Below are 113,757 nucleotides of genomic sequence, written 5' to 3'. Positions count from 1 at the left end.
TCTTGATCAAATAAATTGCTCAGTATTGGAAATATTAGAAGCCATTAAACATTTTTTTTTAAATGCACAACGCTAAGTCTACAAGGCCAAATCCAGAATTTCTGCTGTCCCCAACCTATATTGCAGAGAATTTCATTTCCGTCTCCTTGTACATGCACATGCAGCTTTACCAAAGTCAGCATGAGCTGTTGTCTATTATTGAGCTGCCCTTTTATTCTTTCAGCTATTTAAATAGTTTTAGCTCACTTGTTTACTAGTTTTAGCCAGGTTTTAGCACACAGTTGCAACAGCCGGAGGATGAAAAGTTCTCTCTTTAGAATGAATATTGTTCATTAATGAACATCAATTAAATTATTGTACAATAGCTTTGATAACATGTTAGATAATAATGTATTCAAGCAATAAGGAATGTAATGCATAATCACATATACATACTCCGACAATGTCAATAAACATATTCTATACATTATTGATTATAAATGAATATGGAATACACACAATTATAATTAAAGCAATTAATGTATAATCAACATAGGCGCAATTTCATCAACTAAAATTTATTTTATACGCATATATAAAACAATATTGATTTGTACACATATATTTACATCCAAATGGCACAGGGTGATCACAGTCACATTGAGAAACAACGTCTGCATATATGATATGCTTGTTTTACGTGTAGGTCCTGGTTTCCTGCATTGTACACAATGATATAACAACTGTCACGTGCTTTCACATTGAAGACCACAGGACTTAACAACAGACATGCCATATCCCAGTAGGATTACTGTGGCACAAAGTACTACTAAGGTTTTTGGGATATGAAGCATGTATCACAGCATTACGAGACAGTGTGTGAAGAGCTGGCTCAGGTGTCAAAATGCATTATTTTGGTGCACTACACTCTTAAAAATAAAACTTCTTTTATAGGTTTCTGTACTCTTAACAGGAGTCAATTTCTACTGTATGCAGATTTTTGGAGAGTTCTAAGTGTTAGCGTATAGATTTTATTGACATGGCCTACAGTAAATATGTTTTTTGACTAATTTAAATAGAAAAATGTCATTTTGGAGGTTGTAAAACCCATTTGGCACTAACCCTTTGGCTTTTGGCTGGTTAGTAAGACCCCTGCTGGTACTTTTCTGGTTCTAAAAAGCATTTTTTTACATCGACAAACATTTAAAACTAGCTGTATACTGTGATATTATTGTCACACTGCCACTGATAACAAAAATTATAATAATCTGTGTTTTCTAAACCTCTGGTTCTACCAGGAACCTTTATTTTTAAGAGTACCCAAAAGTGAATAGTTTATGTGTCTCATCTCCCTCTTTTCTAGAGTTAAGCATGAAACGTGTGTATGCTGTACATTGATGGCATTTCAGACTCATTCACACTCAACTCTCATTCCTCAGGTTCCTCTGTCTCTTCAAAACACTGGATCTCTTCATCTATCCTCACAGGCTGCGGTTCTTCTTCACTCTAAAACACAGAAAAGGTAATGCTCAAAACACAGTGGTGAAAAAAGTAGTGACCCAAAGTTTGAGTTAAAAAGTAGCCTTTCTGGTACTTAGGTAGTACTCAAATATTAGGTTTTGAACTCCCCTCTCACCTTGCAAATGAGAGGAAGCCCCAGGCTTGAGGATCTTATGAGCTCAGGGCTCTCTCCCGGGACAGCGTGCAAAACAAGCTTTATAATCAATCATCAGCTAAGTGTGGACTCTTGAAGGCTAATTTAGCTTATTCAATTCATGTAATGTGTATTTACATAGCGCATTTATTGTGTATGGCCATACACCCAAAGCGCTTCACAATCTTGAGGGGGAGGTTCTCTCCACACCACCACCAGTGTGCAGCATCCACTTGGATGATGCAACGGCAGCCAAAGGACAACGGCACCAGTGCGCTCACCACACACCAGCTATTGGTGGAGTAGTTGTCTTTGGACTATCGGGGAAACCAGAGCACCATAAGGAAACCCACATAAACACGGGGAGAAGATGCAAACTCTACACAGAAATGCCAACTGACCCAGCCGGGTGCAAACCAGCAACCCTCTTGCTGTGAGGGGTTTGTGCTACCCACTGCGCCACTGTGATGCCCCTATTTACATTATTATTGTTTTGATTTTTTATCGTTCCGAAGACCAAATTCTGACTGAGGAAGTTGAATGTGCTAGCCAGTTTCTTATTTACTCAATAAATGACATTAGGCTACTTTTTTATTTAATGCATTTATACTAAATGTAACAAATTTTTTCCTAATGATATGATGTAATAAATTTGTATTTCAGAACAAGCATTTTTTCCATGTTTCTTTATTCTATGTATTTTGTAAATGTTTTTGGTACATCAAAAAGTGTGGTTATGATGACCACCCAGCAAGCTAATCCAGCTAAAAACTGTGCTTAAAATGTCACTAAAATACAGTATTTACCCTCTAAATTAAATAGAAAATAAGGCAAACTGCAAAAAGGTCCACTTTTTGAGAAAAAAGAACCACCCTTTTCAACAGGCTGGCTACAGGCCTGTGTTTGGTGAATTTGTAAACCATCCATGTCTTGAGGTAACTCTGTCTGGTGAGATTTTATTAGGTCCCAGTTGACTGGATCAAAATCATGGGACTGATTATTCTACTCAGCAAACCACAGTAGATAAAATAGCGCAGTAAAATTACACAGAACTAGAAATGTATTCAATTAAAAGTAAAACTAGACATGTTTAAAACTACTTAATATGCACAATTCCTGAGAAAAACTACTGTAACAGTAATTTAAGTAATTGTAATCCTTTACTCTTTACTTTTGCCCCTAAGTTTAACAGTAAAAACAGTACTGTCTCGCACCAGTTTGTCTTCCCTCTCCTCTTCTGGGTCAGAGTTGGCCTGCTCTTCTGCACTGAAATATCCATCATGCTCCACAGAGGCATCCAGCGAGAGAGATCCTTTCATCCAACCTGAGACATAGTTGACAATGAGAGAAGTGAGAGAAATAAAACAGACATGCACAGGGGTTGTATTGGAAGAGAACACATAAATGAGGGCCATGTGGACAGAGAGCGTCCACCTGAAACCTCACTGTGACGGACAGTAGACAGAACAGTGACCCTTTTGTGACCACAGGCAGAGCATGCGTGAATGTGTGAACCAATAAAATGTTCCGGGTTCAGTACAAATGAATGTCTATCAACAGCATGAATATAGAGGCAGATTGTCCACAAATGTAATCAATTCTTGTAAATTTGACATTAAAGGGATAGTTCACCCAACAATGAAGAGCAGTAACCATTTAGACTCAGTGTTAATTGTTGGAGCTGTCATTCCTTTTTGTAAACTGGAGGACATTGACATGGGCTTCCCCAGAAAGCCGATGTTGATCAACTAACCCATAAATAAGCTCAAAAATAATTGCAAAGAGGTAGCTTACACATGTTTCTATGAGTTACCTGTGACAGATTCAAAGCGGGAGATCTAACATGTCACAAATTGATAGCCACAAATATTGTGCTTCAAATAGCAACACTACACTACCTGACTAAAGTCTTGTAACCTATTCAAGCTTTAGGAAAAACATATAATAACTTGACTTGTAGTTGATCATTTGGTTTCAGAAATGGCTTATATGAAAAGCAAAGGCCTCTAGATTACAATTATTTTACCAAAAAAAAAAAAAAAAACATGATCATGCCTTGATTTTGAATTATTTAATTAGGACAAGGCCTGACTTTGCTTAGACAAAAAAATGTACAATATAGAATATAAAGTCATGGTGCAGTGGAAAAAGAATGAATATTGTGTATGACTCTCATGAGCTTGGAGGACTGCATCCATACATCTCTGCAATGACTCAAATAACTTATTAATAAAGTCATCTGGAATGGCAAAAAGCGTTCTTACCCCTGATATGTTCAATAAGGTTCATGTCTGGTGATTGGGTTGGCCAATCCTGGAGCATCTTTACCTTCTTTGCTTTCAGGAACTTTGATGTGGAGGCTGCAATATGAGGAGGAGAGCTATCCTGCTGAAGAATTTGCCCTCTTCTGTGGTTTGTAATGTAATGGGCAGCACAAATGTCTTGATACCTCAGGCTGTTGATGTTGCCATCCACTCTGCAGATCTCTCGCACACCCCCATACTGAATGTGACTCCAAACATTGATGTTTCCTTCAACAATCTTGACTGACTTCTATGAGAATCTTGTGTCCATGCAGGTTCCAAAAGGACTTTTGCAGTATTTGTGATGATTGGGATGCAGTTCAACAGATGATTAATCAGAAATCTACCTTCTGCCACTTTTCCAAACGGTCAACTAGAAGTCAAGTTATTATTTGTTGCTCTTACAGCTGGGATCAACGACAAGACTTTTGTCAGATGTGTAGTTTAAGCCTGTCTATAACTTGGCCAACGATCACATAGTAAGAAGTTTAATCAACAGCCAACCTATTTAAATACCATTTAAATTCTTCAATTACACTTCTACTCTGGATCAAGCTGTTGTTTACCCCTTACATATTATTATGTCACAGACTATAGCAATCAAAAATCAAATCATAACAAAACAAAAATCTTTGAATGTGACATTAGTATTGCACACAGGAACTATTTGAGGACAAAAACCTGACAGATGTCTTCAAATACAACATATAAATAGTCTCTTCAGGTGTTCCCAGCAAGCATTTTTGGTTTTTAAAAGATGTCTTATAGACGTCTAAACATATTTGTCTTGGCTAAAACAAGGCCATATTTGGTCTGTCAGCGAAAATCTAATAGACGTCTAAGAATATACCAAAACTAGACTTGTCTTCAAATAAACAGAAATGAATGACTACACATACAAAGTCTGTCTAATTTGTCTATTTGATGACTAGTCTAGTTTTAGGCTACTCTTTGATGTCTATCTTTTTTTTACTGACAGCCCAAGTTTAGCCTTGTTTTAGCCAAGCTGTCTACATTTAGATGTCTATTAGATGTCTATTGAACACTAAATTGTTTGCTGGGTTATTATTGCAGAATAAGCAGAATAATGTATCCTTACTTAATTTCAACAAATAATAATACATTAATAAAGTCAAAAGTTGTATCGAATATGTTTTTGTAAAGTAAACAAGGTAACACTTGTATTTTCAGAAAATAACCTTAACAAAGATTAATAAACACTGTCTGTAACAAATGCAAAAGCTTGTTAAAACATTAACTAACAGGGCATTATTGTAAAGTGTTACCCACATTTTAGTACAGAATTAATAAAATCACCGCAACCTTCGCATTTCTTCTTTGAAACCCTCTATTATAAATACATTACCATTCACCAAACTGAGGCAAATTTAAAAAATAATTGATTTTGTAATAAATGCTGTCGTTAGAGATAACCCGAAACAAACTTGTAAGACAGAGACGTGGTCAGCACCTTTCAGAAAGCATCACATGAGACATATATATATAACTTGCAAGCACATGCTACACTACAACATCTCAGTGGAGAATGAGTGTGCACATACAAGTGTACTCAGTATGTGTACCTCTCCTACGACTCTGAAACAGGCTTGATGTACTGAACCACCTGACTCCGCCCAAGTTAGGGTGTGGCCCTGTTTCTGGGAGGAAAATAACCAATCAGATTGTAACTGCATTAGCACAGCAGATCGGCTGAAGTACACCTGATAAAGTAAGCCGGTCCTCTGAGGATCAGCTCAACTTCTGCTTGTATTTTGTAAAGAGCCATAACGACAACTAATTAATTAGTAATTTTAAGCATCAGCCATTTTCTTTTTTATGTTTAAAAACTCAGAAAAAGAAGATATGTGCATGTCATGTTTGATTCATGGTCTGTAGAAATAGGTCACCTAGAGGCGTAGGGTCGCTCCGGACATCCTGCCGTTTTGGTTTTGTCTCAAAGCTGAACGAAGATCCTGTAGACCAGCAAAACAACAACAACTAAGGATTTAAAAGGGAAATTTCAACCTAAATTTTAACAAGTTACTTTAATATTTTTGGTCACCTTTTGCCCTTTCGGCTGTCCTCGATTCAAAAATGCTCTCAAGTTCCTTGCCTCTTTCCTCTTCTCTTTTTTGTTTCTCCACTCCGTCACTCTTGAGGCTACTACGCTCATTTCTCACCAGTCTGAAAATGGGAAGAAATCTTATGAAATGAGCTCAGATATTAGTGTAAAAGGGATTGTGTGTAACAATACCTGTTTGTTGAGCTGCTCTCTGAGGTGAACTGCTCAGGTGCCCTCTGCTGACTTGCTTCTTCATAACACAAACATATATATATTTTAGATGAATGTGTTGCATTAATAGTTTAATTTTAATGAATCACATAATTTATCTCTCTGTTTAAATACAGATTTATTTACTTATCTTTCACCAAGCATTCACATCAGGCTTCTCATAGATTAATATTAAAATATCTGATGAAATGGTACAATATACACTCTTTAAAAGTGATTCCATAAAAGTACCATTTTTTGGTTCCTCAAAGATCCTTTCTGTTAAAAATTAATAAAAGAACCATTAATTTTAGTGTGAAGAACATTTAAAAAAACTAGAGTTAAATATTTAGAGTCTGTTGAGCGTTTTTAATGGAGCCATTAATGCCGGTAAAAAACCTTTATGTTTAACAGTGACTACGTTTACATAGACATTAGTAATCAAATTATCTGCTTAAATCTAATTAAGAGAATAATAAGACTAAGGTGTTTACATGAGTTGCTTTTTGAGTGTTACTTTCATGATCCTGTTTAACATGTTATAGCACAAAATTTGATTAACGTCATCGTGCTTACCGCATTTCCTCCGGAGTTTCGTGTAGTTTTCGGAGTTTTCATTTTTAATTTGTCGACTTTAACTGCAGTTTGGCACGTTCACTTTCATTTACGAACATTTCATGCACGCCCTCCGTGACAAATGAGATATTGGATGCAACTATGAAATGCTGAAAGAGTAATGTTTTAATGGAAATTCATACCGCATGCTGAATGGAAGAAACAAAAAACTCTGCAATTCACGATGCAGGTGTCTGTGGTCTGCACTGACTCAGTAGGTGCAGAGAGTGTGTGTGTGTGTGTGTGTGTGTGTGTACTATTCTGTCGCAAAACACTGCGAAAATCCTACATGGCGGTAATAATTCGATTAATGTGTTTACATGTCTGTAATGCACTTCAATAATGCGACTAAAATCGGTATACTCCACACGTCTTAATTCGATTTCTCTTTAGTTTGATTATGACCTTAATCTGATTAAATAAAAAAACGAAATTAAAAAAATCACTATTTTCTTGGTTAACTCTTAATCAGAGTATTGTCTTAATTGCATTAAAATCAAATTATTGGTGTCCATGTAAACGTAGTCAGTGATTACGTTTACATGGAAATCGGTAATCAAATGATTTGCCTTAATCTGAATAGGACAATAATATGATTAAGCTGTTTACATGAGAAGCTTTTTCAATGTTCCTTTCATAAACCCGTTTTACAGCATTGTAACGCAATGGCGTTAATTGAATTATGTGACATAACATGCAACTCATGTAAACACCTTAATCATATTATTGTCTTGTTCAGATTAATGCAAATAATTTGATTACAGATGTCCACGTAAACACAGTCACTGTATACTACACATGATAAACAGCGGCTATATTAATCTTTTCCTTTTCTGCAGTTACACATCAGTGATTCTGACATGCTAAAGTAATTATATTGTGATCATTACAAGCAGATTTTTTTTTTAATTGAGGCCCTACATGTCCAACTATTTATTTCCTTTTAAATATTATTTTACTATGACACACTTATCTCTCGCTGCATTACAGAATACTTTCTGTATGACACATGTATTCTGTAAAGCTGATTTGAGACTATATCCAATATGAAAACACTTGGATTGTATTCTGTAAAGCTGTATTCCTCAAACTAGTTACTGCTAAATCAACCTTAATCCAACCACATACCTTTGCAGGCTTCCAGTTGTCCTGTTAGAAGTTTGCGGATTTCTGTCACCCAGATGGTCTTAACCTCTTCAGATGCAGCCTACAGGATAACATAATCCACAAGGCCACATATAAACTCGACACACCTAGTCAATGCAGACATCTCACATGTAAAATAATCTTCTCAACATAAATCTGAACTGAAGTCACACACTGCTCACCTGTATCGTGTACACCTCGTCTCTTGAACTGGACCAGATTTCAAACTTCTTGCTGTCCCCTTTAGCATGCTCTGTTATTCCAATAGCAGCCATCTAACGAAGAGACCATGAAGTAAATATGCATTTTTAATTTTTATTACGATCTGAATTATATTCAAATAGAGATAGTCTCAACATATAATGTTTTCTGCATGAAATAAAAATGAAAGTTTTAATATATATATATATATATATAGTTACCATATCAAATCAAAATCGTTTTTTTTATATATTACTTATTCGTGCATGTGGTAATTGTTGATTATAATAACGACGCGAACAACAACAAAAAATAATAATCATCATGTCGGTGACGCAGTGGCGCAGTAGGTAGTGCTGTCGCCTCACAGCAAGAAGGTCGCTGGTTCGAGCCTCAGCTGGGTCAGTTGACGTTTCTGTGTGGAGTTTGCATATTCTCCCTGTGTTCGCAAGATTTGTCAACAATCACAGATTGCCATCATTGTAGTTTTGTTTGATTTAAAAATCCTTCTTGCTTGTTTGAAGATAAAATACATTTATAATTCATAAGAAAATCTAAATAAATGACCCCTAGAAAATATTTACATATACATAAATATTACATTTGCTATTCAACAGATCAGATGAATGGCCATATAAAGATCCTAACTGGTCAAATTCTGTTAGTTACTAAATTCTTAACAGAACATACCAGAAAATAACATAAGTTGTTGAAAGACACACTTACGCTGAGCTCCTGTTTAAAGCTGTATGAAGGGGCTTTTTCGTATCCCTCTCCGCTCTCCTCTCGTCTCTTGCAGAAGAGCAGAGCTTTCTCATGCAGGAACAGGTGTCTCTGCATGGGCTTAAACCTGGCGAGCTCCATCACCTTCACATGACCTCTCTTGTGCTCTGCCCACACGCTGAACGACCCCTGCATCAGCAGACGACCCAGGTCTCCAAGATTACCCTGCATATATAATCAATGCTTACTGCTTACAGTTTGGAGTGACAGAAAACAATAACGACCATTCATTTCTGAGCTGTAAAAGAGTGTGTGTATATGTTTTACATCATATCCTGTGATGGCGATGAGGTGCATTGAGTCATTTACGGCCTTCAGGATTCCCAGTATTGAGGAAAGAGCCGCCTGCAGCTCCACTGAGCCCTCACAGCCTTTACTGTATTTAATCATCTCCTAAAACACACACAAACAAATGTGTTTTGATATGTGTGCTCTTAAAGGGTAAGTTCACCTAAAATCACTTAAGCAGCCTTTACTTATAACCAACTGTTGGTAACTATTGACTTCCATAGTATTTGTTTTTCATCTGATGGATGTCAATGGCTACAGGTTTTCAACATTCTTCAAAATATCTTATTTGGTGCTAATCAGAAAAACAAAACAAAAAACAAAAAGGTTTTGCACCATATTAATGGTAAGTACATTTACATGTTTGTGTGAGATCAACAACAATCAACAATAATCAATTAGAAAATAGAGGGATATTTCATTTCTTGCTGATTTTAAGATGTATTTTGACATGTATCTCCTATTTAGATGTCTAACACAAACACATTGGTTTTTATATCTTCATACACACACACACACACACACACACACACACACACACACACAAACACACAAACACACACACACACACACACACACACACACACACACACATATATATATAATGCAGTACCTTAATCAGAAGTTGGTATTTAGTGATCCTCTGTACAGGCTTCAGTAAGTAAGAGTCCAGTCCCAGCTTGTGTTCTAGTTTCTTCTGACACTCCTAATGACACAAAAACAATTTGACAAACTTGCTGAAAACCGTATTCTGTCACAAAAGGGGCCTGACCTTATCAACTGATTGTGTTTATTGTGTATACAGTATGGGTGACACAGTGTATGTGTTTGGAATGGAATACTGTAGTACTGATTACAGCACAGTACAAACTCCACGTTACCAAGGAAAACTCAAATGATGAGTGGAGATAAAAGTGAGCATCTGAGCAAATGTGTGTCAAACAAATATACACAGTGTACATACAGCTTACTGCAAATACACCCTATGCCCACTTTATTATTACACCTGTTCAATTGTTTATTAATGCAAATATCTAATGACATCAACTCATTCAGAGAAGGCGAGAGGTTTATGGATGAACTACTACCTCTCATAAGCCCACGGTAGAGAACTTATGAATAGAAGTTAAACAATGCATAGGATTAATAGTTTTGTAATGAATGTTGTAATCAAGTTCAAATTCACATGTAGTACCTACTTAGACAGTACAATCTTTCAGATGAACTTATTATCCAGGCAAACTACTCAAGTTTGTGCATTAGAGCGAAACAATTTAAGTGTTGCTAAATGTTGCATGGTTGTTTGTGACAGATGAGCTGATTTAAGGTTTTCTGACACTGCTCATAATCAGGGTGGTATACAGCTGATATACACACAGCCATCTCTAGATTTTACTACAGACAATAAAAAAAAAAATATCAAGGGGCATCAGTTCTTTGGGCAACCGGCCGGGTCTGCAGAAGAGTATCTCTGAACACACATTGCGATCAGCTTTAAAGCAGATCAGCTATAGCAACAGACAACCACACTATCCTGCCAGCTAAGAACAGGAAATTGAGGCTACACTTCACATCAGTTTCAATTTCTGCTAGTCCTGTTGTTTCCTGTTTTGTTTATCATTAGTTGTCTTACCATAAATTTCTTGCTAATGCTCTTTTAATGTAGATTATGTATTTTAGTTAATAAAATAATTGAGTTAATAATAATATTTGTGATATAATTAGCCATTTATGTGATTAACTGTTCTGCTGTAACACTGTGAGATATTAGCGTCTGTTTGCAGTTGTTTATAGGTGGAGCCTGTTTGGGGGGAAATCCTGGCCCATTTTTACATTGCATTACATTACCTTATGAAGTGGACAATGAGCAAACAGCATTAGTAGTTTGGTGTTTTGGGTATTTTTAATGTATGCATTCAAACCTGGAAAAAGGCGCAGTCGGAGCACTGTCTCCAGAGACTCTCAGAACGAGGTTTGTTGTGACAGTATTTCTCATAAATTTGCAGCTCCCCCATCTAAACAAGCACAATGGCCAAAGGTCTGAGCATCGTTGATATAAAATAAACACCCAAAGGCTGTTCATAAGACTTCTGTTTTCTTGCTGGTTACATAAAGCTCACCCAGTCCAGGAAGCAGCGGCCCACAAGCTCAGGATAGTCAGTGTAGGTCTCCAGCTCTCTGAGAAATATTCTGAGATGGAAAACAAGACAGAATGGGTTACATGGGTTCTAATGAATCATCAACTGTTTTACTTATCTGTGATTCATTGGGGCCATTATGTTCCTATTAAATTCGAATCTGGCAAAAGATTTTGTCAGGATTCTACCACTTTGGTCTTGTTAATTCTTGTTTTGGTGGCAGTAGACAGTAGTCTTGTCTTGCCTAGTATGTTGTGCTCGGCTTGAGTTTTCTCATATCAAGCAATCATATTTCCTGTCTGTCTTTGTCTGTTGTAAGAACGCCGTCTTGGCAGCGCTTGGGATGTGGGCTCTCGTCCTGGTGTTAGTGTTTGTTCTGTCTGTAGTGTGCTGTTCCATTCTCAACATCTCAGTCTAGTTGGTTTCCGTTCCGGTTGGCAGCGGCGCTGGGATGAAACATGCACCATTGTTTTCATTTATCTTGTGCTCGTGTCTTGCGTTCTTCGTTTGTGTTGTCCAACCATGTGGCTCTGTGTTTACATTGTGGCTGCAGTCTTTAGTGTTGTGTTTCATGTGAACACGCAGTTAATACACATCTATTTTCCTGGACTGCATTTGAGTCCTCGCTCCCTTTCCCTTCCTGAAATGTGACAGTTTTCCCCTGACATTCACACTTATGCTCAAAAAAATCATACCAGTAGATGGTGCTCACCTTTTGTGGAAATTGTATATCTCTTGCATGTTCCCAAATAACACGTCCTTCTTGTTCTGCAGGGCAGCAGGAATAAGAGGAGCCATGGAGGGATTGTCCATCTCAGCAGCATATCCCTACAACACATGACATCATGAAATGTCATGTGTGTGTGTGTGTGTGTGTGTGAATATATATATATATATATATATATATATATATATATATATATATATATATATATATATATATATATATATATATATATATATATATATATATATCAGGAATATATTATTTCAAGTGAATCAAACATTGTGTTATTGTATAATTAATAAATAATACAAAAATAATTTAATAAATATAAGACATTCATAAATATTTATATATTATTGTCAAAAGTACTAGTGTTGGTATTTTAGTTTTACAAAGGCTTTAATGTAAGGTTTAATCCACTTCAAATGTTGAAATGTTGAAGATTCACTCACCTGCAACACACACATAAGCTCTTCCACATATGCTCTCTCGGTTTCCAATAACTCGTTCATTACATGCCTGTGAACAAACAATAAAGCTCAGATAATGTTTATTCTCTATTGTCCAGTAATGCACAAATGTGCCCCTGGTCCACGTTTGACCCTCTACTGACCTGCGCAGTACAGCCAGGGTTTCTTCCTCCTCAGATACAGAAGCATTGCGACTGCTCCTGTCAACCTGATCAGAGTTTATCTACATAGAGAAGATCCTAATTAAATAACAGATTAGGCCTTAGACTGTACTCACTGCATGACCGAGGTGTGTCAGTTGCTTGTACAAACAGATTGATTTAAATGATCGAAAAGGAGCATTGAAAGTAGATAAACATACTTGTTTACAGGAGCCCCTGCTGTCCGAGTCCTCACTAATACAGATGCTCTCATGATCCCTGTGAGCTGAAAAAGGAAAAATGATTATCTACTATCTCCACTTTATAATAGACAGAATGTATAAAAAACAGAATATAAAAACAGAGCAATAGATAGGATAATGGATAAAACAATAGACAACACAATAAATTGGATGGATGGATGGATGGATGGATGGATGGATGGATGGATGGATAGATGGATAGATAGATAGATAGATAGATAGATAGATAGATAGATAGATAGATAGATAGATAGATAGATAGATAGATAGATAGATAGATAGATAGATAGATAGGTAGACAGACAAATATATAGAACAAACAATAGAATGATCAATCGATTGGAGACAGACAGACTGACTGATAGAACAGACAGACAAAACAATAGAAAAGTAGATACCAGGAGATGAGAGTGACTCTGGACTGGGAGCCACAGGTTGTACAGGACGTGTTTGTTTGGCTGCTAGTTTCTTCAGACTGACCCTCCTTCTATCAAACATCTCCTGTAGTGAGGCTTTCTTCTCAAATGCACGCGTCACTTGCTCCTGTACCATAGCACATTTTACAGTTTAATATAATATACAGTTTTTACAAACATAATGAACAAATGTACAATAAATACAATAATAGTAAACACACAAAACAAAAATTATATTTATTAATTATAAATAAAAAGGCCTCAATTTGTCCATTTATTATGTGCTATTGAATGAAAAAATGACAGCCACTGTTATGAACTCATATTGCCTCACCCTAAGCTCATTGTTCAATATGTTGTCATATTCCTGCCAAACTGTGCTGATTTCCCACTTCTGTTTCTCATTGGCTGTCTCCAGGTAACATTCTAGCTCTGATAGCGCTGACTCTGCCCCCTCCTGTGACTGGCACTTGTCCAGTGGTTGTGATGCCAGCATGTAAATCCCATCATCACACCATTTACACATCTGAAATAGAGAAAAAACATATATTTGCATATATTTATATACATATGGGATAATGGACATTCTTTGCTTAACTATAAACTTTGGTACATGGTTTATACAAACTTTAATAGAAACATTAAGGTCTGCAAAACAAATACTACAATGCACTCAAGAAGTGCACATTTAGAAGAAAAAAAATATACATGTATATGGAGAATATTCCTGATCGCAGATAAAAAGACAATAAAGTTGCAGTAATTTGTAAATGGCTACCACTTTACCCGGCCACTCTACAAGAATGGAAAGAAACTGTAATAAAAATCTGGAAGATAGAACCATTTACTTTCTGTTTAAAAGCAAAAATAAATAAATGAATATTTTGTCGAGTTAGTCAGATAAAAATGTTTGGACTCTGAGAATCAAGAGATATAAATATATTTTAGTATTGCAAATAAATTTTATTATACAACATTACCATTACATTGACACATTTGACACAATGTATGTTAAATATATGAAGTATATTATATATATTTAACATATATGTAATATATGTTAAATAGAAAAACAATTATATATATATATATATATATATATATATATATATATATATATATATATATATATATATGTGTGTGTGTGTGTGTGTGTGTGTGTGTGTGTGTGTGTGTGTGTGTGTGTGTGTGTGTGTGTGTGTGTGTGTGTGTGTGTGTGTGTATGTTTATGTGCAGGGTGCGAATTACACAAGGGTTTGGGGGGGACTGACCCTCCAAATTAAGGCTTGATCCCCCCTGAAAGACATCAAAACAAGATGTGTATGGGGGTCAGCCCTTTGAAACTTAAATAAGTTTAAATAATGTAAATAAATAAAATAATAGACTTCCATCTAACTACCCCTAAAATGGTTACTACCATTCTGATTGCATAATCGGCCAATTAGTTCATGTGAGAAAAAAAGTCATGCAACAGTCTGCAAACTCACATTAAGAGAACTGATAAGAATTCACAAGACATAGAGGAAACGGCATTTTCTCATAAAATAGGTGTTTGTTTCAACATATTGCTTAAAAGTAATGTCAAATTAGGTGCATTGTTTGCCCTAAAGTAAGCTGAAATAACTAATCAGGTCAGAATACACTAAATAGCCTATGCCACAAAACACTGAAAACTTAAATACATATTATAAATGAATTAGGTGTAATTTAAATAAACATACATTTAAAGCTCATTGATTATATATATATACCCACATACACACTTTTTTTCCTTTAACATGTAATATGACATTATAATATATTATATTATTATTCATCCATTCATTTATTTTCTAGTCGGCTTAGTCCCTTTATTAATCCGGGGTGGCCACAGCGGAATGAACCGCCCATAATATTAAATTGTTTAATATCTTTTGGAGAACTACAATTTTGTTTTTTTTTTGAACACATGAAATAAAAATAGGTCTTTAAGCCCATTTCTTATTGCTAACAATTTTTGCAATATTCAAGTAATTTTAGGACATATCTAAACTATTTCTGCAATATTCAAGTCATTTTAAGACTTATCTAAACAATTTTGCACTATTCAAGTCATTTCTGGATGTATCTAAACTATTTTTGCATTATTCAAGTCATTTCAGGACTTATCTAAACTAATTTCTGCAATATTCAAGTCTTTTTAGGACGTATCTAAACTATTTCTGCAATATTCAAGTATTTTTAGGATTTTTCTAAACTATTTTTGCAATATTTAAGTCATTTTAGAACTTTTCTAAACTATTTTTGCAATATTCAAGTCATTTCAGGACTAATCGAAACTTTTATGCAATATTCAAGTCATTTTGGACTTACCTAAACTATTTTTGCAATATTAAAGTCATTTTAGGATGTATCTAAACTATTTCTGCAATATTTAAGTCATTTTTGGACTTATCTAAACTATTTTTGCATCATTCAAGTCATTTTGGACTTATCTAAACAATTTTTTTGCATTATTTAAGTCATTTCAGGACTTATCTAAACTATTTGTGAAATATTCAAGTCATTTCAGGACTTATATAAACTATTTTTGAAATATTCAAGTCATTTCAGGACTTATATAAACTATTTTTGCAATATTCATTTATGCAACTTGCAATAGTCATTTCAGGGCTTACAGTATCTGTTGTCAAAATGAAACAAGTTGTGTCTTTAATGTCTTATAGGGACTTACGTGTATTGTGTGCTGGAAGGTTAAGATCTGGGCTGGTAACTGAAATGTTTGAATATATGCAAATATATATAAATATAAATACAAATGCATGCAGGTATGTATTTCTAGTCACCATGTCCAGTCTTTTATGTAGATCCATAGCCTGTGTCAGCTTGGTCTGCTTGTCTTTAAGCTCTTGGGTGAGATTTTCACTTGCTTTTTCTAGCTCACTGCATTTTGCTGCAATACTGTCATCAAGAATCTGAGAGCTGTCAATCAAACCTTGACCCTCAGCAACCAGAGACCTCACTCTGTCCAGCACTTCCTGCAAAAAAAAATCAAAGCTGATTAACAACATGTCTTTGACTACAGGATAATATGCATGCATTCAAGTGTGTGGAAGAACATATGCGACCATTGGCAGTGGGCGGAGACTCACACAGACTTTCTTTTCATGATTGGTCAGCTCTTGAAGGAGGTGTTCTGTTTGGGCGGGGCTTATTCCAACAGCTGAGAAAGCATTCAGAGTTTCAGTTGCTCGATCCAGCTCTGTTCGCAACTACAAAGCCAAAGCAGATGAAAACAATGAGCACAAATATTATGTCAATGCTTATATATAGCAATGACAAGACTAAACTGTAAAATGTGTATGTTTTAAAGGCAAGACCTGCTGAAAGTTGTGCTCAAACTGACAGACTTTCAGACATAGCTCCAGTTTATTTTGATGCTGAATCCAGAACTCATCGAATGCTGTTGAGCTCTCATTAAGCTGGGATAAGAGCCTGGAAGTTGACAGAAAAATAGAGAAAGAAGGGGATATATGGGTTCTCTCATTTAATAAAAATAATTTAAATGATAGAATAATTGGCAGTACTTCGCATGATAAAAAAACATCCATTAAAAAATGAGATAAGACAATTCATAATAAAATCCAGTACTATTTCTGTTTTGTAAAATTAAAACCAATAAAAATACCATCTTTATTTTTAAAATAAATCTTAAATAAAATATGCAGTGCTTAAATTGATAAGACGACCAACATATTCATAAGTTGACAGCTTTCCTAAACAGTATTGATAACCAAAATATTTTTTTAAGTTCTGTAATGGTCAATCCACCAGTATATGTAGGCTCTTCAGTCATTTAACCTTTATTTCAGTATTTAGTCTTGTATCAAGATCACAAATTACAAATATTTACTTGGAGTCCTTAAGTAAAAGTTTTAATGGTCACATGTAACACTCGATTAATTTGTGACTCATGAAAGACATTGAATGTGCTGGCTATTATAAAATTATGGTTGTTATTATTTGCTTAACATGACAATGCAATAATTATTCAATTGGTAAACATAAATGCTATGAATAGACAGAAACTAACTAGAATAATGCTTGTTCGTTAATTTAATCAATCAAAATTACAATAATGCGTTGAGCATGAAAATATCAGGATGATGTTTAAGAACTTGATTCAGAATTACAGCAGAGAAAAAGTAAAAACTGGGAAGATTTCTACTAAGAGAAATCTGATGTACCTGTGGACTGTAGCAAGATTCTCCAACTGGTCAGGGTTCAAACTGCTGTCCGGATCTCTGCGCACCGGCTCTCTGATATTCTCCAAGATTTTCCGACCTTGGCTGAGAGCTCCTGCCATGTCTTCCTGAAGAGAAGACGAGGAAGCAAAGAATAGTTTTATTATAACCAAAATAATGTTGCACATATTAAATATTACTGAATAATATAGATTTTTTTGTTATACTTTGAAGATGTCTTTTCTGCTGGTGTGTGTATTAAGCAGACTGCTGGCTGTCAGGTGGTTGCTGGGTAGCTCGGTTTCTGCCAGCTCTCTGCCGAACACTTGCAGTCTCTGAGCCATCCTCTTCACTAACGCAGCGAAGCTTTCAAGATCCTGACAGCATGAAGAAATTAATTCACATTTGATGTACACGACTGATTACCAAGAATTATAACTAGATCACTAATTGACTATATTGCTACATTGCTTTATTATAAGAATGAGCTGCAGTTTTGTCATTACACTTACACTCATGGCCTTTGAAGAGCAAGTTCCCCCAAAAAATTAAAGCTATGATATTAAATACCCTAATGTTGCACGAGATCTTTGTTCATCTTCACAACACAAATTATTATATTTTAGATGAAATCTGAGAGCTATCTCATCCGCCATAGACAACAATGGTTGTGAGATGTTCAAAGTCCAGAAAAGGAACCAAATATCTTTCCGAAATGTTTCATGTGACCTCAGTGGCCCAACTGTAATCATGAACCCTATTTAATCTAGAATATCTTCATTTGCGTTCTGTAGATGAACGAAGGTCTCAGGGAATTGGAATGACACGAGGATGAGTCATTAAGAGCAGAATTTTTCTTTTGGGGTGGTCTAAGACTTAAAAAAACAGGATGAATTCCGAATGACTGTCAAAGATTGTATTGATTATCATTTTGAAAAAAAAAAGCTGTCTGGAATTGACTCCTAAGGCATAACTATATTAATTCTCTGTGTTGATGTCTTTATATTTGTGGTATGATCTCAAATGTAATTGGTAATAACTAAAAACAAATTTGTTTATGTGGTGCTGCATACACACCATTAGGCGTCAGTCTTTGTGTCACAATAAATCTTAATAGTAACATGTTCCAGTTGTTTTGGATTTTTAAAATAAATCTCCTTCCCTGTCTTAATGTTTAAGTTGACATTACATTATAACAGAAAATCATTTCAGGTTTGTATTTGTACTTACTGTGCGGTGAGAGATCCAGGTTTTGTGGCAGTAGTACTGAGAACCGCCAAGTTCCTGTGTCAGTTGATTCCTCTCAATATAAGTATGGAGATCAGCCACTGAGCTTAGCATGATAACCTTCGATACACAAACAACATGAAATGGCACAAGTTAGCGTAACGAGTTATATAGCAAAATACCTGCCACCATCTACAGGTGAACATTTCAACTTGAAATAAAATGAAATGTCAAATAAAGTTGTCAAATAAATATGTTCCTCCTGCACATCTGGAGAGGCTGCAGATTCAGGACTGCATTTCTCAGGCCACATTTCTAGGACCCTTTATTATATGGCCTTACCTTACCCTTCCCGCTACATCCAACCACCCCCTAAAGGTTGGATCAGGAACAGCAGGGTCCTAGAAATGTGGCTGGTACTAGAAAAGCGTAGTAACATACTACTGAATAAAGCCAGTAGATGATTACAACAAATTACTGCTTTCACATATGTAAATATTTACATTTATAGACAAAATTATTATTTTTGCAAAAACATTTATTGCCCACACACCAAAAGTAGTAAATGACAGGCCTATTTACCGGTACTTTAAAGTCATCTCTGTGGAGTTTGAAAAAGACATCAGAAAGTGTTCGCTGCAGTATAGCACTGGGCCTCAGAACCAGAACAAGCCGAAGATTAGCAGGAAACCAGCCCTACACGCAAACAAATACAAATTGGCACACATTTTCAAATTACTAGAATTAACCACTGATTCTCAACCAGTAATGTTGTTTCAGTTGTTTTAGCATTTTATTTTATCTGTGTTTAAACATTTAAACTGATATATATATATATATATATATATATATATATATATATATATATATATATATATCATAAATGTTTTCAAAAATTGCAAATAATACAACAAATGTCACATGATACAAATCTGTTAATATATTTTAACCTTATATCTGATGAACAAATAAAATGTTTAATTGAATAAAAATACTGTTAGCAATATTGTGAATATATTTTAGGAATATCCAGTGTTTCTTGGCATTAACAAGTTTAAAAAGAAGCAGCATTGTCACAATTATTGCACAAATATTGCACAATTGCTCATACCGAGTAGCCACTGAACATTGTGTATGGTAACAGGGGGATTTCACAAAGACTTAGAAGCATTTATATTATATGTGATCTATACATATATACAGCAGCTATGGAATACAGAGACTACTTTATTTTTAGGTATGGACACCTTTTTTGTAATGTAATGTAATGTGATAAAAGGCTTTTTATTAAATTCTTATTTTTTTAAAACATTTTGTTTTAAACTGGGAAGAAATATCATTGTAGTTTACATAATAAAACAAAAATGACTCAATTACTATAACTAGATAACTACAGTCAGTTCTATAAAAATTGGGACATCTGCACAATTCTAAAATATTTGGCTCTATACACCAACACAATGGATTTGAAACTAAACAAACAATATGTACTTAAACTGCAGACTGTCAGCTTTAATTTGAGGGTATTTACATCCAAAATCAAGTGAGGGGTGTAGGAAGTACAACAGTTTGCATATTTGCCTCCCACTTGTTAAGGATCCAAAAGTAATTGTCAATTACAGCCTGAAGTCTGGAACGCATAGACATCACCAGACGCTGGCTTTCATCCCTGGTGGTGCTTTGCCAGCCCTCTATCGCCTTCAGTTCCTGCTTGTTCTTGGGGCATTTCCCTTCAGTTTTGTCTTCAGCAAGTGAAATGCAAGCTTAATCGGATTCGGATCAAGTGATTGACTGGTGTATAGCTTTTTTTGATCATTGACTTTGACACACATACACCCACCTTCTGGAGGGTGATCTGACTAACTGAATGGTGTTTGCTTTACGAGAGAAAGAATTCTTAGTTAAAGCGCACCTTGCTCATTTAATTTTAAATCCATTGTGCTGGTGTATAGAGCCAAAATGTTAGAATTGTGTTGATGTCCCAATATTTATGGCCCTAACTTTATATCTCTATTCGTTTTCAAGTGGGCTCCTCACCTTTTCCATAGCTTTATCGATTATATATGTTTATCTAAATAATAGATTTGAAAAAAATGATTGAGAAGAAGCAGATACAACCAGACTCACTGAAATACGCAACAATGTTCCCTTCAAACACGTCCATCGATCTTGACGTCTGTCAATCACTACGATAAAGCCCACACCTGCTGCACTCAGACTGGTGAAGACACATAAACACGTGTTACTGCAGTCAGCCTAGGCTATGCTCTAAAATGAGTGTTTAGGTGTGTGTGTGTTTACCTGGGAATACTTGTCAGGTATGTAAGCACATTACGAAACTCTTGGTCTCCTATTTCACAAAATGAAGGGTATTCTGGGAAGATAATGATAGGGCTTCCATCCTGTGCTCTTCCACCTAAAATAGACATAAATAGGAAAAATCGAAGATGTAAAACCTGCTCCTGTAATCTGTTGGACAGCCAAATAAACAGCAGGAGGTAATAAACCATCCTGTGCTTTGTGCTGTTATGCGTCATCAAGCCTAAAGGGATAGTTCACCCAAAAATCACTATTCTGTCATCAATTACTCATCCAATTCTTCCAAAGTAGATTTTTTCTTCTGTTAAACACAAAAGAAGATATTTTGAAGAATGCTGGAAGCCATTGACTGTTGATTCTTTTTTTTATGGTTGTCAATGATTACAGGTTTACAACATTGCTCAAACAAATTTTCTTTTGTGTTCACCAAATAAAAAGAAATACAGCTTTAAAATCACTTGAGGGTGAGTCAATGGTAAGCAAATACATTTTTGTGTAAAGTATGAGTATTTTGAGTACAAGTATGTGGAAGGACTTTTTTAATTTTGCAGTATCCTGGGTAAGACGCTTCTGTATGCATATGAACTGTATGCAGTAACAAAATCGGTGTGTTTAAGGTCTGTTTTCTTTAAATATCAAGGATCTTCATTGTTTGATTGATATACGATTAGTGGGTCTCAGAATGTACAAGAAGCACTGCTTTAAAGTCTTTCAAATATAAACATGTATTTCACTCCAGAATTTTCAATGGAGTTTTTGCGCTTACACATGCATATCAATGGCTTTTCATCTCTTGTTACGCTTGCACAACTAAATGAATGCTAAAGTTTATTTATCCGGAAGTATTTTAATTATATTACAACATTGATGCTGTAAAAAGAACCATATAAAGTTGAAAAAAGTCACATTAACCGTTTATTGGTATGAGAAGAAACACTAGCAGTGCATATATTATCCTTTTAAATTGGTACACAGGCAAGCCAATGAAAAGCTGCAACTGAATGCTGCATCGCAGTGTGCATATTGTGGGTTATAGCTGCTGAACAACAGTTGCTTGAATGCACTGTGACAGCCAAGCTCTGACATAATCCCAGATTGGCTTATAAGTGCTTTCATCATCATCAGTTTGGCAGATAGAGCCAAAAACTAGATTTTTTCCCAATGAAACAGGCATGAACAGAAGAAGGCAAAATCACTGTTTAACATTCTGAGAAAAAAAATTAAATAAGCATTTTACAGTTTTATGTTCAGTTTCTATTTAAAATATAATTCATTTATTGAAAATATAAACCATTTAAAAACCATGACTAATGTAAAAAACTGACTAATTATAGACAAGGTCACACTTTACAATAAGGTTCATTAGTTAATGTTAATTAATGCATTTACTTACATGAGCAAACAATGAACAATACATCTACTACTGTTTTTGTTCATGTTAGTTAACGTTAGTTAATGAAAATACAGTAGCCCATTGTTAGTTCATGTTAACTCATGGTGCATTAACTAATGTTAACAAGCATGGACTTGGACGTTAATCATGCATTAGTAAATGTTTTATTATGATTAATAAATGCTGTTCATGTGTTCTTCATGATTAGTTCATGTTAGTAAGTCCATTAACTAATGAACCTTATTGTAAAGTGTTACCATAGACAACATTAAGAAAGCCTGGGAGAAGGACCTTGGTAGTAAACTCTCAGATCCTATGTTGAATAGTGTTGTCAGTCAGGTTTACTTATCCTCTATTTGTGCTTGACATTCTCTTCTTCGGTTTAAAATAGTACATAAAGTACATAAATCTAAAGTAAAATTAGCTTAACTGTTTCCTGGTGTTGGATTAGAAAACTTTTAGAATACCAATATTCAATACCCTTTCTGTTGTGCTTTATTATAGATTAGAGCTGGAACCACGTGTGGCATTATTTTGAATTGCCACAGAAGAGTCAAGTTTATCTATGTCAAAGTTTAAGATTGTTGCCTCCTCTTCTTTATTACTTTTATTAGCAAAGTATCATACATACATACAAAAAAAAAATTCTTACTGACATTATTTTTCAAATAACATAATTTATAAATTCAATTCAATATTAAAAGAAAAAAGACATAAAATAAAAAAAAAGAAATTAAAATTAAAAAGAAATTTTAAAAAAATGTATACGTGTATAAAAGAAAATACAAAAGAAATAAAAAATTCAATATTCAAAATTCAAAATTTTAATTAAAACAAATAAAAAACTGAATGAGATAAATTAAATAAAATAAATTAAAAAGTTTAATAAAATATGAAATAAAAAAAGAAAAAAAAAAGAAAATGAAAAGAAAATGAGAGAAAGGTAAAGAAAATAAAAAATAAAAATAATAAAACAAATAAAAACCAAAAAAATAATAAAATAAATTTAAAAAATGAAATAAAAAATAAATCAAATAAAATAAAATATAATAATAATAAAAAATACATTAAAGAAAAGAAATAAAGAAAAATAAAATGAATAATATTAAATTAAATTTAAAAAAAGAAAAAAGAAAGTAAAAGAAAATTAATTAAAAAATGAAATAAAATAAATAATTAAATAAAAATGAAAAATACAAAAAAAATGTTAAAGGAAAAGTGTATGATGTCACTAACCATCAAAAATAGTGAAAAGTAATTAGTCTAATATAAAGTTGGTCCCCTAAATTATTAGTTTCCCTGTTTATTTTTTACCCAATTTCTGTTTGACGGAAAGAATATTTTTTGGCACATTTCTAAACATAATAGTTTAAATAACTCATCTCTAATAACTGATTTATTTTATTTTTTCAAATACAGTAAATAATATTTGAATAGATATTTTTCAAGACATTTCTAAACAGCTAAAAGGGACATTTAAAGGCTTAACTAGGTTGATTAGGGTAACTAGGCAGGTTAGGTTAATTAAGTAAATGTATAACGATTGTTTGTTCTGTAGACTATCTGAAAAAAATTTGCTTTAAAGGGGCTAATAATTTTGACCTTAAAATGGTTCCCAAAAAATGTAAAACTGCTTTTATTTTTACCGAAAAAAAACAAATAAGACTTTCTCCAGAATAAAAAATATTATCAGACATGCTGTGAAAATGTCCTTGCTCTGTTAAACATAATTTGGGAAATATTTAAAATAGAAAAAAAAAATAATCAAAAGGGGACTTCAACTGTATGGAGTGATCTTCTCCTAAGCGAATACTAATAAGTACAATCATAAACACAGCAAATAAAAAGCAAGCAAGGAAGACACACACGTATTCCCTCAGGATAAAACACTATTACACCAATGTATAAAGTAAGATTCAAACATGACACTTTATTCTTGCTATCTACTTTCTCCATAGATTATGATGCAGATCCGAGATGATGTTTGCCTGGTAAGCCAGAGAAGAGAGTGACGATGAAAGAGCGAAGAGAAAGAAAAGCCACTGGGTGAAAAATCCTCATGTGACAAAAATATCATTTTGGCAAGTCATGCCTTCTTCTCCCTGTCTCCATGACAACAGGACAGAGATTGTGCGAACATCATTGGGTCTGTTCAGTTTAACGGTAACAGTCTGTCATCAAGAACAACACACATTCAGATCAAATCCTTAAAGCTGCAGTGTGTGTACAGTACAGGTGCACTACTGTTTCTAACCCCGGTATATTTTTCATCGTTCCATCACTCACATATTCTTTCCACTCTGTTAAGAGAGATTTTCAAAGCATCCAATACAGACAGGAGCAGGAAGTGATGGGAAGTGTATTTTGACTAACAAATTTACACGTACACGCTCTTTCATAAGCATGTGCATTAGTATTTATAATTAGTCACACATTCAAATGTGCACCTTTTGGGCTTCTGTTGAGGAATTTTATTATCATATAAAACAGGCCCGTAGGTAGGTTGGTTTTTTCAAACCACCCCTCACTGACAAAGGCCCAGAATTTGCCCTCACATGAGCTCATTTTACATGTAACTTTTATTCTAGGTTTTGGAGCTTATTCTTGAAAATGACCAACGAAAAGGTGTGAAGCACCAAAAGCAGCCCATATTAAAATAAATTTGAACACTATTTTAGCTATTGTTGTTATCCATAAATTTTAAAATGTACTTTTTTTGGTTATGATGGCCAGCCGACAGTCTATTTCAGATACAATTGTTCCTAAAATGTCACTAAAATGCAGTATTTCAACACATAATTAAATAGACAGACTAAATGAGGCCTATAAATGCAAAAAAGTCCACTTTTTTAGAAAAAAAAGAACCACTACTTTCACCAGGCTGGCTACAGGCCTGAATACATATTAAGACAAGACAGATCCAGTGTCTAAAAAATGTGCTGAATTGCCTTGATGTATTTTACAAAATTGACCTGTAAAAAATGCTGGGTTCTACAATTCCTTTAAGTTGTCTCAATACAAATCAATTAATTTAACCTAATCGTTTTGAAAGAAATTTGGTGGACTGAACATAAGACTAGTTGTCTAAAAAAAACCTTAGGAATTGTGTTGTTTCAACTCAATTTAAATAAGTATAGTTCTAAGAAGCAGCAAAAGTCATTTTTAAAATGAGGTAATTTGAGTGTGAAAATGCAAATCAAAAGCTGAGGTCGGTCACTTTGAGAGTCTTAAAAACATGATCAGGCAATACAAAGTTAATGCAGGTGGATCCTGATGTTTTACGCAGCAGATGGCTTTCCATCTGCAACCCAGTACTGGGAAACACCCATACACACTAATTTACATTCATACACTACGGCCAATTCAGTTTATTTAATTAACCTATAGTGCATGTCTTTGAACTGTAGGGGAAACCGGAGCACCCTATCAAAACCCACACAAACACAGGGAGAACATGCAAACTCCACACAGAACTGTTAATTGACCCAGCCAGGACTCGAACCAGCGACCTTCTTGCTGTGTGATGACAGTGCTTACCACTGAGCCACCGTGTCATCCCAGTTTTTTTAATATATAAAAACAAATTGTTTAGCTTCATTTTGCATTTAACAGGGGGGATGGGGGGATTGTACATTAGTCAATTTTACCTTAAAAATTATTTAATTTTCATACTTTTACTCTCTACAACTTTACTTAAACCCAACTTACTCATCACATTTTAATATTGCATATTCCTATTTTATCTTATGCATATTAAATGTATCAAGGACACTTAAATTCAGCTTCTAATGACTTTCTTGTCAATTAGCTTTTCCTCTCACACATTTAATCATTATTTGTGTCCATTTTTATATATCTGCTAGCTATGCATAGTGGCAAAATATGGAAGACTGAGAGATAGGTAGAATTTGATTGCCAAATATTATTTTGGTCAAAAATATACAGTTAATATACCTTTAATATATCAATTACTATCACAAATGTAAAAAAGTGTATTTACCAGACAGGAACGCAAACTGTCTCTTGAGTTCAGTGATGACATCAGCAGCGAAGAGGGGACTCGACTCCTTCTGCATGATTTCATCTGTAACAAACAGACACACAGAGAGACACCTTTAAATCAACTTTCAAACACTCCTCTGCAGATCTCTTTTAATGATTTACTGCCACAATTGCAAGCAATGAAGAAAAACAGTACTCGTTTTATGGTTCTTGATCACAAGATGAAGGAAAACAGGCGAAGGGGTTTAACCACATGTAAGAAGACCCTACACAGTCGGCACACACACTAATATATTACTAGCTTGTCTTAAAAGTATTGTGTCTTGAGCTGGTGTATGTTACCATCAGAGGGAGGTGAATCTTGCCCAAAGCAATTCCCATGCTCTGGTTAAAAGCACATCAGATGTGTTTCGAATTAAAAGAACAGGTGATTTCCAGTCTCGACCAAAACCCCTGCTGGATATATCTAAAAATAACATTCAACTATTCTTCTATACTCCTAATCAATTACATACATCCATTCTGTTATATATTGCGTTACATTATAAACTCATTGTTATTTATACTGCAGTTTTGAGAACTCTATTTTGAATTTATACACAGCAATTACAGTATTTCTACAGGTTTCAAGTCAAATTTAAGAAATTTTAACACTTTTTAAGACCATTTTAAGACAATAATGAATGAAATCTCAGACTTACACAAGGCTTTATGATAAAGATTTTTTAGTAGCCAGGTTAAAACCTTAAGAAAAACATTAAAAACATTGTAAGGAAGATAATTAAACCATATTAAGTAAATAAATAATGTTTCTTTAAGCTTTTATTGAAACATTTTGTTAGTGATTGGATAGGTGTTGGCCCAATTGGGGTGTAGCTTTACATGGACATAGGACAAGTAAGACCCGTTTAAAATAATTCAAGACCTACAACACAATATTTCAGTGGATTTAAGATTTTTTTAAGGCATAAAATTAAGGACAATTAAGACCCGTTTAAAATAATTCAAGACCTACAACACAATATTTCAGTGGATTTAAGATTTTTTTAAGGCATAAAATTAGTTTTTAGGAGCCTGCAGATACCCTGAACTAGATATTATGAGACATTATGAAATTTGTTTTTTGAAATTTAAGACATTTTAAGACTTTTTAAGACCATAATGAATGATATTTTAGACTTACACAAGGCTTAATGCTAAAGACGTTTTTAATATTCAAGGTAAAACCTTAAAAAACAATAAAAACAACTGTTATCGTAAGGAAGATAATTAAATCATATTAATAAGTTAATAGAGTTAATAAGTAAGCGATTTTAAAACCTTTATTGAAATATTTTGTTAGTGATTGGATGGGTGTTGGTCTAACTGGGTATAGCTTTACATGGACATAGGACCATTAAGACCCGTTTAAAATTACTTAAGACCTACAACACAATATTTCAGTGCATTTAAGACTTATTAAAGCCTACAATTAGTTTTTTAACACCCTGCAGATACCCTGAATTAAACATTATGAGCTGTACTTGACAAAAGAGACCTGGAAAGGTGGGGAATACATCCACTGCCTTCTTTTGTTCTTCTAAAAATAAAAGCGTGTTGTCCCACTAGAGTCAAATTAACCCCTCAGGATGTTCACACAAGCATCCTGAACAGAAAGTCTTCTGTCACATGTCAAATGACTTTAATGGTAGCTCTCACCTATTCTTACTGATGAAATATATCTAAAGCACTGCCCACCATTTATACTTACTATGCATGGGCTGGTATGAGACTCTATATGGTATGATAACCTTGGATAAAAATGTCACGATTTTACAGTATCATGATATTGTAATTACTGCTCTAAAATATGTTCTTTTTAAATGTCTGAGTAAAAAAAAAAAAACTTTTTTCCTAGTTGAACACAATATATATATTTATTTTAAGAAAGATTTATAACATTTTGAAAGAGCAAATATGTCAGGTTAAATAATTCAAATAAATAAACCATTGACTTCTGCTGTCTTCGATAAGTATCAAAAACACAGATGTCTTAACAACTTGAAAAATCTTTCTTTTCTGTGGATATAAAGTATCTGCACTGTTCAGCTCTACAGCATGTTTGGATGTTGCTTTATAAGAGATTTGTTTTATGTTTTTCTGACCTGTAGCTTTTGTTATAGAGGCTCTGGAGATACTGCTGCCCTAAAAAAACTAAATAAAATATTCATAAAAAATAAAAATAAAAACATAACAAAAACGTACATATGCCATAGGAACGGTTTAACAGATGATTTTAGTGTTTTTAAAACCTTGACTTTTCCAAACAATGGGAAAACTTTAAAACTGGTTATCGTCCCATGCCTAATGCTTAGTCATATTTTGTAAAATTGAAATTAAGCAGTGCTAGTTAGTAACTAATTACATGTAATCTGGATTATGTATTCAGAGTGCAAAAGTTAAATACATGTAATTAGTATGTACCATTTTTATTGATTGCATCATAACATATTCTGATCGATAGCATTGAAGTGTATACATTTGCAGATTCTGAAAATCTAGAAGATAAAATATTGGAAGCTTAAAGAGCCAAGTATCATTAAATATAGTAAGTATTTGCAATTGTAATACAATCATATTTAGTTTAAGTTTAGATTGGTATGATTGAATTAATTGTTTTTCATCAGCTTACAAAAAACCCTGCAGTCTATTTTCACAAACATTATGTGATGTTCAATACACTGCTGATATTAACAAAGAATGCAATTTATTTGTAGAATGGATTCTATATGACAAACGGGTTAAAAGTAATCTAAAAGTAATTAAAATGTAGTCTGATTGTATTACCTCCAATTTGTAATCTAAACTACAATTTTAATTTCGTAATTTATTCTGTAATCTACTGCAATGTCTGTGCAATCTGCCCAGCACTGAAATGAAGTAACACAGTCATCATTTCTCTCTCCTGTTCTCAGTTAAAGTACCACCAATAAACCAAATAACAAAAATATACATGTTTTATTTTTATATATTAGAAACATTCCAAAGTGCACTAATATTCTAATGCGATTTAGTTGACATGTAGATGCCAAGTTTAGTTCAGTTCAAGTTTATTTGTATAGACCATTTCAATGTAGTCTGGTAATTGGCCCATGAACATTTCCTGCTTGTTATCAAACTATTTCTTAACTGTAACAAGAGGTAATTCAATCATAACTTGATGCTAAAACAGCTATTATAACATTATTTATCAATGTGTGTCTTAAAAATGTAAAACAGGAAATAGATTGGGACCATTGTTTTTGTTTACATTCCTTAAATGGTTTAAGCGTCTTTTACAAAAATAATTGTTTCAAAGCTGCTTTGCAAAAGGTGCACATTATTACATTATAATCAAATTAAGTTAAAGTTACAATCAAATATAACTTATTATATACAGTTATTATAACCTGCAATTTTATAGCATATAGGTTATGCAGTAACTTATATTGTCAACCGCATGCCCAAACAGGGACATAAAAATCTATTTAAACCAAAACCAAAAATACAATAAAACAAATAAAAGTCCTCACTTACTTTGTAGCCATTGGCAACGTCTGGAAAAGTGATAATATTTCTCAACCTCTGCTAGAGGAATGCATATAGTTTTCCTTCTGTTCTGTACATCCATCCCTCTGTTTCTCTTGTTGTCTAATGGCTTAGTAACTCCCTGGTCGTCTTGTTAATATAAGCAGCGATTTGAGAATGAGTTACCTGAGACAGGTGCAGCGTTTAATGACTTCCTGTTTCTCTCTCTGTCTTTATCTCTCCCTCCTCATTTCCAACGTTCACCAGACTTCCTGGAATGGACTGGTCCCTTGACGCACACAGGTTCCCTTCACCTGCTACATTTCTATAACTGATAACAGTGATGGGTCACTGGCTGTAAAGAACTGTACTTTCTTTGTTTCCACTCTTACTGTGTCTGTCTGAATTGGCACAATCACCCCCAAAAAGAGTCTGCCCCCCCCCCCCCCCAAGAGCCCCTTCCCCCATCCACACTGGTGAATGAATGAAACCCTGTGTGTGTATCTCTCTGTGTGTGTGGCTGGTTTCTCTGTGGTATAATAGGAATCTGAGTGAGATCTGATCATGCTGAGGAGGAAAAGATAAAAGGCAAATTCAAACCAAGTCAGTCAGAAGCCATTCAATCCAACAGATATAATGCTTAGGAGAAAACTTATTTTGAGTGTGATGAGTCTGTCTAATTTCCTCTCTCTATTTCAGATATCACATATTATGCATATAATTATCATTTTTTATAAATAAATATAAATAAATTATAAATAAATAATAAATAAAACAAACAAACAAACAAACAAACAAATAGATAAATAAATAAATAAATAAAGATGAACAGTTTCAGCGTAAAGTCTTCTTCAGTGTTTAACAATTTAAAAAAATAAAATCAATCAAAAAAAATAAAATCAATAAAAATAAAAAAGCAAATAAATAAATAAATAAAAATTAATAGTTTCAGCTCAAAGGCTTCTTCAGTGTTTAACAATAAAAAAGTCTAATAAATTGAAATAATAAATAAATAAATAAACAACTACATAAATAAATAAATAAAGATGAATAGTTCCAGCATAAAGGCTTCTTCCGTGTTTAAAATGATTAAAATAAATAAATAAATAACAAAAAACTATTTGGCCTTCTGACATATTGACAACAGTATTTATGGTTCAAAGGTTTATGTAAATAAATTATTAATTTATTTAACAGAAATGCATTATATTGATCAAAAGTAAAAGTTTTAAAGTTTAACTGAACAGTGTATGCATTTAAGAGTTCTTGAAAAAATATAACTGTTGTCAATATTGATAACATTTAAAGGGCCGGCCCACTACGATATCATATTTTAAACTTTATTTGATGCGTAATGCAGCTGTGTGAATATAAACAACATCTCTGAATGTAAAATGCTCAAAGTTTAATGCAAAGGGAGACATTGGCTTTTACAGAGTTAGCTTGGCCTACAGCGAACAAAGTTTGGGGACTACAAAAACATACATCCAGGTTTGTGAGATCACAAACGCTTCAGGTTCAATTCATAAATTCTAAAAAAATATACAGCTAGCATTTGACAATGAACAGCTTCCAGAATCTCTCCCAGTACAGTGCTGGATTCGGCTAAAACCACAACCATAATAGAAGCTGTGGATTGTGAGTCACAAACTGTGAGTATTTTTATTTGTTAAAATCGATCAACTACATCCACAGCATCTAGCGTTAACACTATGTTCTAGCAAGGATGTAAACAAGGATGTAAACAATGGTAAATGCTGTTTGGCACTGCTAACAATTTAGTTACAAATTCATATTTATCTGTCAAACTGCTGTAAATAGCCACAATCTTCAGCAGCGCTGAAATGTCTCTCTATGCAGCCACTTTCCCTGCGTTCTACATCTCAAATAACAAACTTGCAAAAGATATGTGAACGTTTTATATTAATTACACATGCTAATTTCAAATGTATATAAAACTTTTTATTTTAGAGAGCAGACATGAGGTTTAGCTTTTCGGCTTAGTCCCTTTATTAGTCCGGGGTCGCCACAGCGGAATGAACCGCCAACTTATCCAGCATATTTTTACGCAGCGGATACCCTTCCAGCTGCAACCCATCTCTGGGAAACATCCACCCACACTTATACTCTAGGGACAATTTAGCCTACCCAATTCACCTGTACCATATGTCTTTGGACTGTGGGGGAAACCAGAGCACCCTGAGAAAACCCACGTGAACACAAGGAGAACTTGCAAACTCCACATAGAAACGCTGACCCAGCCGAGGCTCGAACCAGCGACCCAGCAACCTTCTTGCTGTGAGGTGACAGCACTACCTACTGCGCCACTGCATCCCCCTGTGTCCTTTTCATTCTGTGTAATTCAGGCTTTCATGTTAGCTGAGTAGCTGTATGTAATCAAAGTAAGATATTTGAAAAATAACAAGATTTTCTACAAATGAAGCATGAGCTCACATTGCTTTGCATCTTATAAACACTACCAAGCCTTAAAAATACACTCTGGACCACCCCTTTAAAAAATCATTGAATTATAAAAATGATTTCTGAAGTCTATATTTAATCTGTATATTCAGCTGACTAGGACAAATTACTTTTTTAAAATTAAAAAAATACCAAACAAATACCTTAATTAAAAATAGTATGCTGGAATTCTGCTATTTTACTTTAGTTTTAATCAAATAAATGCACCCCTGGCACTGGGGGTTATTTACATTCACATTTGGTCATTTAGCAGTTCCAAAACATTTATACTGACAATAACCTGATTTTACTCACTCTGTCCTTGTGTCAGCGGGACTAGAGGAAGTAGTCCACAATCAGAGTCTCGTTCGCGATGCCTTTTCCTTAAAATCCTCAGCATAACTTTCCTTTTTTATTGCCGACCTCAAACTGATACTTAGTTATAATTCTACACAACACTGTAGTAAACCCAAGAAATTGTCGACCATTATTTTAGCACTAGCCCCTACACTTTAATATGCAACAGCTAGTAGTTAAAAGCACTCGTGTTTATCTAAAGCTTGTGTTCAGACTACTGCAGAAACTGTTCTACAGAGGAAATCTGTGTTTTATGGTATCTGTTTTTGCACTCAGCAGAATCTCTGCCAAACACACACACTTTGGTCAAGTCACCCCCAGCATGAAGCTCACAGGAGGGTTTCTGCAAAGTTCTTTCTGCCTTTAGGCTTCAGAAATGAGGGTAAGTACAGAAATCATAACATTCATTTAGACACAGAGTAGAGTTTTGCATACCACTGAAAATATATTTTGATGTAAAAATGTTCTATTAAAGAATATCTGATACATGAGGCCTCTTTCTTATCTACATGATCAAATCGTCTACATTCATTCTGTCCTCCGACTGATAAATTGTATCAAATATATTACATGAAGTCTTCTGTAGAATGTTTATTCATGGGTGATCATGTATATATTTTAAATGATAAAACATAATGCTGACAAATAAACAAAATCATAGTGGTTTGAAGAATACTGCCAAAGTTTAAATATTTAAAGTGACCATTAATTAGTATTTTAGGGTTGCACTTTGACCCTTTAATACAATGCAGCATTAAAGTAGGTGTGAGAACACGCAGACTCCACACAGAAATGCCAAAACCAGTGACCTTCTTGCTGTGAGGCCACAGCGCTACCTACTGCGCCACCGCACCAACCAAAATTATTAATATTAATTAAAAACATAATTGTTTTCCTTGAAATCCCTTTTTTTCTACCAAATGTCTCATTTATGACTGCACTGCATGTAAATATCATCCTACCTAACATGTTATTGAAAAGCAATGTAATAGTAACTAATGCATGTATATTCTTTTATCAAAGTAATGTTTTTATAGTTTTTATCGTACATTTGGAATATATAATATATTTTTACTCAATTTGAGCCTCTGAAGAACCTTTAACCCCCCCCCCCCCCCCCTCCACAATCAGTATGCTAATTATAGCCTATTTGAGCCATACAAATGTATGTAAAAATGTATCAAAAATGAAACATATATGTTGTATAATTCTAACTGTTTCATACAATTATTTAATTTGTCAGACTTTGTAGGTCAAATATTTGAATACAACAATACCACAAACATAACTGCCCAAAATATCAGCTCAGCTATAACCCAGATGACCAAATTTTGTGTCCAGATATAATATTATCCTGTACTCAAATAAGATATGAATAATTCTCACTGTTGAACAGCATTACTGCATCTATCAATATGCCACTCAATATGTAAAGGCATTTAAACAATTTCTTTTTAAATGACAAACACAGACACTCATATACAGTCCTTACCAATGCTGTGAGCGACATTGCTCAATCTGCGCTGCAGCTCTTGCACGACCGTCTTCTCTGTCTGCATCCAGATCATCGCCATCCTTCACTCCTGAGAGAAGGTGGACAGATCGACTGGAGGATATGAGAAGAATTTCACCCTTTGCCCCTCAGTGATGGTCAATTCAGCATCAGCATCACATATAGGGAGATGGAGGAGGAGGAGCTCTGCAATGTCAGGCTGACTGAGCATGTAACCAGTGAAAAGAGCACACGCATGTGCACACAGGATGGCCTGACATGCTGATTCAGTATGTACTTTGGTGCCATCAGTTGGAATGTTTTTGCAATTACACCTGGAGTGGAAACAGGAGGGCAAGAAGCATGTTATTCACTTTGATTGGCTTGATTTTCATTACAGAATAAAAAACATCTTAATAAAAATTAAACATGCTCAGTTTGGGTTTAGCAAATTACAGCTAATAAAAAACACTACATAGCAGTATTACAAAAGAAAAAAAGAATTATTCAGCAATTATTCAGCATCCTGTTTCAATTTGAAGAACTTATAATTTATGATTCAGTTAAAACTAAATATTTTGTCAAATACTGAAACTAATCAGCCATGTCTAGTTCAGTGGTTACTAAAGTAAAGGGTTGGACCATGAGACAATGAGCGGGGTTGCTTGGTGATTTCCAAAAATTAAATTCATTTTATGAAACTATTAGAATGACCATAACCTACTGAAAAAAAAAAAATTAGTTAATGCTTACTTTTAAAAACAACAACATACAATTAAAAAGCCACCAGCATTTAATTTATTTTGGTCATTTGATTGCAACTCCTGAGGTAATTATGTCATATTAAAGACACAGCAACAGCGTCAGAGGCAGCAGACTGACTTTTTTTTTGGAATCAGGTGAAACTTTCTGAAACCTTTACGGCACTCAAGTACATTAAAAATATGGGCCACGAGGCCCACAACTGAATATGGATGAAGGTCTGAGTGCGTTCAAGGCTTGCAAGGTTTGTATATTTATAACCACTTCAAAGGTTATTGGGGTTGCGAGTAACTGGCATTGTAATTTTGGGTGTTGGGGGCTGAAATGTTTGGGAACCCCTGTTCTAGTTAATGAGCGAATGTGAAAAAAAAATCTAACTCTTAAATCAAAAATATTAGGTTTTTTTTTTTTTACCATGTAGCATATTTTAGCACAATTACCCTTTTAGTAACTAATTAACAGATTTTTTAAAATTAAAAATTACACATGAACCACAATAAATGAAGGGAAACTTACTAATTTGATAATACATTTACTTTTAATATATCAGTTTGGAGAACATGTTTTAGCAAGAAATGTTGTTGACACCTAAATGCCAATGCCAAATGGACTCGATCACAAAACTGAACATTTTCAAGTAATTTACTGCATATAGTTTTCTTATTTACACCATTATTTCTTAATGGTTCTTTATTCTGCTAAATAACTAGGCTATTCTTTTTTTCTTAAGAATTTTTCACAGCTTATTGGATTTCATAACGAAATAAAAATAAGGTTTAAAAGATAATACTCCTTCAATACATTTTTGTTGAAAATCTCTGGCCTACATTTATGAAGTCTAAGGCATGTATTACAGCTAAAATGACATGAGCAAAACTCCCCAATGCATCTTCCTCGTGACCTGCTCGTGACCAGTCCTAGAGGTCTGTCACTGCTACGTGCATCTAATCAATACACAATACAAGAGCCGTAGACTTTGATTTAATAACACTAGCGACTGGTTACCATTTACCGTGCCATACTCAGCCTGTCACTGTTTAAGGCGCCAGTTTCTAAACCTCGCACCGCGAAAGGCAACGTCGCTATTAAATTACATGTGTCTGGCTGGCTTTATACCTGCCAAACAGGAGGTCCTGTTATCACTACTATTGTTACACTTGTTAGTGTTTATGCTAGTAACCTACTGTAAAAGTTCTAAGTGCTGCATTGTGCAGGAGCAGTGAAGCCAGCAGACTGCAATAAGACGGAGATGACCAGCTACAAATAAGATATGTTTTTATTAGTCTGAGGGAGGAGCTTATAAAAAGTGTTCTGACTACAATTCCCATCATGCACCGGTGTTTTCGTTGATCATTCGTCTGTCTCGCGGGCTATGCTTTGTTATGGCGGTATCGTTCGAAACTTACCAAAGTTCAGACGTCAACTGCGGGAATCTTTAAATACCCGGCTCGACAACCCAAACTAAGGTAGGGCATATTTACTCACAACTCTGCAGCGATTTAGTAAAGTGATATAGCATCTATATTTAGCATATATCTCGCTTTGTATTTGTTTATATTTCTGACGGCCCCGATATGTTTGACAAAACTGTAAACATATTCATAGTGTTACAACTGAACTAATGTATTGCCCATCGTCACCTGGATGACAGTTATACTTTGGTCTTTAATGACTGTTTATTGAGCTTCAGTGGTTTCAATAATGTCACTTTGAACTAACTGTACTTAATATGGGAACAGACATCGTTCACCTCGTTACCCTGAAATAAATAGCTTGTTTATTTGGTTAAAAATGAAACCGATTTCGATCAGACTTGGTAACGTTAGTTTAACATGTTGACTTTTGTAATATATGACATAGTTGACATCTAAAAAAAGCATTACTTAGGGTTTTTCTCCTGTGATCAAACTTGTGGCTCAACTAGAAAAAGATAACTTGATATAACTTACCTTTAGATACAAGCTAGTGCTAGCTTCAATCATTTTGATTCCAGTTTAACTTAAGTGACCCACACAGTTTTTACCCACTGAAAATGAATTAAACTCTGTCGTGTAAGCTTTATAGCTATGGGACTGAACCAGAAAATTATGATCACTATATAAGCATTTTAGTATGTAATTTATTTGCTAACAACCAGAATCCAAAATCATATTAAGTTACATTTTGCTTAATTCTTGAGCTACAAACTTTGAAAATATTTGATGACATTTTGCAGTCATGTATATTTATGCAGTTCATTTGGCAGAGAAAAATAGTAGTTTTAACTTTGGCTGCAAGATATTGGAAAAAAAAACTAGCAATGTTTTCATTCAATGCGATATATATTGCGATATAAATGCCATTTCACCAGAGGACTTGAATAGTTTAAGAATTCATAATTTTAGATTGATTTTGATAATTCTGTAGGGCAGCATCTGCATAAAATATCATTTTAAGAAATGACAAGCATTTTTAAAAACAACAGATAAAAGATGCAAATACACATTTTATTTTCTGGGGAGTCAAGCTATATTCAAAAGCAGAAATAAAATATTCACTGTATAATAATAGTAATTACACTATCGATTTAATTGAGTAAATAATATAATGTTCAATTAATCTGTAAGCTAGAAACGTTTAATTTATTGTGCCCAAATGGCTCGAGTTTGCTTCAAATTCTTACAGTCAGGCCTTAAAAACAGATGCAAATAATAAACTTTCATTCTGAGTGTAACCCCACCGGTCCTACACCACTCAACCCGTTCCAAGCTGGGATGGAACTAGCGACTCTTCGCATGGGAGTCGGTTGATTTAACAAGGAGGCTGAAGACCATCACTTCACTAGCTGGCCTCTGCTACATAAGAAATAAAATGTAAAATTACTCCACTATGTTGTAACTTTAATGTCTGCTCAACTATAATCCCAACTACATTGTAGATCCCTGTTATGTGACTATTGCGGACTCACACATTGCAATATCAATGCTGAAACGATATATATTGTGCAGCCATAGTTTCAACAACATTTGTTCTTAAGCTATTTGTGTTTCTTTTTTTTAATATCAGCTGCATGCAAATATACTTACTGGTGTTTCTAATCAGTGAAAATGTAAAACATTTGTTAAGAACCAACATCCTAAAAAGGGTTCATATATATTTAATACTACTTTAGTTACAAAAAAAACCCCTTAAAAACATGCCCTTATGACTTTATCATTATCACGTTTATCTTCTTGAGTGAATGCATTTGCAAACTCACCTTTTTAGGGTTTGAGCCAGGTCAGCAACATGATGTCATCACCAGCTGGACTCCAGCAGGGGCAGATTAACTTCATCTCCCACTGGGTGCCGGACAGCACCCGTGCTGGTGTGATACTGCATGGCTCACCTGGAGATGCTAGTTCTGGATCAGTTCGGAGCAGTGGCAGTCTGGTGGTTCAGGATCCAGATGACTCCTTCATTTCTCAGTTTGCCCCACTGCCCATCTCCAGGAGCAGCAGCTGTGCCAGTGTGGACATGTGCAGTCTGGGTGGAGGCAGCAAAACTCCTGGGGAAACTCAACTGTCTGATGCTTCTTTGAACAGTGAGATGCAAAGTATACAAGACATTTTAAGAAACACACGAGACCTCCCATTAATAGCCAAGCTTGAACAGGTGAGTTCAGTTGTTATTAATGTTGATGAGATTTTCTTTTAAATATATATTTTTTTTAATTTGAATTTGTCAGATATAAGGATGTTCTCTGAATTCCATGGTAATTTTTTTAATAATAGGAATAAGTTGCTCAGTCAAAGCATTTATAAAGCAAAAATGTTTAATGCTTTGTAAGATATTGAAGAGCTTGTTTATTTCTCCAGCTGAAGCAAATGCAATATCGCATGCAGGAGCAGCTCAAAGCCCACCAGCAAGAACAGTTGCTAAGACAACAACGTGAACCACAAAGGCTTCTGGCAATACCACAGAATACTGCAGGTATAGAATAAATGGTCTATGGTACTTGTACACAAAGAGCTGTTGTTAATGACATCTTATTGAACAACAAAACATTAGTTCATCATGCTGATGAATTACTTTCAATATCACATTAAATATACATAAAGTGTAGGCTAAACCTATCTTTAAAAAGTCAATAACTATCAAGATAGGATAAAACTTGACTTTCTTCATCTGCCATTGTAGAGACCACTGTGTGTAACCGTGAACCAAGTGTGGTGGCGTTGAACACCGAACATGACAGTCATTATGAATTTGAAGAATCTCTTCAGTCCACAACTGAAGATCAAACTATGTACAGAAAAGAGTCTGACTCAGAGCCACAGGACAGGTAAACTTAAACTCTACAGCTTAATATAATGCTATATCAGAGCATCGTGTCATATATATTGTCTATATATAAGTATCTGTTGGTTTTAGACCCATTAAATCAGGCTTTGGTGGGAGAACATTTGAGGAAATACTGGAAGAACAGCTGAAGATGGAAAACCAGAAATTGACAAACGAGGTCAGTTACAAAACATAGGGTTATATTAGGTTTGCACTTGGCAGGTTGGGTAAGATTAAATTGAACTAAATTGGTTCATTTGAGTAAGTGTGAACACTGTCATCAAATTATAGTTGGTCTTGGTGCAATTTATAATGTACTCTGGAGTGGTTCGAATGACATATGAACATAACATAAACCAAAAACATCTAAGCCAGGGGTGTCAAACTCCATTCCTGTAGGGCCGAAGCCCTGCACAGTTTAGTTCCAACCCTGCTCCAACACACTTACCTGTAGGTTTCAAACAAGCCTGAAGGACTCAATTAGTTTGATCAGGTGTGTATTAGGGTTTTTTATTTAATTAGGGTTGGAACTAAACTGTGCAGAGCTGCGGCCCTTTTGGAACTGAGTTTGACACCTGTGATCTAAGCGAACCACAATAGGTCATGATATCAGGAAATGCAACCCTTAATAGGACAGAAAAACTAAATAGAAGTGTCAATACTTCCTAGATGTAGAGGTGTACCAACTTATGCTGACATAACTATGTGTAATATGATCTTTCTAATCTAACTTAACCTTAATGTCTAATTTTCTTTCATTTTTTCATATTGACATATGTAGAATCCACCAGCTAAAAGTGTAAAGGTAAAGAGACCCTTTCTTAAACGTGGAGAAGGTCTGGCCAGATTTACCAGGGGAAAAGCCACTGTACCATCAAACAGAAAAAGTCCACCTAACCCCAAGCCCTCATCAGGCCAAAATCCAAAAAAATCTCAAGTCCTGGACATGAAGTCGAAGAGGAACTCCATAAACAAATCAGAAGGCTCAAAATCCACACATCCAATGATCCAACGCAAGACAGCTGTGCTAAATAAAGAGAACTTTCCTCAGAACAAAACCACAGGACCAGTCACCAAGATGACCCTTCAACCTCATGTTCTTGTTGCACATCAGGGTCAAAATATGGGCTCCATCTCAGCTCAGATCCTCCCAAAACCTGACCCTTTGTCCAACATGAAGATTAACAATGCCACTCCAACAGACTGCAATAAGGAGAGAGAATGTAATCGTATAAAGGATAATGCTAGTGTTGCAGAAAATTCCTTTGAAGTGTGGTTCACAGAGCGAAGGGAGCATTGGGAGCAAGATCACAAGCGTGAGCGTGCCGAACTCGGAGAGTTTGAGCTACTAGAACGAGCAGCAGATGAAATCTCATTCTCCAGCAACTCATCCTTTATCAGCACTCTGCTTCAGAGAGACCGCAGGCGTCTCTCCTCAACACCTATTAAATCCACTGGTCAATCTACACTACCTAGTCAAGCTCTAGGTCCCACTGCAGCTCCTGGTCTCATGTTGGGTCATAGAGCACCAGCGCCTCCTATAAACACTGCAATACAGAAAGATATTGTTAGCATAGAGCTGAAAGAACTTTGTCATGAGGAAACTGATGAGAAGTTTGACGACTCATCGTGCAGTAACTCTGAGCTGGAACCTCTTTCCAACATTTCCAATCCACCCATAAACCACTTTCAAGTGCCCATCACTCTTCCTTATGATAAACGCACCTACCAAGATAGAGATGGTGCCAGCAGTCCAGAGGGGGATGATAGGAATTCAAGTCATAATGAAGACTCTACTCTCAAAGACTCCAGAACCCAGTTAGAGTTTGATGACGATGATACCTGGAATGATCCTGAAGATGAGTCCTCCTGTCCAGTAGAGGAATCTCCATCAGAGAGGATGCTGAAAAGGAAGGTTGCCTTCTCTAAGGGGGTGAAACCAGTAGGAGGGAGCCCAAAGGCAGGTGCAAATCGAAATGAAGCTCCATCAACAAGCCAGTTGGTAGCAAAGCTGTTTCCAGCGCTGAAGCCCAAACCTTCTCCAGTAATGATGCCAGAACCACAGAACAAGCCCAGTGAGGAAGGAGCAGGTAGTTGTGACATTCTGCATACTGCTATAAAATGTGCTTGTCTTCAGTTGGTAATGCTTTTAAATATATAATCATTATTTGTCAAGCCCATTGAGTCAAGCCCAATATTATTCATACCATTGGCAAATTCTGACTTAAAGTTAATTTTATTCAACCAGCAAGAAGTTTTTTTTAAATGGAAATGACACAGGCTTCTCTTAAAAGATAATAAGACAAATGTACAAAATTGTGGGGAAAAAATTCAAAGCTTTCAATTACATTTGAACAAAAAGTCAGAATCTTCCAGGGGTATGAACAAATTTGGACTTGACTGTATTTTTAATCTTTTTCTCAGACGCTAACAATGCATACAAAGTAATGCACTGGTTACTAACAGAACTTGCGCAATCCTTCTTAATAGCAAACTTTTGATTTCCAGCTCAGTCAAGACTTCTTCGTGAGCGTTTGGTGGAGCTGGAAACAGAGATCGAAAGATTCAAATCTGAGAATGCAGCCCTGGCCAGGCTAAAGCAAGAGAACCAGGATATCAGAGAAAATCTTAAGTATGACTCTTTCGTAAAATCCCGAGACACAACAAATACCCAAGTATAATGAATGTACAGTACAATTAAATACCATTCACCAAATAAAGCTAAAACTTTTAAAATTTTCCCACCCAGAAAAGACAAGGCTGACTTTGAAAAGAAGAGGATAGAGGAAACTGCTAAGTGGGAGGAGTATAAAAGTGAGGAATACAAGAAAATGCAGCGTGAAAAGAAGCTTTTTGAAAAGCATGCAGCAACTGTGAGAGCAAGACCTGACAAACAAGAACGAGATGAGATCCAGGTCCGCTTTCAGTACCATCTACTTAAAAAAATTACAAAATCATTTATTTTAAATCTGTGTTTCAAATCTGCATGTTAATGTCTGAACCAGGCTCTAAAGCAGCAGTTGAACATGATGCAGGAGGATTTGCGCAAACGAGAGGCTCGCTGGAGCAACACACAGAAGCGTCTCCGGCAGCAGGTGGAGAGTCTGAGTTCAGAAAACACATCCCTTAGAGACCAAGTGCGGACACTGGAGAAACTGCGGCTCAGTGCCTGGAAGAGTGCTGAGAAAGAGAAGGAAAAAGGACGGTCCTCTACATCTAGCAGTAGAACCAGTACTGGATCCAAACCTACAGATTCCAAGGTAAAAATCTGAAATTTTCTTCACTGTTACTTTAAAGAAACGCAGACATTAAAGTTGAATTAACATTTTGTCTGGAAATTTAAGTAGTTTTTATTGTCCGAGATGTTTGTACCTATAAAACAACATTATTTTTGCTTTAATGTTTTTAGAGTCCATCTCACAGTTCAAAAGGCAACAGCAGCAGAAAAGGAAGTCCAGAAACACAGATCTCTCTCACAGACTCTGGTATTATCATACTTTAAAATCACTAGTCTAGTGCATGTTTTTATTTCTGTCTACAATAATGTAAAAATGTATTTTACTTGTCCGTCTGTTCTCTTTAAGTGTGATTAGGATGTACCATGATTCTCAATTTTCCCCAAACAGCTTTTTTTCCTGAAGTCAAAGAAACGCAGAGCTTTAAATCAGAGCTCAGCCCATTGGTAAACCAGAGTTCGGGTGTACTGGTTATGAACGAGAGGAGCCAAGATGCTCCACTGAATAACTCTTTCCCTAAATTGACCATAACTGGACAGACAAATGAGAAACAGGAAGAAATCATGCAGTCAGACAGCAAGGTAATCAATCTGTCTTCTTCAGCTTCAACAATTCACATCTCAAATATTATTTCATACTGATGCTAAGTGGAATCTTATTTTAAACAATACTGGGCTACAGATTAGAGGAGTGTTGAAATGGTTGCAGCGCAAATGGTCTAGTCTACTTTCAAAATTGCGGACTGTTTACATGTTTCAGATTGAGAAGATGCTTCCAGATGGCGGCCGACTTGTTGTCTTTCCAAATGGCACCAGGAAAGAACTTTCTGCTGATGGCCAGACTGTAAAAGTTATGTTTTTCAATGGAGATGTGAAACACACAATGCCTGATCAAAGAGTGGTGAGGGATGAACTTTGATAATCTGTTATTTCCATCTCGTTATAATAGTTCTACTATTAATGTTTCATGCTTAATTCAATGACAGAGAGATAAAATTGTGCAATTAAAAGTCAAAAATAAGGAATTGACTTTTCTGATATCTCGAATCACTACAATTAATCCATTGTAATGGAGTTCAAAAAAAAAAAATCAAGAAAAAATGCATTGGATACATTTTGGGAGAAGAAAGTATTTCTTAGGGCCCTGTTAATGTTTTTTTGCTTTTAGCATTGACGTGAGGGGATTTTAGTTTCAAATGTTCATGACTGATTAGCAATGTCACTCTCTTTCAGATTTATTACTATGCAGAGGCTCAGACCACACACATCACTTATCCTGATGGCATGGAGGTGCTTCAGTTTCCTAACAATCAAACAGGTAGGCCTGCATTTTCATTAAAAACAATCAATGGTAAAAAGAGATTACTGTAAGTCAAAACTTAAGTCAATTTCTTCTCTCACTTTGCACTTTTTAGAGAAACACTTCCCAGATGGTCGTAAGGAAATCACTTTCCCTGATCAGACGGTCAAGACTCTTCACCCTGATGGAAGAGAGGAAAGTGTGCTCACAGATGGAACAATAATACAGCTGAATCCGTGAGTACAATTCTTCAATATGCGTCATTATACAGAGGTGCCTGACAAATGACACTATTTTCATCCTTGCTTTCTTTTTTCAGAGATGGTAGTAAGGTGATCCAGTTTAACACAGGTCAGAGAGAGATCCACACTGCAGATTTTAAAAGACGGGAATATCCTGATGGTACGGTTAAAACGGTTTATTCAGATGGACGTCAAGAGACGCAGTACCCAACAGGACGGGTGCGACTAAAAGATCCACAGGGAAAAGTCATTATGGACACTAAAGCTTGAAAACAATGGGACTTGAATGAATTTGTTTGGAATTTGTAAATTTTAACTATTTATTTTTGTTTGTAATTTCTGTAAAAAAATAAATCTGAATTTATACAAAGTTGTACAGTATGTGAAAGGTATTTCTCTCCTTTTTATGTTGTATTGAAAATAGGCCAGATAGTTATTTGTATTGTATAAAAAAATTGCCTATTCAGTGTGGTTCTCAGTAGAACACATGGTTTCTACTACATTCATTCTTCCATGGTGGGGGGCCACACTAAAATTCATCCCGCCATGGCTACATTACAGCTTCTCATTCAAAACCTTCAGTACCAAAACATATTAAAAGGTAAGTGAATTATAACAGAGCGAATTTTTCTGTAATCGTAGTAATGCTGTGCGTTATCTGCCAGCAAAGAGATTCACGTTCGTATTACATAAATGCGATTTCGACTTGTAATACTGCGCTCACGCCATTTGCCATTTGAAATAACGCCATAGGTAGATGGTAGATTTGTGTAAAAGGCCCGCCGCCACAGCTGGAACAAATCCTAGAGGAAACACTGGAACAAGTCACTGTAATATGTGAAGATATGTGAAGAATTTTAAAAGTCTGCTCTGGTTGTTCACCATAATATGATTAATGTTATTATGCAAAAAAAAAAAAAGATTTATAACAAACACCTCAGCAAGTCAGTTAATAAGAGTTTTACTTCAGCTCTGCTCGACATACAGAGGCTTTAAATATCAACAAAATCTTAGGATTTCTTCAAAGCAGTCATGAACTTGAACAATAAAATATTTAACATAAAATAAAACTGGCCAAATATTATAACACAAAACAACTGCACAAATACAGTAGCATAAAACCTCACGTACTTGAACATAAAATGAGACAACACCCCAAACATAATTGTACTGCTGTCTTTAAAAGCTTCCAAGTTGACGTTCAACAGCATCACAAGCACATCCTGCAGAAACTGAAAATAAGTCAAAGAATTAACCTATGTTCAGACTTATTGACTTCATTGATATCCATTCACTTAGGCACTTACCATTTTAAGAGTTACTCATAATCAGCAAGACCTTTCTCCACCAGAGGTGTGTGGACAAGTGTCCCATCCGCATTGTACAGCAGCACAGTCAGTTGTGGTTTGGTTGCCTAAAATTGCACATTTGAACAGATTGACACCAGCTTTCATGCAGATTCATAAGTTCACACTTACAGATGTTTAAAGGCTAAAGTATATTTTGGCATGCTGTGCAGGGAGAGGGCTTTGAGCTCGGAAAACACCCCAACTCATGTTTTTCCTCTATCAGGAAAGGAATAGACATTGGGGTTCGTGTAAAGTGTCAAGCCTAGCCCTAGAACGCTCCCCGGGGTAAATAATGTTTTAAAAGATGAGGTGGTTGGTGGAGGGATGCTTACGTCATGAGACTATGTAGGTAGGATGACTTTTGGTATTTATAGGGGTTTGGTCTAATGCTGATTGGATAATAGAATGATTGTCAGTACTGTGTTAGAACTGCTGAAACTTCTGTGCATGCTCCTCCTGAAATTTGTTTATAGAACATCACTTTGTGTATACAGAACACACTTTTGAATTGTCCCCAATTATTATTTGACATCTAGGTCCCGTTTACACCTGTGTCAGTAAATGAATTTACTCCCAATCCAAATTTTAAAAGTGGTCAAGAATGATATAATCAGCATCTGATTATCAAAAATGCAAGACATGACTGGAAATATTTAAGCGAATGCAAAAAGCAAATGGATCGTACAGTGACCACCGCAGTGAGCTCTCCGTTCAACAAGTCGATCATCTCCATCATGGCTTTCATAGTCCAATCGAGGGAATAAGGAATCCGCTCCAAATCCGAGGACACGTTTGTTGGTTTGAAGCCTGCCAACTTGACGTAAACAGCTGCACATGGGAAATGGTGAAGGGATGCAGGGAGTTGTCGCAATCTGTAACAAAACATATTTAAAATAAATGTTTAAACATGCTAGTCTTTGTCCAGGGTTTTTGCAGGTTTCACCAAGTAAAATTTAACTTTTAAAGATCTTTTTAAGCCCATTATGAATGAAATTGTAGACTTATACAAGGCTAATTGCTAATATCCCATTTGGAAATTTTTTTATAAATGTAATACATTTAATAATACAATGATAATAATTTAGTAATAAAAATATAGGTTGGCTCAGTATCCTCAGCAGTAAATAAATGGAGAACGTTTCAAACTGTTACTGTACAGAAAGTAATTAAAACCGTAAATAAAGTAAAAATGCTATTTTTACATACATTTTTAAATTGGGATTGTTGTATGAGTGTTATGGCCAAATTGGGTAGCTATACATGAACAGGAAAATTAAGAGCTGTTAAAAAATAAATAAATAAAAGTTAAGACCTGCACACAACATTTCAGTAAATTTAAGAGTTAAGGCCTAAAATTTAGTCTTTGAGATTTGGGACTTTTTAAGACCCCGTGGATAGCCTGTTGTCAGTATGTCATCAAGCATCCCAGACAGAGCATCACTTATGATAAACGATACAATATAAAGCGATAGATGTAGGTACTGATCCCCACTGCTTTTGCTAATGCATTGTGGAAATATAAATTTATATAATCTAGTTCTAAATTACCAAAATTATAGCTAGGGTGTGACATTAAAACATCTCAGTTCAAAGCACGGCTGTGCCTATTGTTTAACAAATGGCTAGGTAACATTTTAAAGGTGGTCCAGTGGCAGGACGGGTTCTGACTCCAATACTTCATTTGCACACTTTTCATGCTACTAATATGCTAATGAGATCAGGGCTGGAAAAAGGCAATTAACCCTACTGACAACACTTCATTTACAGGTTTTTTTAGCCATCTAAAAAAAAAGCATATTCTAGACTCGATTTAGACTTGTGATAATACAAAATGAGCCAAATTTGGATTATTTTTTTCTGTTCTCACAAAAATGAGGGTTTTCATCTTTTTTCACATTTCTTACACAAACATGCAGCAAATCAATAGTCAATAGCTGTAAAACATGTAGATTTACTTGTGCAATGGTATGATGTCATCCGAGCCAAAATCAACATGTCTCACAAGTAGCTTGACAGAGGGAGTGACTTCAGAAAATCCCAGAATTTTCGCACGATAATATTTACCATCACTGTACTCGGCCAGACAGAGACACTCTGCAAACAAACACACATTAAATCCTTTGTCCCAACCAATTAATTTCTATTAAATCACAGGCATATTAGAGCCAATCCCAGTGTTTTGAACTAAAGAAAGAGTATAATACACAGTTTAAGTAAACTTGTATAATAGGTATGCATGCACACAAAGTTCTCACACAATGAAATGAACCATAACCAAATGGTAAATGTAAGCACCAATGGGGAAGTCTGTCAGCAGGCTCAGATTTTCAATATTCTCATTCACTTGTTCAAGAGTTTCCTCCATACTCTCATCCTGCTCCAGTTTGCACAGACTCTTGTCCAGGACACACAGGAACACCTGCAAACACACATATTAGTAACATATACAGTAGTAACCGACTATAGAGGCCACAATATACTTCAAGTAAAAGAGAAGAACAGACTATGGCATTATTTCAAATCAATATATTATGTCATTTGAATTTGTTTCATTTTCCAAAAAGAACTTTCTGGAAAAAGTTTGCTCTGTTTGGTAATGGCTGAAAACCACCATTGGTCTCTGTTGATTATGTAATAGACAGATGTGTTATAGGGGCTTTGCCTTTTTTAGACTGAACAAAAGAAACTATCTATATATTCCATTGAGATTTCAAATTCTTCATGGAGGATTTTTTTACATTATTAAACCAGACTAAAACATTTGATGGTGAAACTAACCACATACCTCATTTGGCGTGCGGATATGCTTGACCTTGGCAGGAAAATGTTTTCTTTCTTTAGGAATATGAAGCTCTTTATATACCCCTAGGACAGGCGGTTGCTCCTCCAACCCCTAAAAACAAACTATACTGTTACTCAACCAGCTTTGATCAATCTATAATGGCTGAATATGTAAACTGACCAAAAATTCAGGAACTATATGAAACTTCTACCTCTGTGTTTAGATCCCAGTCATCCAAATCTGGCATAGGAGGCTTAACCACATAATCCTGCACAGAAACACAGTGTCAATATCTACAACACAAATAATACAACTCGCCTTTATTACTAATCTGCACTTTTCAGACCTCCTGGCTGCTGATGGCAGGGTCAAACGTGGCATATTGATGGTGAACCATTATCTTGCTAAGTGCCATGCCATCCACCATTATCTCCACCGTAACACAGCCACATGGATCCTTTGGGTGTTCCTAAAAAACAACAAGTTTACTTAAGTAAGTTCTGCCGATACATGAAGTAGTGTAGATGTTAATAAGTATGTGTAAATTCACTGTACCATAATTTGGACATTGACTGAACGTCCAAGTAGCAACTCCTTCATGAGCACCACTGCATCCCACTGCCATCCTTTGCCAATCTATAACAGTTAGAACCTGATTACTTGCTAAAATTCTGACAATTGAATCATATGCATAAAATTATTTTCAACACTAATACATTTTTGCAGTATACACACAGTGAAAATTAAGCTTTTTTTCCATAATCATTAAAACCCACATTTACTGGTTGTCTAAAAGCCCAATCATTTTTTTTTTCTTTTTTGCAAAATTGCTAAACAGGGAACACCAAAAAGAATAAACAATCTAATGAACTGTCTGTCATATTTCTTTATATGTATATAATTATCTTTGTCTGACCATTATTATTTGTTTTGCATTTGGGACCATTTTCAGTAAAATAAAAACACTGAATATTACAAATATGCTGCTTATTTACTAATGATTCTGAAGCATGCATAATTTTCTTTCTGAACTTTTTTTTTAAATATCTTTACATTTTATTTTTGAGGATTTGGGGCTAAAATATAAATATTGGCATATAAATTATGGAAATCACACAAATATTACATCAAATGTATTAACCAAAATAACTATTTAAAAAATGCCTAAATGATTATTTGGGTTATTTAAAAAAAAATATATATATAAATATAAAAATTATATTCACAAGTCTATTTTGTGTCTGAAACATTAAAAACATTGCATTTAAAAATACTGATTTATTTTAACATGTGAACATATTAACAACAGAATATCTTTATGCGCATGCAGAGTTTCCAACAGCATAGAAAAAACTAAATAAACTAAATAAAAATAATAAAATGCCCTAGATATTTTTCACCTAAATTACAAAGGTAGATTACAAAACGAAAACACTGACTGAATCCTCTTTAAGAACCAGCATAGGCTGTTTTTTTTTCCATCTTATGCTTTTTTCTTCCATTAAATAAAAATAGCACGCATTCTCAAATTGAATCGCTCCACAGAAAATATGCATTTAATTTATGGGCCGCTGTTATTCTTATATTATAAACCTCCGTCAACAAGTTTTTATTTAAAGATTATGTTCAGCATCTGATTTTACCTAAGATTTTGTGTGCTTTTATGTCCTCTCTCACTCGCGGTTCATGAGCATCTACTGCTTGTGATGAAAGACAATAACGCTCTGACTTGTGACCGGCTTGTTTCCAATTGTGCAAACAAATGGAGGAGTTTATGACGCAGATCGAGGACAGAGGCAATCAGCATTTGCGCTGGTTTGGCATTGACTTGACTGTCAAACTGTGACCAGCAAAATCCTTCTTTCATTTTGCATCATCTGTAGGCACGTGTGGTTGCACCTGTCCCGCGAGTTACAAATACGTGTTGCTGATTTATACAGCCAATATAAAAAAATACAATAATAATATTTTTTAATTGTTTAACTGATACCATTAATCAGTTAAAATGCACACTTTCGGTTAACGGTGAATTATTTATTATGAGCATCCCTAGTTTATATTAAAAGTGTTTAACAAATATCATAGCTAGAAAGTAAAATGACACAAGTTTGGCAAGTGCACATCTTGTTGCCCAGTTTACATAGCATACTATCAAATTCAAAATCAACTCACCGGTAAGACTCCATTTATCTGACAAGGCACACAGAGCTGTGGCACATCCTCGCAGAGAACCATCGGGTACACGTGACAAACGGGAATACTCTCTACCAGTCCCTGATCCACATATCGAACCTGTAACCAATATATCAAAAACTGGTGAGAATAAAAATCACCCAGGGTGTTTAACCACTTAAATCTGGTCAGAGCATTTAATATGCAGATATTTAAAATTCTTAAATCATTGAGTTGAAAAATGCAATGAAAGCCCACTGACCTTCACATGTCCTCCAATAACCTCCTGCACCTGACCTCTGTACCAGAACATGTCTGTTCCCATAACAGCACAGCCCAAAACTCCTTTCCAGTTGTAGTTCTTCTGTCTCGGGAGGGTTTTAATGTGCTGTTGCAGACGCTCTCGTAACCGATCAAATTCACAAACTAAACACAAAGGAAAAAATGTGGGATTTTAAGAAGGACAGATACTGAAAAAAACATTTTAATGTCATTCAACAACAACATAAACAACTTTTAAGTATTCACTAACTTTGTAGTGCCACTATTACTAATTTCAAATGAAAAAGGTTAGTATATGATAACTTCCAGAGGTAGATGAAAATGCATCTGATTGGATTGTTTATGATTGTTTGGTACAAAAAAAACATTTAATAGTACAGATGTAACGATTAACAAAACTAAAAGTTCTATTAGATATGACACAGTGGTGTCCTACAGCACGTTTTTAATACAGCAAAAAGAAAGAAATCTTTTATTTTTTTTTTATAAAAGCATGATTTTCTTCTTTACTTTGAACAAAGCTATACTGAACCCATCTTCTGGCGTGTTTTAGTAGTATATAAAACAAAAACAGCTCCTTTTAAAAAAATGTTGTAATATTGTACTAGTTCAAAACGCATGCAAAAAAAAAAAAAAAAAAAATATATATATATATATATATATATATATATATATATATATATATATATATATATATATATATATATATTTTATGGAACTCTGTGTGCTTTTAATAAGTGTCCATAGCTGTTTTCTGTGGGCATCACAGATCTGCTTAAAATCAGCTGTGCAAAAATGCTTCTGTGAACACACTCCCTATGCATGTTTCTAGCCATATTGCAACAAGCTATTCCAGCGTAAGCCTGACTGGATTAGAGTGATTTTCTTTGAGGGTTAATTTCCAAATAAACATGCTGAATTCAATATGAATTGAACCATAGTTCAAAATAAACAATAGGTGTATCATAACACCTGTATTCAATTGTACAGAGAATTCTAATGAAAGAGTTATGCATTAACACCAGACGCGGAAGTGTCAAGCATGAGTGATTTACATGTTAAGTCAATGCAAAGACGTGAATAGACATCCTGCGGCGCGATAGGCACGAATGAGGCATCGCGAATGACTGTGTGCACTCCGTGGACGGATCCAAACAAATCGACGCTGATGTTCAGCCTTCATAAAGCACATAAACAGTTATTGTCTCAATAAAATTCAAGCAAGCCATTTAGCAACAAACCTAGAGTCACTGAGCAGACAGAGCCTTGCCCATGATGCGAATCTGTGTCTATCCTGAAGTGAAGTTGATGCGCGAATAAAGCAGATTTGACGCGCGAATGAAACGAGTTAACTCAAAATGTTCACGTGTCTATTTAGGTGCAAATTACGCGTGGATAGCATGTCGTTTCTGGTGTGAAAACAGCCTTACAAAATTACAAAATATGGAAGGGTCTAGATAAAACTCTGAACACAACTAGTCACAAGTAAGCTAATACCAAGTAAGGAACATAATGCATCTTAGCAGATCATCACTTGCAATCGAGTCACTGAAAATGGCACAGGGTGAAATATGTTCTGAACTGAAGTCATTTTTATATATTATGAAATAAAACTGCACACACCTGCTTGATGCGTCATTGCATAAATGACACCTTGTTCTGAGACGGCAGAGATACTCATAAGAATGTGTCCACAGGGCGGCAGCTCTGGAGGAGGGTACGAGTGGGTCTTCACCCTCTCTGGTGGTGGGTTGATGCGGCGGCTGGGTGTGGGTGGAGTCTGTGTTGGGCTTATGACTGGCTGTGGCTCCGTAACCAAAACACTTTCTTCTGAAAAGACCATCTCAGCCCTAGGAACATTGTTTCATTGAATATACAATGGGCCTGAAATTAACCCACGATCTTATGAAAGACATATTTGTCTTACTTTCTTTCCTTCAGAGCAAGTCCTTCACTGATGAGGAAATCTGCAAAACTGACATTTTGACCAGCACGATTAGAGCAAAACAAAGAAACTAACACTGGTCTGGTGGAAGGCTCCTGCAAAAAATAAATATAAATAAAGACTCAGAAACAGGAACAGTTAACTTTTTCCATGATTCAAGCTTTCAAATTACATTAACTCTAACCTTTATAGCCATTAAAGCCATGGCTCCGGTCAAGTAGTGAGAGATGAAGTCACATGCTGTGGCGGTCCATGTGGAGCGACCACCAGCAGGCCTGACAGTTGAAGAGAGAAAAAAAATTAAGTAAGAAAAGTTAAATGGTCAAAATGTAAAAAATATTTATGTCAGTGTAGACAAATGAAGCTTTACATTTTGGCTACATTTACACTGCATAGTTCAAATGACCCAATTCCATTTTTGTTTTTCTCCAATGTGGCACAGATGGGATATGACCATTGTGCATGTAAGCAGGGAAAAAAAATAAAATAAAAATCACATATCACATGAATTCCGATTTACTCAAATCAGATTCAGGCCTTGTTCATATGTGGAAATTAATTCGATATGAATCGGATCTGTGCACTCGTGTCTGCAGTGTAAGCAGTTGGATCAGATTTTTAACCTGTCAAAGTGAGTCGCACATCATTAAAAAAAACATAGCAAATGACATCAACTCTGACGCTTTCATTTCAAAACACACTTCAAACTTCCTAAACCCTTAATCTCATATAAAGGGCAAAAAAGCTTTTATATTGTAATGTAGCACCAGTATTTAAGCATGTTAACAAGATAGAGCAACATCTAAACAATATAAACTAAACTAAAACTGATGCATACATTACATGCATAAACCACGCCAAAGAAATTACATTTAGATACCTACTGGGTTAAAAAAAGCCTAGATTAAAAGATGGCGGCCAGATGAGAACTTTTCTGTCATAAACTATAGTAAAACAACTTGACAAAAAAAGTAAACCCTATGAACAGATTAAATACAGGAATGGAGAAAAGAACACTTTTTTTTATCAGCGGTCAGTCATCCCCCGCTTTTTTTTACTGGTCATTGCATCTTTGCAGTGTATGGTGTAAATGCAGTCAATCAGATACGAGTCATGGTTGATAGATAATGTAACCGGGTCGTCAAAAAATATACAGACACAAAATCAGAATTAACCATCAAGATCTGCAGGGTAAACGCAGCCTTTGTCTTTTCCTCCCTACATTAGAAGAAATCCTATTTTATTATTATTATTTTTTTCTGGCCAAAAGGCACGGTGAGGCCAATTAACGTTGAGTCACCTGCACAACACACCGGACATGGTCCCCACAAATGAGCTCAGAAACTACACATTATTTTCTTCAATCTCTTTCTTTCCAAGACTTGAAACCTTGACTGTAAAGTAGAGAAAGAAAAGGTCTTCTATCACAATTACCTCACACCACTGAGGTTACATTCCAGCAAGAAAGATCCAATCAGATCAGGATGGAGGGGTCTGAGGTTGTCTACATGGAGTTTGACTGTATTACCAAAGTCACAGCGCAAAACCTATGAAAACACAAATTAATAAATGAGCAGCAAAGCCCTTTCTTTGTAGGCTTATTCAACTATGGAAACAAATACCTCTGCAACACCACAAGTAGACACACTACACACTTGTCCTCTTTCCCAAACCCCAGTGTTGTTGACAGCACAATACATCTCGGCTTCCCATTGCATCTCCTGTGGCTCAGACTTGGAGAAGAGATTCTTCAGTGTGTCGTGGATTCTGCAAACATCGTGTTACAACATCAAACACACTTGATGACTGGGATTAGACACCATCAACCAGTCATGTAAAGCTGTATTTAAGTACTTTGAAGTACAGTATGGTTTGAGAGAATCAGAAACCTCTTCAGCTGGTTGTCGAACTGCAGCAGCTGCACACAGATGTTTCCAGGGGAAGTGACGTGTGTCACACGAACTCTGATGTCTTTGAGACAGCTTGGCAGACTCAGGCTGGGCTTTAGCTCTTCAGAAGCAGAAGAAGGAGTCATCACAACAGGCAGTGCTTCCTCCTCAAATGGAGGGTCCCACGAGGTCGTCTCCAAGGGCTGGGCATCTCTGACCTGGGTGCTGATAAAACAGGAGGAAATAAACATGGAATGACATGGACTTTACAGCTTAGCAGAGATTGTATGTTATTAGCTGGTTTTAATAAGTTTTTAGCCAGTATTTGAAGATTTTTTGAAGATGGTACTGTATATAAGAACTTATTTGTTTATAGATGGTATATAAGATGGTATATAAGAATTAATCTGGTTCAGAGGGTTTTGAGTTTTGACATGACTATCTTGTATGGACTACTGCCAATTAAATAAGCTAATATTGCTAGTGCCGTTGTAGTTAAACTACAAAGACAACTGAATTTGTTTTATCAAAATACTGTTAAACAGAAAGCACACGCCATTAATGAAGATTGTTTTCATCCCTTCAATATTAAAGTGCAGCTTTTAAATTTCAATTATGAGGTGAAGATAATTTTCCCCATGTGGATAAAGTCGAAAGAAAGAAAGAAAAAAATAATAATCGAAAGAAGGAAAAAAATTTGAGATGACTTACTCTTTATTGTAAACTGCATAACCCTTTTTGACCAGTTCATCTCCAATACTAGCTCCAGTACAATCGTCGCTGATCTCAAACAGACACACAGGCACTGGTTTGGAGCTCGGTACATTCTCTGAATAAAATTGAGTGATACAAGTCAAAATAAACAGTACACAACAGTGTCATGGCAAATCGAATGCAAAAATGACAAACGTAATTAGTAGGGCTGCACAATATATCGTTTCAGCATCGATATCGCAATGTTCGAATATGCAATGGACACATCGCAGGATGTGCAATGTCAAGTTGGAATTGTAATTAACCAGGAAACTGTTCAGAGCACATGATGTGATTGCAAAGTTTAACCCTAATATAATGGTGTGAAATATTTATGTTTTCACATCAAAGTCAAAGGCCTGTGACTAAGATTTCAAGTGAACTTAAACTATTTAGTCTGCCACTTAAAAAAAAATAAAACGTGTTTATTTATATAATAAAGACTTTCTCACTAGTTATTTTACATTTGGTTATTGATTTTCTGTACCTTAATACACCACCAAAGTCCATCAAATGCTGTTTATGTAATTTTTATCAATGTGCAATTGTTTTCATTGCTTTAATTGGTTTTTTAGGTAATTTTGTATTTTATGCAGATGAACTCACCTACAAAATCCCAATCAAAGGAAAATGATTCATTCTTTATGAATAGTTTCTAAAGTTATCGTGTGAAATTTTATTCATATCACAATGTAAACAGCATAAAAAGAAAATAGTGCAATGTCTGTTTTTTTTTCAATATCGTGCAGCCCTAGTAACTAGCAGATTTGATTAAAAGCACTGATTTGTTTCAGATGTCTGTGCATTAATGCATGTTGCTGTAAATTTACTTTTAGCCACAACAGTCATAAGTTTGCCCTCCACGAGTTCTTTAAAGCTTTCACAGGCTTCATTAGCCCATGTTTCCTGAGAACTGATCACATCGTTCAGGTTGCACCACAAAGCCTAGAAACAAATAAAAAAAGACTTTCTCATGTTATTTATTAGAAGTGTCATCAAATTTCATTTGTGTTTGATATGCTTTAATAGAAAACTCTTCTGATCCATTTTTTATGGCAGACAAAAGTTTGGAGGCAGTGTGTAAATGTGATTGATAAAACTAAGAATCGCTGTACAACACACTTCAAACATACCATTTCTGGCAGAACAAAGAACTCATCCTTTATATGTCTCAGATCTTTCACAGAGAGAGTTCTTTTGTAGCCAAAGTCCACAAACCGAACCTCCACCATTCGGCCACCAGGGAACCCTGAGATATAAAGACATTTTTTTAATCACTAACTGTCTTTTATTTTTTGTTGGAAATATTCGATAATCTGTATACACACATCAACACACCTGTGACCTGAACCCTGGACCATTCTTGGTCATGGAAAGCGACGCAGGCCTGTGAGAGAGAAGGGCAGTAGACCTGGCACTCGTTGTTTGACTTGGGCTGGTTGTAACAGTCCTGAAGCTTCGAGTGCAACAGCGGGTACTCTGTATTTTCAACCTGCATTCATCAAGAGTGTGTAAATCTCTTTCTGTTGTTTATATAATATATATTCATAATTCTAATAATAATAATAATGTGTTTTATTAATACTTACTAGTTGTACATAGAAATCTGATGGTGTGTTAACATGAGAAACCATAGCATTGACCTCTACATTGAGTGAGGGCTGAACTGAAGGGTAGAAGAGCAGAGGTGCACTGCCAGTGGTTATCACCGGACAGTAGAATCTGCACACACATTTCATTTAATCAGTTTTTATTTAACTAATCAAATAAAAAAATAAAAAACTGGCATGTGAAGTATGGGTGTATTTGCCAGCTCCAGATAGGACTATTGCACACCTGGCCAGCTCCATGAACACTAGGTGCTCACGCAGAGACACCATTGAGTTTTTTTTTAGATCCGCCATTGAGGTTTTCTTGAGATCCACTAACAGTGCATCTCCGTCCTCACCGAACACCTGCATCTCTGCAGTCTCATTGCGCAGCACATTCCTCATCTCCTCGCTTGCTTCTGAACTCCACCCTTTCACCTGACAACCATAAAAACAAAAATAACCTAACACTTCCCAAACCACACACTGATTCATATTCAGTCGGTAGGTAGGTAGGTATGGATAGGTAGGTAGGTATCTCACAATTAGAAACAATTTCCTTTTGCACCACTAGATGGCAGTCATTCATTTTTTTCTTTATAAAAAAAGAAGTTTCTCCATCTAAAATGTAGTTTAACTGAGCTTTAACACAATTATAGTCCAATAACTGCTCATGTAGTCAGATAAAATGTTATTGTACACTGAATGAATCCGAAATTTTCATCTGTAATTTTTGCAGAATGCTGTCATTTGAGCTACAGATAACTTTATGACAAACACAGTGCATAAAATATAGACAGAATGTGGCAGACAGATTTGGTGACTCATGCACCTCTGGTCTGCTGCTGTTTGGTGTGTGTGTGTGTGACCATCCATTTGATGTACTGCTCATAGACATTATAACAGAAAGCATGGTCTGCTTTCAGTTCGTTGCTTCGAAAAGTCAAAGCAGCCGCCATCTATTATAATGTCTATAGACGAATTACCATGTTTGTAAACATTCAGGATGCGCACGCAGCACAAAAAAACGGGAGCGCTAGCATTTACAGCGAGGGAATGATATCCAATGCGATACAGAGTTTGTTGTTGTCTTAGAAAAAAGTTATATTGATTACACACACACACACACATACATACATACATATATATATATATATATATATATATATATATATATATATATATATACATACATATACATACATTATATATATATATACACACACACACACACACACACATAATATTTTCATAATGCTTTCAGTGTATTATAACAGCTTGTCACCCAGTGATAAGTACAGTGATTCTGCAAACTTAACGCTAAAGTAAGCGGCGTTCATCTAACAGGGCTAATTGCAAGCTGCAAGTGTTTTAACAAGACAAAAGCTGAAGACCTACAAGTCTTTGGATACCAACAGTTTTGTTCAGTGTGGTCATGTGAAAGAAATAATGTTCCTTGATTACCAGATTCAACACTATGTAGAGCTATACAAGGCCTGGGTAATTATCAATAAGGAAAACAAAAGTTCTGCTTTCTGACAGTGAACTTACACTTTTACTTTTCATTCTTATCATTCAGTGCCGGCAATTTTTATTAATCATATTTAACAGTTTTTGCTGAAATCACTGAAATCAAAAACGAGTAACGTGTATGATTCAGCATAGAGTGAACTAATGCTGAGTTCAGACTGCATAATTTTAACCCCGATTTTGACTCGCACACAGGTTTTAAGAAATCGCCGTCAAATGCCTGAAATCACAGGCAAATCGGTGCTGGTGCACGCGGGTGACAATCACACAGTATGAACTATCAAAGACGCGATCTGAGAAAATCGCAGATGAGTCGCCGATGCTCGTGAGACATTTGGCGTACTAAATATCTGGAGCTGTAGGGGATTCAAATCATGCCGTGTAAAATGAGTTTTAAGTGAAAATAACATCTGCGATCACCTACAGCCAATGAGAGAGCAGCATTCACCAGCGTGGGTACCTGCAGGCCAGCAAGAGGTTAGGGGAGAAGTTAAAAGCGCTTATTTTCCGTTTATTTGGACCCAAGAAATGGAGGAAAAACTAGCAGAAATTTAGCAGAATCACCCGTGTCTGCTTGATGTGTCATTTGCGCAATATCACATTCGGGTCAAAAAAAGAAAAAAAAGTTGAGGAGAAATTGCTAATTCCCTTCAAACCCAGGTGAGCAAAACATTTTCTACCCCATTGAAAGGTTTCTTTCTCATTATGTAGTTAATAACAAAAGATATACTACGTGTCTTTGGTTGTAAGATGTTTAGACAGAGCAATTCTTCCTATTGAAAGTCATGCAGTGTGAAACCCCGTCGTTCATTCATATTGCAGTGTAAACAAAGTAGTGACAAAATGCTAGCCCAGATAGTCATGCAGTGTGAAAACATCTGACACACGAATACTTTGAAAATCATGCAGTCTGAACCCGGCATTACCTGATATGAAATAAAAACTGCAGAGTCGAGCATTTTTAATTAGGTTCTCACTCCATTCAGCTCCCTTTTAGCCAAAGACATCTGCAGTTGGCATTTAAAGCAGTTTGGTGTGTGGTAAAAGTTAAGTTTTCTATTTTTGGACTTTTGAATTTGGCATCCTACTGCACAACACAACATGTTTGCGAACCCGGTCTCTTTTTGCAACCTGGAACCTGTGTGACGTAGGTTGGTAATTCATCTATAGGTACTGCCAGTCTCTGTTCAGGATTTGTTTACGCATGTGAATGTGTAAAGTATTACAAGCAATGTATCAAAATTCCACTGATTTTTCTGAAATAAACTTAGCAATTTGGGATAATCCAGTGCAGCTCTTTGATAATGAGCTGATCTCTCCTTCCTCAATGCAGTATTGGATGAACACGATATGTAGCATATTCCTCTTTCTTTTTCTACTTTGGAGAATAGAAGAGAACAAAGTACCACTGCTTAAACTGTCTCTGAAATGTTTAGTTTTTTTGTAATGGGTTATTTAATATGCATCGGACTTAATGTGCAAGGTTTGTTTATGTGATGAATTTTTCGCATATGAATACAAAAAAAATTGCATATGAAAATTTTGGACTTTAGTGTACAAAGACCTTAACAGATAATAAATATCTACAGCTCTTACCAGGTCTGCAGGAATGATATCTTTAAGGGAACATTTGATTGCGAGAGGAGCCCAGTTAGCCATTTCAATGAGAGTAATTCCATCAGGCCTCCGTAGACACTCATTAAGCCCACTTAAACCTCCATCACTGAGATAGACAAAGAGAACAAATGAAGAGACGGATAAATTTACGTCATCATATTTTCCAGAATACAAAGCAAGTAATGTCAAGCAAGCAAACCATGAGCAAAGGACACACATTTCGACTGGTGCTGGTCACTTTTCTTTAGATCCAGGTTCAGATTTATCACTTTTTTTAATGCAGAGACGATACTCAGACCTAACATGTTAAGCAACTAATTGTTTTACAGTGCTAAATCTCACCTTGGGATAGAGAAGCCCTTAAAGAAGCCATAGTCCAAGAAGTAAACGCACAGACGAGAAACTTCTGAAGCTAGACATTTGGTCACACTCTGGAAACACTCTTTCTGGAAGAGCTCGGTCACTTTTACCCTACACCACATATCATCCTTCCAACTGATAAACAGCAGAGAGCCTGTGAACACACATGGATGACACAATCAGGCTGTCACTACTAGATATCTATTTAGTTATCCTCTTTAGAAAGCATTGTCTATACGTTCACTTTATTAAATTTGAGCACTTTAAACTTATTTTTCAACATTTTATGAAGCATGATGGTTACATTTATACAAATATAACCAACAACTGTGCATTTTATTAGCAAACAGACATTATGAAAATGTATAATGACACAATATTGAACAGACATGAAACATTTCAGATGTGATAAAATACACTAAGCAACAGCTGGAAATGAATCCACTGTATAAAACATATGCTCGATTAGCTGGCAGTTCATTCCGCTGTGGTGACCCCTGATGAATAGAGAGACTAAGCCGAAAAGAAAATGACTGAATAAATTAAAAATTAAGCAAAATATTTATGTAATATTTTGGGCATTTTTGGACAATTTTTGGGCTGGTAAAGTCAGCTATATCAGGCAACACTGTAAGCAAGAGTAAAATAAAAAATTAAAAATTTCACTAACCACAGATTTTTGAATGACTATCATACATCATTAGTATATTATTAGCTAAAATCAAGTAATAAAGTGCACAAACCTGTCGTGATTTCATCACTGAAAGTGAAGAAGCTACGTTCCCCAGAGCAGAACTCACTAATCTTTTTGGTTAACTTTTGGCCTAACTTGTGTTCTGCCATATAACGCACATAGAAATGTCCTGGGTTTACAATGTGGGTTGTCACAACATACTGCACCACTATATAAAAAAAAAGAAAGAAATTAATCAAATGGAGATCAAAAGCTTGGATTTTTTTTTAGATGTTGAATGTAGACTGTAGATTGGAATAATAATTACTGAAAATTAAGCATTTCCATTACAGGATCAAACTACACTTCATAATTTATCAAAACAAGTATAAAGTTAATAATGATATAAAAATAGGGATGTAACAGATCATGTATCAGAATTTCACGGTACGATAATACCTCGGTATGAATGGCACGGTACCGTATTTATTGAATAATTTACAGAAAAAACAAAACTAATGAAAAGACTCGAAAAAAGTGCCAAAAGTGTTTATTTACCTTAGCACTGAACATATCAATGACATACAAATTAGCCATCCATCTGTAAGTTTAGAAACAGGAACTTCAATTTTTAAATTTTAATAACAAAAAACTATTAAACTATATTAAAAAAATAAAGTGTCAATTTAGTACTGTTGAAAACTCATCATATTCAACATTTAATCACTCACTCACTTAGATAGAGATGGGTTTTTTTAAGGAAAATTATCATATAACTATAATCTGGTAAAAGCTGGGATCTTTGGGCATGTCCCCTGCAACAGAAAAAAAACCCTCTCATTTGGGACAGAGGTTTCTGGGACAGAAAGATATGATTTAGCCAAGGTTGACTGCAGTGGGTAACGTTGTGCATTGTCTTTCCACCACTTGAGAGGACAAGCCATGAGTGAGATAGAGGTCTCTTTTCGGTACAAGTCAATGTCTGCATCAATCTAACAAGTGTGCCGTGTTCTGCAGTCCCCATGACTGTTTTTAGTCGTATTCCCCGACTTATATTTCACCACAGTCTGGCAGTGCCTGCATATTGTTTTTTTCTTTGTCTGTCACCTTTTATCCTTTTTCGTATCTTTTTAGAAAAAAAACGAAATTCTTCCACACATCCGATTTAAAACCCGCCTTAGGTTCGATCATTTCCAGCTCTTTTGCTTCCCCGCTACTAGCAACACACTCCATTTCCGCAATACTGGATCTGTAGTGACAACAGACCGCAAAGGATGATGGCCACGCCTAGGCTGATGGGAATTGTAGTTCCTGCTACCTCTCGTTCGCTTCATTCGCCTAAGCAAACTTTTTTCAGAAATATAGATTTATTGAGTCATGCGCCTACGGTAATATAAAAAAAAATTATTATTGCGCTATGACAGCATTTACAATATTGTTACATCCCTATATAATAATAAAATTAATAATATCACAAATATTACTGGTACAACTGTATGTTCAATAAATTAATTGTTGAATGTTTTAAAAATAAATAAAAAGCTGAAAGATTCTTCTTTTGAAAAACATAAAAAACATTTTTACAAAAATTATAATTACTCCAAACTTTTGATTGCCAGTGTTTATATATACACACACACACATAGACATACATTTAGGCTGTGGATTTGTGGGTTTTTCAAACTGTGGTCTGCGTTGTTTTCTATAGCCTTTGTTGTACCGTTCCATGCGCCTTGGTTCATGAACTGGCAAATTGCGTCCTAAAAATATATAATCTCATCATATTGAACACAACATAAAAACAGACAGTACATAAAAAACAATTAACAATTATAAATATATTTTACCAAGCCCTGCATTCACACGTGTGTCCGCTATCTCTGGACAAGTGTCTTCCATCATTTTTTCCATGAACCTGCGTGTGTTATTTGACTTTCTGGGAATGGCATCTGCCTTTCCCTGAACAGATTGACTGGAATTGTCCCACATCTCAACACCGCTCTTCACAACATGTTGAAAAGGCTCCACTGTAATTTCCTCTACAATACTGTCATGATAATTGAATTACATTAAAAACTGATCACCAAAAAAAACATTGAATGGCAATTTGTAACTGCATTACATAAGCACTTACCAGTTATCATCGGTATCTGTGATTTTTAAAAAGACTTTCACACTTTCAGTAAAACCATCCACCTGAAGATGGCAGCTATGGAAATGAACAAACAAAAAACACAAAATGACTTTCTTACTTACCTTTATGTTTGTATGCATTTAAAAACAGTTAATTAGTCATTAATATATATTATATAAATTAGTTATTAGTTATATCCATTGAATTTTTGAGCTATGAGACTGGCTGTGTAAAATGGTCCTCTACCTGAGTCCTGAACGCAGCGTCAGAGAGCTCATGTCGTATGACTCAAGATCTACTGGAATGTGCAACGTCTCCAAAATCTTAAATCAATTAAAAAAAGCACACCTCAAAAAGAATGTACAGAACACTTTAACCACATTAACAAGACATTTCTCATTTTAAGATGATATTAATTACATTAATATCTGATTTTTTTTTTTTTACAAATGATGCAAAGGATTGAATGATGTGTAAATGAGTACATTTACATAAATGTTCATGCTCAATAAACATGTTATGTAATCATATTACCTAAATTTTTTTACCTGGAACACAGTTACATGTAAAAACACGTAAACACATAAGTTACAGGAATAATACGGTTTTTGATAGTTCTTTGTTCATTTTGTGCATGTAAACACACTCAAAAGAAACACTAATCATTTAAAGTGGGCTTGTTTTTGATGCCAGTAAAACACATTCTTATGTTATTTCAGACCTACACAATACACATCTTTAGCAAGACATTTTATGAAATTATGACATTTTATAAAAATGTACACTTAGCGGATATAATAAAACTGCAACTGAAACGCACCAACAAATAATCTTTCTAAAGATTCAAAAGATTCATTCCATGCTGAATTTGGGATAAAACACCCCACTATAATCCCTTTAACTACCCCACCAAGAAAAAACTATTTCTGAAATAACAACTTAAATGGTAGATATGTTGGTTTATGGTAAAAGTACCAGAATTAATACATATATTATGAATAATCAGAAAATATGACTTGTAAGAACAGAAATTAATTAACCTAAAGTGATAAACTTTCACAACATCTTTTTGTACAGTAGTACAGCATTACCTTTTCTAGGTCGCAGTAGGTCTCAAGAGAAGGAACCTGACGCACATGTCGTGCTTTCTGAATGGCTGTGCGCAGCTCCTTTATTCTCTCTTCTATTCTCTTACACTCCATCTGCCCGCCCGAGAAGAGAAGATCCACAGAGCTCAATGTTGACACCAACATAGACCGCCTACAAAATGGACAATAAGAAACATTACAAGTCTGAAAACTGTCCGTGACCTACAGAACACCACAAAAATGTTCCAACTCAGTTTATGCCCTTAATAACAGAGAGAACAAAAATGTAAAAAATACTCTTCATCTATACCTTTTTAGCAGAATGCTCTTTGCTTTTTCAACGGCCTCATCAATCTCTCTGATGATTCGAGATCTCTCTTTCCTCAGCTGACCATGAACACCATTGGCAAGAGTCTGTGCAAAACAAGCATCACAGGTAAGCAATATCACATACTGAATACACATACTATACATACAAGCCTCCGTTAAACAAAAATTATTATTAATTATAATCTTATTTTAATATAAAATTGCAGTGTTTAAAATAACGATAGGCACACATCAAATAAGTCAAATAAATGACTTCTGCTCTGGAAAGATATTTAATTTTACCTGGTGAAGTTTATCAAGTTGGTTAAGATTTTCTGTTGCCTTCGTAAGAGCTTCATCCAAAACTTTCACTACATCTGGCTTCTACACAAGAACAAGCATACACAAACATTACTGTAACATTGCTCTGAAATGAGATCTGCAAGTGTAATGTGTTCGTACCCCTTCTGCATTCTCCTCAGTGTGGACAGCTGCAGATGAGGGTGGGCTCTTAAACTTTTGGGACTTCCACTTGTCTCCTGAGTGCCTGATGATGAAAACCTTCATTTTGCAGTTGCTATTTTTCAAGAGTCAAACGAATTTTAAAAAAGCATACTAAAAGTGAACTTAAAGAGTGGATCACCAAAACTCCACAGCAGTTTAGAGTTTTGACAGTAATTACCCTTTCTTTGTGTTCATGCGTGCTGTATAGATGAGGCCAATGATTCTGCTGTCCACCTCTAAACCATCAACTCCTTCCTCGCTAGTTCTGGTGTCCATCTACATTAAAACAAACAGAAAAGGCTCCATAACTCAGGGTTCAGACACATGTTTACTACAAAAATTCTGTGACTTTTCCAGGACTCAATTTTCATGACCTAATGTTTCATGTAATGTCTACATATACGTGGTACATCATAAGAAAAGTTTAAATTTATAACAGCATATCATTAAACACACAATAGTTTCAATTTATGTTAAATTTATGGCATGTTTTGGCCAAGAAAGGAAGTAAAAACCACTACCCTCCATTCCAGCATACAGATAATTGTCAAACTAATCTTAGATAATCTTAGTTTGTTACCTAGTAATAGTAGGTGAAACTACTTGTATTATAAAGCTGCGATCACACTGCACTTTTCGCTCCATATACTTCCATTCATAGGCATGCGAATGCGACAGACCAGAAATGCAAGCGAGTGCGACAAGTTGAACATTTCACTGCATTCGAAAGTTCAAGCTTGGCGAATTCTTACCTGCGAATTCACATCAGGTGATTGCACAAGACCAAAAGAAGATTGTTTAAAATAAGAAACTTTATATTTGGAGCAATCGCTAACTTTTATTAATGTCTGATCATATTGTTTAACCCTGCCCCTTGTCGCAGCGTCGCACGACAGAATTTTTCCAGCACAAGCTCTAGTGTGACCGCAGCTTAAGTCCATTTGGAAAAGAATGTCTGCTAAATGACTAAATGTAAATGTAATTTCCATGACTTTTCCCAAACCTTGTGGGTTTTTCTGTTTTTCCAAAACTTTTCTGAGCCTGAAAAATGCCATGTCAAATTTCATTACTTTCCTAGATTTTCCATCATATAAACCGATAATTAACCCCACCATCAATTCCACATAAATGAAATGTAATAATAATTGCCATTTAAACAGCACTTCAAATCAGTGCCTAAACTAGCAGGACTCTGGAGGGATTCTTATCACTGGTTAAAATAATAAAGATAGGGATAAATCTTTAGTAATGATCAGTACTGGGTACTGAAACATGATGCCAACATGTCACCAGTATCTATATTAACAGTAAGTGTTTGGACCAATTTTTGTGCCACTTAAAAGGATAGATTACCTGAAAAGAAAATGTACTCATTATTTACTCATCCTCTAATGGTTCCAAAGCTTGATGTTTTGTAAACAAATGAAAGATATTTTGAAGAATTTTGGAAACTGTTAACCATTGACAACCATAGTAGGAAAAACAAATACAATGAAAATCAAAAGTTACCAGTTTTTAGCATTTTTTTAAAGTCTTTTTTTTTCCTTTTCATTTTTAGGTAAACCATTCCTTTAAACGCCTGTCAGATATGTTCATATGTGCTTCTCTATATATGACGAACATGCCTAACTTGCAGGAAAAGTACATGACCCAAGTTGTCTTATTAAACTTTTATGGCTCACTGAAGTGCTTGTTTCTAATTCACGACATTCCAAGGTAGCGTATGCTATTTTCAGATAACAGGCTCATCCAGTTACTTCAAATTATCTTGCCTGTTAGTAAATATATTCATCTTGTGTTTTGGCTGTTATGCATTTGTAAATGCTTATGAACCATTTAGTTTCATGGTTAATACACAAAACTCCCATAGCATAACATTTTATGTCATTACATTGCTGACATCTCTGGTGCCATCAGATAGAGCTTTTTTTAGCAGGTTAATGCAATAATGTATGCTTTTCAAGTAAATGTCAAGTGGCTATGTTCAAAATAAAACTGTCACACTTACAATACAGCACTGTACACACTGCTCTTTCAGACGATGACATTGTTAGAGGAACAAACTGACATTCAAGTCAATATTTACAGATAGTTACTTTATTTAATGATCTTTCACCTGACATTCTGGACAGGTAATGACGTTGCCCTGGGACTGGAGCGCGCGCAGGCACGTGCAGCAGAAGATATGCCCACACAACAGCACGTGCGGCAGATTCCCCACAGCTTCATCTTCTGAAGGAGAAAGCATAATTCACCAGAACTACTGTAAAACTAACAGTGTTCACAGTCGCATTTCGATAATGTTTATCACGATTTATTGCTGTTTATAATAACGCATGGAAACTGGAGCCTTCATTAAAGTCGGGAGTCGTCAAAAGGCCGCGTGTAAGATTACCGATAAAAAGAATGAAATGTGTAATAAAGTACAACACATTTTAGATATTCCCACAAAGTTTGTTGTCTATTACCTGGTAAAGTGTACGGTGAGCCACAGATTTTACACGTTACCGCTGTCTCCGACATTTTCCACAGAACTTCTGGTGACCTGTTTCATTACACTGAAGAGTTCACTATTCAATTGTCCAATCAGAATCAGCCGTCGCTTTGTTTGTGTCCAATCACAGGCGTCTTTACTTACGCCGATCTGCTATAATCCAATCATTATGCTTTATTTTTAATCGCGTCGCGATTTTCGCAATTTTTTATCTTGCCTAAAATAATTAACAAAAATATAAGTATAATGAGCTTATTATATTTACTTTATATTTATCTTGTATAATAATTATTATACAATATTAAAAATAACACACAAGGTTAATTCTCATTTAAACCTAAATCAAAATTTGGAAGCTTAAAATTGCTTCAGTTTTAAATTCAAGATAGATTAGGTAAAATACTCTACCTGACAAAAGTCTGGTCACCTATCCGAGCTTTTGGAGCAACAAATAATAACTTTAGTTGTAGTTGATCATTTGGTATCAGAAGTGGCTGAAAGGTAAAGGCCTCTACGCTTATTTTACCAAAATAAAATATGATCGTGTCTTGATTTTTATTTATTTAATTAGAACAGTAAGGTTTGACTTTGCTTAGACAAAAGTCCTGTCACTGAAGAGAAATAATGTACGGTAAAGAATATAAGGTCATGGTGCAGTAGAAAAAGAATGAATATTGTGTATGGCGCCCATGAGCTTGGACGACTGCATCCACACATCTCTGCAATGACTCAAATAACTTATTAATAAAGTCATCTGGAATGGCAAAGAAAGCGCTTTTGCAGGACTCCCAGAGTTCATCAAGATTCTTTGCACTCATCTTCAATGCTTCCTCCTTCATCTTACTCCACTTGAATGCTCAATAATGTTTATGTCTGATGACTGGGCTGGCCAATCCTGGAGCACCTTGACCTTCTTTGCTTTTAGGAACTTTGACGTGGAGGCTGAAGTATGAGAAGGACAGCTATCCTGCTAAAGACTTTGCCCTCTCCTGTGGTTTGTATTGTAATGGGCAGCACAAAAGTCTAGGCTGTTAATGTTGCCATCCACTCAGCAGATCTCTCGCATGCCCACATACTGAATGTAACCCCAAACCATGACTTTTCCTTCACCAAACGTGACTGATTTCTATGAGACTCTTGGGTCCATGTGGGTTCCAGTAGGCCTTCTGCAGTATTTGTGATGATTAGGATGCAGTTCAACAGATGATTAATTCTGCCACTTTTTCAAATGATCAACTAAAAGTCAAGTTATTATTTGTTGCTCTTACAACTGATCAATGATCGATGAAAAGACTTTTGTCAAATGTGACAAATGTGTTGTGAATTTTACATAATTTAGAAATGAGGACAGATTAATCTCAATGTAGGACTACCAGGTTGCAGTTCATTTGGAGTAATTTTCTGCTAAACTGTCAATGAGCAGATGCCTTCTGGCAAACATGCCTGACTCTCAAAGAGCAAAAGAAAAGGGAAAAAACAATGGTAACAATTCAATTCAAACCTTCTCAACACATGCTTCTGGCTTACAATACTCAATTTTAATTATGTATGAATGTAAACAAGTGCAATTACAAAAGGATACACACGTCCAAACAATTTTGCTAGTGAGTCTAGGTTTTTGTATTTAACTTCTCATAGTTGTTATTGTTGAATTGAAATTTTCACAGTACAACCTGTAAAGCAAGAGCCGTATAACCCCAGACCTACCCTTTTATTATACCAACTGCATTCCCATCTCTTCTTTATCTTTACACAATCATTCCTGGCAACTCCCTCTTTTTCTTTGTCTGTTCTGTTGGTCTGATCGACATATTTACTTTAATACATTCTGAGAATTATTGAAATATCTAACATGATCCCAGAAGAATGTTTTGATAAATGTGAATGAATGTAGGCAACTTTTTTATATGATCCTATAAACTGTGTTTATTAATTGAAGAATCATAAGATGTTTCAGTGCCCTCTTTTTTATCAAGGACAAAAGCATTGTAAACTAAATCTGTCCCCTTGTTTAAGGACACACAAAAAATCTGCAAATTTAAAGGATTTCAAATACCAAAGAAAACTTTCTCTTTGTTATATTTTTGCTGACTATTTTTCAAAGACTTACTGCTTAATATACAAATATAAGATTCTACCAACATGATTTTGGGATGTCACAGCTATATCAGGCTATATGACAACCCAATCTCACAGGAAAATGCTGTAGCCTGTACGAAAACATCTGAAGTTCATAAGGAATATAGCCTGTATTCTGCCAAAGCTTAAAACAGTTATAAAGTTGGTACAGGGTGACATGGTGGCTTTGTGGTTAGCACTGTCGCCTCACAGCAAGAAGGTTGCTGGTTCGAGTCCTGGCTGTGCTGGTTGGCATTTCTGTGTGAAGTTCGCATGTTCTCTCCGTGTTCACATGGATTTCCTCAGGGTGCTCCGGTTTCCAAAGGTGTAGGTGAATGGAAAAATTGGCCATTGTATGAGTTTGTCTGAGTGTGTATGCGTGTTTCATAGTACTGGGTTGCAGGTGGAAGGGCATCCGCTGTGTAAAACGTATGCTGGATACGCTGGCGGTTCATTCAGCTTTGGCGACCCCTGATGAATAAAGGGACTAAGCCAAAGGAAAATGAATGAATAAATAGGACCATGGTGCTCATGGCGACCCGAGTTTGATTCCCTGCTCAAGATCCTTTGCTGACCCTTCCCCTCTCTCTGTTCCCAATATTTTCCTTTTTGTAACCTCCAAGGTCTTATCCAAATTAAAGGTGATAAAACCCCTAAAAAATAAAAAGACAGTTATAAAAAAAGTAATGAATTGCCATAGAAGATATATCAACATAAAAAAAACACCATTCTGAGACAGATGTACTGTATAGCTTCAGAATCAAGTGTGAGACCGAATTACAAAATACAATTTATATAACAAAATAGAATACGTAATAAACGAAATAACTATAGGCAGTGAATGAGTACAGTATTAGGAGTGAGGTAATACAAGAAAAAAAATTCCTTAAAGTGACAGTTCACCCCAAAAGAAAAAAGATTAATGAACAAAACAAGCACTATGAAAGTCAGTGGTTATTGTTTTCCATCATTCTACACAATAACTTCTTTTGTGTTAACAGAAAAGAAACCCATAAAGGTTTGTCAACTGAAGTAAATGGTGACAGAATGTTAATAATTGAGTGAACTATTGCTCTAAAATATGTATATATTTAGAAAGTATATATTTAACTATTTAACTGTTGGATTTTTCACTTAGTATTTCAGACAATGAATAAATAATTACTGCTAAAGTAATTTTAACTACAGTAAACTAATTCAAAACATCAGGCTAAATCTTTCATAACACTGAAGGACGTTAAAGCATGTTTAATTTATGAACATAGAACATTATCTTGACTTATTGATTATACTATTGTTTACAGAGTTGTGTTTAACCAATTTATAAATCAGTAAAAAATGTTGGCACTATTATATGAAGATCTCATTTCCTGTGTCTGACATTTAATTTACTTTATTAAGCAAACATTTGTTCAGATTTACTAAACAATCAGAAAGAAGAGACAACCTGATGGAGTACAGTGACTAAAGTATGAATACAGTTTAAACAAGCGTCAATCAAACTGGCTACATCTGGTGAGAAAAGAGGCTTAACTTTGTCTGACTATTTACTCATCCCGGTAAGGAGGGGGTATAGGGTGCGAGGACAAACCAAACCATTATTATCAAAAAATATTAAATAAAATCTCCTCAAAGTATCAGTCAAAATATCAAAATTTCCCAAAAATCAAACAGTTATAACAGCATACAGTTGTTCTACAAAGTGTAAACATGATCTCCTCTGTCAAAACTGTAGCCATATGTTGTATAGACAGACTTATATCCCATTATGAACCGAGATCCCGCCCCCTAAATCCTCCCCCTGCTGCTCAGAGACACAGACATAATCTTCCATCTTTCAGAGGGGAAAGACAAATACATTGCTCGGATAAATCAAAGTGTGGAGCTTGTGTAGGATCGAAGAGTGGATTTCAACCCTGGATTCAGTGTTTCTACCTCAGTGAAACAGAGAAGCGCAGGACAAAAGTGTGGAGAGGATTATCCAGAGGCAGGTGATGATATGGAAACATTGATCTGGTCAGACCTCTAAATCACCTCTAGTGTTTTTTTACTTTTGAATATGGGGCCACTACATGAGCCAGGATGGCAGAAGAGGAGCCGAACCAAAAGTTGTGGGGAATATCATCTCTCCAATGTAAGTAAAGCAATGCTAATGGATGATAAACAACATAACGTCATCATAAAAAAAAAAAAATATATATATATATATATATATATATATATATATATATATATATATATATATATATATATATATATATATATATATATATAATTATAACTATAAGATTATACATATAATGTGTGATGTATCCTGTGTTGTTTTAACTCAAATTTATGTAGTATGGGCAACTGTTGGGTTATTTATTTATTTTCTTTGCAGCATTTAACCCAAATTTGTTTAAAACTACTGAGATTATTTTAGAGTGAATATTGTTTTAGATTTTGTACATTATAGCCGATTAAATGTGATTAAATTATGGTACAGCCTATACTCTTTTACTTATACGACAGTGATTTGTTTTATTGTCACTCTGTTTTGCCAGATCAATACAGCTGGTGCAGAATTCTCCAGGGTTTAACTCCCATTCACAAAGCTCCATTAAGAAGATTAATAAAACAAATTCAGTAAAATAATTAAAAAGTACAATTCAAATGAAGGTAAAAGGAGATTAGTGAATGTAACAGCATAAAAAAAACGAATGATGTGCTAAAAAAGGCACATAAAATAGCTCAGATAATGAGGACACAACAATATTAGGGAGTATTGAATCACTCAGCTGTAATGTGATTTTGCGTTATATAAGAGATGCAATCAATACATTTAGTTTTTGTTTTACGTCAAACATATTAGCTCGCATTTTTGCAAAAGAATGTTAATTAACTAAAACTTGATTTGTATTTAAGATATGAACTTTTTAAATAGCTGTCAACTCAACCTACAATGCACTCAATGGATGCACTTGTCTTTTGGTATTTTTTTTTAGAAAATATAACAATATGTGCCAAATTTAGCAAACAGCTGAAAAAATATATAATAAAGAGCGGTACTTTCAACACTTAAATATACAATATTCATACAAATAAATTGACAAAATTTTCTCTAATATAAAACTAAACCGTATTTTAGCTTATTATTAATTAAAATATTTTGTAAATATGCTAAAACATCACACTTATTTGCCAAATGTACTGCTTTTAAATGACGATGTAAACATGTAATACATTTGTGTAGTTGTTGTTAAACAGACCTGAAGGTGGTTTCTTTTTAAGACAGCAGACTATATGGTTGAATTTATAAAATTAAACTTAAACGTTTACTGTAAAAATAATACTACACTTTATTTGATATAAAATATTTTTTACAAATGTATTTTTAGACAAATCAATTTGTCTAACCGGTCTAATCTTAAAGTTGAAGTTATAGGCGCTTTACCAAAAATAGCCACCAGGTGACACCCAAATCCATCCAGTTAGTTTGTTTTTAAGCACCTCCTGGCTCCTGCCTCAAGTTCTGCCTCAAGTCACCAAGTATTGAACCGTACGGTGACTGTCTGATATGTTTAGATTAGAAACGATGTGATTGTAAAACGCCTTAATTTTGTAAAACGAAACCTGACACCGTCCATTAGGGGGAGGAGCTCAACAATAGCATTTCGTTTCCATATTTATGCGACGTCCGATTTCCGAATGGTTTTTCACAATATGCATTTTGAGTTTTCAAGCTTTCAAATGATATACTATTTAGGAAGATCACTATAATTACTACATGCCATAGGAAAAATGCAGAAAACCAGCGTCTCTCTGATTTTCTGTGTGTTGTATGACGCTGATTACATCTTTTTAAATCGTACTGTCTTTTCTTCTTTCTCCAGAAATCCTTCTCTCAGCGCAGACAATCTGCTCCCTCAGTTATCCTCAGCAAAGCTCTTTCAAAGTCCAAACCTGTCTCCAGGTAATACAACAATTAAGCAAATTAACTTTAGATTTACTAAATATAATGATTATTCAAATGGTTATCAGTGTGTAAATAAATGGTACACTTTTACCATATTTCACATTTCATTCATTCATATGTTTTTATAGAGCTTTTACAGTGTAGATTGTGTCAAAGCAGCTGAATATAGAAATATGTACTAATATAGTAAATTGAAAATACAGTTTTGAGAGTTAAAATCATGGTTGTTATAAAGTAATAGCTGTCTTTTCAAAAGGTACATATTTGTACCTGAAGGGTCCATAACGGTACTTCAAACATTTTTTTCTTTTAGGTACATTTGGGTATTAATATGCACTTTTGAGGTACCATTGTGGACTCTTTGGAAACAAATATGTATCTTTTGAAAAGCTACTGTCCCCTTGACAGCTCCTGTACCTTTATTTCGGAGAGTGTAGATCAAACATGACCATTAAACCATTTTGCAGCCACACTGTAAAAAACTATATGATCGATTAGTCCTGACAGCTTGTTTTTAGGTTGTTGGCTAAGTTAATTATGTTCTGTCTTAGATTTATAAGGTATGCAAGCTGTCTAAGTCAGTTTAATATAATAAAAGTTCAACGGACTCATTATGTTAATTTGATTCAGCTTAAAATTTTATGGCAATGAGGATTTTTTACAGCCAGATTCAAACTCACCAAGCAGTTTGTTTCCCTCAAAAAGCATAATAATGTCACTCTTAGTGCTTGTGTGGCTTTAGAATATATTTTCATTTCTTTGAAAGGAGACAATGAAGAGATGCTACCAAAAGAAGCAGACTGTGTCTGTGTGTGTGGTCTTACAATCATCTGTGTATGTGTGTAAAAAAGTTGTCTAAAGAGTGTTTGTATTTGAAATCTACCTTTTATCTGACGTTCAGCTGTATCTCTGGAGCTCATTTCTCATTGGAGCAAGTGACAATGTGCTAACGTCAAAAGCCATAAATTATCACAAACCCACTGATAGGCTGGATGTGTTTAAGCAAACATCTACGAGGGATTTGTCTGTATTTTTTATGTTTTCCTGTGTTCTGCTGCCAGTATTGACTATTTTTCTTTTGTGCGTGTGTGTATGTGTTTCAGAGATTGTATATCTCAGGTTAGTCAGGACATCTGGGCCCTGATTCAGTCTCTTCTCAGCCCGACCAGAAAGCTGATTTGCCAAGGAAATGCGCTTCTGCAGACAGGCCTTCAGACCCAGGAGAGATACCTCATCCTCTTCACAGATCTGCTCATCATCACCAAGGCCAAGTATGGAAGAGGAAATTCACTGATGAGAAATAAACACTCACATGTGTCAGACTCAAAGACAAGATGTAGAATGTTGGTGACTAAAACTTAAAATTTGTCATTTTAAAATAAAAGTACAATTAAATAGTGCTTATTATATACATCCAAAGCATAAATGTACATATAAAATGCCTTTTTAATGTTTTGATAAAAAGCAAAATGTCAAATTATGGGAGAAATAAACGTCCGTCCTAAACCTAAACCAAAATAATAAAATCGATTAATTAATGGATAAATAACATTAGCCAAGGCATTTATATACTGCAACTCTCTGGTGATTTAAAGTGCTTCTTTTATCCTCATTTGTAAGTTACTTTGAATAAAAGCATAAGCTTAATGAATAAATGTAAAAATATTAAATTAGCGATTCCTGAAAAGTCCTTTTAATCTTTGACTACATAAATGATTCAACGGTTGAAGTTATCTTGCTTTCAAAAGTTACCATTCTAGTTTTTATCATGATTTGACTGAAAATACAGTGAATTTAGCAGTATTGTGAAATTTAGTTAGAAAATAATAACTTTAAATATCTAATAAAACTACATTTATTCCTGTTGTGACAAATTTGAATTTTCAGCATCATTACACCAATCTTCAGTGTCACATGAACATTCAGAAATATTTGCAACGTTTGGATTTGCTGCTCAAGAAACATTTATTATTACACTGAAAATATCTGCTTCTGGATTTACTTTTTAAAGTTTACAGTAGAAAACCTGATAGTGAGTTTCACTAATAATTACAAAGATTTACATGTGAAATTTTATTCATTTATTCATTTTTCTTTAACTTAGTCCCTTTATTCATCAGGGGTTAGCACAATGGAATGAACCGCTAACTTATCCAGCATATGTTTTACACAGCAGATGCCCTTCCAGGTGCAACCCAGCACTGAAAAGCACCCATACACTCTCTTATGCACATACATAAACAACAGACAATTTAGCTTACCCAATTCACCTATAGTACAAGTCTTTGGATTGTGGGGAAAACCAGAGCACCCAGAGGAAACCCACGGGAACAGGGGGAGAACATGCAAACTCCACACAGGAATGCCAACTGACTCGGCCGGGACTCGAACCAGCAACCTTCTGTGTTGCCTACATGTGAAAATAATTAAATATAATTTCTTATAAAATATGCTTCACAACTTTACACACTGTATTATTATCCATGCTGAGAGTAGTTGCGCTGCTTCATTTTGTTTATGCATTTTTGATGAATATAAAGTTTAAAATAACTTTGTTTTGAAATAGAAATCTTACACCATAAACATCTTTACTCTCCGTTTTAATAAATTATTGCATCTTTGCTGAATGAAGGCTTAAATCTTTAAAAAAAACCTGATTTAGACTTAGTGCGTATAGAGCAGAGGTGTCCAAACTAGGGCTCACGGGCCAAAGTTGGCCCTTGGTAACCTTTGATTTGGCCCACTATCCCATCTGAGAAGACAGTGACACTGATGGAGAGGGTTGTGCGAATGCCTTTAACAGAGATCGATTTCTAATTTACCATAAACTTTTTTGTTTGTTTGTTTGTTTGTTTTATTGCTGAGCTACACAAAAAAGCAAACTGAAAATAATTGATTAAATTAAATGTTGTAAATGAATCTTTTTTTTTTTTCATATAAATAGTCACTCAACGGATAGAGGACAATGATGGTGATGGGGTTGTTTTAACTGTAAGAAGTTCATTATAAAATGGAAAAATATAATGCATTAGTTAATATAAAATAATGTTTTTTATTTAAATAAATGAGGAACTCATTAATGGCAACTTTCATGTAAGAGTTTTTTTCTTTAACTCTTTAAGGCATATTTCACTTTGGCCCACCACGCTCAATCAAGATTGGTTAAAGGCCCTTCATAAGAAAAAGTTTAGGCACCCCTGATAAAGAGCAATAACACTTATGTGTATGTACAGTATGGTATAGTCCTGAATGTCTTTGCTCGTTGTTTGTTTTAGGTCGGTGCTGCAGGTGAAGCAGAAGGCATGTGTGCGGGTCAGCGAGATGTGGACGGCTTGTTGTGTGGATGAGGTTTGTGAGGCCAGTCCAGCTTCAGACAGGAGCTTCGTCATGGGCTGGCCCACCACTAACTGTGTGGCCACATTCAGGTACATATCTACACACATCCACTGTATATTAGTGTATTCACCATACTGGAGTTTCTAAATTTGACACACCATCCTAAAAATATTGATATACAACACCATTTCCAATACCACAGGTAGCAATACTCCTACAGCATTCATTCAAATTAGGATATTTATGTACAGGGGTAAACATTTATGCTGCTGTTTTGAACCATGTAGCATTTCAGTGAATTTAATTCGAACTTAATTTGAATTTTAGTATTGCAGAAGAAACTACTACTCTAAAACATTATTGAATACCAAATGGCCAAATACAACTAATAACACAAACAGAACAAATATGTAGATGTTACTTAGGTTAAAATCTTCAGGTCAGTCTAATTTAAGGTCAGTGATTTTGTCTTTAGATGTTGATTAATGTTAACGATAACAGCAAGTTAACCTTTCTTCCAATGTCTTTCAAAACGGTTTACTTTTTATGTTTGTAGGACCCTAACAAAGTGAAAAATAAATATTATATTGCTTAATTTTTTTATAGTACTTTTGTTAATTTGACTGTGTATGTATTGCTATCTATATGATTTCTCTTGTTAAAATAAATGTTTTGTGTGTGTCTACAGCACTTCAGAAGAGAAAGACAGGTGGCTGTTTCTCATTGAAGGGTCAGTCCTTCATACTTTTATTTAAAAAACTATACAATAATAAAAATAAAGAAATATGTCATCGATATCTATTATATAATCTCTCATTTTGTTTAGTTGTATAAAGGAAGAGAAAAAGTGTGATGAGCCGAAGATGATTCCGCTCAAGATATTTGCAAAGGATGTTGGGAATTGTGCCTATGTAAGGACTAAATGATTTGAGCTCTTAAAATACTGAACAGTAGTTTGGAAATGGAAATGAATGTAATTTTGCTTTTGTCTCTGTAGGCCAAGACTCTTTTTGTCAGCAACACAGATTGTACATCTGATGTCATTAGCACAGCACTGCAACAGTTTGGTCTTTCGGTAAGTTTAGATTGCACAACAACAACAACAACAACAACAACAACAACAACAACAACAACAACAACAACAATAATAATAATATAAATTATTGTATTATTAATTATTCTATTTGTAAATTAATAATTATTAGCATTAATACTCTTTAATATTAATATTTTTCTAATAAAAAATAATAATTTTTAGTTTTTAATTTATGGATTGCTTTTTAATGTGCAATAAATAAAATAATAATAAAAATAGTAATAATAATATTAATAGTAGTTTTTAATATTATTATTAAGTATTATTATTAATAATATTATGCTAATACAAATAGTTAATAATAATTGAATACATTTGTAGCAATTCTTATTGTATTTTTTTTATTACAATTTTATTAATGTTTTTTTATTTAACATTCGTTATTTTAGTCTTTGTTGTGATTAAAGAATATAATTCATATTATTATTGATTATAATATTTTTAAAGAATGAATAAATAAATATTTTATACTAATCTACTAATATTTAACTGATTGATTGTTTTGATGTTTCTTCACAGGGTGGAGTAACAGATTATAAATTGTGGGTGTGTTCAAAACAAGACGACACTCCATACCCGTTAATTGGTGAGAGCTGATCAGGAATCAAACATTTTATCTGTAAATTAATATATTAAATACAATAATTTTACTTTCCGAATATCTCCATGCTCAGTAAGTTTCTAAATGTGTTTTTGTTCCACAAGGTCACGAGTTTCCGTACAGTATCAAGATGAGCCACATTCGGCTGCTGCAGCGAGATGCAGTGACGTCAACCTACAGTCAGATGGCACTGATGCCCATTGATGCCCACTGTCAGTTCTTCCTGAAGCACAGTCAGATTAGCTGCACACACTCTGGTGAGATATGGGTATTTTCAAAATAGTACAGTAATACACATACAGTAATATGTTCTTTTTTTTTTGTATGCACATAATACCACCACAACTTGTGTTTTGCTCACAAATTTAACTAATACCTATCACCCAAATGATTGAATACATTAAGAATTTCAAGCAGTTTCATATTTGTATTCACGTTTTAAAATGTTATGCATAAATGTGCAAAAGATGCTGTATTTTATCAAATATATGCTAATTTGCATACATTTTTAGCACAAAAATCTAAGCACTGGATGAATTTAGATTCACAATTCTTAATTCTTATGTTTGACACATTTTATTAAGTCAACGGTTTTTACTGAAGTGATTTTAAATGTTTCTTTTTATCACCCCAAATTCAGAAATACATTGAACAGCCAGCATATGTATATGAAACTGCCGCTTTTAGGCTTTAATCCAAATTGTGCCGTTTTGGTGACTGTCACTTTAAATTCAAATGAGATTGTGCTCAACGCCCTCTTCACATTAGAGGCGGAGAGACAAATGCCTATGTGTAAGCATAGTGGCAAATTCAAAAACAAAACCAACCTATGCTAAGAAGGAAGGAGATTGTCATAAATAGGCGGGTCTTTCTCCTTCTGATGACACGTACAAAGGGAGAATATGTCAATAGTATTCAAAATACTGTTTTTATGAAGTGTGATTATAAAGAATAAAATGTAGATATTTTTACCATTACAAGCTGGCGATATTCACAGACTGTTGGCACACAACTGTGTTTAAACCCCTTGTAAAAGTGATTTTTGCACAATAGGTCCCCTTTAAGACATATATTCTACAAAAAGAGTCCATATAGAATAGAGATGTGCTGAAATCAATGTTTTGTTCCTCATCTGTCTGATGTTTCTCCTTCAGATCAGAAGAACAGGAGGAGGAGGATGTCTCTACTCAGCTGGGCATTTAAACGAGGCTCCAGCACTGAACGGTCTGTCCAGTCAGAATCTCCTACTTATACCATTGCATCTGCATCTGGACGACTGTTTGGTCGACCGCTCACTGATTTGATCAAGGATAATAGCTTGCCATCACCCATTGTGGTAGGTACTGACCAATTTACTTCTAGGCAATAAAAATGATAATAAAAAAGGTTCAAGGCAATAAAAAAGATGATTAAACCAAAGTGTGGTTTCTGGAATCTACATTTCACTGCTTTTAAAACATCATAATAAGAATGGACTGAAGTAGCATTGAATATTAAACACTTCAGAACTGTTATTGGTTCTTTGGTGTGTCGAAAACACATTTTGAGTAAACTTTAAATTTTTGGTTTATTTTATAAATTACTGTTGATAACAAAAAATAAATAAAATTAAGCAACTGCTTGAAAATCCATACATGCTCATATATATTCAATTAATATATGATAATTTGCTTATTTGAAACTTTGAAGGCTTGTTATTAATACTTCAAAAAATAAAACACATATAAACACTTCAATATATGTAACTATTAATGCCAAATCTAATGTTGGCCATAATCATCTTTTAAAAGCTGTTATGTTATATTTTTTAAACTGAAAAGTTGTGGATAATTCTGGATTTGTAATTGTGTTCCACATTTGAGTTTTGTGGTTACTGTGATATTTTGATTATACTTAAAACAGTTACATGCCTGGCATGGGAAATTTCAAACATATAATGAAGTAAATTTTGAAAAAAAAATAAAGAGAAAGAGAGAGAGAGAGAGAGAGAGAGAGAGAGAGAAAAAAAAAGCTGACTTAAATGTTTTCAAATTCTTTTTTTATGGTAATGCAATTTGTAATGTTAAAACAGGATGAATACATGTTGAACTATGTGATAGAGAACAGGACAATAAAAACAACACATTATTCCTTATTCATAATCTTAAACCCACCTGGTTTTTCTCCAGGACATGCTGAGGTGTTTGTGCAACGAAGGCGTCGTGACTCGAGGAATATTTCGGCGTTCTGCAGGAGTGAAGGCCTGTCGAGAGCTGAAGGAAAAACTGGATTCTGGCCACTACGAGGAACCGCTGACTGGAGAATCTGTACTAGTTACTGCTGCAGTGTTTAAGGTAATCTATGGAGAATGAGAAAACATTTATTCATGTACACTGTTCAAAAGTGTGTAAACATTTGAGTTTGTTTTTCAAAGTCTCTTACGATATATTTTTTATTTATTTGATTAAAAATGAAAGTGAAAACAATTATTGTAAAATATTATTATTAATTTAATAATAATTAGATTTCTATTTGAATATGATTTATATACAGTATATATATATATATATATATATATATATATATATATATATATATATATATATATATATATATATATATACTGTATGTATATATATATATATATATATATATATATATATATATATATATAAAATAAATATAATAAAATAAAACTAATATATTTTGAATTCAAATAAAATAAATGATAACTGAAAATAAAATACATAAGCTAAATTACTAATACTAAGGCTGTGTGTTTACCTAAGGTGGTTAATTTTTTTCCAGTTGTTTTCAGTAAATGCCACATTTTTTAGAACACTAGCAGCATGACGAAGTGCTGAGCATCAGTTTCACGCAAACTGCCAAGTGCTCTTTGTTTTTCATGCTCTGACAGTTGGAAAAGTGCTCACGGCTTTTTTTTTTTTTTTTTTTACAAGAGTGCTGACATTTTGAGATATGCAAAAATGCATCGGTGGACATGCGTCCTTAAACTTTTTAATAATATAAATAAATAAATAACAGAAAAAAACGAATTTAACCTATTATAAAAACTACAATGGTTAAACAAAGACCCTAAACAAAAAGTAATAAAAAAAGTTGCACTGCTTAAAGGCATAATGCACCCAAAAATGAAATTTACTCATATTATTTAATAAATCTATTACTTAGACGTGTAACTATTGACTTCCATAGTAGGAAATCAAATACTATGGAAGTCAATAGTTACAGTTGTTGTAAAAAAATAAATGAGTGAAAAGGAAGAGAAGAACCCAGTCCAGGAGACTCGGAACAAGCAGAATTCCTTTATTGAGATGTGTTGGTTAATCTGCAGTCATACAGCGTCTTTAAGATGTCCATGTGTCTGCAAGAGCCTACTAGAGGTCCGCAGACTGCAAGTTCTTTCACAAGTCTCTCACAAGTCTCACACAAGTCAATGATTTCATGGCTATATTGTGTTCTTAGGAGGAGGGGATATAGCTAAACAAAGCATGCAAATTAAGAGTTGTGGTCGGCAGGGTAAACTGCTTTTTCCGGCCAGATCTTATCATGTTCTGGAGACAAAACCTCCTGACCATTTGATTGAAAAGAGTAAACAATAGACACCCCATGCTGTGAAACTGATAATTGCATCACTTTGGCTTAGCCTGTAGTCAGCAAGGCAAAGGTTAAATGACCCTGCTAGCTGGCATGTCAATGAAATAATATAATTAAAAACCAGAGAATATTACTTTTTAGTTATACGTAGATTATTGTTAATTTGAAATTAGATGATATCAATTTATATTTCCACACAGGTTTCCAACAGGTTTACAGATATCTTCTTTTGTGAGTCACAGATAGGTTCGAAATGAGTAAAAAGTCAGTAAAAGATGAAAGAATTTTCACTTTTGATTGATTTATGCCTTTGACATATTTTGTTAAGTAAATAATTATTTGAGGAATAACATTGATTTTAAACTTTGAAAGACAAAGCATCGTCACGTTTAATCAATTTAGTGCATTCTTACAGAGTAAATAATGGATATTTATTAACTTTCTTTCAACTTATTCTCTGGTTTATCAGGGGTCCGCCACAGCCAAATAAACCACCAACTATAAATATTCATGTCTTTCTTTAAAAAAAAAAAAAAAAAAACTGACCTCAAACTTTTGAACAGTTATACTCATCAGTAAACAATGACTTCATGGTCATGATTCTGCTTTCTCATATCTGTGGATCTGGTAGGAATTTGTACGCAATATACCTGGCAGTCTGTTGTGTGAGGAGCTTTATGAGCAGTGGATCCAAGCAGTGGAGCAAAAAGAAGAAAGAGACGAACACTTGATGGAGAGAAACCTGCAAGAAGTCCAGAGGTAACACTAGGATTAGCATATCAGCCGTTATAATGCTAGTTTACTCAGGATAAAACCTAGATAATGATGGATCAGGTCTGTAATATCACTGCACACCTTAAGCAGATTTAAGTTTAGTACCCATTTTAGCTTTATGAGTTTTTATGAGCTTACAGAGATTGAGAATGTTCTGTGGATGTTTAAAGGGATAGTTCAACCAAAGATGAAAAATTTGTCACTGTTCACTCTTCCTCAAGTGGTTCCAAACCTTTATGAATTGAAAACAATACAATATATACTATGAAGAAAGCTGAAAACCTGTTACCTTTGACTGCCATAGTAAGCAAAAGAAATGCTATAAAAGTAAATGGTCACTGGTTTCCAACATTCCAACATCTTTTGTGTATAACAGAAAAAGAAGAGACTAAAAAACACATTAATGGTAACAGAATTAATTTTGTGGCTAAACTCTGAATCGCTTTAAGTCACAAATCATAGGTTTATTTATATACATTTGGGTGTATTATAGGTATATTTGTTTATGTGATGAATTGTGGGATAATTATTAGCATTTTTAATTTTGTCATCAATCTGCTCAGGCTTGTTCAGCTGTTGCCTAAAGAGAATCTCCTGCTTCTGAGACACATTATAGCAATGCTTCATCAAATACAGCTCAATGCGGAGATGAACCAGATGAACTCATTCAACCTGGCTGTATGTATAGCACCAAGCTTTCTGTGGAGCAGCAAACTACAGACTCAGGAGAACCATGCCAGAATGGTGAGCGCACGTGTACATGTTTTATGATCATCAGTTTATTGTAATAGCTGCTGTAGTACACGTGTAGTCAGTATTATTACACTCCAAAGGACACAACAATGGATCTAGATGGAGGAATGAAAATGTAATTGCAAATGTAATCTGTGTGCAGGTGTGTGACCTTGTGCATGTCTTGATTGACAACTGCTGTGAGCTGTTTGGGGATGGAATTATAACCCTCTTAAAGGATTTGACTGAAGACAATAGAAGCAACCGCGGATCAGGTTACTATAAATACAGACACATTTCACAAACACATAAACACCAATATGGAACTGTACAATCTGTGCACGGTCAGCCTAAAAAATGTTTTACAGCCTTAACAACAATAACAAAAACAGAAAAGGAAACATTTGAAAAGTCTACACATTTAAAGTCGATACAACATTTACTGTACTTTAAAAACGTATTTAATATAGGAATACAGTATTTTATTTGAATAAAACTTTTTGGCCAACAATATACTGTTAAATTTTTACATTGTCCGCTTAAAAATGCTTAGGCTTTTAGCAAAAAATACGAAGAATAAGAATGTTAGTAAATCATGTTTACTTTATTAACAATTATTTTAAGTATTGTTTGTTTAGATAATCTTCATTAGCGTTACAAATCCTGCCCCGATTCTGTAAAAAATTACTTTTATAACAGCAATACAATTTTACAGTCACTCATATATATATATATATATATATATATATATATATATATATATATATATATATATATATATATATATATATATATATATATATATATATATATATATATATATATATAAGCAATAACACACAAGTAACGTGCATTGGCACAAGGCTGCAGATCGAGTGCCTTAGTGTCCCACCAGTGACCATTTATAGCCATATTGCACTGCTACGAGTGTGATATTGCGCTTATATAACAGTTCAGCGGCATAATCATGTATTTAAAAAAAACAAACAAACACAAAGACTCTTAAAAATCCTTTTATTCTAGGAACTACTTTCTTCCGCCGTTCATTCACATATGCAGCTGATGTCAGAACAGCAGAAACTGTTGCTAATTCACAAACGTCACTTTATAGCTAGTATTTGAATGATTCTCTAGCGTAATGTCTAAAGTGATGACAAAACAGGTGATTTTGCTCACATTTTAAGTTTATAAGGCTGAGCAGCATGAAATGCCATCAGTCTTGAGACATTTCCCAGTATTTCTCTGTTGCAATCGGGAGATCACAATAATTAATCCCAAAAAAAGCAAAGCAAAGACTAACAGAAACACTACCAGACTATGGCATAAATACAGCACTAGATCAACTTCAAAAGTTACTTACCCGTTTTATGTTTTGATCTCCTGTAGTTTGAAATTAACATAGTTTTCTTCTCTAAGGACATTATTTATGCTGTCTCTGTTGCCATCTTGTGGCAAAACATCAACCGTCTTAGCTCTGCTCAGTATGACAGGCTGATGGATGATGACATGCAGCATCTCTGAAATTATGAATATTTAAAAAAGGCACTATCTTACAAAAACAGCCTTAAAACTTGTTGTCCAACAGCTGCAATATTTGTCAATAATTAATATATATATATATATATATATATATATATATATATAATATATATATATATATATATATACATATATATATATATATATATATATTTTTTTTTTTTTTTTCCTCAATCTAAACTATTTTTATGTTCTCACCTCTAGTTGGCTCCCTGCACCAGATGTCAGACTCGGGTTATGAGAGTCTAAAGAATGAAGTAAACACAGACACAGAGGACATTTCTAAGACCAGACCTCTAAAAGACAGTCGTAGTATGGACTCTCTCATGTCTCTAAGTGACTGCGACCTCGACTGTCCAGAAAACAAGACCTCTTCCAACCCACTGACGCGTATCAGAAACTTCACACCCACCGTGCGTCAGCCTCGATCCCTCACATTACAGAGACACTCCATGCCTGCCTTTGCTTTGACTTCTCATGAGCAGAAAACAGCCCGAGAGAGAGCCGAAGACCCAACGAGAGAGTTCCAGAGACCCGACGAGGTCAACAGTAATGTGTTTTTGGAAGCCAGCTTTGAACAGCTTCATTTCCTGAGGGAAAAACAATCACCCCCGACCTCCAATGTAACTTCACCAGCGCTCTCATCTGTGAGCTCAATGGAATGCACTTTTTCTCCTCTGAACTCTCCAGCCAAGTTGCAATCTGATTGGCTCGTTCCAAATGATGCAGATTACCAAAAATCTATCAGCTTTCAGAGTGAGAAACTATATCCTGCAAATCATCAGATGAACAAATCGGGGAATTTACTGTCTAAATTGACCAAAAATCCTCCTTCTTATGAACAAGCCTTGCAGCAGCTAAACCGAAAGGCAATCTTACAGACTCAACCCCCACAGAACGGGAAAGGCCTTTTCTACAAGGGACCTGTGAGCACTTTAGGAGACTACCAGGTGTCTCCTGCTCCCATCAGGTTCACCTGCCAAGCCAATACAGAAGAGGAGAGCAAGTTGCCACAGAGTGTGTTTTATGGCCAGAGCTGCAAGTTGACGATGCACAGGGAACAGAATGCAGATATGAAGTCTAGCAAACTCTCTGAGCAGCAGCTGAGGTGTAAAGCATTGGATTTGCATCCCTCCTCTGGGAAAATAGTTGGGGATTTCATTATCGATGCTTCCCCTATCGCTGAGAAGCTGACGAAGAAGCAGGCAATTGGGAAAGGACGCAGACTCAGCTGTTGCAGCAGCAGCCAGTGGGTTGTATGAAGCCAATAAAAAATAATGTTTTTAACCAACACATAACCACTGGCATTAAATTAATGGCAATAATGTGCCATTTTAAGATTACAGTATAAGTAGATTTTTGCACAAATTTTATGCATGCACATCGCCCGATTTTCTAATACGGAAGGCAGTAAACGTCCAAACAAATATGGAATATAGAAGGCAGTATGGATCAAATAGAAATATGAAATTTGACCATGTAAAGAGTGCATTGGGATGGTTTTAAATGGGTGTCTTTAGTTCGTGCAGACACATAGTTTGACCATGTTATGGTGGCAATTTTTATCAAGACATGAATACATGCACACATACATACAAGTCAGTATACCTTTACAACATCCTTGACAAATTAACCCATCTGTTTGTATGCATATATTTAAATGGATTTCTTCACATTAATCAGGTTTCATAAAAGGTAGAGAAAGAAAAGAAAATTTAAGGAATAAAGTGACATATCAAATGTGTTCATTAAACGTAGGGGTAACCATGAGTTATATTCAAAAATAACAATAATGTCGACAACAAAATGCATTTTAATTAAATAATATTTAGATATTTGTTTGATAAAATAAGACAAAAATAATTTGTCCGATTTTTTTTTTCTGGCTTAAGGCTATTTTAAAGCTTTATTTGTGAAAGTGTCATTTAAAAACCAGCAGACTAGTCTAAAATAGAGCTCTTTCGTTGGTTATCGTGCTTGTTGATGTGTTGACATGGTCAAATTACACATTTTGATCAATACTTTTATAGCCTTCCATGTTGCCACAACTGTAGTAAACACAACGTACGCACAGCTCTGATTTTTCTCGTACCAAGTGTCCACAAGGTGTCAGCACTGAACTGTATAATTGTGCATTCAACTGAAAGTGTACATACAAATTAAGTATTCAGTATCTAACAATTGATTGCTACATATTAATAGAAAGATTCATATTCCTTTTGTAATATTTTAGCTATTTTTCTAATACTTAATTTATATTAATTCTAACAAGTTTCAAGCCATATCACTGAAATCTCAAACTTTGAGCATGAAATGCCTTTTTTGTAAATATCTTTGATCATAACAAAACAACATTTTGTTGTAAGTGTAACATGTTTCCTTTTACAGTATATCTTTCATTATGCAAGTAAAACTATTTAAGGTATTTATTTAAAAGCAGCACACAGTCACAAAACTTCTTTTCAGGATTACGTTGGGAAATACGTTCCTTGTTGAACCTAAAACAATTAAGTATTTTAAATATTTTAATCCTAAAAGATGAATGGCACATTTCTGAGCTCCAACAGGATTATATACACTGATATTTGTGAGAATTTTAAAAATGAATGTATCATTTTTGTTTGACTGTAGTGAGATTGTAAATACAATACTGTACTTCATAAAAAGGCTATTTAATGTAGACATACAGTATGTACTTTGAATTTCATGTTTTGTTAAACTATAAATGTTATTAAAACCAGTAATCCCATATGAGTTTGCCCTAGTTTTTCAACATATTTCAGCTTAAAAGTTGCTCATGTCTAGATTTTTTTGCGCCACAATTGCATTAAATAATAATATTGAAATAAAAATATCTAAAAACAATTAAAACTTATGTACCTTGAGAATGATTAAGCTTACAACTACTGATACTACTACTACTACTACTACTACTACTACTACTACTTTTACTGATTAGTGATGCTCCGATCAGGATTTTTGCAGCCAATAAAGAGTACTGAATACTTGTCATGGTGATCAGCCTATACGGAGTACAGATTCTAATGCTTCAAGCTTTATAATGCATTAAGCACATTTTTCCATCCCTTAAAAGCGTCTTATAACCATTAAGGTGTGAGCGTGTCATGGCCAGAAGCAGCTTTAAAGAAAATAATTCATCCATTCATTTTACTTCGACTTAGTCCCATATTCATCAGGGGCTCACCACAGCGGAATGAACCGCCACAGAAAAAAAACATAACACGGATATAAAAATTGGTAAGAAAAATTACAAAATGCAATTTGGAAACATTGCAAATGATCAAAGAAGAATTTAACATCTCAATCAAGAAAAAGTTTGATGCACAAGTTAAAATAGGATTAAAAACTACTGTTTTTTTGTAGTAAGTATATTACAAGTTATATTATTAAATATTCATGTTAAAAATAACAATACATTTTTTTCATCTAAAAAATTCCAGGCAGCTTTAGTGAATTTGCAATATTGTCAAAAACACAAAACTTTCAGTTGTTATCTCTAAAAATGCCTACATGCCAGACCATTCAAATATTTTGCTTGTCTTCAACAATTGACAGCAGCTCCACAGACTCTCACAGCAGCTTGATCGCTCAATGATTTGCACTCGTGATAGCTTTACTGCTCAATTAATTTAACCTAAGAAGTATAATGCTTAGAACTTCACTAAATGTGCCTCTCACGATTTGTTCTCTTGCTCATTCACGATCGTCTCCATGATTTGCAGGTATTTTAACTAATTTTTGGGGATCATGGAGCCGGTATGAATATAGGGAAGACTCGCTGAGCCTCTGGGAGAAATCATAAAGTTGGATGAGACTAGGGGTGATCGCTTCGCTTGCACCACAGCAGCTCAAAACACTGGATAAGCATTGGTGATGGATGGATGGATGCTTGTAAACTCGTAAACAAACCCATGCGATCGGTTCATGAGATGAGATCAGCCAGATTGGCGAGTACCGATTGAGTCATGAAATGTGATTATCGGCCGATACCGATCGAAGCATCCCTGACTGATTCTACTACTACTACTACTACTACTACTACTACTACTATCATTACTATTATAAAGAGTAAAACAAATAAGGCAACTTAAAAAGTTAAACATAGTATTTATTGCAGTAAGTCAGCTACAGGCATATCTGCAATTTAAAACCAGATGAGTGTTGCAGAATCTGCACAATTAAAAAAAATACAATCACTGAAATTATAAAATCTACTCACGGCAGTATGTAAATAACATAAACGATAAATGTTATCATTTAAATTGTGGTTTTCTATTAAAATAGTACATATTAAAATACCTGCTATTAAAGATATCTCCATATTGCAGTGTTTATGATATACAGATGGGCTTTATTCAGATTATATTTTGGGTGGGGCTGTGGAGGACTCTTTTTCACTGTCAGCTCGAGCATCAGAGATCACATCTGGCACGCGCAGTATCATCCCGTCCAGATCCTTCCTCAAACACACCTGACAGCCCAGACGAGACCTGGAGATAAACATGCAAAGCAGAAACTGAGGTGAAGGTCAGTTAGGAGTATTCAGATTAAAGTTCAAGGCTCAGTATGATTATTTCATGTACAGTACAGTCATTTGCAACAACAAATGAACGCAACACCCTAATGCTATTATTAAAACGTCAAAAGACTATTATTTGTGTAAATTAGAGAAATCCATGATCAGGCAAAGCAAAGTGCTGTTCCACTTTCTACAGGTTTGCACAAACTGCTCCATTAGTTCAAATAAAATTAATTAACAGTAACTGATAAAACTTAAAAAGACAGACTTGTTCTGGGGTCTGAAATCAAAATTTCTGCAGACTTCAAGTAAATTCAGGTCTTTTTAAGACCCTTTTAATACCCTTATAAATGAAATTTAGATTTATACAGGGCTAAACACTAATATTTTTTTGTAATATCCTGGTTGGGCCAATAGAATTGGAAAAGAACAAATGTAGTTATTTCTTGACCACATATACTAATGTGTCTAGTTGTATGCACTTTTTCCAAAACGTTTCTTTTTTTTAATGACAAGTTTAGCATTGTCAAATGTATATTTATTTTGAAAAATAACAACTCCTAGGTTTTTCATTAGGTTTTTTGTTTTCTCTTTCCGATTTTGAAAATTAAGAAAATTAGCTGTAAAAAGGTCTAACAGGTGTTGTAATTTGTATCTCTTTACAAAAAAATAAAAAATAAATAAAATTTGTTTTGTTTTTGAAATTTAAGATAATTTAAAAGACTTTAAGACCCCGCAGACACCCTGGAAATGGAGGAGTTTATTTATAAAAACAGACAAACCCGTTTTTAGTCATTTTCAGATACCATGTTTTATGTTGTGTACTAAAGAGTAAAATGGCAGAAAGGTGATTTAGGGAAATGACACACTGGAATTCATAAGAGATGTTAAGAAATTATGTTTTAATATTGATTATTGAAGAGCACAATAGCACCAGATTTCTATAACCATACTAAAAACAGTAGATTTAAATGTTTTGTATTCCTCGGCCCTTTTTAATTCATTGGTGTCATTCACAATGCCTCATGAGATTGAAGTTCTTTTCTCATTAGATGACCAATCTTTTAGCCATATTTTTTTTACCCAATTTTCATACATTTTCATACAATCAAAGATTGTAACATTTGCAGTTTAGTTTGTATGGCTTGTTTTTACTTTGAATATCCCTTGAGGAAAAATAAATGGGAAACATTCTTCCAAAACCAGTTCTGCCAAAAATGTGGGCATGTGCAGGCACTAATGCACATCATTAGGTTAGGCTCATTTAAAATGAGCAAAATCTGTGTAGAAACAGTCACCACTGATCACAGACAGATTCAATATTATTCAATTTGACATTTATGTTTGTCAAAGATGAACATGCCAGATAGAGATGTTCACTAGTGTGAGCGGTCTTGCTTTCAGTCAAAAAAAAACCAGTCCTTTCGTTATAATATCACCATGTTTAAGGTCTGATTTCTTTAAAAATCAGTGATCTTCACTGCCTGATAGGGTCTCAGACCGGACAAGAAGCCCTGCATTAAATTCCATTTCCCCCATCATGTCTGTAAATGTAGGATTTTATAAATATCAATTTATAACAGTATTTTCAATGGAGTTTCGGCACTCACCTGCTGATCCTGAGAGCTCTAGTGCTTACACGTTCTTTCATTTGGTTTTACGCTTGAACAACTAAATAAATGCTAAAGTCTATTTAACTGAATCTATTGTAAATACATTACAACACCGATGCTGTAAAAGGAACCTTATGAAATTGAAAATAGTCACATTAAGCTTTTACCAGAAAATTATAATTGGCTGAAAAACACTAGCTGTGCATATAGCCCATTGCCAAAATAAGACAAAAAACAAAAATGGTGAAGCATCCATGCTGAGTTGTATAGTCAGGCACATTTGTTCTTCCCTGATTGTGCTGATTAAAGGCATGAAGGAAAACTTAATTTATTGAGTTATGGTTAAAATAACAGTGAAATACTGTCCTCCTCTAAAATAGTTTTTTGTAACCCTATAACGCTAGTAATGCTTTATTATTACTGGTTGCCTATTCAATACTTAAAAAAAAAAAAAAAAAAAAAAGGCCTATAACCATGCATTTTACTATTTTAATACATGACATGATTTTGCTTAAAAACTAATGAAATCAAGTTTCCAACACAAACAGTTGGATGTGAGCCTTTTACAGTCAGGGACTGCTTTAGATGCTTAAACAGACAGGGCAATCATAGAGTGCAACAATGTTTACATTTACAGGGGAATAAACCTATAAATGGTTTACTGATTCTTTTCTCTACATACAGTATATGGAACTTTCAAACTGGACTACTTCAAACTGTAGTCCATTCCCAAAACAAAGCTACGAATTGGACAAATATTTCTTATTGTTCGGTCATTTGAAGTTTCAAAGCATAAAGCAGAAACACCCAGGGTTCACTCACGTGTCTGTAAGCCCATAAGCCAAGTCCAGCATGTCCATTTCCTCATCAGAAACGGGTCCAAGCTTCTTATAAACGTCCTCTTCGAAAATAAGGTGGCACGTAGAGCAGGCCAAAGTTCCCTCGCATGCACCTAGTTCAACCCGAAACAGACATACAGAAATATTAGGCTGCCAGTTAACAAGCATGACCAGCATTAAAATACCTTTGTACTACAGTACTAGCTGTTCACCTCATTTTACCTTTGGATTACATACATAAAGCCAACAAAGACCAGTTTACAACATTTTTTATTTGATATGCCACATATATTATATACATGTGTGTGTTTTTTTACTTAATTTACCCGTATAAACCTGAAAACAATGTCACACCAAGCAATTTTAAGGGTAAGAGCAGGTAGAAATAAGAAATCGTCAATTTTATTTGTGCACATTTATACCTGAAGTTTCCAAACACTTTGCACTTGCATCTTTTACACTATTCTTAAATATCTTACCAAATCCATCAATATCTAGATCACGGTCGACAACAACATCAAGTAGCGATTCTCCAATTGAAGCTTTCACCGTAATCCTTTTTCCATCACGATTTAGGAAATGAACAGTCACCTTCTCTTCAGCCCTGCATAGAAACACTTGTTTAAGCATTACAATGCAAATCTGGAATCACCATCAATTCTTAGAAGTGAATTATGAAAACCTAGAACAACGATTTCTTGTATTCTTAAGCACCTTTTCTGAAAATATGGGATAAACTTTTGTAGTTGATCTCAAGGGATTCCCTTGAAATGTAAAAAGCTTTTATCTGGAAAATGAGCATAAATAATAATAAATGTTGAACTTGAAGGACTGGACAAACTACATCAATATCTCTTTTGTTTTTCTGCAAATTAATCAAGTATAAATAGTTACATTTTTTAATAATTCTGGTAATTTCTCTATTATTCATACGGATTGAACGTCAGGAAAAGTTTTATGCTGAATGCAATGAAGAATGGTCTCCCACTGGTCAGTACACAATAACATGAACTCACCAAAGCCGCTATAAAATCCTCCTGAGAAAAGACGATTTATGCTTGGAGGCTCAAACACAAAGGGAGGATAGAGGGGATTTCAGTGCAGTGGTCTTCAGTAAGCAAATACAGATATTTTTAATAATGTCTGTTTATTTTGTACATTTATGTTTAGGAGTGATACAGAAGATAAAAGAGCTAAAATACTGTTTTACACAAACATACAATAGTCAACATTTGAAGTAGATCATCACCTTTCATCAAAATTGTCCTAAAACGTTTAAACAGCACCCGTTCTTGTTCTAGGACAATTGTGGAAAACATTTTTGATTCACTTCGAATGTTGACTACTGTATATATTGTAAAAAAAGACTCCAGTTCTCGCCAAGGCTGCATTTGTTTAATCAAAATAAAAACAGAAATATTGAGAGGTCACTGCAATATATACATTTCTTTTTAATTAAATACTCATAATAAAACATGGTATTATATAAATATGGCAACTACTAAGAATAACTAAATATTTTGTTATGGTACATGGTATTCATTTAACAGGTTATATTTATTAAAAAAGCAATAAATTATTATTTAAAAAGTATTTTTGTGATAAGCAATTATTATTTGGCAAACACAAGTCCCCTTGTTTATGCATCTGTAAATTGTTTCTATCAGTCGATCAAAAAATTATTTGACTTTTTAACCACTACACATGATCCATCAAAAATCATTGTAATATGATGACTTGGTTCTTAACATTTGTTATTATTAATGTTGAAAAAGATTGCAATGGATCGTTTAATCATTTGTGGTGCCTTAAGGATTCTTACAATATAAGTTAAGTGCATCTTTAAGTATTGCATTCATTTATTAGAAAGAACTCTAAATGACCCAAACTTTAAAACACTGCATGAATGAAAGAACAGTCAGTTATATACATTTGTAACCTTTAACCAGTACACAAGATCCATCAAAATACTTTAAAATGATGATTTGGTGCTTAAAACATCTGTTATTATCAATGTTGAAAAAGATTGCAATGCATTGTTTAAACTTTTGTGGTGCCTTAAGGATTTAATTAGGTGCATCTTTGTAAAACTGATGTATTGATTTAATTTAATTTAAAGGAATCTAAATGACCCCAAACTTTAGATTAGTGCAAGTATGAATGAACAGTCAGTTATATAGCATTACCCTGAACAACGGTCAACATTGGGAAACATGAATTTCGCAACTGAACAATCAGAATAAAACACTCCAGAGATTGATTTAAGCACAAATTACGATCTGAGAAATATAATACACCTAATACACATCCAGTGTAATCACTAAGAGTGAATGTAAAACTGGCCAATAGTGAAATTACTAAACGTTAAATCTCCATCCGAACTATTCCTTTAATCATACATGCTCTGTTATCAAAGCATTCAAATCAACAGTCTACACTATTTAATCTAATTTTTTATGATTAGATCTGGTGACTTAGAAAGATAACATTTAATTATACAGTAAAATACATTACACACAAAGCACACCAGTAAGCCGATGAACTTGAACTACAAAAAACAAACTGTCAAGAAATGGTTTAGCATATTCCTAAGCTGGAAAAAAAGATATCTGTTCACTTAAGCCATTGCAAAAAAATATCAACGTCAATGTATCTGGCAATTAAACACCCAACTCGGTGTCAATGCAAACTGATGATTTGAGAGCAGCTTATCTAAACCATGACTTTTACCCAAGTGATCTCAAGGTCATTTTAGTAAATAAATAAAATTACTTCTCTCACGTTTACAGTTCTCTGTGCTAACATACAAATCACAGAGGTAGGTCATCACAATAACTATCAGCATGAGCCACTATCATTTCAATAAGCACTGCATATTTGCATTTTATATTATTAACATTATATTCATTGCTTTGTAATCTGAACTTCACGAAACCGAGAATAGTGACGTTTAGTTATATGGATATGCTCATAAAGTATTTCTTTTACAATTAAAAAGTCGTATTGACATTTAACGTAATGACGTTCACGCAATTTATGTAAGCTACGCTGTTAGGAACGCAACTGCGTACAGTTATATCAAACCCAATTCCTGACAAAACAATACGTTTTAATCACTTAATGTTTGTGTACTTTGGCAGTTTCTTACCTTAGTGAATTGGCGTATGTGTTTATTCCTCTAATGTGTGTGTAGCTCTGAGGAAACGCTCTGGTTTGACTGATTGTTTGTTGTGCAGCTTGACGCATAACAGCCGCTCGCTGGAGAAACGCTCTTAAAACACACGCAGACATTGCAATACTGTAAATACTGTCGACGGGTCGCCGAATAACTATCTACCAAGGTTGCATGAGTGACTGACTGAATGAAACTTTCGACTATTTATATGAGGCGGAAACAGAGCTGGACGGTCGTGACGTCAATTTGTAGGACAACCCGGAAAGAAATCGTCATATGTTACTTAATTACAAATAAGGTAAAAGTTTCATTTAAAATTAATCATCGTACAAACCTAGTGAATACTCTCTTAGTAAGATATGAAAAAAGATATTGATACTAATTGTTTATTTTGTAAGCAACTCCCAGAGTCCTTATAGTTCACTTGTTTTCAGTTACTGTAATTTGTTTTGGAAAGATTTTTCTCTTTTTGTCATTGAGAAGGAATGCAAGACCTTTCCTTACGAAAAATGTTTTGTTTGGTTTTGTTATAATAAAATAAAAACTACATAAAAAGAAAATATATTTTCTTATCTTATTAACACAATTTTATATATGTAAATGTACATTTTCAAACCAAAAATCTCTTATACAGTTTAAGTCAAAATTATTAGCCCCCTAGAATAACCTTATGAAAAAAAAACCACATGTAGAGGCCTATATATATATATATATATATATATATATATATATATATATATATATATATATATATATATATATATTTCATTTCTTTTAGTATTCATAAAAATCTATTCATTTATTGAAAAGTATCATACAATTATCAAATCATTGTTTTTGCTTAAAAATTAAACATACTGTAAAACTCCATGTTCTGTTTTAGTACTGCCTGTTCTGTACTCCCTGTGCTCTCTGCGTCACACACACACAGTTACACTTGTTTCTTCACTTTGCTTTGTTTTTGCAATGCAGACTGTACCATATTAACCCTTGTGTACAGTTCAAATTTACAACATTTTCATTATGTTAGTGGCTGTTTTCTCCCTATTGACTTCATATATAATGACAATTGTTTGAAAGCCTTAAAATATTCATGCATTCTTAAATGTTGGGGGTTTTCCCTGGAAAACAAATAAAAAAATCCTGCTTTTATTCTGATTCAGCCTTGTACGCTGGTAATTGTTTTCCATCCTCCAAGTATACAGATGTGTCTTAATTTATACAGAACGTTCACCAACATTGCATGAGTATGTACATTTCATTGATTTTTTTGCACCATAAATACTGTTGCTGTGTGTCGTCTTCAGCAAACCCTTACTCTAAAATTGTAGCTAAATAACTGTAATACACACCAATGATCATAGGGATAATAAAAAATACACCTAATCTATATTTTTGTATTTATATATCTTTTAAATGGGTCAAATACATTTGAAATGTTTTAACACTATATATTATACACTGAACAATACCAATATCATCAGCCTAAAATGATGCAGTGCAAATGCAGCTAAATGAGTGTGTATTCAGTGGGTGTAAATCATGAATCGGCTGATCTATCAGCTGACTGATACGCTTGACTCAGGTGACCTGCTTGAGCTGACATGCTAGAAACATGTTTGAACGAACATCTGTGCAAAATGAAAAGGATTTCTGAAACAAACACTGGCTTGAACTATCTAGTAAGTTATTCCTATATTAAAAAGTGTTATAAAGTATATGATCTTGCCATCAATACTCTGTATTAAAATAAACCTTATTTACTGTAATGTCTTGTTCGATCAAATTGCTTGTAATGTCTCTGTTTTTTGCTTTATTTATCACCCTCTGTTAAATAAATATCTAGGATTTCTGGTAGTTCTAAAAAAAATTTTTTAATCATTTAATCACATGTAAAGACACAGTATAATGTGCACATGATCCAGCACAAAACATACAGTAGCTTTTTTATAGCTCTGTTGCAAAAGGCAGTGTATGTCACAAAAGCTTTTTTTTCTTTTGTATCTTTAGATTCTGTCTAATAATAATGGCCATTTGTGGTCAGCAAACTACGATTGTATATATTTGGTAAAAATTAGACACGGTGGCTCAGTGGTTAGCACTGTTGTCTCACTGTAAGAAGGTTGCTGGTTTAAGTCCTTACTGGGTTAGTTGGCATTTCAGTTTGGAGTTTGCAGGTTCTTCACATGTCCACGTAGGTTTCCTCTGGGTGCTCTGGTTCCCCATTTATTATGCATGGCCATACACTCAAAGCGCTTCACAATCATGAGGGGGGGTCTCTCCACCACCAGTGTGCAGCATCCACTTGCACAACTGCGCCAGTGCGCTCACCACACAACAGCTATTGGTAGAGTGTAAAGGCAGTGACGGAGCCAATTCAGTGGATGGGGATAATTGGGAGGCCATGATCGTAAGGGCCGATTGAGGCACCCCTACACAAAGTGCCATGGGATTTTTAATGACCACAGACAGTCAGGACCTCGGTTTAACATCTCATCTGAAAGACGGCGCCCACTGACAGTAGAGTGTCCTCTTCACTTTTACTGGGAATCTAGGACTCACACAGATTTCAAGTTGAGTGGCCCCTGCTGGCCTCACTAATACCACTTTCAACACCAACCTAGCTTTCCCATGTGGTCTCCCATTCAGGTACCGACCAGGCTCAGCCCTGCTTAGCTTCAGTGAGGATCCGGTCTTGGGCTGCAGAGTGATATGGCTGTAGTTGTGGTGTGTGTATGGATGTTTCCCAGTTCTGGGTTGCAGCTGGAAGGGAATCCGCTGTGTAAAACTAATGCTGGATAAGTTGGCGGTTCATTATGCAGTGGTGACCCCTGATGAATAAAGGTACTGAGCCAAAGGAAAATGAATGAATGAATAACTGAAGTTTATTTTTGTTTACTATAATCATAAGTAACAGCATCTAGCAATCATCTATTAGTCATTAAATTATTACTAGACTGTCTGTACTGAGAGGAAAATAAAATACTGTAAGATATACCCATGATGATTCCTGAAGATATATGGAAGTCTTTTAATGTGAGATAACTGGTTTGTTGAAGAATTAAAGCATTGCTGTAGATATTAAAAGTATTGGATCTAGGACTGTCACAATATCTACTTTTTGTAGTCTGATATATATTGCTCCGAAATATACTGCGATAAACATCAGATAGACAATATAATATCGTCATCATACAAGTACACTATCAAAGAATATTTCATCTAAATATAGTCATTTGAACTATTTAATAATTAGGCATAAGAATTAGAATGCGAAACAAACAAATATCCTAAACAAATAAATAATAATAAATGTACCAGAGACCAGATCTACTGTATTTTCAGTTGTCAGACCCACATGAAAATATACTATAGTATAGTAATTTATAGTAAATACTACAGTGTTTTATTAACCATACTGAAACTGACTCCTCCAACAGAGATAGAGGTGTTGCAAAATCAGCTAAAATAGTTTTTTTATGGGCGACATATATTGCATCACTTAAAATGATGGGTCATGGCCATGTGTTGTGCGATAGGTAGATGTATTGATTATTGTGACAGGTCTAATTGCATCCTTGCCAACAGACTTCAGACTTTTAGGGTGTTTCACTTTGTTTACATTTCAGGAGTCATCTTTATTTTTATAGTGCTTTATACAATGTAGATTGTGTCAAAACCTCTTCACATACAATAGATGAACAGGAAAAAGTATAACAATATGTCACTTTGTGGAAAATCTTCAGTATATCACATGGGTCGCAGATTAATGGCAGAATGCTGGTAGTTCTTGTTAGGTCAAAATGGACTCAGTTCAGTCTAATAGTGTTGAAGGACGATCCACTGAAGAGCATTTTCAGGTGAGAGCGGCAAGGAAGCAGATTTCCTAGCAGTTGATAAAGTGGAGAACAATCCTTGGGAGAAACCAGACTCAGTCGGTGGACCAGTTCTTCTCTGGCCAAACAGAAAAGAGGCAAAGATGCAGCCTTAAAATGTCAGTGGCCTTGAGAATGATAAGAGTCTGTCATGATGGAAGTGCATGGACCTGTGCAGCCAGAGACTCATGCAAAGAATCCAACTGCCGGATTGATCACTACATGTTGTCATGATAAAGTCTTTTGATATCATTAGTTAATGATTAATTAAAGGAGACAATTGGACGCTGAAATACATCGTTTTGACCTACTTTCATAATTGACACACTATTTTTTAAGGAACAGCTATAGATGAGACATTTAATAAACAGCATTTCATACATTTCTTAATATTTTATTCAGATAAAAATAATCATTAGTTGCTGATGCATTAAAAACGTGATGGTTATAGTCTTGAATAATACAACTCATAATTGTGATAATATTACACCCATACTGTAAAGTATTTCCAAAAGTTTAAAATTAAGAAACTACAAATGAGGACTTCGCAACTGATTTAAAACTACCACAAAAACATGCATGCTGTGTCTGAAACTGTCAGCATCATTCACTATTCCATTCATTAGTCCACTAATATAGTCCACTTGAAGGAGTCAATGAAAAGGAATTCGAGCACTCGGAAGGAAATAATTTTGTTTGTGTTTCCTTTGCTGGTTGATAAATCCCTCAGACATTTCAGATTTTAAACTTCTTGGTCAAACCCTGTGATAGTTTTTTAACACTTAGAGAGCTGGTTATTGATAATGAAACTAATTATCAGATTTCTGTCTTGCATGCAAATCTTACTTTAATTAAATAATCTATTTATAAACAGACACAAATAGTAAGTAAGTAAAGTAAGTACTGTTGTGGACATCATATTTTGTTCAATTGCAGAAATTAATTTGTGGGTACACTATGGGTATTTTCATCTGTCGAGTGTACATGGGTTGTCTGTGTTGCAGAACATTGATTGATTGAGTGCACATCAGAACGCCCACTATTGTTTCAGACACCACTAGAAATGGATGCTTCTTCAAATGACTATTTAAGGGTATAGAGGGATTTTTGGATACAGCAAAAGATGCTTACTAGTGTACAGAACTTGGTACAGTTATTGAATGCATGTTGGTGTGAGATATGGCTGTTGTGAATTTTGCTGCGCCGCAACAATAAAGAGACTTCATTATGCTGTCGGCATCGCTTCTCATGAACAAGTACAATAAAGAGTCAGCAAGTGGGTTGAGATATAACAGACAGTGGCAAAATATATACACTTTCCAAACAAAAGGATGCTGCTGTCCAAAAATCATCAGACAAATATTTATAATTGTCAGAGGGAGGATTAGAAATGTGTAGTTCAACAGCACAAGAGACAAACTGCCCAAAATGAATCTGCGTTTGTGAGAAGTAAGTGATATTGCATGAGAAAGACCTCTCCATGTTCCAATAAAAGACATGAGGATTAGCGAGTAAGGGATAAAACATGCTATGCATTCAGAAACCAGTGTAAAAACAGCATGCTGTTTAAAGTTGGAAAAGGTCAAAGGCACTAACCAGATGATGACAGAAACAAAGCAGGACATTTTGACAGAATGGTGAGATTTGTACCAGTGTGGATGAGAAACTAGAAGGTACCTCTCAATGGCAATAGATGCCATGAAAAACAGGCCTGCGGTCAAACAGTATTTGTATGCACTCCACAGTCTGGCTGTTGCTAACTCGGTTGTTAATACCAAGATAAACCCAATCTGTAGCAGATCCGACAGAATCAAATGAATCACATAAACTGAAGAAGCACGGTGAGACTTGATGAGAAAAAACAATGCAAAGAGGGTTAAGAGGAGGATCGGGATCTCGAAGATGCATACAATCCAGATAAACACTGCTTCTGCAGAGTCTACTTTGGTAAGGTCCTGGGATGTGTTTAATTTATCAGAACTGTTGATGTAGACTTCTGTCATGGTCACCCAAAGTCGTTGTGGTTAGCACTGAAATATTTACAAACCTGAGATTAGTCTTGTTTCAATATTTCTGATTTTCAGATTCATGCATATTCATTTGTAACTGAAAATTTCCTCCACATCTACTTCCATCTCAAAAAGTTTTAAACTTTAATGAATTCATTTTACATTCTGGTGAATGTAAAACAAGATATTCTGAAGAATATGGCAGCCATTAACATCCATAAAGAAAGAAATATGGAAGTCAATAGCTATTTTTTCCAACATTCTTCAGAATATCTAGTTTTGCATTCAACAGAAGAAAAAAACTCAAGCTGAACTTTCATTTTTCTATTAACCTATTCCTTTAAACTGATTAACAAAAAATAATTTAATCATTCATTTAGCCAAGTAGATTTGTTCAAAAACATTAAATCATTAATCATTGTTTGGAAAAGCATAACAATAATGTCTTACACTTTTTATTGCTGAGCAAAAATTATCTGAATAAAAGCTTCTTTAATACTGCTTGTTGGCTTTTCTCATTACAAATTCACTATATATATATATATATATATATATATATATATATACATTTTTTTTTTTTACAGACTATCCATAAGCATAAAACCATAGGGTACAGCAATAAAATAACTGCCAGGGATCAATCAGACAGATCCACTCACTGGTGTGGTGGTCATTATACTAGACACGTACAAACACAGTGATGGACAATGCTTGTTGCCTAATTATCTGAAAATAAAAGGTATACAAAAAAAAAAAAAAAAAAAAAAAAAAAATATATATATATATATATATATATATATATATATATATATATATATATATATATATATATATATATATATATATATATATATATATATATATATATATACATACATACATACAGTATAGTTGAAGTCAGATTTATTACCTGAATTATTAGAGCACTTTCTGGCCAAAATAAAACAAATAAGATTTTTTTCAGACAAAAAAAATATTATCAGACATACTGTGAAAATGTCCTTGCTCTGTTAAACATCATTTGGAAAATATTTTAAAAAGAAGAAAAAAAATTCAAAGGAGGCTAATAATTCTGACTTCAACTGTGTGTGTGTGTGTGTGTGTGTGTATGTATATAAGAAGAGTTCAGATGCAAAAACTTCTAAGTACTTTCTATTGAAAATTAACATTTTTCTCAGCCTTCTTTATTTATGTTTAAATATTTTACTTTAAAAACAAGAAAAATTACTTATTCTTTGCAATAAAAGTGATGCTACTGAGCATATACACAGGAGCCTGATAAAAATACTCATTTTAGAGGACAATTTCAGATGGCATTTAGAGGTTTTTGCATCTAAACTCTTCATATATAGGATCAAATAGACAGATGTTCATAATGACTTCATTAGAAAAGACATTGCAAAGAGAGAATTTCCATAATGTTTTGTAAAAATATACAAAGGTTCTTTTGTTTAACAGTTACATTCTTATAGGGTTTTTAAAAATCCATAAAAATAAACGTTTCACAAAAGACTAATAAAAAAACGTATTTGGTATTTCCTATAGCTCCAATGTATAATACATATAGCAAATACAGACAGGAAAGCTTAAAGCACAGTAGAAGGCTTTATCTTACCTCGAAAAAAAAGCTGGAAACAGCACAGAAGATGTTGATGATAAAGAAGAAGAAGGAGGTCTGATGGGTTTAAATGACTTTCCTCCATTCTAAACCACAATGTTTTGCTCAACATCCCTTGAGTATACTCAAACTGCACTTGATCTGGCAAATTGCTTTCTGCAATTATAACCCATTTCCTCCATTAACAACCTGAAGACTTAAAAGTCTTGATTAATTAATTACAACGTGGTCACACATTTTAGATCATATCCAGTCAAAGGGATAGTTTCATGGCCATGAGAACAAAGCTTTGAGGCATTCAGGCATCTTAGGCAGTTTTGGAAAGTTCAGGGGATTGCTTTGTAAAAAGCACACAGTCGTGTATTGGGTCAGGGTTAGGATCAAGATTAAGGCTTTGTATATACAACAGTAATTGAATGATCTGATTGTAATTTCTTCTTTTCGCATTGTTGTCAATATTATAACAGAAAGAAAGAATACAATTCATTGTTAAAACCAGAGCCAATGATGACTGTTTATATGAAATGCATTTCAACTTCCATAAATGCTTCCTAAAAACACAGTAACCGTTATTTCAATAATTACATTTTTTACCACAAAAATCAAGCATAACATGCACTTTATTTATATGAATCTTTCTACAATGGTTCTATATAAATGGCAGTGTTTGTAGAAGCTGTGACAAATCAGTACAGATTGGACAATTTTAATCACATTAGAAGGTTTCATCTCACCCGGAAACAGCCTTGAAACATACACCAGTTTATTTTAGTATCACAAGAAGCTGTAATATTTTCCATTACTTTAAACCACAAGGTTTCGCTAAGCATCCCCTGAGTATACTCAAACTGCACTTTATCTGGGAAATCGCTTTGGTCTTTGCAATTATAATCCATTTTCTCCATTAACAACCTAAAGCATAAATCAATTGATTACAATGTAGTTTTAGATCTTGTAATGAATAAAAATGGTTTATATTCTAGTCACTTTATTTTATACAATATACGACTACATAAATCTATCAGATGTAATTAAAAATACCTTCATTTACATTATCCCTAATGGTTATAGACAATTTGAATCATCTAGTGGCTAGCAGCTTAGCTGAAAACTAAAGAGCTGCAATAGTATGGGCAAAAGAATTAATTTTATTTTGAGCATTCGAGGGTTTAAGTAAGAGAATTCAGTGTTGTTTTACCTTTTTTATTTTATCTGGATCGACTTCAATCAGTGTGGTGCTCTAAACCCCATTGAGAAGCATTATCCTTTACAAATCTTTAGGAAGCCCTTTCACATGCATGTGAGCCACAGTGGTTTACAACCCCTTACACTGTAAAAATGTTAAGCCAGTACAACAACAAAAAACATAATCCTTATTTCCTTTTGCGTTTACATGTTCACTTAACTTTTGAAAACATCAGCTGCACTGACCTAAAATTATTTGTCAGTAATACAAAAAAAAAAAATTTAGTTGGGTTAACATAAGATTGTTAGTTTTCTGGAGAGGTGAATTACTCTGTAACAAAACTTTTTTGTGTTGTGCCAACTGAACATTTTTTTTCTGCTGAACTGAACTGGAATGCCTAAAGTTGAGTGAAAAAAACAACAACATAATCCTTATTTTCTTTAGTTTTTTTCTTGTTTACACAGTTATTGAAAACATCAGTTGCACTGACCTAAAATGTCTGAAGTTGAGTTAACAAAAAAACTCTTTTGGCAATTGATACTAAGAAATAATACATTATCAAAACAAGTAAACAGTTTAATTGAAAATATGAGACTATATGAAATATTTAGATGAAATCTAAAACAGAGACCTAACCCAACCCTACACATTTATTAGACACTGAATTAGAAACAGGACAGGATACAAAACATCAATAACGGTAAACAAGATAAGCATCAAAACATGACAGGACAAACAGAAAAAAACACTTTGTAATGATTCACAGGGAAAAATAAGACTCAGCAAAGAGTCTGTGTGAATGAGGTGTCTTTATCATCATAGTCGTCAGTCCATCATGAGCTTCCAGCTCTGTGTGTGTGTGTAATCAGGAGGAAGCAGAAACTGGTGTGTGTGAGGTGCATGATGGAAGTTGAAGGTCATTAAAGTGTCCTGTGTGTAGTTCTCCAGTAATCTTCTGGCTAAAAAAAAGATCTGTTTAACAGGCAGTTTCTTTAATATATACAGTGAATAACCATTCATTCTTCCTAGAATTATCTGCATGACGCTTCATTTTTATGCTTTTTGTTGACATTAATATGGTTCTCTTGAGTTATGCACATTAGAGTTTTGTTGAATCTAATGTTAATAAATAATGTTTATTTCTATTACTTTAATTGTATGTGTGTTACACCTTGATGGTGTAGAGTCTCCATATATTAGTGTTTCTCTGCTTGTGGGAAAAATTGTTTGTAATGAGCTTTTTGGTTCCTCATTTTTCTCATCCACATTATCATAGTTGTTTTTATTTGTGTAACAAAGTACAGTTAAAAGTTTATTTCAAATTATTAATAACATTTATTTTTAAGTTAAATTCCAGCAACCACGTCTGCCTTTTTAAATAGGACAATTTTTTTATAATGTATTTTACTGTTATTTTTTGGGTTTAATTCTATAAAAATAATGACTTATATGTTGTTTTAAACTTCTAAAATATTAATAAATGTTGCTCTGTTAAACGGCAGAGATCAAAAGTTGACAGAACAAAAATCAAGGTACCATAATGCAATTCACAACAAACAGAAAACCTGTGAATCACAAAATACAGAAACTGTTCATTAACAGGTACTGTTTAGCAGAGTTTAACCTCAGTTGCTTTGGAGCCTTTTTCAAATCAGACTGAATTGTTTCTTACATTATGAGTTGCTCACGTTGCTCAAACTATATAGTTCCTTGTAATAATCTTACCACTCAAAAGTTTTCTGCACATTCTTATTAGACATTTTGTAAATTTGCTATGGTTTGTGCAGGCGAACCCAACACGTTCTCACTCCCAACTCGTCATATACTGACGCTTGGTCAGGAACCCTCGGCGTCAGTTATTGACGCACAGGGTACCCCTTTAGCGTCATATTTAGACGTGCAGGGATTCCCTATAGAATCTGTGCCTGAGCCTGAGGCGTCATAGGGAGACGCTGGAGGCTCGTATAATTACCAATAGATGTCAACAAACTTTTTAAAACCTGATTTACGCCTATTATCACAGTTTTCTTATTTTAAAAATATGTAATTTTTATTTTGTTTATGAAAAGCGTCTGTAAACGGGGTCGAAACTACTGTATGAATAAACTTCGGCCCACGTGACATCCCTTCACGGTGAGTTTAACGCCGCTCTGCTATTGGTCAAACTGCATCAGCGGTGAGTTCTCAGATGAGTTCAACTGTCAACATTAAATATTACGTTAATGCTGCATAATATATTTTTTATTGGAGATTAGTTGGTGTTTATAAATATGTTATCATTTACTTTATATTTAATGAGTGAAAATATATTCGGTTGTCCAGTTTAGGGTAACTATGCCTAATAAAACTTTGATTCATTCATATTATTTATTATTTTTTTACTTTAAAAAAAATATTAAATTTCAAGTACTAAGTTTAAAAATGTTTTCGGCTGATATTTTTCATTTTAAATTATTTATTAAAGTTGGAGTCATTGTATGTGGCGATCTATTTTTTACAGTCTATGCTCGCTATCCCAAGGTTCATTGCGATCCCAAGGTTCACTGCGGTTTTCCACAAGGTAAGTAAAAAGTAAACAAATAAACACGATTTGTTGATAAAGCATGTACTGTGAACTAGCAACGTTATCTAATTACATCAAGTTCATTTATTAAAAACATATTTTTCTCACATATAACGTTGGTCATGCATTAGAACAATATAAGTTATACATTTTAAGATAAGGAACAGTGTAACGTTAACCAGATTGTTGTTTTCCACAATAGAATTCGTGCAAAATCTATATATAATATGCAATATGCAACTCTAATAATACAAATGTATTCGTAATTGTTTCAATATTAAAGAACATCAAGTGTTTCCAAAGGTTTATTGTAAAAACAATTATTTTCCATGCCTTTAAAGGAAAAAGGCAGAAATTTTGCCCGTCTGAGCACATTTTATTCATTGTACAACACAAAACTAAACAAAAAAATAGCTTAATCTACCACACACACACACACACACACATATATATATATATATATATATATATATATATATATATATATATATATATATATATATATATATATATATATACAGGTGTACATTATAAGGTGTTCACTGTTCAGATATGAATATTTTTTCTTTGCTCTTTTCAGGTTCTTTAGATTTCTTTAAAAATCCAATTTTGTTTTCTAATAAGCAAAAAGTAAAATCACTTTACCCATGTTTATATGTTAAATTGCACTTGTCTCTCTCTCTATCTCTGTTAACACATTTATATTTGTTTGATTAATTCTTGTGTCTTTCAGCCTGTTTCTGCCTATCACCATGAGTGATTCCTCAATACTCAGATTTATCATCAAGATCTCAATTATAAGCTCAAGTTTTGATGACAACTTGGTGATCTGCAGAAAGCCCCACCATGTAAGGAAGGCCAAGACCACTCTGGAATCAGTCAAGGGTTAGTGAAGTTTTTCATTCCATGTATATTAAATATCTACATTGTTTAGGCATATGTGATTGTATGAGATAAAATGCATTTATTCTTTCACTACTATTGTAATAACAGAAAGAAACGCATTAGTTTTACTATTACTATTGTTTATGACAAACATTAAAAAACTACAGCATAAGCTCACAAAATATTGTGGCCTAACTGTTTAAAACTAATTGTTCTGGGTGTTGATAGTGGCCAACCATTTTTTTTCTTTTTCAGAAAGTATTTTGTTTTGTCTGATTTTATGACACCTTATAGGCCATCAACTGCCCACATTGGGGTTTAGGAAATTAGAACTGCTTATGCTGCTTGTCTACTAGTCTTAGGATAAGTTAGAAATGTTATAAATGTACATTTTTTTTGTTGTTTTTATCTGGTACAGCTCATAGGAACTCCAATCTTCCCAACTGTGAGAGGGCCTTGCTCCAGTGACTGTCAGTGTGTACTTCATTGTTTCCATTAGTTCCTGTATCTGTAGACCTAGGTGACAGTGGGCTAGAGTAAAATTTTGGTTTTATTTAAACTAAGGCATACTGATGGCCTTTTTATCTCAGATTTGGTCATGCAAGTATTAATATATCCTAAAGTATTTTTATATTCTTTCCATTGGTGGAAAATATGTTGGTATAATTATTTTTAATGGACTGCTAAGATCTCAGCAGACATTTTTCTGAGATATTCTTGAGTGGGAGTCTGTGCAATACAAGGTGGATAGTATTTGCAAGGAAGAGCCCTTCATCTGTTCTGCTTTCACACTAGATATACTGCCAATTTAAGTAGATATGAACCATAAGCATAACCATTTCAAGAATGCACGAGGTACTTTAAACTGTATGTGTTGAAACTAAATTAACAAGAAAACAGCTCTGTGATGTTCACCTAAGAAAATTAGATTAGAAGATATAAACTGTTATGCACTTGTTCTGTACTGTTTCATTCCTTTTTCAAACACTGGCATTTTTGAAGGTTTATTTACAGCTAAGGATTAAGAATTGACAGGAAGATTTGTGGACTACATCAACTAATGACACTACCTCCAAAGAGTTGCAAAAAGCTGTCCAAAGTTTCAGCACCATCTTTAAGCCCATGATTTTAGTGTGTTTCATGCCTAATCACATGAGTTTATATCTGAGATAGATGAACTATGTGATTGTCTTAAACTGATCTACAAGTAAATGCCAAAACTTATTGGTTTACTTATTTATTTATTTGTTTGTTTGTTTGTTTGTTTGTTTGTTTGTTTGTTTGTTTGTTTGTTTGTATATGTTAACCAGGTGAAATGGAGTGAGGCATACCAGGATATGCCTGGTTTTACTTTTGGGAAGGAGGTTGAACAGTGCAATATTTCTTCTATAGGATTGCAGTGACCAGACATGCTACTGTAACTCTCATGGTCATGTGCTGGAATTAGCAGATATTCAACAATTTGGCCATCTCGCTGACCTGTTGATATCAGAAGGTAACAATATCCAGTTGAATTTGTTTTAGTTGTTCAGTAACCTATTTGAATAGTATTGTGATTTTTTGATTGCTTATCACTGTAGACCGCAACAGCTCTACAAAGCAAGTTGCAAAACAGAATCCATGAAACTGGCAGTGACTGGAAACCAATTGGAAGACTTTGGTCTGTGATGTAGAGGAGTGGGCAGAGGGTGAGGAAATTCTTATTAATATTACATGTAGTCATGAAAAATTGTGTTACTATTACTGTCATTTTTTTTTCAGTAGCAGAAGCAAAGACAACAAAAAACAGAAGTGATATGGATGTCTTTGTCATATTGCATGGTATGGACACTAGACTTCTGTCAGTGTTGATTCTTTAAAAGTTGACGTATAATCCTTGTTATACAACTTTCTTTTCATAAATATATTTCAGACTCTGCTGACCCAGCAACAAAGAGGAGGGTGTTCAACATCATCCTGCTGGTCAGGATTCTTCAGGAGAAGCAGTGGATTCTTGTGGCAGAGATGTTCAACCACTATAAATACCTTTCAACTCATCCTGGTTCTTTCAAAGAACTTTCTTGCTTGTTTGCTACTGAAATGTACTGGTATGTATTTGTATTTTTTGGCACAGACATAAGCATAAGGTTACCCAGTCCAAAGAATATTAATATATTTTTATGTTGTTGTGTTCTTTTTTTAAGATTCGACATGTGCCCTTAACGAAGAGGGGTTAAAAGGTCTATGGATCATCATTCTCAAAAAGCAACAAAATAACTGAGAAATAAACAACAATACGATGGTGCAATCTAGAGACCTGCAAGGTACCTGCAAGTTTTGGCTGGAGCAGAGAACATAGATTTTTTTTAAATAAAGCTCCAGCTGATGAGTATGACATTGACTGTGGATGTTCTTTTACTGTAATCCAGAAGAGGATGACCTCAACCCTGAATCTAAAGCATGTAATAAAATCTGTAAAAAATTAAATAAAATTGTCATCTATAACCAAATTGTCTTTTTTTTTAAATACATAGATATGTACAGTATGTAAGCATTCCTCTAAAATCAATCAGTGTTGTAAATTAAGAGCATTATTGTATGCCTAACTGCTTACAACATATAACGATTTAAGGAACTCTATATTAAAATAAAATTATTACATTAAGTGACATTAAGAGCTTTTAAAATATTAATTTTATGATACATTTTTATGATAAATTTAATTTTTGCATATACTTGGGCAAAAAATGTACATTATTATGGTCAACTGCTCAGATACCTCCAGTCAATATGTGGCTGAGTCAGGCAACCAGACTTCTACCTCTGGAAAAATTAACCTATGATTTACATCAAAGATCTGATGGATCCATTTGGTCCTCATGGATTTTTCTAAAAAAAAAAAAAAAATTAATCTCCTTTTATTTTTGTCCTTACTTTGAAACATTTGTATTAATTTGTTAGAATGTCTAACAAAAAACTGCTGCACTTGTTGTGAGATAACAGTGCGACGGTTGTTATTCTGAAAATAAAAATTAACTTTGTATAATGTTTTATTGAATGCAAGATAAAAAATAAAATATTTTCCAAGAGATGGATTGCGGCTGGAAGAGCATCTGCTGCATAAAAACATGCTGGAAAAGTTGGCGGTTCATAGCACTGTGGCGACCCCTGGTTAATAAAGGTACTAAGCCAAAAAGAAAATGAATGAATGAAAATAAAATATGTATTGAAATATGTATTTTTGGTAGACATAGAACTACACAGTAACTTATAAATACAGCACAGAACTATTTTACTTCTAGTTTAGATAATTTAAATGTTTGCATTTTTATTTTGTTGGTTAATGGCTATGTATTTTTAATCATTTGGAGGTTTGAACTATTCGCAGCATTTGAAAGGATATCTTTTCATCATTGTTACCTCATTTCTCAATATTTTCATGATTCTTACAATGCAGCAAATCTTACAATCATTTGATCATAAAAAAAAATAATTAACAAATTAACCCACATGCAGGACAAAGACATTATGTGGAATCATTATTAAACACAAGTTCATCCATTGTCATCAAATCATACTGTTACACAAACAGTTGAAGATTTAGTAAGTAAAAATAATCAGATAAAGAGTGGTTTTTAAACAAATACATGTCTTTAAAAAGGTTTTATTTATAAACATTTACATATTTTAAAAGAGCTTTTATCCATATTTCAAATAAAGTGAAAACAATTAAACATCACATGATGACCATTAATGAAACACACTTACAGAATTACATCCACACATATTATTCTGAACTCATAATATTTGTGATGAACATAGATCACTATTGCTAATAACTTGTGATTAAAGAGGATACTAATGTTTAGCTTATTTTTACAACTTTTTTTTTTTTACCACAACTGTACATGTGACAATACAATTTCTTGTCCATGTTGAAGATAATACATCTACATAGGTTAACTGCCCTTTTACTCAAAGGGGATGAGTAGAGCCCCGTAGAAAAGGAAAAAGTATTCACATTCATTTCAAACGAGAAATGAGTGAGAGAATATCAGCAAGACTATTACCTATGCTATGTTCAATAAATAATGTTGGATATAATAGTCTGATATATACTGATCAAGTCAATAAAAGCTGTTTAAAAAATACTCATTGTAAAATAACAAATTTATGCCTGGCTTTCATATATGTCATAAATATATGCACAATTACCTTATTCAGATAGTCTTTAGTTCATTAAAATTTGTATCTGTTCCATTTTATTACAAAAAGGCTTTAAACTACATTACCCACAATCCTTTGTCGCTGTATAGATGGGAGGGGAAAGACATGGCGCTACAAATTGTAGTTCCTTGAAAGGTGTAGTTAGGGTTAAGTTTAGGGTTACGATCTTGGTTAATCGTTAACTATTTAAAACACAGCGATAACTCATTGATAAAGGACACTGTTAGTAAAGTGGCAAAGTTAGCAAAACATAGTTAGCAACACGAAGGATCTTTTAATTTGGCTTTGAAGTTATAGTCCAATCACAACGTCGCAATCTACGTCACACTTTGTCTCTATTTGGTAATCTTCCGGCTGAAGGTTGATTATAACCTTATAACATAACTTAAATATCAAAATGTGTATTAATATTACATGTTATTTATTGTCTTATTAAAAATACAAATGTATATTTACCGTGAGATTACTTTGTGGGGGTAACCTGATGTGCAAAATGATCATAGTAAAACCAGATCATAGGCAGTATACTTAATTTGAAACGAATAATAAAATAATAAAAAAGCTTAATGTTTGAAAACATTTCAAGCATTTGCTGTAACTAAACCCTGCATCATGTAGGTATACAAATATAAATATATGTCAAACTTAAATGACAAATATAGTGCCCATTAAATAGTATAAATAGTAGTTCATTGTAAATGAGTATGCAAATAAACACAATACATTTTTAATGAAACATTTATAATTTATTTATAATGCCACAAATAAAAATAAATAATAAAAATCACACAAAAATGCAAAAATATATATTTTAACCAAAAATATATATTTTATAAGTTTTTAATGCAATAATATATTACCATACATATATAAATGATTAAAAACAATTATAATTGAAGGAAATGTATATTTTGTATTATTATTATTATTATATTTATTTTGTGATATTTATTCATGTCATACATCTGGTATGTCAAGCTCAAGTAAAACTGCACTGCAAAAAATCTTTTCAAATGATGCCTTTGGAAATGCCATCATAATAAACAGCTTTCACAACAACAAGAAGTCAAGTTCATGACAAATGCAAATTATGTTTATAATAACAACTTTCTGAACTTAAACATCAAAAGTAGAATAAGTTCAAAACATATTCAAGTATTTACTGAAGAATAGCAAAAACTATTTTTACAAAACACTGAGAACCAAAGTGTGCTTGGTGAGTCCAGGTGTTTATGCTGACTAGACTGTCATATTGCAATCCGGTTAGCATGAGGAGACTTGGGCGTAAAGTGTCAGGAATTCCTGGAGGGCTCCCATGTGTTATTCCAGGTTTTGCCACTGTAAAGTATTAGAAGTGCACAACATCATTACTGAACAAAGAATGAGTGTTAGGTTTCATTTAGAAAGTTCAGTGATATTTATTTATATATGTAAAGTGTCATTAAACCTGGCACTCTTGAATTAACTGTATAATAGGTTAAACATTTCCAGCATGTTTCCATTTATTCCAAGCAGATCTGTCAGTTCTACAAACTCAGAGATCAGGATAGTGACTGCACTTCTCATTATGAACACCCTTATCCTTCTCATACATTTTTATCACCACTGATGTCCACTGTTGTAGTTTTCATTGAAGGGAATGCTGACACAAATTCCAGCATGATTTTTTAAATAGCAGAATATGGGTATTATTGGGCCAAAACCTTAAAAAATATAAGATGCAAGATTTGAATCTTGATGAACATATTGTTAATTCACGTCTTGCAATTTAA

The 113,757-nt window shown here is 34.3% G+C and overlaps 5 protein-coding genes and 3 long non-coding RNA genes across 50 annotated transcripts in view; 3 read left to right on the top strand and 5 right to left on the bottom strand.

Moving 5' to 3' along the window:
- Positions 1 to 541: 541 nt before the first annotated feature.
- mcf2lb (mcf.2 cell line derived transforming sequence-like b) lies at positions 542 to 34,655 on the bottom strand. 26 transcript variants are annotated; one of them, XM_068223644.2, is made up of 32 exons: positions 34,415 to 34,655; positions 30,292 to 30,436; positions 26,558 to 26,641; positions 21,147 to 21,261; positions 20,973 to 21,063; positions 19,428 to 19,541; positions 18,849 to 18,965; positions 17,846 to 17,995; positions 17,622 to 17,746; positions 16,755 to 16,869; positions 16,527 to 16,646; positions 16,221 to 16,412; positions 13,730 to 13,921; positions 13,378 to 13,522; positions 12,938 to 13,002; positions 12,720 to 12,799; positions 12,559 to 12,625; positions 12,092 to 12,207; positions 11,362 to 11,431; positions 11,164 to 11,256; positions 9,855 to 9,947; positions 9,221 to 9,346; positions 8,897 to 9,118; positions 8,152 to 8,244; positions 7,952 to 8,030; positions 6,461 to 6,487; positions 6,191 to 6,248; positions 5,999 to 6,120; positions 5,844 to 5,909; positions 5,499 to 5,594; positions 2,848 to 2,957; positions 542 to 1,485 (listed from the first exon to the last, which is right to left on the bottom strand). In XM_068223644.2, the coding sequence occupies exons 3-32, from the start codon at positions 26,631 to 26,633 to the stop codon at positions 1,408 to 1,410; spliced, it is 3,213 nt and encodes a 1,070-aa protein (XP_068079745.1). In that variant the 5' UTR covers positions 26,634 to 26,641; positions 30,292 to 30,436; positions 34,415 to 34,655; the 3' UTR covers positions 542 to 1,407. The 26 variants fall into 26 exon arrangements, 25 of the variants coding, with proteins under 25 accessions (XP_068079745.1, XP_073768907.1, XP_073768895.1 ...); XM_073912806.1 differs by having other exon boundaries at positions 5,520 to 5,594; XM_073912794.1 differs by lacking the exon at positions 6,461 to 6,487 and having other exon boundaries at positions 30,115 to 30,436.
- Positions 34,656 to 36,524: 1,869 nt separating this feature from the next.
- Positions 36,525 to 44,625, top strand: cpap (centrosome assembly and centriole elongation protein). Of its 2 annotated transcripts, none has more exons than XM_021478969.3 (15): positions 36,525 to 36,642; positions 38,423 to 38,809; positions 39,013 to 39,127; positions 39,335 to 39,479; positions 39,569 to 39,656; positions 40,260 to 41,568; positions 41,987 to 42,110; positions 42,228 to 42,393; positions 42,484 to 42,738; positions 42,888 to 42,963; positions 43,105 to 43,295; positions 43,474 to 43,614; positions 43,947 to 44,031; positions 44,129 to 44,249; positions 44,333 to 44,625. In XM_021478969.3, exons 2-15 carry the CDS (start codon positions 38,444 to 38,446, stop codon positions 44,523 to 44,525), a joined length of 3,375 nt encoding a protein of 1,124 aa, XP_021334644.1. In that variant the 5' UTR covers positions 36,525 to 36,642; positions 38,423 to 38,443; the 3' UTR covers positions 44,526 to 44,625. The 2 variants fall into 2 exon arrangements, with proteins under 2 accessions (XP_021334644.1, XP_073768894.1); XM_073912793.1 differs by having other exon boundaries at positions 38,394 to 38,809.
- A 575-nt stretch (positions 44,626 to 45,200) lies between these two features.
- On the bottom strand, positions 45,201 to 67,785 carry rnf17 (ring finger protein 17). 2 transcript variants are annotated; one of them, XM_021478968.3, is made up of 37 exons: positions 67,700 to 67,785; positions 67,348 to 67,463; positions 65,410 to 65,507; positions 65,190 to 65,274; positions 65,031 to 65,111; positions 64,729 to 64,832; positions 64,422 to 64,590; positions 63,577 to 63,653; positions 63,331 to 63,405; positions 63,044 to 63,243; positions 62,849 to 62,956; positions 61,267 to 61,425; positions 60,506 to 60,677; positions 60,143 to 60,269; positions 57,264 to 57,454; positions 57,017 to 57,149; positions 56,766 to 56,919; positions 56,561 to 56,676; positions 56,258 to 56,372; positions 55,386 to 55,503; positions 54,675 to 54,899; positions 54,408 to 54,552; positions 54,220 to 54,332; positions 52,970 to 53,060; positions 52,768 to 52,880; positions 52,464 to 52,690; positions 50,821 to 50,984; positions 50,559 to 50,678; positions 48,942 to 49,022; positions 48,733 to 48,855; positions 48,598 to 48,654; positions 48,390 to 48,497; positions 47,900 to 48,023; positions 47,560 to 47,698; positions 46,290 to 46,476; positions 45,563 to 45,669; positions 45,201 to 45,487 (listed from the first exon to the last, which is right to left on the bottom strand). In XM_021478968.3, exons 1-36 carry the CDS (start codon positions 67,752 to 67,754, stop codon positions 45,574 to 45,576), a joined length of 4,566 nt encoding a protein of 1,521 aa, XP_021334643.1. In that variant the 5' UTR covers positions 67,755 to 67,785; the 3' UTR covers positions 45,201 to 45,487; positions 45,563 to 45,573. The 2 variants fall into 2 exon arrangements, with proteins under 2 accessions (XP_021334643.1, XP_073768886.1); XM_073912785.1 differs by lacking the exon at positions 61,267 to 61,425.
- Positions 67,786 to 71,626: 3,841 nt separating this feature from the next.
- On the top strand, positions 71,627 to 88,225 carry arhgap20 (Rho GTPase activating protein 20). Its single transcript, XM_021478967.3, has 15 exons — positions 71,627 to 71,977; positions 73,719 to 73,798; positions 74,905 to 75,072; positions 77,077 to 77,226; positions 77,826 to 77,867; positions 77,964 to 78,048; positions 78,135 to 78,212; positions 78,753 to 78,819; positions 78,939 to 79,091; positions 79,989 to 80,170; positions 81,003 to 81,167; positions 83,063 to 83,190; positions 83,769 to 83,949; positions 84,101 to 84,212; positions 85,681 to 88,225. The coding sequence occupies exons 1-15, from the start codon at positions 71,903 to 71,905 to the stop codon at positions 86,736 to 86,738; spliced, it is 2,724 nt and encodes a 907-aa protein (XP_021334642.1). The 5' UTR covers positions 71,627 to 71,902; the 3' UTR covers positions 86,739 to 88,225.
- On the bottom strand, positions 73,945 to 95,820 carry fdx1 (ferredoxin 1). 5 transcript variants are annotated; one of them, XR_012385467.1, is made up of 8 exons: positions 95,617 to 95,820; positions 92,948 to 93,072; positions 92,452 to 92,581; positions 89,797 to 89,987; positions 83,082 to 83,173; positions 80,988 to 81,172; positions 75,426 to 76,211; positions 73,945 to 75,372 (listed from the first exon to the last, which is right to left on the bottom strand). XR_012385467.1 is itself a non-coding variant. In XM_001922687.5 (4 exons), the coding sequence occupies exons 1-4, from the start codon at positions 95,757 to 95,759 to the stop codon at positions 89,858 to 89,860; spliced, it is 528 nt and encodes a 175-aa protein (XP_001922722.2). In that variant the 5' UTR covers positions 95,760 to 95,820; the 3' UTR covers positions 89,585 to 89,857. The 5 variants fall into 5 exon arrangements, 1 of the variants encoding a protein (XP_001922722.2); XR_012385466.1 differs by having other exon boundaries at positions 73,945 to 75,091; positions 76,063 to 76,211; XR_012385469.1 differs by lacking the exon at positions 75,426 to 76,211 and having other exon boundaries at positions 73,945 to 75,091.
- A 3,436-nt stretch (positions 95,821 to 99,256) lies between these two features.
- Positions 99,257 to 103,207, bottom strand: LOC137490359 (uncharacterized). Its single transcript, XR_011009781.2, has 2 exons — positions 103,143 to 103,207; positions 99,257 to 101,548 (listed from the first exon to the last, which is right to left on the bottom strand). It is a non-coding gene; the product is annotated as an uncharacterized lncRNA (long non-coding RNA).
- Positions 103,208 to 106,218: 3,011 nt separating this feature from the next.
- Positions 106,219 to 110,263, top strand: si:dkey-46k9.4. Of its 12 annotated transcripts, none has more exons than XR_002457238.3 (9): positions 106,219 to 106,464; positions 106,832 to 106,891; positions 107,628 to 107,779; positions 108,198 to 108,249; positions 109,090 to 109,274; positions 109,360 to 109,467; positions 109,541 to 109,600; positions 109,692 to 109,866; positions 109,963 to 110,263. It is a non-coding gene; the product is annotated as a si:dkey-46k9.4 (long non-coding RNA). The 12 variants fall into 12 exon arrangements; XR_012385464.1 differs by having other exon boundaries at positions 106,225 to 106,507; positions 109,172 to 109,274; positions 109,544 to 109,600; XR_012385457.1 differs by having other exon boundaries at positions 106,273 to 106,507.
- A 2,800-nt stretch (positions 110,264 to 113,063) lies between these two features.
- Positions 113,064 to 113,757, bottom strand: part of LOC137490554 (uncharacterized) — a 3,266-nt gene continuing 2,572 nt past the window's right edge. Inside the window, exon 5 of the long non-coding RNA XR_011010211.2 lies at positions 113,064 to 113,323. This is a non-coding gene — a long non-coding RNA (uncharacterized lncRNA). The remainder of the gene's footprint in view (positions 113,324 to 113,757) is intronic.

Source organism: Danio rerio, chromosome 9 (assembly GCF_049306965.1).
Source record: "Danio rerio strain Tuebingen ecotype United States chromosome 9, GRCz12tu, whole genome shotgun sequence".
In the NCBI taxonomy this organism is placed as follows: Eukaryota; Metazoa; Chordata; class Actinopteri; order Cypriniformes; family Danionidae; genus Danio; species Danio rerio.
The sequence above is the reverse complement of the archived record's forward strand: the minus strand, read 5'-3'. Positions and strand labels throughout refer to the sequence as shown.

Coding starts and splice junctions, on each gene's coding strand:
- arhgap20 (XM_021478967.3), top strand. CDS start 71,903: ATGGGGCCACTACATGAGCCAGGATGGCAGAAGAGGAGCCGAACCAAA. Junction 81,168..83,062: donor TTACTGCTGCAGTGTTTAAG/GTAATCTATGGA, acceptor TGGATCTGGTAG/GAATTTGTACGCAATATACC. Junction 84,213..85,680: donor TAGAAGCAACCGCGGATCAG/GTTACTATAAAT, acceptor TCTCACCTCTAG/TTGGCTCCCTGCACCAGATG.
- fdx1 (XM_001922687.5), bottom strand. CDS start 95,759: ATGTCTGCGTGTGTTTTAAGAGCGTTTCTCCAGCGAGCGGCTGTTATG. Junction 93,073..95,616: donor ACATACGCCAATTCACTAAG/GTAAGAAACTGC, acceptor GTTTCTATGCAG/GGCTGAAGAGAAGGTGACTG. Junction 92,582..92,947: donor TCTAGATATTGATGGATTTG/GTAAGATATTTA, acceptor GGGTTGAACTAG/GTGCATGCGAGGGAACTTTG.
- mcf2lb (XM_068223640.1), bottom strand. CDS start 30,208: ATGGATGTACAGAACAGAAGGAAAACTATATGCATTCCTCTAGCAGAG. Junction 12,800..12,937: donor GCAGGGGCTCCTGTAAACAA/GTATGTTTATCT, acceptor TTCTCTATGTAG/ATAAACTCTGATCAGGTTGA. Junction 1,486..2,847: donor AGGAGAGGGAAGACAAACTG/GTGCGAGACAGT, acceptor TCTGTGTTTTAG/AGTGAAGAAGAACCGCAGCC.
- cpap (XM_021478969.3), top strand. CDS start 38,444: ATGATGTCATCACCAGCTGGACTCCAGCAGGGGCAGATTAACTTCATC. Junction 39,128..39,334: donor AATACCACAGAATACTGCAG/GTATAGAATAAA, acceptor CTGCCATTGTAG/AGACCACTGTGTGTAACCGT. Junction 44,250..44,332: donor ACAATAATACAGCTGAATCC/GTGAGTACAATT, acceptor TTCTTTTTTCAG/AGATGGTAGTAAGGTGATCC.
- rnf17 (XM_021478968.3), bottom strand. CDS start 67,754: ATGTCGGAGACAGCGGTAACGTGTAAAATCTGTGGCTCACCGTACACT. Junction 54,900..55,385: donor TATGCAGTTTACAATAAAGA/GTAAGTCATCTC, acceptor CTGTTTTATCAG/CACCCAGGTCAGAGATGCCC. Junction 50,985..52,463: donor TGCAATGACGCATCAAGCAG/GTGTGTGCAGTT, acceptor CTTTGTGTTTAG/TTTGTGAATTTGATCGGTTA.